This window comes from Pseudopipra pipra, chromosome 11 (genome assembly GCF_036250125.1).
Source record: "Pseudopipra pipra isolate bDixPip1 chromosome 11, bDixPip1.hap1, whole genome shotgun sequence".
Lineage (NCBI taxonomy): Eukaryota > Metazoa > Chordata > Aves > Passeriformes > Pipridae > Pseudopipra > Pseudopipra pipra.
This window is the reverse complement of record NC_087559.1, coordinates 20,977,300-21,121,478: the sequence shown is the minus strand read 5'-3', so window position 1 is coordinate 21,121,478 and position 144,179 is coordinate 20,977,300. Positions and strand designations below refer to the sequence as shown.

Below are 144,179 nucleotides of genomic sequence, written 5' to 3'. Positions count from 1 at the left end.
GAGCAACAGTAGAATCTTCTAGAATCAAATATGTTCACTGCAGTGACTATTATCTCACAATCATCAGTTTTAGTTACAATTACTTATTCTGCTTGCAGAAATGTTATACGAATGACCTGAAGGTAGAAGGGAAATATTTGAAAATAAAATCCCTGACAAACCACAATAAAACGTAAAGATTGCAGTCAGGAATGTTTGTATACTTCAGTAACTGTTTCTGTGCATTCCTTTAATTCAAAATTTGTTTTCTGAAGAAAACTGTGACATTGATATGTACATTTCCCCTTTCATTACAAACATGTAATTTCTACTCTAAAGGCTTATTGGTAATGCCCAGATAGATCAGCAATAGTCCTGGAGAATTTTTAAAACATTTTTCCCCACTTGTTACTGCACAAGATTAAAGTCAGAATGCATTTTGATTTCTGAACGATGGTATTGTCCTATGAGATGTAAATAGTTAAAAACATTAAATAGATTTATAGTTATTGCAATAGAACAGGAGCTTTTGTTTCATAGCACGTTGAAGAAAACTAAAATTTCTCATATCTTAGAAACACAGAGTTTAGGTGCTGCATATCTTGCTGTTGCTTATGACCAGACATGGTTTTTTTTCCATTTCAGGACAGAACAAGTTCTCCCACTTTTTTTTTTCCCCCACCTGTAAATTCATCTCATGCAATTGATATGACCTCCCTTTTGGGAAGCACAAGATTAATCCCTTTTTGAACTGGTCTAACTGTGCTTCAGCAGCCCATCCTGTCACCCTCCACCAGCACAGCTTGACTTGGCACCAGCTGAGCTGTTAGGTCAAGTTATAACTGACCTCTTCATTTACTGAAGGAACTTAATTAATTTAACTCTCAACCAGACTGAGAAAGACTTGTGCAATTTAATTTTACAGCATAAATATTTCTATGTCAGATAGTGAACAAGGTTTTCTTTGCAAGGAATAAATGGTCAGTTTTCAGGATGAGTTGGCTCCTAGACTCTGTTAATCCACTAAGGTTAAGTTTCCATTGATCTTGGGTGGTCCTCTGAATGAAGATTCCCACATTTAGTCAAATCAATGCCCTCATTTCTGTCAGAAGTTGCACCTTGCATTCTTCTTGCTGCATATATGAATGAGAAATGTCTTTAGTCTGGGTGAAGTGAAAACTGAGCTTCCAGGAGAGACACATCATTTCTCCTGGGGTTAGTTCTTCATGCATTGTTCTTATGATTCCCAGATGGTATGAAACTAATAAGGAAAAAAGCCACTAAACCCACTAAAGCACAGTAGAGTCACAAGGGCATGGCAGTAATAACCTGTCCCTTTAGTGTTCTTACCTGCCTGTCCAGGTAATGTACAACCTGCTCTTACGCAACATGGGCCACTTAATCCAAAATCCCACCCTTTCTAGCTCTCTGTTGGGTTTGTTCTGCATCTAAAGGTGTTCATTAGAACCTTCTATGAAAAAGAGTGAATTGTACTTAAAAATAGGAACCAGAAGAATGACTGGTTATGAGGAGGAGGAAGGGAAGGCAAGGGAGGGATAGGGAAGACAAGGTGAACGTAAGAAAACCAAGGCAATGGAGGGGGACCCAAGGCAAGACAAGAGAGGGGGTAGGGAAGGCAAGGGAAGGGAAGAGGTAAACAAATAGCATTTAAATTTTCATCTGAATTAAGTAATACATTTACTGCACTTATTTCCTACGTCATGGAGAGGAAGAATAGAGACACTCTTCCCTATGCCAAGACACTTCAGGCCTTAAGAGTCCTGTCCAGCTTCACCTGGAACCTCCACCCAGATCCTCTGCCCTGGAGCCCCATGACATGACAATCAGAGACACGGTTTGGTGGTGAGTTTGGCCAAGTTAGGTTAATGTCTGGACTCGATCTAAAGTGTCTATTCCAACTTAAATGATTCTATATAAGCTCAGCTGAGGTATCTGTAGCCTGCAGGAGTTTGAAATCCCAGCTCAGTCACAGCCATTCCTGTGCCAGGCAATGCACATTCTGATCTTTGCTTGCTAATCTCACCTTCTTAGCTTGATCTCAGATCTGTCTCATCGATCAGAAACAACATATATAAGCTTATTTTTCAGTTCCATCTCTTAGACATAGAGCTGTGTGTTCCACAGCAGGGTAAGCCACAATCTCCAGCCACTGTTCTGAATAATGGTGCCATTGCAGATGGCACCTCTGGTGGCCTTGCTCTGCCTGCCTTTGCTGTAGGCCAGGCCTAAACAGGGAACCTCAAGTATTTGAGTTGGTTTGATGACATATAAATCTTTGGGCTTACTTACACGAAGGAAAGCAGCAACTGTGTGTGAAGGATGACAGGTCTTTCTGCAGCACGGGGGTGCATGGAATGCTTGCTGGTGTCCTGGCATCCCAGAAACATCCAGTTTAAGTTTATTGAGCTCATCTGTGCTGACTGGCCCTGGCTCAGCTATTTTTGTTGTCTGGAAGATCAGTGTGGGTAATGGTGACATTTACTGGCAGGTAGAAAGAAGTGAGACTTTGAAGAGTTGAAATCTGTTGAGAAAGATGAACTTCAGCTGGAAATCTACTACTTATTCCTCTGTCTCACCTTTCAACACATTGCAAATTTAATAGACTTTCTCAGTAGTTTGACCCCCTATGATGTTTTTCTGCCTTCCCCCCCTTTAACATATTTGACCATATTAACCTGTGTGGTTAATATGTACTGTGCCATACCTAACTTTTCCAGTGTTTGATTTCTCAGAATAAACCCAGATCTATTTGAAGTGTTTGAGGGTAGGGGGTTATTCATTCAATTCCAATGGAAAAAAAAATAAACTGGAGAAAGTGATGGAGTTAATGATGGAGACATGCATGGGAAAATAAAGGAAAAGAGCCATTTGAACAAGTGCTATGCTGAATTTGAAACTCTGCTGCTAAGGCTTATAGAGCAATTTCCAAAATTGTCTAGAAAGAAAGCTGGTCCAATAAGCAAAATTATTTTATTGTGTTTGATAGGTATGAGCTGCTGTGTATCAGTAATTCACATGCATCCACCTATTCCTGGGATATGGTTAAAAGCCACAATGAGTCACCACGTAGACAAGCCCTCCAGATCCTCTACTGGGAGCCAGCAGCCTTCCAATGCAAATAAGGAGCTTTAAGTAATGGTGATTAATTCATCAACCCAACAAACCGGAAAGCTGGATCTCACTGAATGGCTCATTAACCTAAACCATATTAAGCTGCTAACACTAGTTAAAGTCACATGTAATAGTGACTGACACTAAAGGGAACACCAACTGGCACATTCACCCCTTATTCACTCCTTAAATACTTGCGCCTGAACGATCTGGTGGAGCTGGGAGGGGCACACAGGCTGTGCTTGGAGAGGCCCCCTCAGGAACGTGTGGAAACTCAAGCTCACTTTCATCCCTGCAGTGTGGAGCGGCATCAGATCTGCTGGGAATAGTGGTGTCTGATGCACGGATAATCCCTGGGAGATCAAAAACCACCCACATGCCAACCAGGCACATCTCTACCCCGACACACAACTGTGTCTAATTCAGCCCGAACCCAGGGCTTGAAGTAGAAACCTGTGAGACTCACCCAGGGCATTTCTGTGCCTGACTGTGGCCACAGCAGCAAGGAAGAGCTGTTTAGCTGCATTAACTAGTGATTATTCCAGTTGCTATCCGTGTCTGTGTGCTGGCAGATACAAACCATTGCTCAGGGCAGAAACCCGATTCTTCTGCAATTATTTCTTCACCAATCCCTGTTTGCAGCTGAGTTGAAACAAGAGTTGACAAGTGGTAGATACTTTTAGTACCTAATTGAAATGAAATGCAGTTTCAAATGAATTCTCCTAGAAGGCCTCTTCTGCAGTTGTTTTTTGCACTGTTTTTCCATGGCCCTGAATGTTTGGGACAATGAATAGTCTTTATTTAAATTGAGAATCCTGTATCTTTGTCTTCTGTCCTTTTGGATACACATCGCTTCTGTGTCACGAGGGAAGTGTAAAAATGTTCTATTCGCCATTTTTTACCTTTACTTTACCTCAGCTTTCTTTTTTATTGTTATTATTCCCACTGGAAAAACCCAATTACAAATATTATTTCTCACTTCAACTGGTTCAGTGTGTGCAGAATGAGACAGGAGAGCTCCATGAATGCTAACAGAATATTTTCACTTCAAGGTGCAATTTGACCCGTTCTTTTGGTTCTTCCTGACCATAAACTCTTTGATTTACTCTTTAGCATTCCAGAACCCAGCTACCTGAAGCTTAGCAGTTTACTTGCCGTAGTTAAATCGAATTTGCAGCCACATGTGCTTGTAGCTGGCTGAACTGCAGGCATGCTCACAGAATTCTGCTATCTTCTTTTCACATAATATGCTGCTTACATTAGCAAAATCCCTCCTGTCATACTACCCAGTCATTCTTTCTAATACTGCTTATTGCCCCTCCTCTTTTTTATCTCCTCCTCTTTCTCCTGAATAAAGCAGCCCTTGCCCAGCTGCAGAGTGCATTTAAATGGGCAGGATATCAGGTTTGGTCACAGTTGCAGCTGCTATTCAAAATAAGTACAAACAGTAAAGTTATTACCTGACTGTAAAAGATTGTGATTAGTTCTGCATCATGTTCTGGTTATCAGGCTCATTGCCTTTTTCTCGAGTGCAGCAGCCCCTCCACAGCTACACTCTTTGGATAACCACTTGTGAGCAGTGTTTGCCAAAATCCAACACCATTTCTCTAATTTAGCAGCCAGTGTTGGAAGTGGCTTGAAGATACCCTTCTCTTTTACAGGTTAAGCACTGATGTAGCACCTACTGACTTACACAGGCTGGGGGGTTTTCTTTTCTTGTCAGCAACTTCCAGGCAGTATAAATTCCCAGTAATAAGATTTTCAGGATAAATCTATGCAGGCTCTCAATGTTGTTCTCTAACTAGAATTCTTTGGCCTTTGAGCACCCTGAAGGTGCACATTGAACCCCCAAGCTGGGGACTGGGGGGAAAGAAATTACGGGTTCACTCTCATTGATGGCTGATGAAAGATGAAATTCACTTCATCAGTCATCAAAATACATTGAGAACACTGAAAGGCAAAAGGATAAACAAAAACAGCATCTGTATCTAATTACTCTGTGAAAGCAAGAAGAGTTAAAGAAACAAAATGCACAGGAACAGCAGATCTGTTGGCAGGATGATGGTTTTCTGTCCCTGTTTGCCCTGCAGAGAGGCAGTTTCCTGGCAGTTTAAGGCCCTGTGGGATTGATAGTCCTTGTCAACAGTGAATGGAAAATGCAAACACTGCTTTCAGTCGAACTGTACTTCTGTTTGCTGTGGGGGTGACTTACTGCAGTCTCCATGTAACAGCATCCCCTTCATCCCAAAGGATGTAGAGGTGTCTCTGACAGGTTGTCTCACAACAGTGCTTTGTTCTCTGTTAACGCCAGGTGTGTCTCTGTAAGCCTGGAATGCCCTGTGGAAAAGGAGAGTGTGTGATTCCCAGGGATTTCTTTTTCCCTCTTACTCCCCGTCTGTTGTCTCTTTCACTACAGAGGATAAAGCAAAACATTATTCTGCATCACAGAACTCCCACTTCCCAAATGTACTCCCTGGGGAATACAACCTACCAAAAATATTCAAGCTCTGAGGGGTCAACATGACGGCCCTGGTAAAGCAACCTGAGGCCACAGCTGTGTGATGGCAGGAATAGAAGCTGCAAATCACCTGTACCCTGTGGCATGGGATGGTTAGGTTTAAGGAGAAGGGTGGAGGATCACTCTGCAAGGATTTGGGAAGGAAATGTCATCAAGCCACATTCACAGGCAAAATACAAAATACAAAAAAAAAAAAAAAAAAGAGACTACTGAGCACTGCTGATGGCAGATGCTGGTTGAGCAGGATGCAAATTGCAATCAACCCCTTACAAAAATAACTGGAACAGACTTTGTCTTCTATTTGGAGAATTATCTTTCTGCATTTGCTGCTATCCTTTTTTTTCCTCCCCTTCTTTAGAGATTTATTTTAAAATTTATTTTTTTATCAGTATTTCAGGATGAGCCATGTTTTCCCAGGTCAATCAATAGGAAAGTGTAGGCAAATGTGCAAGTATGGTGACTTTATTTTTTCACTCTTTATGTTGACTATAGAATGAAAGAACCAAACCCACTTTCTTTCAGCACCAAACACCCCTGGCCCAATAAATGAGTTTAGAAGCACTGAGTCAAAGAATCCTCAACAGGTGGACATGGAAAGTGTAAACCTTCCAACAGAAAAGGCAGAATTTGAAGCTAAGGTGTCATTAGTTTAATTTAAAGTAGGGAGGGGGGAAAGAATTCTTGACTTTAAATGTTTTAAATTCTTTTATTTATACATAGAAAAGAAGTGGCTGCAGCTCGCTGGGTTGCTAATTGCAGCTTGTTTCTTTCTCCCAAAGTATTAATTCAGAGGATTAACAGGGCTGTTAGACTTCTGATTTCAGCTATATAAAAGGTAATGATTTACTCTTAAAGCACACTCCAAAGGCACATTGCCAGCACATCTTCTTCAGGTCCCAGGTTGGAGTTTATTTGCATGGAAATTATGACTATTTTAGGGCTCATATTAATGCAAACAGCAGGGCCTTTCAGCCCCAAACACTGGCAGAACAAATCAGGTCTCAGCCAGCTGCCAATCAAGCAGCATGGTTTAATTTAACATCATGAATGTTCTAGATGAGGGGAAGAGAACTTTCCTTGCAGACTCGAGTCCAAAGTAAGTTTGGGATCATGTGGCAGCTGAGAGAGGGGCCAAGCTGAGGTCAGCACTGGAGATGGCTCCTGGCACAACGAGGGGAGGGAATTTGACTGCTGAGCTTCCCACTGAAATAGCTATTACAGATCTAGCTTTTAGGCAGATGGTGTTGTCTGGAATAGATACACTTGCCTCTGACTGAGTTCCTCATCATCCCTGGGAGCGCTTCTGCTCTAGCTGTGACCTTACCACATCTGGGAGAGTGCAAGAACTGTTGAGGGGCAAGATATTTTAAATAAGGTCTGCTTGTTAAGGGCTCTGCTTGCAAGTTTTGCATCAGATTTGGCAAATAGATTATTTTTTTCTTCCACAGGTCGGAGGGATTGAAATCTGGCAAAGTCATAATGATGAATTTTGACCTTTTATTTTCCAAAGATTGAAATTACAAGCTGAAATTAGAAGCTTTAGTCAGACTTGTAAAGGGTGCTTAAAAAATGAAACAAAATGACCTGACCAGAACTAAAAAAAATATTTTGACCCAAACCAGACCTTTTTGAATAGTGTAAATGTCTCAGAAATGACTTGCAGACTCCGTAGGCAGATAGAACCTCTTCACATTCAAAATGCTTTATGTAGCACCACCTTTATACAGTACCATTTTGGAAGATGTTAAACCCTTTTTTTTTACTAAAAGCACAGGTGATGTAAATTAATGGCAGCCAGTGGCAAATTATACTGAGTGAAAGCAACTGTCTAGTGGGGAGCAGAGGGGGACAGCAAAGCAAAGGGAAACAAAATCAAATTCCCTCCTCAACTCCTGTCACACTGTCTTCCTGCCAGCTCCTCAACTCTCCACACTACTATAAGTTGTACTTTTTGGGGATTCTATTTCTTCATTCTCTCCTGAATGACATTGCTTAGCTGGTGGGTCCTTACTGAGTGGGTTTTCTATAAGTATCCACAATCTTAAGAGCACAGATTGCATTTGCTTTAAATAGGAACCATGTGTTTCTAAACTTCTTGGGCTTTCTAGGAAAACTTCCTACAATACAACTTGTAAATTGGCACAAAAAATGCAAGAGTTTTGTACGGTTTCCTAATGAAATGTGCAGTTAGCTTGGAACTTGGACATGACAGCTGGTTGTGGAAGCAGGAGTAATGACAGGCTTATAATTTTACAAAGCTTTTTATCTGATCTTGGTGCCTTCTGCAGCGTCTTGGTCTCCCAGCACATCTGACAGGTATGTATGGATCACCTTCATGTGCTCTACAGTCAAGCTGGAGAAAAGCTGAGTGACTTGACTAGCAATTTGTGACAAGCAGAAACAATGCAGGGGCCTCGAAAGATTAAGCCTTGCAAACTTTATTTATGTGAGTAATTCTAAGTGGTCTGGATCCTAATTTCATGCCTTACTGCCTTAATCACAAAATGAGCCTTTCTCTGGGCAACAAAGCAGCTCCAGAGGGGAAAGAGAAACACAAAGCCCGTCTCACAGAAGTCATAACGTGCACACTGACAGCCCTCCAAGGGCTTTGAGCCTCCATTTCCTAAGCAGCCATTTTGGGACCATCCTTGGTATTCACCCAGACAGATCCTCCAGTCTTCCAGCAAGGAATGGTTTATCTTTTGGCTGTTGGTTTTGCTGGGGTTGTGCACAGTTTGCTTTCAAATGAAGTTCGCGACGTGGAATTAAAATACAGTGCGTTCAGAATGTAGGACAAAATGGTAATTTAAAGGCAAGAAAAGATCTGGAAAGCCTGAAAGGGATATCAGAGAGGAGAAGTGGTTTCCATGACAACAAATCCACCAAAATCTTTGCATTCATATTGATTCTAGTGATGGATGAGTCAATTCGAGGGCAGGGAAGGGGAAAAGAAAAAAAAGGAGAAAAATATTTAACCCTGATGAAGAATTTATTTTCCTTAGGAAAAAAATATTACAGAAGTCTTTCTTCCTGAAGTCCTTAAGTCAGACCCCAGCTACAAGAGTCTTAACAAAAAGCCTGACCAGCCTGGCTTATTTCACTGCAATCTGGCTCAATTTGGAAGGTGTTTTCTTAATTGTGCCCCCCAGCTGAACCAGGCAGGAGAGAATGATCTGCACATGAAGAGACTGAAACTGCCTGAATAAAACCATAGGGATGAGGGGGGGGGGGGTGTCTCCTCTGAATGTGACAGAACTCAGCACTGTGTGGCTTCTCTGAGCAGTGCAGAGCAGGGCAAGAACGAGCTGTGTGTGTGCAGTGGAGCACCTTAGGACAGCTCTCTGCCCTGCTCTGTTGTTCACAGGGCACTTTTGTCCCTTCTCATCTGTGTCTTAGCTGGTTTTCCAGTTCAGACCAGGCAGTGAGCGACACATGAGCATTTATGTGGCTGTCATGGTGCTCTGAGCCGGGTGTCAAGTGCTTCAGGAGCACAGACTCAGTTGCTTTAGCAGCTTTTCCATTCTTGAGTCAGGATATCATGGGAAATTAGCCCCTTGTAGATTCCTACATACTTTTGTGCTTTTTAAAATCTTCCCTGCACGTGCTTCTTTGAAAAGTGTGCTGCTCTAAGGCTTATGTGAATATGAGGAGAATGAAACAAAGGAAAATGGATCAATAGGTCTCAAGTCTTGAGTAAGAAATGTGTCAAGAAGAAACCATTTTGTGCTGTGTGATCTCATGTGGGTCCATACACACCCCAGATAACCCATAACTGCTTCTTGTGGTCACTGACACAAAGCAACCCAGATTTCATTAACAGCTTTAAAAAGCATCCTTTACTTATGCTAATTTACTCTTGAACATTTTCCATTCCATGCATGCCTCAAACACCTTGGCTCCCTTAAAGAAACGGCCCCTTTATCTTTTCAATGTGTTAAATGCTTTTGCAACTGGACTGAGACCTCATTGCAGTCAGTGGACCTTTAAGACTGCCTGACTTATCATTTCCCCCCATGCAGAAAAGGCAAGAGGAGGTTTATTGTGCTGCAGCTGAAAGCAAAAGCAGAAAATAGTGCTTCTCAAGGCAGCCAGCAAAAGCCCAGTGCTCTGAGATCTCTGACATCTCCTAGAGCATCACTTCCCAGAAATCCATGCCCAGGTCTGATCTTACACTAAGAGCTATTTCTAATACCTGCCCTGTAACAGGGTGATAGGTACACAGATTTAGGGACCTGACTTGTGGCTTTAGGCTGCTGTGTCAGCAAGAGAGGGCAAAGGTAGAAACACAAATGCAGATGCACAAACCTACTGCTCAGAGCAGAATTGGGCAGCAGAGAAGGAAGCTTTGGGGAAGAATTTTAGGGTTTAAAACACCCGACTACTTGAGGGTAGGAGTTAAGGAGAAGTGATTTGCTGACTGGATTACCAAGAGCTGAGCTGGCACTTGTAGGGGCAGTGTAGGGCTTTGTTTTCAGAGAGACCTGGGGCCTGAAAGGTCTGCTAACCCATGGCCATTTGTCTTGCAAGGTGGTTAATTCATAAATCCTACTGTCTTAAGGTTTTTAATTCCCAGGGTTAATTCATTTCTGTTCTTAAACAGACAATGACCTGAGACACCAATATGAGTTATTTTAAGGCAGCGAAAAAATATGAGGACATGACAGCTTTTTAATGTAGCATTTGCCATTTTTTTCACCATAATACTCTCATTATGAAGACTGAAACTGTAGAAGGAGCCTCCTCAGCCCAATAATCACCATGGAATGGCCTGTGGAAGCACATGGTGGGATTGTCCAAAGCTCTTTGCTAGCAGCAACCCAAATGAACCAGTGATGCATCATATGATACTTCTTCCCCTGAAATATTCTGTCTCACTGAAACTCAGGTTAATTGTGATTGGTGTCTAATGGAAACATGTGGGACACTCTTAGCAAGCAGCTCTTTGAGTTCTTACACTTCTTCCCTCGTTGTTCAAGATCTACTTAGATTTTGTGACTCAATCTGATTCTCACCATGTACATGTCTGAAGCTTGAGGTGAGGAGTGACTGAAAAATGAAGCTACTTTTCCTATGGAAGTCATGATGAAACTCATACCATTAGTGTAGTGAACAACAACTGAAAAGGAGTGTAATACTGGTGAAAAATATGGCTTGGCTTCCATGCAAGAATAAGTCATAGACTAGGAATTGGAAAGTCTTGGAAAAAAGACAAAAGAGTAGTATGTTACAGCAATAAAATCACAGTTTGTGTGGAGATTAACTGAGACAGCAAACGAGCATTCCCAGAACGTGAGCAAGGGGCAACCAAGGAAAACAGCACAAAGCAGATTTAGAAGTTGACAAAAAAACCCCATTTTTTTTTGTCACAGTCCATAATTAGACTTTGAAAATATTTGCTTTAAAAACAGGAGAGCACCTGCTTCCTTCTCTGTTCCTGGAGGCTTCTTACAGCTGGGGTTGGAGAGCAAGGTCAGGATGGTCCTGCAGGAAGCACCAGTGCCCTTGCCTGCCTGGGCACCTCTTGCCTCGAGGTAATAGCACCTTGGTCCTTTTAATATGTGTCCTCTTCCCTGTGTCCCACATCCCACTGCAGGCAGAGCAGCTCAGGGATAGAAAAACCACTGTACCCCGTTGAGAAGGAGTGGATGGAAACTACTATTTCTGTGAAACTGCTAACTTTCCTTTTTCCCTTCCATGTTTTGGAGGTCACACTGCCTTGCAGTCTTAGCACTTAGTAAATGAAGCTTCGGTGGCATCTACAAGGAAACCAACCATCAAGCTCTGATTTTAAATTTACAGAAGCTTTATTCCTATGGAGAACTTGGATAAATTTGCGATTTAAATGAAAATAGGTCTTATTTAACTTTTAGGTCCTTCTGAAACCCACTGAAAGAGCTGAACGTGGCCTTAGGTAAGCAGCTGGCATTACATCTACTCTTCACAGTGCAACAACAGTGACCATTATTTAGATTTAAGGAAACAATATGTTTTAAGTAGCTGTTTGTGAGGTTCTTCCACACCTTTAGACAGTCTCTGTGGATTAACTAAAAGAGTTTCACACCATCTGGTTTTATAATAACAGTGGAAAGGAAACAAAGCAGGTAGATGAGAGGACTGAACACCCCAGTGACAAGTCAATGGTAGTGCCCTGCTTGCACCATTTAGTTCATTTTTAGGAGGAAAAGTCTTCTCCTTCAAACAAGGAGAGAGAGCTGGACTACAAATGCAGGTTCTATGTACAAGAGAAGAATTCAAGACCTGGACATAAGTAAAGTTGTGAATAGGTTTTTTACTGTCTCTCTGCATGCAGAGAGACGTTCACCTTTAAGCAATAATTTCTCAGAAAATTTCTTTTTAAACAGCAGAGAGCTCATCTGTTGTAACTTGACACATTTTCCTTGAAGTCAGTGAATTTAACTAGGGGAGAATCTAAATCACAGTAGTTAGCACTGCTTTGATATTCGCAAATTATGCTCTTGAAATGGATATAAAAATCACAGTTATCCCTCATGAGAATAAACAAGGGCTCTCAAAGCTCAGCAGGCATTCTGCAGCATGTGAGAGCATTTCAGCACACTGTGGAACCCAGCAGTGAACTGACTGTGCTGGAGCCCCACAAAAAAATGGCACAGAGGTTTTTCTCAGAGGTAACTGGGCCAGGATGTTTAGCAGGTTGTTTTGCACCAGTGCAGGAAGCTGAGGGTGGAGCTGGCTCCAGAAAGTGGTTGCTGGATGTAGTATATTCTGTTGATTTATTCATCTACAAATTAGACATATTAATGGAAGCTTAAAGATAAGGCTTCCTTAATAATCAACGTGGGAAAGATTTGGCCCTGGGGAGTTGTGTCCTCATAAAGACAATACAGCTGTGTCCTCCACCAGCTGCTGTGTGGGAAACAGCATCTGAGGGGTGGGGAGGTAAAACAAGAACAAAACAACAGGATAACTTGAAACAGCCTCGTAGTGAAATACAGACACCAGAACCAGGAGCTGGAATTCTGACACTCTTCACTAGTTGTGGAATTAAGCAAGGGATGCTTGTAAATTTTCTCTTTTTAGGGCCAATCGTGTGAGACAGATCTCAGGCTCTCAGGTGTGCCCTCCTGTCTTTCCTTGGCAATTCACTGACCCAAGTGAAAATGGCCTTATGTGTTGCAGGAACACTAAGGAGAGCCTGGCAGGCACAAAAACCCTCCTAAATTTCTAAAAATGAGGAAAACGTGTGTGTAAAACACCTAAATAAAGGTACAGCTATGCCAAAAATATGCATTAAGAGTGTAGGTTTTATATCTGTAGTTATAATGCTGACTGATCATGTGATACTGATAGTAAAATCTTAGATACTAAGCCACTTACTAAATTCCATTTCAAAAGCTAAGAGAATTGTCCTTGAAGAACTTTGTGGATTTATAATTTAACGTAGATACAATGTTCCTAACAGACATGTTTGAGCTGATATTTGGGTTTTTTTCCTATTCTGTACAACATATGAAAATATAAAAAGTGACCCCTTGGTTGTGTGTAAATTGCCCTCACAGTAAATCCCAAATGCAAGCACAAGTCCAACCTGATTAAAGCAAGGCAGGTATTAAAATGCTTTTTTTGAGCGAGGTGCAGGTGGATTTGGGAGTCTTGCTTGTGGGTAAATGCTAAATGGATTTTAGTCTGTTATGTTTACTGCTTTTTTTTATTTCAATATAGCAACATCTGGTTAAGTCAAGCATTAGTGGGAGGTGTCCCTGCCACACGCCTGCATGGTAAATACAGTGTGTTGGGATTTCTTACTGAAATAGTCAGTCCTGGTACCAGCAAATAGCTTAGGGAATGCTAACAGTGTTATGGAAAAATGGGATGAAGAAGCCTGAACGTACTGCATTCCCAAAAGTGATGTTCAGCATAAAAGACATATCATTTTGATGTATATACAATAGTATTTTAAAGTTTGACATCTACAGAAACAAAGCCCCAAATATTAGTAGTGATAATGAGAGTTGTCAGATGATAATACTTTGAAATGCTGTATCTATAAATACTTTGCATTTCCTTTAAAAAGGTGGGGGGAGAGGTATTTAATTATTTTTTTGTATATGTTGCCATTGGCATGTTCCAGAATCACTCAGCAGCTGATGTGTTGGCTATTTACCCATGATTTCCATGAAGCCATTTGGAGCAAAGTGCACGTGTCAATATAGATAATTATTGGATTAGCAGAGAGGATAATGGATTTATGTGAAAAGTCACCAGGATTTGTGTTATTTTGATGTGCATCTCAATTGCTCACAGCAAAGGAAAAGGGAATATTAAGTCATGAAATCTCAGGGAGTGCCAAAATCCAAATATGATAACAACATCAGGGCTGCTTTCAGGAGAAACCTGGATGTGATAATAATATCAGGGCTGCTTTCAGGAAAGGGCTCTTTTGCAGCTTCCTGCAGTAATAATAAAGTCTCAAAGCCCCAAGCAATGAGCACCCTGTGAGGGGCTGTAATTGCTGCCTTCTGTGGTCCCTGAGGTTGGTGGATCACTTGAGCAGCCATGTGCACATCCCAGCCTATTGCCAGGGACCCAAAATTACACTGCGGGCTCCCAAATGTGCAGCGCTTGGAGTAAATCCACACCCAAACCCCAGAAGACTATTTGACTGCAAAGGCATTCCAGATGGGAATTTAAATGCTAAATTTCATGTCATGTTATTTAGCAGGTTAGTTTATCCCTCATTTGTTTACCATCTGTCTTTTATTTCAGAAAAAATATGTGTAACTCATCACCCTACGAAGGCAGAAAATATTGCTAACTCGAACCAAAGATGATCACTAGAAGGTGCAATTTCAGAATAATGACAAATTATAATGACACAATTAGAGAAAAATTTGGTTTGCAGTTGTTGTTTTAGTTGGTAAAACCAAGATTAGAACTCCAGCTCTGACTTTTTTGTTATGTTTAGGTTTTTCTCTTTGCTTCTTCACACTCAACTGATTGGATGTCAGAGCATCTGTCTGGTAAATCTGTGATATGAACAGATCATAACCCATAGGCACAAAAATGGACTGAGAAGACAATATATTCACTTTGTTGGCAAAGAGAGTTTTCAACTGCATTTATGGTTTAATTTCTGTCACTGCCAATATGAGAGTGAAATTCTGTACATAAAACTTTAGCATCTAGGGGGAAAGGGCAGCTATTTATCTGCCAACAAATAATGAACTGCTCTTTGCTCACCTGAATTTCATTAGGGAGGGAAAATATGGTGACTTTTCCAAACAGGAAAAGAATGGCAAAAGCCTAAAAAACAATATAAAAGAAATGCAGTGAAACATAATATAGTTTTTGGTTTTAGCTATTCCCCTACTAACAAAAATGAAATATGGCACACTCAAAACTCATTACCTATTTTGAAAATTTAGTTAAATAACATAGGTATTCTTTTTATCTCCCTGTTTTCCTATGGAATAGACATAGTATAGTTTTTAAGACATCGAGGTCAGTACATTTTTTTACATCTTTCATTCTACCACTCAAATGTGAGAATCCTGCTGTACTGAATTATGTTCTTGTCACTGGTCAGAAAACTCTATTAAATTCACAGGACCAGAGGGACTATTATGATAACCTCCTAGGGAGTTTTAGATTTCATGAGTTGATTCTTACTGTTTCCTGATCTGCTAGATTGAAAAAAAAGAATAGTTCTTCTCAAATAGCCCATGGTCGAAGTGGCAGCATCACTGTTCAGGTCACAAGGGAACATTTGTGCTTCCTGACACACATGGAAGTGTCTGGGGGCTTTTGGGGGGTTTGGGTATTGTACCTTTGGCAGCATTTTCACAACATTTTCCTGGAGAAACTGGCTGCTCCTGGCTTGGATGGGTGTACTGTTCCCTGGGGAAAACACTGGCTGAATGGCCAGGCCCAAGGAGTGCTGGTGAATGGTGCTGGATCCCCAAGTTCTGGGGCCAGTCCTGTTTAATATCTGTATCAATGACCTGGACAAGGGGATTGAGTGCTCCCTCAGTGAATTTGATCTGCTGGAGGGCAGGAAGGCTCTGCAGAGGGATCAGGAGAGGCTGGATCAATGGGCTGAGGCCAATTGTATGAAGGTCAACAGGGCCAATTACCACGTCCTGCACTTGGGTCCCAACATCCCCCTGCAGCTCCAGGCTGGTGGATGAGCAGCTGGAAAGCTGGGAAAGGACCTGGGGGTGCTGGTTGGCAAAGGCTGAACATGAGCCAAGGTGGACTCCAGGCCAAGGGCACCTGTCTTGGATTAGCAATAATGTGGCCACAGGACCAGGGCAGGGACTGTCCCCTGTGCTGAGCACTGGTGGGGTCACACCTCAAATCCTGGGGTCAGTTTTGGACCCTTCATGACAATAAAGACCTTGAGGAGCTGGAGCATGTCCAGAGAAGGGAAGGGAGTTGGGGAAATGTCTGGAGCACAGGTCTGATCAGGAGCAGCTGAGGGAGTTGGGGGGCTCAGCCTGGAGAAAAGGAGGCTCAGGGGGGACCTTCTCACTCTCTGCAACTCCCTGACAGGAGAGGGGAAGCTGGGGGAATTCAGACTCTTCTCCCAGGTAATAAGTGATATAGGGTGAGAGGAAATGGCCTCAAGTTGCACTAGGGGAGGTTTAGATTGGATGTTAGGGAAAATTTCTGAACTGCAAGGGTTGTCCAGCCCTGGCACAGGCTGCCCAGGGCAGTGGTTGAGTCAACACCCCTGGAGGTATTTAAAAGATGTGTAGATGTGGCACTTGGAGACATGGCTTAGTGGACTTGGCAATGCAGGGTTAACAGCTGGACTCGATGATCATAAGTCTTTTCCAACCTAAGTGATTCTATGATTCTAATTGGGAGAACACGGTGCAAGCGACAAAAATGAATTCAGAATTATTCAGAACAAGATACAGCTGTAGAGAGAAAAAAAAAGGGGAGAAAAAGAAAGAAAGAGCAACATTTCATCAGTTGTGTTTGGGGGGGCTCATAAGTAGTGGTTTATCCTTTGAAGAGATCTATATCTTCAGTGCTACTAGCTGAACACAGGAGCTACCTGCTGAGTGATATTTGCTCTTTGCTCTCATCTGCTCTACCTTACTCTGGCTGACTCTGTCTCCATCTGGAAGAACTATATTGACTAACCTCTGAATTTAGAGGTTAGAATAATTAAAATAGATATCATTTACCTTGGGTTGTAAAGCCTGTGTGTATGCCTCAGTCCCAAAATCAACAGTTCCTGCTGTTGAAATTCAGGGCAGTCAAAATGCTGGATTTATCATTAAAATCTGACTCTAACATAATCTGCAAGTGATGTTGTGCATGAGTCTATGCCAGTGTCAAGGGAAGAGAGACTTATTGCTTCCAGAGGAATTAATAAGTAGAAGTAATTCATTCCCTTCATACTAATGGCCAAAACTTTCTCTGTAATACACCATTTCAACATAACCCCAAGAACCAGAAATTCACATCTTCTCATTTAACAAGACTGCTTTACTCACTTCCCTTGTCTTTGAATAATCTATTTTAACACCCTATATAGAATATAGAACACCTCTGTAGAATGATCTATTTGAACAGGGTTCAAAAGGAAAGGAAGGAGGACTTCTGTTTCAAGCATGAAAAGCAATCTTTCCCTGGAACTTTGGATCTCAAGCTACATGTACATCCAGGGGATGGAATTCCCTGGTGTACACACACAGAAATCCCTGCACTGCACTGATAGCCTGGCAGCCCCTGGCTACTGTCATTCCCTTCATGTTTTGGCAGCTGGAGCAGGTTAATGTAGAGCTGACCCTGTACAGAATATGCTGCAGCACGGCCTTATGCTTGGTGACAGTTTCTTTTCCTGCCCTGCCAGCTGGGCCCAGAACTTTTCCCCCCATGAAAGCACTTGAACTTCTACAAGTCCGACTCCTCCTCAGCAAATCTCTTTCCAGGATCCTGCTCTTTAGGCTTGCAATGACTTAATTAGTTTAGCCTGTGCAAATGCATAGGTTGCTGACTCCTTAAGCCTAATTTTCTGTGCTTAAAAATCCTAAGACATATATCTAAAATGAAGAGGCTATTTTAAAAGAGTAGTAAAGGTTCTTTACGTTTTATATTATTCGAAGATAATGAAAAACTTAAGAAACAGCTGATACACTTGCTGTAGAACTCTTTTAAGGAATTTGCTGATTCTGCCATTCCTGTCAAAGCAGAACCCTAATGTGACCTGGTGTCCCTAGGAAAGGAGAAATGGCTGCAGGAATGTCAAAAAGAACTAAGAGACAGGGACTCTGGTGTAGACTTTGCCTTGCCTGTGCCTCAATTTCCCAATCTGTGCAACACAGGATTACAAAATTTAGCTGGGTCAAGCCTAAGGAGCGGGATGCAGTCATATCAAAGGAGGTAAAATAGAAATTGAGGCTTTCTGTCCAGTTATATTTAATTACATTAAAGTAATTTCTAGGTTCTTGAAAAGTCAGAAACTAGTTGATAACATTAAGGCATTGTCAACCCATTCTGCAAATGGCAGAACAAATAAAAGGATCAGAGAAGCAAGTAGAACATAAAGTGATGTGGCTTCATGAGACTAAGCTATTGCACAGAGGGATGCAGAACTAGGGTGTTGTATTATTGTGCAAATAAAAAGGCAAAGAGGGGAGTCTAGGTTGTAATGGAAACTGTGCTTCAGGGCCAAGGACTGCTGTGACTCCAGATGTCAGGAGTTTGTTAAACATAACACAAAACAACACAAAATGTAAAAAATGCAACTGGAACAAAAGGTTAGGCTGACTCTCTCCATGCCTCAGTGAGGAGAATGGGAAGAACAACAAAAACTTGGCAGCTGGGCCTTCTCAATCTTGCTGGCTCTCTGTGAGCTCCCCCATTGCCGAGGCAGTTGTGTCACTACACAAGCAGCACCCTACCATTAAGCAAATAGGGTCTCTCTCATCCTACCACTACATAAACAGTCCCCTACCATGGCAAAAGCATCCTTTCACTGCTGTGCAGCAGCTCTCCATCTCCAGCACAGCACCCCACTCCCGGGGTACAGCTCCATTACACAACACAGCACACTCTCTCATTAAGTGGAAAGTTTAAGAAAGCATTACAGAACTAAACAAACAGGCCTGATGGCTCTGCTGTTTTTTCAAAGCTTCTCCAACTTTCTTCCATGTTCATGTTCTCCATCAATGGGCCAGACTCACTTTTTCTGGGGAATAACGTTGCAGGTGAACTTGCATCGCTTTGGACAAAGGTCTGACTCGAAGCCCTGGGAGAAAAACACCCAGCTGCCCACTCTACTCTCCTAGTGCTCATCTGGGGCTGCTCTATCCCCCTGAGGAAGAACATTCCTTCCAGAAGAATAGCCTGGACCATTAATGTGGCCCTAATTCCCACTAAAGATACATCAAAGACAGTCTTAGAGAAATCAGGTAATGAGGTAAAAGGAGTAGGACTTGCATTCTAGCTCAGAAGGATAATGAGATTTCAAAGCTTCAGCTATGTTTCTAGATGGAAAAAAAAAAAAACCCTCAGGTTTTGAAAATCATATTCTGAATTTTCCTTTTTTAAGATGCCTGTTCTTTTCTAATTCAACTTATAATAAGTAAAAATTCAAAGCAGCCAGTTGCAAACCGAGAAATAAAGATCAAGGCAGGTAAGAAAGGAAGAAATGGCAACAAATTTTATTATACCAGCTGGTGAATAAGTCAGGTTTTGGGGCATGAGTATTCCTGCTTCAGGTCTGAAACAAAACCAGACCTCTTTCCATCTGACCTAACAAAAGATATTAAGTCTCTCATCCTTGCCTTATTCATATGTTTAGGCCTCTTCTGCTACAATAAATTTTAAGAATAGAATATTTCTGTAAGAAAATGACATTTCAACAGTGTTAGTATTTCTCTCATTTAAACATACTCCAGAAGAGTGCTGGTTTTGTCAAACTTTTTCGGTAGGCACAGACTTTCAGGTTCTGAATAATAGCTGAATTTAGCAAAAATTACCAATGTTTGAAAATAATACACAGACATTGGAAAAATGTGCTGATAATTTTCATTTGGGGAAAAAACAGGCTGCAAAAGGATTAGAAAATAATTAAAAAAACCCAAACAAACAGATACAGCAGAGGCATTGCAGAGAGCCCAAGATCCTATGGCAGTCTCAGACACAGGACAGGGCTGAGACAAGTGATATTATAAAAGTCAATTTTGGGCAATTTTTGCCAAGAGTAGAACCATCTGTACCTAAATTTGGAGTCACGTGACTTTGAGCACAATTGAGCCTCCAGCTGTGATCAGAAAATTTGTGACTAAACAGTAAAAAAAAACCCCAAACATAGGCCCTCCCCAGTTTCTGTTGGGGCTCTCCATACTTTAAAAAAAATACACATTTATTTTTCCTGGGCTTCTACACAGACACAGCAGGGGATCTCTGTCAAGATCTGTTTGTTCTTCCTGACTGTTTTTGCTCATACCCAGACATCAAACCCTTCCACTCTGCTGCTCTCCACCTGTACCAGAGACAAGCCTCTGGGGAACCAGAGGTTTCCTACATGGAAACGTTGCAGGACTGGATGAAAGGTAAGTGTTCTGTTCAATTTTAACACTGCCCATAACCAAATTCCAAGAAGCTGCAGGTAGATGGAACCTGCTCTGAGGGGCAGAGCTGCCCTGAAGCAGCCAAGAGCAGATACCTCTTCCACAGAATAAATCACCATATTCCTTCCTATATTATCCTCTTCTCTCCAAACTAAGTGGTCTGGAGGAGCAGGCAGAGCTACAATCAAATGCCTTCTTGTTATTACCTCACTCCACTCCCTGTAAGAACCTGAGATGGAAGGAGAGCCAGAGGTGATAACAGCCCTGTAACTCACCCAAAGAGACAGCCAGAGATTGTGTGAAAATTGTAAATGCAAGGCAGCCTTGACTGCAGAAGGAAGGGACCTCCCAGCCAAGCCTGTGCTCTCACTGAAGCTTTTGGTCAGAAGTTTTGGTCCAGTTCCCTCTGTGGACCCAGGTGTTCCAAAGTAGTCACCAGAGACAAAATCAACACGTCAGTAACTCTAGTTCTGTCACCTCCTCCTGCTCATTCCATACAGCATCAAATAATTTTAATATTAACCTTAGGTAGGCAGCAAGTTATTCATTATCTGTGAGCACTGACAGTCTAAGGAAATTGAGGATAATTAGGTTTATTCCTATAGTAATATGGATGTACATTTTCCTGAAGAACCACAGGACAATACTGACAGCAAGAGGCTAGATTTGGAAAAGAAAATGAGCTCTGGACTTGTTGGTTTTGTTTCAAAAGCTTTACCAATCTACCACTTAAAAACAGAGTTTCCTGTCATAAAAAGGCCAGCAGGAAATTAAGACTGCATATTTATCACCTGATAGAAGATATTAAAACCATGTCTATGTTTCAAAACTTTTCATAGTAAAACTGTATTTTCTGTGACTCCTGTAACTGGAGGGTTGGAATGGAAGGATAGAGGCTTTTGAGGAAGGACAGGCAGGGGAGATAAGGAAGGGATGTCACCCCCTAAGTCAGGGACTGGCTGGAGCTCACCTGGGGGTGGTTGAAGAGCCCACCAAGAGTTTATGGGCCAGGATGAAAGGTGATGTCATGGTGGGGGTCTGCTCCAGGCCATTGGAGCAGGAAGACCGAGTGAGTGAGGCTCTCTATAGGAGCAGCCTCACCTTCACAAGCCCTGGTCCTTATGGGAGGCTTCAACCACCCCAGGATCTCATGGAGGGACACACAGCAGGGTATGAACAATCCAAGATGTTCCTGGAATGCACTGATGATAACTATCCAAGGGATAGAGGAGCCAACAAGGAGAGGGGCTCTGCTGGACCTTGTTCTCATCAACAAGGAGGGGCTGATGGGGAATGTGCAGCTCAGGGACAGCCCTGGCTGCCATAAAAAGTCATTCCCAAGAATAACATTTAAGTAGCATTCTTTTCCCCCTCTCTGGTGAACATCCATCACCTTGTGTCTGATACTCCAGCTGCTTTTCCTTTCAGAGTTAAATTGTTTGAGCTCCACATTGTTTCAAGCCTGGAGATGGGTCTACCACTGAAGTTTTCATGGTGACTTTGTATCAGCTGCCTGTTTAACAGTGCCAGGGTTCTATTTAACCATAAGATCTCTAATAGGATTTCTAATATCTCATTTCTTACAGCTTAGAACTGCATTTCCAGTCCCAGTAATGTAGAGACAACCAATCCTCTTATCATAAGTCTTATATTAAAGGGCTCCAGACAGTGTTTCCTCAAGAACGACATTGAGGGAAATTACTCACTAAACTTTTCTTTCTTTTAAATGTCAAAACACCCCATTGGAACCGGTGGGATTTTGACTAGTTCTGTGTTATACCACCTGCAGTTCCTCATTCTCTGTCTCACAATTGGCCCAAGTCCAATATAGATTCACCCTCAGAACCCTCAGTGCCCATGAGGAGCCTTGAGGCCTTGCTGTATATACAGAATTCCCATTTTGCTCTCATGGATTTCTTGAGACTGCAGAGAGACAAAGTCACTTAGACTGGCAGGTCAAAAGCAGTGTGCTTGGGGAATGTGTCCTTTTGAAGGGATAATGTTCCCAAACTTGCCTCACTTGAACTAAAGCAGATATTCCCCTTTTACAGTGGGATTCAGCCCACATTGTTGAGGAGTAGCTTACTAGTTAGCTTAAAAATTGTATTTTGTAATGAATTTGAAATGACAATTAGACACTTGATTGCACATTCAAAGAGAGGGGTGGAAGCACTGCTAATGTTCATATCTGTGTGATGTCCTCTAGTGAAAACTTCCAAGACAGAAAGCTACATAATCTGCTTTAAGTAATTCCATTAATTTGAATAGTAGATGCCTATCTGGCCTTTTAAGATAGCTTTGAAAAATCCCAATTTTAATTTCAGCACGTTGAATTTGTTTTAGTATAAAATAATTTCATATATCTCCCCAAACGTAAAAACAAGTCCTGCAAGAAGATACCCTCAAAAATTGCCTTTCTCTAGCCTGTTTGTGTTATCAAGTTGCACTGCTCAACATTTTCCCAGGAGATGCTAAATGGGAAACGGTCTCTCCAGGGAAGCCACACTGTGCTGAAGCATCTGAACAAGAAGCATCATTCCAACACTCGGGGTAATCAGGGTCCTCCTGAACAGCTCAGTGCTTGCAGGCTCTTGGGCACCCCTCCTTTGCTTCAGGAATACTATCCAAGTGCCACAGCCAGGACAGCTTCCAAGGCATCTGTGCAGATATGACACACAAAGTACAACAAACACTGACACGACCTTTACTGTTGAGAGACTGAAATTTATGAATTCTGTATTTGGTTTATTGTCATTGTATGGTTTTGTATATGTTGTACCTTTTTCCCTGTGTGATTCCTGTGTTCTGATTGGTTGAATTTTGCTGCAGTATTATGCATATTTATGTTTTTTTCCTTATATGGTCACATATATCGTTATGTTCAGCCCCTATTTCCTAGGACTGGTCATAATTTGGATGCTCTGCTTTAACTCCTCCCCTTGTTCTAGCACCTTCCCTGTCTTGAGGATATAAGGCTGGAGCCATTCTGTGTTTGAGGCTTTTCTGTTCTTCCTCCTGACCTGTTCAGTTGTGCCCTGTCTGGGGCAAACCCTACAATAAAATGGCCTTACCAATTCCATCTGAGGAGTTGTGGGAGTGTTCATTCAGGCGTGCTCACTTTACATTATTAGAACATCTTCTGTTGTACAGCTTGTGATTGCTATTGTCTCAAATGGCAGTGCCTGGCAGGGCCATATAATTGCTCTTTATTATTGTGTCTTGTGATTTTTTGTCTCCTCCTCCACATGTATTTTCTTAATACAGTGATGATAAGGATTTAAATATTCTTGTGCTTTTGCTTCCAGCCCTCAGATTAGCCTTTCTTACTTGTTTTTTTCACTTGCAGTCTGCTGTTTAAGCCATTTATTTGGTTTAAAACATTTCTTACCTTGCCAGCTTATTTATATCATGCCTCCAAGTGCCCAGGGCACCTGGAGAGCAGTTCACAAACTTCTGACATCCAGTAAAAAAAAAAAGAAAAAAACAACCTTGACAACATTTTTATTTTTGAACTACCACGTTCTCACATTTGTTTTTCCATCACACATGCACGTATGAGTGCATTTGTGTGTGCAGCTGCTGAGGTCAGGAAAAGGGAAACAGAAATATTTTTAACAACCAAATATCTCCAGTTCCAAATTCCTCAGCTGAAGACAACCAATCCATGGGTCAGCAAAATAAAGGGAGATGAAGCAGAGGATCAACATTACAGCTGCACTGCTTGGTGGTAGTGGAAGCAGCAGGACAATGTGAGTTCACCCACTGGTTTAGTGGGGACTGTCCCTGCTTTTCACAGAGCTTTTGGATGAACCCACCCTCAGGACAGTTTTCCCTAAGGAGGGGCATTCAACAGCCTTAGCTAAAAGTGGGTGATTTCATTCATCAAATATTTTCCCTAATGAAACTTAGAGTTTCAGTCACCCCAAATGACTCCTTAATCAGGGGTGAACTTGGGATATTTTCTATGAAATAATTATACGTGAAAATAAATTAAAATAGTACTTTCATTCTCCTGTCATGAAAACAATTTAATGCTTGAAATAGTCTAGTACAAAAAAAAAAAGTCTAAAACACGAGCAGAAACATTAACTGCTTAGCAGGAACTGTTGATATTTGCAAAGGTTTCCAGCCCACCTGCATCTCTCCCCTTCCTCACCTTCAGGAGAGCTCACAGTTAGTAAAATAAAACACACTAAGAACTGAAGAGCCGCCTCACTGACACCTCTTACAAATGAGATGAAGACCTGCTACTACATCACTTTAAGAAACTTTCATCACCTATATCTTAAGAGACATTTTCCACAGCAAAATGCTGGCAGGTAGGAAAGCAAGCCCTTCCGTACAAAAGCTGGTGTGTCGTCCTAAATGACATCTTAGCAAGTCTAAGTCTAGAAGTAAAATTAAGAAAGCTGTTGGCTACCATTCTAAGAAGGGCAAACTTACCCCAGGACTGGGAATTGTGTCTCTGAGCAGAACATTCTTTACCAAGAGTCCCCCAGGACAGGGTTATTGCAGTCACTAATGCTCTAGAATGGCATTCTTTGTCTAATGCTGCCACCTCTGAAGTCAACAGACACTAAAGAGGAGATTTAGTTAGCACCTGTGCTCTGGGAAAAATCCATTTCCAAAGAAGTACTTCCATAGTCTCTGTCTGATACTACTTCCTATGCAAAGCAAAGTTCAGTTCCCAGGTTAGGGAACTCAGGAAAAGGGGAAGCTGGTTAATTTATTTAACTTTAGAGCAGGGTGAATAATATTTGTCATTGTTATCTTGTGGTACAAGACTTCTTGACAGCTGGCATTAGATATCATCCAACAGAAACACACTGAACAGTCATTTTAGAAAGTGGAAATGAACTCCTGCAGACAGTAACCAAGAGGAACAGGTGGTTAGCAATATTTAACCTTGTCAGAAAGCACATGCATTTGCCAAACCGTACTTGTACGACTGATGAAGACAGAAACAAGCAGAGGAACGGAGGGAAGTCACCAGAGAATTAAGACACCGTCAAAACAAGAAAGTTTAAAAAGAGCTAAAATTATTCTGAGCTCCAAACATCACAAGCTATCCACTGTCATGTAATTTATGTTCACTTTGAATCTTTTCTGGGCTTCCAAATGAAGCAAGAAACAGCTGTGCTGCCTCCATTCCCTTTGCTCCTCCTCCCAAGGAAATTATTGATCTTTTGAAGTTACAGATTTGGGTTTACAAGACTTTTGTGTATTCCTGTCTACTAGTAAGGGTACAAACAATTATAGTACAAGAGATACCACGTTTTCTATCTGAGGAATGGGATCAATCCCAACTATTTGGCTTTCAAAACCTGAACTATATTGTTCATTTTTACCTTAGTTATCAGTTTTCAAACAAACTGGTCTCTGGAGAATTTTATGCCAGTTCCTCAAAACTTGAGAACAGTTTGGAATTTCAAACATATTTTTTCTTCAATTTATGTGTCCTTTTTCTTTACATGAATAGCTAATTAGTGGTGTCACCTCAGGTTTCAACTTACCTCTTACCTGCAGGACATTTGGTTTAAATCAGAACAAGCCAGAAATAAGCTTTACATTGGTAATTTCTTTAGTGTGGTGAAAACATTTCTCTTTTCCTACCATAAATAATTTCGAATAAGGTGTACTCTGACTTCCTTAATAATTCCTGACAACTAGCTTGAATCTGAACTTTTTGGAAGACATCAAACAGAAGTCCTTCTTCAACAAATACATAAATGGATACTCTGCAGCCATGTGTCACACAGAAAAATTCCCTTTTTTGCTCTTTCTAAAACAACGTGGGAAACCTTCAAAGGAACATAGTATTTTGGGTGCTCAATTTGAGAGACTAAATAGGTTTTCAGAGCACTTCCTTCATCATTTCCTAGAAAGCAATCCTTTTCCCATTTGTTGAGGATAGACACTTGAAATCACAAATCCCTTTTAACAACCTTAGCTCGTTCTCCATCTCACTAATAAACCCAATTTGTATTGCAGCCAGTGCTCCACCACTGCTTCTCTGGCAAGATCTAGAATAAATGCCCATCACTGTTTGAAATTGGTTAGTGGTTTATGAAGAAGAGTGAGTAGAGAGTTTTGAGGGGAAATTGCATTTAAGTGCAGTGTAAGCTAGAGGAGAAGCTGCGAGGGAAGATGGAGCAGTCCCAGTGTGTCCCATGGCACAGGGACCTCCAGGGACCAGCAGCAGTGTTGTTGTTGAAGTCAGCTAATGAGGTATTGACTGGATTGCTTGAGGCTCAGTCAGAGTCCTGAGGTAATGGGTAGCTGAGACTGCTGGAAAGCAATGCCACCCCTCACCTTTAAAAACCTCCTGGAGCCTCTTTCCACGTGGATCTCACACGTAACCCATGGCTGCTGCCCAGGTATAACCTGTGCTGGATAACCCACAGGGCCAGAAAAGCTGGCCAACGTGCAGCGTGGCCATTAATGAAAGTCCAGGCATTTCCATTGGTTCTGCAGGAACGTGGTTGGGTGATTATCAAATGATTGTAAATAACAACAGAGGGAAATGTCACCCAGTGCTGCCTCAGTGAAAAATCACAGCATGAGTGCCAGTGCTCCCTGACGTGTGGGGGAAGAGAGAAAGATGAAAAAGATCTGGGAAGAGCTGACTGCTTTTACTTGTTTATGGTGATAGTTCTGTCAGGGTTTCGTGGCTTTTTTCATTCCTTAAGGCAATTGTTTCCCCACACACCCACCTGCTGTGATACCCACCCAAAATCTGTAGTATTGGTAGTGTTTGAACTCTAGCACAGATGGCTTGGCTGTTGTGGGTGAGGCTGATGTATCTGCACAGTGGGCACATAATGAAGGTCAGAAGACACACTCAAAAAGCTTATCTATGGATGAGTTTAGAAGGATTTTCAGGCTGCTTAAACAAGGTGGGGTTTACACCATTATTTCCTCCCAGAAGCTTACTGGATTAAGAGAATGAGGCTTCTCTGTGGCTGCTGAGTGGCACTGGCAAGGGCAGGAAAGCTAAGACTTGGTACCCCTACCTCCCTGGAGGAGGGACTGGGAGAAGCCACTGTCTGGTTGTGAGGCAGCAGGATAGAGGCCCTTCCCCAGATCATGAGGCTGTGCCTTTGCCCTGGGCAGTCTCACAAGAAACACTTGCTGGTGAGCACTAAAGAGACACTTTCCCTCACTGAAGGAAGGGCAGGAGGAAACACATTAAGCTCTACTGCATCATTTTCCTCCTAGACTGGCAAAGCCTACCCAGTTCAGCAACGAGCACAGGTCCAGAATGGACTGACAAATCCTGACAAATCCTGCAGCCCCCCGGGTGTGTTTGTTGGTTCTGCACAAACAAGCTGCCCTGGCTGGGATTTGAGAACTCCCCCTTTTTGAACGAGATCTCTGAGTTCTTGGAGAAAGTCGACAGAGCTGCCTTTTCCCCTGAGCTCCTCACACATCTGGAGGGTGTCCAGAAATCCATGAGAGCCCAGCCTGTTTCCTGGCACGAGCTCTGTGTGTCAGGATTGCTGCGTGCCCAGGCAAAACAACATTTCCAGAAGCACTGGACAGAGTTCTGTGTAAGCCAGTCGTGTAGCTGTCAGACAGACAGACAGTTCATGTGCCACAAAGTCTGCACAGGCACAGGCACACACATTTCTGCCTGCAGATTTAATACAAAAGTACTCTTGCCCTAGAATAAGATAACAGTGCCACTTTGGAAGAACAGCTCACAGATCTTGCTTGCTTGTTCTTTTTATACCTCTATCTTTTTTGAGTTAGGATGATGGAGTGATAAGATGGCATGGGGAACAGAGATTCCCTTTTCCAAACTGCTGCTGTTGTTTTTCCAGCCTCTGCTACAGGACTGGAGTGTGTGCTGACCAGGAAATTATAGGGTAAGAATTGTAGAGACTTTTTAAAATCAATTTTCTTACCATACTAGAAAAAGAGTGCTGGCTTCCAATGTGTTTTTAACATTAACTCCTGCTGGGATATGTGTGTCTGAGTGTGTGCACATATGATGTGTTTTGGGGTTTTTTTCAACACATAAAACTATTTCTTCATAAATTCATACGGATATTAATAAAATATGAGACTCTGTACTAATAGAACCATACAATCACCATCATCAGTAGAATCCAAATCAACACAGGAATACTAATACCTGTTAATTTTCCCAACGAAAATCAATTCTCTTTTAGCTGCTTAATTGCTTTTCACCTCTCCCTCCTATTCTTCCTGCTAAAATCGATTTTAGGGCTGCTTTTGCAAGGGGCCTCCCATTTATCAGGCACCCATGGCCACCTCAAAAGAACATCAGCAGAATGGTCAGGCTGTTTGTAAAATGCTTTGTTGGTGGGCTACCAATCTGACAGTCAGGGTTAGAGATAGGTCCCAAAATAAACAGAAAATTCATTATGGAGGCCTTCAATGTCTTTGCAAGGATACAGCTTTGAAAACTTCAGAAGAAGACAAGAAATACTGTAGCCCGTTTTTGCAAAATGAAAGTGCCTTACCCTCTCCCCAGGAAATTATTCAGAGTGTAATCAAAATATATTTCCAGCTGCTACTGTTCACTTCCTCCATTTTTCTCACATAAATGGAACCTCAAATTTAAAGTCACATTCACTGAACAGCCCTTCTCAAAAGCTGCATAAGTGGCAGTATCTGCTCTTGTGCCTGTAGTCCTGCTGGATGGGACTTCCTTGCACAGAGATCACACCCATGGGAGAGGAAAAAAACCACGACACAAACTTCCCTGTAGCTAATATTTACTACAAATCAAGCAACAGCTTCATAAGTGACAGTGGAATACGTACAGTCCTCACTTATTTAGAACTCTGGCTTTGCTGTGGTATTCCCACCCTGCAAACTGGGATCAATGCAGCCTATCAGTCTGAAGGGAGAAAATTCGTGGGTTGGCATAAACAGAGTTTCACAGGCAAAGCAACAGCTGCGTGCACAACTAAAGCAAGACAAGGAATTAATTCCCTATATCCCATTGGGAGGCAGATGTGTAGCCATCCAGGAAAGCAGGGCTTCGTGCTGAGCAATTGTTACTTGGGAAGACAAATGCCATAATTCTGAATGTCCTCCACCCCATCTCCTCCTTTTCTCCACTTTTTATTCCTGAGCACGGGATCATCTGGAATGGAATATCCCTCTGGTCAGCTGGGCTCAGCTCTCTGGGCTGTGTACACTCCCAATTTCTTGTGCACCCTCAGTCTCCTTGCTGGGGGGGTAAGAAAGAGAGAAGGCCTTGGGGTAAGTACTGTTCACCAGGAGCTAAAACATCCTGAGGTTCTCAAAACTCTTTTGGTCACAAATCCAAAAGGAAAGAGCACCACACCAGGTACTGTGAAGAAAACTAACTCTGTCTCAGCCCAAAGCATTACAGTAGGACACAAGGAACAATTACAGCTGCAAGGAAAATACGGGGCAGGCAGAATGTAGTGAGACACAGCCAGAACAGTGGGGCTTAATGTTCTTCCTCTGCTGAGAGGAAGAACAAAAAATACTTGCACCAGAACAGCCAGGCTCCAGTTTTGTTTTATCTGAACCTTCCATGGCACTGTTCCCAGCACTGGAGTAGCCACAGGCTGGTATTGCTCCCAGGGAACTGGTCCCCATTGCCTTCTGATGTTTATTGCCTTGGGTTTGAAGACTGAAGGAAAGAGCCAAATCAATTCAGAGACAATCTCCAAGCCAATTTAAAGAGATAAACTGCAAAGCCACACCACCACTGAAACAGGGGGCTGATGGGAATCCAGAGTCTTCAGGTGACTTTAAAAGTTATATGAACAGTCTACTGGAGGAAATAGCATACTAGAGAAAGATTAATAAAAAGAAACATCAAAATATTGAAAATACTGTGCTACTGAGCTAGAACTAATTAATTTGCATAACTATCCCGAACAGACATTGCAAACACACCACTGAATAAAGTCACAGTGCCAGAAGAAAATACAAAATGCTGGCAGGCTCCTAGAATGTCACTAAATCCATTAAATGACTCTACATACAAAATCAGTGTTAAGATTTTAATATTTGTATTTGTGAACCAATGTCAATGCCTGGCACATGGATGAGAGTATCCCAACTCCAGAAACAGTATGTCCAATTACCAAAAGAAGATGGTAGAACTTCCACTGTGGAAGATTTTGTCCTGATAATCCCAGTGTAAATCCCAAATTAAATCTTTGATCATTTTTAATATCTTTCAAAGTATATCTATTTCTACATTTGTTTCATAACTGTGAATGTTTTTAGCATTCATATGAATGTCTAGTATTGCTTTGAATGTTACTCAGTTCTTCACCTCAACAAGTTCACACAGCACAGCATATGTGGCTCCTGGTGAAAAAGAAATTATCCTGTCACAGATTAGAGGGCTCTCTTTTCAAAGTTCCTTTTACAAGTTTTTTGTATGATTGATTATGTTAAGTTGGTTGCTTGTTAGGAGGTAAGTAAGGGATGATATTACCTCGAAGTAGTCTTTCTTTGTAGAGAAAGATCAAAGTTTTGTTTGGCTGAATAACACAGAATTCAACTGAGACTCCATTTCTTGTTCTGTTTTCAGTCATCTTGCACTTTCTAGGATATCTCCTCTGAGTTGGTAACAGAAATGTTCCTTCTCACTACTCTTATTCCCACAGCTCCACCAAATAGTCCCTTGAATTTAGAGTCTAGAAAATTCCCTTGTCTCAGAAAATCAGGTCCTATGCATAGGTATGTACTTAGGGATACTCTCCTTCTTTTGGCAAACTGGTTTGAAACAGAAATTCTTGTATTTAACCTTAAAGTGTGTAAGCTTTTGCATTGCCTCCCTTACTGTAGCTTAAAAAGAACAATAACAAAAAAAGGTTATGCATTTGATGCTTTGAGAGAAGAACTTGGTTTCTCTTTTTTGTAATGATATCTTCTTGAGGTGTGAAATCTGGAGGCAGGTTTGCCAATCATGCATTGAACAACTATCACCTTCATCTTCAAGGAACACTATAAACTGAGGGCTTTGATATATAGAAGTGTTACAGGGATGAGATTTGCCTCCATCTCATGGGGAAAAATGTGCTTCTTGAGACAGGAAAGTATAATGTTGCTTTTTGCATCCTTTAAAGTTGTTCAAGAGCATGTGAAGGACGGACCTTTTGCTTATCCAGTCATCCTTCCAGGGCTTTATTTCCCCTCTGTGTGAGCAAGAAGGCAAACTTCATTCACACCAACCAATATATATGTATATATTTGTATATACACATATATATATTCAAAGCTTATGATTCTGCTCAGCAAACCACACTGCCTCAACACAGCATGATATCAGCTGCACAAACAGGAGAAACATGCTGATGAGACTCAATTAAGTGGTATAAAAGAATTCACTCCACTGACTTAGTGCATTCCTGAGCATATTTCCCACAGATGAGGTCCAGGAAAGCTCAAGGGGGCAACGATCAATGACCTGAGTACAAAGGCCTTTGGATTTCTCAAGTTTTCAATATCTGAAAAAGTCAATTTGAAAAGCTTTCAGAAAAAAAATAAAAATAAAAATGGTTTGCTATAGACTAGAAGGGTATGCACAGGTCCAAATCCTGACACCACTGCCCTGCAGTCAGAAAACTATATTTCAAAACAATGTGTTTTGTGTGGAGAAGAAAGGTCTAAGGTCTCACTGATTCCTTTGTGCTGGTCACCCATAACTTAAGAAGCAGTTTAAAACTAAAAAAAAAAAGAAAAAGTATGTGGAACTGCTCTTTTCCTCTTTTCTTCTCGTGATCTAGAGGAGTGAGTTCCCCCCATACTCCACCCACACAGTCTGGGAAGCAGCTTCTCTCCCCAGGATTTGTGAGGTCCTGTGGCCAGCCATATGATACCTATTTTTGTGTGAGAAGATGCCTTCCTAGGCAGCAAGGTCCTCTTGTTTCCAGAGAGCACCCAACAGACTTCTGGTTGGAAGGAAAAAAAAAATCATGGCTTGTCCCGGATTAATTTGGCGTGGTTTGCAGTAGGAAAAGGATATTAATTGCATTTTAAAAATAATCTCTTCAGCTAACATCAATAAACTGTAAAATCAGCCTTAATGCTAGGAGCTAGGATCCCTGCTGGTTTGAAGCAGAGTGTGTTGAAGGGGGAAATTTTGAAAACTTTTTTGGATGACAGGAAACATTGGCACTGCCACCACCTTCACAACTATTGTCCCTGATGAAACTGGCTTTTGCTACTTCCTCAGCCATACAGGGCCTCTATAGTCTCTTTTCACCCTTTGTTGAATGCTTTGATGAGAGGTTCAAATCTTTTGTCCCTGCTATACTTAGCATCTCTCCTTGTATGCAATAGTTTTCTTTCCCTTCCAGATGTTATTGAGGCCCAATAACCACTCTTGAGAGCCAAGACAGATGTAAGCTATTTTTTAAAACACAACTCAAGCCAACTTTATTTCTTTGAGATGTAAAAATATAATGAAGTGTTATGAATGCCTTTTAATGCCATAGAAATGCAAAAATAAGTGCTATAATAATCATTAGATTATTTATCTTCATCTGTCAAGGCCAAATCATAGCTCTAATAGCAATCACCATGGCTGAGCTCCAATGCAATTATTATCAGGGACCTGCTCCAAAGTCCAAAGTCAACAAGAAACTTTTTCCCCACTGAGTTCAGGGTGCTTTGGATCAGGCTCCAAACTTCCTGAGCTTGCAGAAGCTGCCTTTGGTCCTCCCAAAGCCAACACTCACAACAGAGAGGTTGCTGATGGTGGAGATACTTCAGGAAAGCAACGTCCACAGCACTGCCTGGGGGAGTCTGGGCAACCAGTTCTAAAAACTGTTGAGTTCAGTCCTTTCCTTGTTAACTCCTTTTGCTGTACCCCTTACTGTCACCTGAACAGCTGAGGGGATGCTGACCAGGCTCAGTGTTCTTGCTCATGCCCAAGGATCCTGCAAAAAGACAGTGACTCTTAGTTGCCCTGTGCTGACCCGGCGTGTCAGAAGTGCTTTTGCAACTTACTCAAAAATGGCAACAGGACCTTTTCTTTTCCCAGCTTCTCCACTTCATGCTTGAAGATCACGCCTAAGGAGCACAAATTAGGTTGAGATCTGGTGTCTTACAACCAGTAATGACCACGAGCCTTGACAGCTTATTAACTATTAGCAGCAAAGGCTAATTGCTACTGCAGGATACGGTGCTTGAATAGGGTGTGTTACTGAGTGTGTGATTTTTATCTGCTCTGAGTAAATTCCTACCTGATATCCAACCATCAAAAGTGGCAATATTGAAAAATAAGAAGCAAAACCCCAAAACCAACCAACAGTGACCATGGGGACGTGTTTTCCTCTTGGCAGAAAAAACAGCTACCTTTTGGGAATCACAGAATTACAGAACCTCAGAATATGCTGTGTTGGAAGGGACCCAAAAGTATCATCTCTTAGCCCTGCTCAGGACCATCCCCAAGAGTCACACCATGCACCTGAGAGTATAATCCAAACACTCCTTGGACTCTGGCAGGCTTGGTGCCATGACCACATCCCTGGTACACTCTGGAATTGTTTAAGCAGTTGACAAATAGAATGATCAGAGCAACAGTCTGTTTATCATGTCATCTAGAGCAGCATCACAAATGCAGCACTGTAGCTTGCAAGATTTAGCAGTATTAAAACTGGTGCAAACACAGAGACAGCAGTAGGTCTTAAACCTGCCAAAGCAAGTGCTGAGTTGCTTTGTACTTATCAGTGCCACTGTCATCTCCCTTCAGGCCTGCAGGTAACAGCTTCCACCCTACACTCACGTTTCAGTTTCCTCAAGTGGACTATTATGTTTAGGGTTTCAGCCCTCGAATCCCTAATATTGCCCTTAGATTGCCAAGACAAAGCCTCAGTGATGTTTCTTGCCAAGTGTACTCTGTTGGGCTCTTCAGGTAGCCCAGGTTACACTGAATTCCTGCAGCAGACAGTTCAGTCCCATTAGCAACCTTGTGCCACGTGGGATCTTAGGTCTCTTCAGAGAACTGACTCGACAGTGGGGTGCTCCAGACTCAGACCCTTCTTACTGGGCACATGCAGCCAAGCCCAGGCCCCCCTAATAATGTCCTGGAGGGGAGTCAGCACACAGTTACACCCCAGGGAGCCAGGCCTGTGCATCCAGGCACCACACACCCAACAGATTCCCCGAGATATGTGCTTCTGACTCACCAGCTTGCCAACACAGCAGGCAAAGCCTAGCACATTTATAAATAATCTGGGGGAAACTCAGGGGAAACCATAGTTTTCCTCCCCCACAAGAGCTGCTTTTAGCAGGAGCTCCTTTTTCTTAGATGATTTTTGAGTAACTCTGCAGCATAGAAGAGCTGATTACAACTCAGATACTCGAGGTGTTCAGTGGACAGACAGGAGTCTCTACCTGTGGGTACCAAGAGCAGGGTAAGTGTCAAGACCATCACAAGCCTGTGCAGCCTGTGCTGAAATCTATGCTTTAATCTCATGGTTTTTAGTTTAAAGTTAATCTGGACATGTCTCCATGCCTTCTTCTAAGCTGGTATAACTGCTGCACCTCAAAGCTCTGAGTTTTGGTGGAGCAGCAGCAGAACTTTTTCAAGTCAATGAACTGAAGCATGACATCCAATTTTGAACAAATCTTTCCACTGGCCCATGTCACAACTCTCCTAGCAGTTAAAGCTTAAATATTTAGAGATTATGACATTGCCTCCAAAACACATAATTCCTTTCTAAACATCCCCTGGCACAACTTCAGGCTGTTTCCTCTTGTTCTATCTCTTAACACTTGGGAAAAGAGACTCATACCCACCTCACTACATTTAGTTGTGGAGAGTGAAAGTCTCCTCTGAGCCTCCTTTTCTCCAAGCTAAACAACCCCAGCTCCCTCAGCTGCTTCTCATAGGACTTGTTCTCTAATATCAGAACAGCAGGGTAATTTTAACTTTCCATATCTCTCATGGACCATAATCAGAGCCAACAGAATTCAGGTGATTTTGAAACCTACTGTCTTAATACAGGTGCACTGCTGGAATGCAGATCACACACACTGACCAGCAGCTCATGAGCAACAATTTGGGAATAACTGTGCTAGCATTTTACCCTGTCCACCGCTGGCTATTTATGTAATTTCCCTTAATTCCCTCACAGAATGTCAACTTATTCTGCAAAATCAGAGCTTTCCAGTATAAAGAAACACATCTAGGCTAAAGTACTGCATCAAAAGCGAGAAGTGGCACAAAATCTTCTCCCTGTGGCTGTCCATGCTCAGTTCATGTAGTGACTTTTCAGGTGGTAGTTTTGACATTTCTGCAGCAAATTATCACTGAGGCAAAAGACATCCAACCCCACTGCATTGTCACCAGTGCTCATGGCAAGCCCAAGCCCACAGAAAGGTGACTCTCCTATTTAACATCCAGCTGCAAGTGAACCACATAATCAATTAGTGCTACTCTGAGAGCAGGTCTAAACAACTGAATATATCCTATATTTTAAAAATGCCAAGTCAATCAGAACCAATACTTAGCCAAAACACAAGGGCAATAGGATTGTGATGAGTACAAGGGATAATCAAGTGCTAATCAGTAGCAAAATCTGTAACCCTGAAGTAATGATAGAGATGCCAGAGCAGTAGTTACTCATTGCCCATCTATAAATCACCTGGAATATCGTTACCCATTACCTTTCCAAGCCACATGGTCAAAGAAAATTCCTGATTATTATGGTAGATTACAGGACAATCCAATTATTACTCTCAGCATAAATACTCCTTGTAATTAATGGGCAACAATGCTAAACTCTGCTAACATATTTTCTCCATTAAAACTTAAAAGCAAGTCATGGAAGATTTTGAGCAATCTGGCAACCTCTGCACAATTAGCTGTGCTTCAAAATGGTAATTAGCCCATTTTAGGAGATGTGTCCCAGTAACAAACATAAGTGTTCGTGTTTCTATTGTTGTGTGATTATCAAGTATTAAACGTTAGTTCACACATCATCCTTAAATTCACACTGAGCAATGCAGACATAACTAAAATAGGCAAATATTTGGCGTGGGTTTGTAACCCATTGGTGGAGTAAGTGATAATCAAAAACCTCCTCCAGGAAGGAAAAGAAGGAAGCCAGGTCTTCCTGACTCAACGAGCGGATGAGAGTGCAATGCATGTTGCTGGTTTTGTTACTGATTTGGTGTGTCCTGAGACAAAGATCTTTGTAGAGATTGTGAATGGTTTGAATGCAGTGAGCCATACAGGACAGGACAGGGGATTGATTCCTGATGCAACTGCATTGATGGTCACTTTATTCCTCCTGCAAAAGAAGCCAGCTCACCCTGAGACTTTCTCTAGAAGGTGTTCTCTGGGTTCAATACTCTGGCCACTGTCACCCACTTCAGGGAGTCACCTGGGAAGTCAAAGGAGCCACAGTTTCTTCTTCCAGCTGTTGACTTTCACTGGGGATCTGAGCTGTGGCTGTCCTGGTGAGCAGGGAGTGACACCAGAGAGCACTTGCCCTGCCTCCCCTGGGACATGGCAGTGCTTCTCTGGCACGTCCCACTGCCGTGAACCCACCTGCTCTTGGCCCGGCCTGGAGCAAACTGTCAGGAGAGGGGTGCCCAGGGATGCAGATCTCACACTGAGGGGACACCAAACTGAGCAGGATCCCAGCAACAGGGAGATTCTGACCACTTCTTCCCCTACACTTCAGAAATTTTGGGGGGAGCTTGGGAACGCACCTGCGCTTTGGCACTTTCAGAGCACAGTTCTGAGCACCCCTGTTTGAAACAACTTTCCACTTGGTAACACACATGACCCAGACTCGCTCAGAGGGCTGTCAGGCTCCACTGGCTCACCAGACTTGCTGCTCTCAATTACTTCGTTCAACTTTGGTTCAGTCGGGCTGATGCGGAACCAGTTGAGGGGAACCAGCCCCCGGATGGGATCTGCCCGGCACGACCCTCGAGTCTCCGCGGGTGGAAAGGAGTGAATTGGGTCAGGAGGCGTCGTTTCACACTGAGATGAGGGGTCTCAGCCTGCCCGGGCCCCGAGGGGGCTCAGGCGGCCCCAGGGGGCTCAGCCGTGCCCGGGGGGACCCGCGGCTCCCGAGGGGCGGGCAGGGGGCGGGCAGGGGCGGTGCGGGCCCGGCCCCCAGCCCGCTCGGGCGCTGCCGTGCGGGGAGGGCGCGGCGGAGCGGCGGGCGCCGAGCTTTAAATGAACATTAATATCGCTCGGGGAGGGCAGCACCGGCGGCTCGGGACGGGCGGCGGCGACAGCGGCACCTCCAGCTCCTCTTCCTTCTCCTTTTCCTCCGCCGCGGCGGCAGGTAGGTGTGCGCCTTCGAACGCGAACTTCAGCCCTTCCCCGCGGCCCCGAGACGGGCGGGCGGCGCTCCCCTGCCCCGCGGGGGGGACATCGCGGTGCCCCGCGCCCTTCCCGCCGGGATGCCGGGATGCCGGGATGCTGGGATGCTGCCGGGATGCTGAGATGCTGCCGGGATGCTGAGATGCTGCCGGGATGCTGGTGGGGGCCGCAGCCGCCCCGGGCGATGGAGGCTGAGGCGGCATCCTCTCGGAGGGCGGCGGAGCCCCTGCGGGGAGCCGAGCGGGGCGCGGAGGGGCCGGGGGCGGCGGGGGTGAATCCCCCCGGGAATGGCCCGGGAAGCGGCCGCCTGTTGCCGCCGCGCTGGCGGCGGTGCGGGAGCGCCGGGCTGGTGGTGACACGGCGGCCACGGGCACGGGCAGCTCTATTTGGGGTCTGCGGAGCCTTCCCCGGTCCGTGTGCGCCTTCCCGCAGCGCTGTCGGTGCGGTGGAGCGGGACCGGCGGGGGTCTGCGGGGTCTGCGGGCGCTCCCGGGAGCGCGGGGCCCCCGCCCCATTCCAACCTGGAACGGCCTCACCTTATTAATAAAAGTTATTTCCAGAAGGTGGAGTGTTTTATTTTCTTTCGTTTGATATTAAATGCGTCCCCGTGCTCTCGGTTTGTCCCTAGCAGGATGTGGAAACACGAAGTGTCAGCCCAATACTCTGTTTCTGGCTTGTTGGGAATGGATTTAAAGGTTTAGTTATAATTTCAGTTCGTCTGCGGGCTTTGCTCGGTTGCTTTAGGACTCGTTTAAACTGTATTTTCAACAGAGACGAGTGAACTTTAAAGAAAATCAGGTCAGGCATAGATTCCGGGCATCAAACCCTTTCAGGTCCCAGAAATAGCCACAGAAGTAGCGTGACCAATTCTTTTTTCATGCACAAAGCTCTTTCTTTTTTGTTTTGGCTGGAATTTCTGACAGATACCGGAGCTCATCAACTGGATATTTCCAGCTTACTTTAATGAAATAAGCATGCTTTCTAAGCTTGCATTTTTATGCCAATTATGTTAGTCTCCCTTGACTATACGAGGTTTGAGTTTCTGATTGAGCTTGTAGTTCTTAAAATAATAAAGTCTGTTTAGCACAAGGTTTTTCTTTATGCGTTTTTAGGGCTTAGATCTGTGGGAAAGTGAGAAAGAAGACGACTGTGATGAAACCTACATTAGCTGTTAGGAGGTAAAAAAATGGATATTAATAGAAAAGGTTCAGAGAGGTTTCATTTCTAATATTCTGCTCTTGAAACATAGATGTCCTTAAGTTATTGTATCTCTTATAAAGTCTTGAGCAAGAACTGACAAATATTTATTTTGCAGTAAGTGGGTCAGATGATAACATCTTCCACTGAATCTCTTACTTCTGTATTGGACAGCTTTGGTTGCTAAGTAGCTATGAATTTCTAATCCCAAAGTCAATGATGTCATAATGACATCATCACATCCTTTCACTTGATTGATTCTCATAAGAGAACAGTAATAAGATTTGATATACATGTCCCATCTCTTTAATATTCTTTCTCTGCTTCAGGGGATTTCCTGACCTGCCTGGCAAATTCCAGTGAATCACACTGAGCTCTAGTAAAAAGACATTCCTTTTGGAGACGAGGTGGAACATTAAAGGGACAGTGGCTGCTCCTGGTCTTTTCAAAACCTGAGGAACTTGGCAGTTTATGTTTTAAATGTGGAGTTCCGGATATGGAGAGCAGTGATTTAAAGCTTGGAGTTATTAAATTCCTGTGCAGGTGCGAAAGTGACTTGAATTTCAAAGACACTTCAACACCGTTGAGAATCAACTCACTTAATGTGTCGTGTATCTGCTTCAGGCAGGGCAGGGGGCACAGAGAAAACATAGGCTGTTTCAGTTGCCAAAATAAATTTCGTCTCTAATGGTAAATGGATGAAATCCGTCAGAAATTGCCACGTTGATGCCATGTTAAGAGTGGTATTGAATGGTACTGAAGACAGCTCAGAATTATTTTTCTAATTAGGTAACATAACTTAACAATTGATACGTTTGAAGTATTTTAATAGCAGCACTGCCATCGTAGGGAAGTCCATGTAAGAGAGTTTTAAATATTTAGAGTTTATAGAATTGATGACTTTGGTTTCTTCTGAGGTTAAAGGTATAAGTGTTGTCATTTGATGATGATCAGCATGGACTGCTAGTTTTTACAGTTTACTTTTATTGTGTGTGTCCGTATGAGAATGAGTCTGCTTGAATTCTAGGTTGTTGTTTCCCTGATAAATCGTTTTGCTGTTGGGAATTTCTTCACACCCAGTGAGTTTGAAATATCCCAGACAGGTCTGTGTGTATTTTAGGTGTGTAAATCTTACTGTTCCATATGCCTGTGGAAAAGGGAGAAATGAAGCAATTTTAACGTGCACTTTGCTAACATGTAGTTTTGTTTGGTAAAGTTAAAAGCTGGGTCTGTCTCATAACATTCAGAGGCTGCATAAACCGATCTCACTCGATTCATGAGTATTGTAGGTTGCTAAAACATATTTCAAAAGTAAACAATGGTTTGTTAGCATGGACGAGTGGTTAATGTGTTTACTGAAGAAACCGATTGCCGAGGTGGTGCTTCTATTATTGCTGAAGCACTGCAGTGCTGATGGCACTATTAAGTGTAACACAGTAGTAATTGAACACGAGGAGTGGGAACAAGTAGGGAGGCGGTGGGAGAAGATGTTTTTGTGTATTCGAATCTATTCACCGCTTAAGTGCAAACCAAGCTCCAGCTGCAAAAAGGAAATTTCTAGATAATCCGTAAGAACTCTGCACTCATCGTCCTATATGCAGTGACAAATTTCCACAAGCTTTAGGTTCTTTCTGGGATGACTCAACTACGGAACAAGTGATTTGGAAAAAAAATATTATCTCTGAAGAGAATCCTTGGTGACAATTTCTTTTCAAGTTATCTTAGGATTTTTCTACTTGCCGTGATTTCTTCTAACTCATGATTGCCTTGAACATTGGAGATGAGAAATGAATTTGGACTTGAGGATATATCTGTGCCTTTCCACTGCCTGTTAGATGGTCATCTGTGACATTTGCATGGTTGTGCTCTAAACGCGGTGACACATTTGGTTACATAAAGTGCAGAAAGCAGTGCACCTCAGAGCCTTCCCGAATGCTTGCAGAGGAAGGTTGATGCTGCAGTTCTGACCTTTGAACAGGCGAAGACAGCGGAGACGTGGCCAAATAGAGAAAGACGGTGAACGTTCCAAGTCGTGACAGAGCTCACTTAACACCCAAGGTCTGTCGTTGCAGAGGCTCAGTAAAACAATGGACGAGGCAAGGACAGCAATAGCAGGTGCAATCGTTAGATTTTTGTTATCTACCGCAAGACTAAACTGTGCTCAGATCACGGGTGAATTGTCTGGTATCTGGCTTAAATAAACCACAGTCGAAATGCTTCAGAACTTCCAGCAACTGAGACATTTTGTTCCCCTGCTTCCAGAAGCATGTCCTGTGACTGGCAGTGTGAGGACAGCCAGCGTTTCAGCCCCAACTTCTGCTTCTGTCCTAAGCTCTGTGAGAGAATAGAACGAACTACCAAGTGGATTATTGGATTTTTTTTTTTTTAACGTAGATTTTTAAGGGGAAAATAAAACCTATAAAATCTGAAACTTTTGCAGGCCACTTTTGTGAGCCTTTTATAGGGGCAAGACTGGCAGTTGGATGTTCGAAATGTGCTTTGTTCCGTCAGACTGAAAGGTAGTGTGATAAGTAAATGCATCTACATCTGGATCTTCTTTACTGATGGAAAAAAAACCTGAACACAGAACTCAGACAGGATTTGTCCCTTATACACTAGGAAGGAAAATAACAGAAGTGTATTTTTGTATGAATATTCTGCCCTCCTTTCTCTGACGAAGGCACTTGAAGAAGGAAAGTCTCACGGCGTGCTATGAACAACAAAATGTTCCTCTACAAGAAACCCTCCGGGTTTGTTTAATTGTTTGGTTTGGTGGTTGGTTTGTTTGTTTGTTTTTAAATTTTTTTGCACAAACGCATTTTAATTGTTCAAGATGTGGCCAACGTGCAGCTCGTGAGCCCAGAAGGCGCTGCCCACGTCCTCAGCGGGGCTGATGTCATCTGCAAAGCCCGGACTAAACGCTGCCTCAGTCAGCTGGAACAACATCAGCCTGGGAGGTCATGCTTTGGCTTTTCCCCAAGGAAAAGGACCCAAACCGTGTCATTAACATCCCGATAGCTCGGTGTCGCTACTCTGATGTGCAAGAAAATGCCACTGTTTCAGCAGCAGTTCTGCTTTGTTCGGTTAATGACAGCTCTGGTACAAAAGGGCCCTGTGGGTGCAGGGAACCCAGGAGGTGTAACAGGTACAAATCCTCTGCCTTCAGCTGCGATTGATCCAGTGCTTTGAGTAATCGCTTTGGTGCCTCACAAGTCCCGTGCTTGACTTATCTGTAGCAATTCCGATGTGCCACCGTTGTCTGCTTAGGGGAAAAACCCAAAACACTAACACAGAAAAAAAACAAGCTGCAAAAAAAACACCCCAAAAACCCAGCAACAAAACCCCTAAAAGGAATAAAGTCAATCCAGATGTGGTAGCTAACATTATCTATTGGATATGATAAGGCTTCTATTTAAACATATTTGCGGTCACAGAGTCACAGAATATATCAATTATTCCAAAATCACAATAATTTCTGAGAGAGTTCATTGTTCAAGAATAGAAGTTATTTTAAAAACCATGAATACATTGATTTATTGAGCTGGAAAACTTTGATTTTATTCCAGTTTTGATCTTCATATTTTTAAAAATGTGATATGTTGAGAGCAAACTTAGTGATGATTTTGGTCTGAAGCTCTGCCTTAGAGTAATCTTTATTGAAAAATTGAATCTTTTCTGTGTAAAATAACAATTATTTTAATGTGTAATGGAAAACATACAGTGAAATTCAGTGCTCTTTCTACCAGTTGTAAAATTGTGTAACAAGAGTAAAATCTAATATAGAACAAAGGAAGAAAAAGTCATATCAGTGGGGAATAAACACATCACAAAATTTTCTTTTGAAAAACAGATGCTTTCAGTTACCAGTCAATGTATTCCTTTCAACACAAACTAGAAATTTGTAAGGAAATTCTCCCAGTCTGATGTTGAACTCCCCTTGTGCAGGGAATTATGATTTCCCACCTCCCCCTCTTTCTGAAGTAAAATAGATTAAACCGAGCTCCCGATGCAAAGTCTCTCCCCAGAGAAGCTTGTTCAGTGTTTTCATCCCTTCACAGGGGTGGGTGTTGGAGGGGAAAAGTTTGCAGAGTTCATGCAAACAGTTTTCTTCTGAACGTGACTTATAATTCGCATTTGAAGGTGGAGGGAGCAAACCATCCCCAATCCCCTCTGAACCCCGGGATTAGTTCCTCTGGGGGTTCTGTGACACAGCTCAGGGAATCACTTTGACTGGGGGTTGCTTTTGTTTGGGATCTTTTTCCTGGCTGAAACGTCCTGGGGACTTGGTCTGACAACCGACACAGTGCTCAAAGAGAAAATACTTTCCTCTCTCAAGGTGTTGTTGCAATTTAACAACTCCCTTAATTTCAGGCTACAAGTGTTTCCCCACATGACTGTTTTCTCAGAGAAGCCGAGATGAAACGAGGGAGCTGTTTTAAAAACAAGTATCACAGGAATAAAACATGGCCTCCAGTTGTGGCCATAACAAGGGGGGCACTGTTTAGTATTCTTCTCTTCCTCAATTGTTTTTAAAGGCTAATGAAAGCCTAAGGAGACACTCAGACAGTCACACTAGCACAAATTCCTATTATTGCCCTGATTATGAGCCTTGGTGCTGAAATTTTTGCATGCTGCATCTTTGTTGCCTTCTGTAAATGCTACAAATAGCAGGAAGAGATAGATAAAATGACACAGATGCTTTAATTATGATTTGATTACAGAGCAACCAGAGGAGTCTATTCTGAGGAATGTGCAATTAGAGAAAATTCTGAGGACTATCTAACCTTCCGAAATTAAAATTAACTGGGATTATTTGAACAGGGCTTTAACATTTCTGAAAAAAAAAAAATTATCATTCCTCAAGGATCTTACTGCTCATGTGTGATAGATCCTCTCTAGCTTAGCAGATGGGCTTCAGGGTAACACAATGTCATCTTCCTCAGCTGTGTGTGCTGCTTTGCTTCACCTCACAGTCCCATTTTAGCGTCCCTTGCTGGTCACGTACGGGAGGATGACGCAGAAGCTGCACTTGAACTGGAAGGAAACAGCCATCCCTGAGTTGAAGCACACGAAAAGGAAGAGCAGTTTAAGCACTCCTGGGTCATCTCTCCATTTCCTCTCTGTGAAAACAGAGTTTTCCCCGTCTCAACGAGCAGGAAAAGTAGAGTTGTGCGTGCTTGTTGGGCAGGTTCCAAAGGGAAGGCGCAGATGGAAAATTCCATGCCTTTTCCTTTTGCAAACTATTTAATAGCAGGAACCTATATGATTAAATATGTTAATCTTCTTTGTGGGCTTAAGTGGTACAAATGACTTGAACTTAATTCCATTGATTTCACTGGCTGTCAAACACGAGCAGAATTCAAAATCTGTCCCAGAGCTGAATAGCAGCCTCCAATGGAAAGACACTGAAATGTTATGGAAGTTGCATTCTGGGATAGTAATCGTGGCTTTCTTCCCTGTTTTGGACAGGCAGGATCAGCCTGGTGGGGGTGATGTTGGGCCTGCAGTGGGTAGAGCAGAGGGTCACACCTGCTGGGCACAGGAACTGTGGGGTGAGGACACGAGCAGGTCGGGAGGCTCTCAGGTTGTGAACTGCACCACGTGACAGCAGCTGCAGACAAGTCATCTCTCACTTGCTTCTCCTCAATGCTTAACACGTTCCTGTACCAACAGTAGAAGCCTTGGGGGTTTTTTAATCCGATTTTCTGCAGAGCCTAATATTAAAATATTTACGCCTTATGCTTGAAAAATCGTACTTCAAGTGTAATGTCAGCTCTCCAGCCCGAAAGAGCAGGGTCTGCCAGGAGCCCTCCTGGGCTCCAGTTTGGGATGCAGGGTTTGCTTTGGGGCTGGAGTGTGGCAGCAGTGGAAGGGAGAAGGGCTCCTGCTCCAGGGTGCTTTGTGAGACCTGCTATTGCACTGCTGGTAGAAACCACGGGGAACTGGGCTTTGCTGCTGCCTGGCAGCTCTGAGCATGGCTGGGGGGGTGTGAGAGGGGCCCAGCTGCTTCCTTTCATCTCCCTGGTGGGTCTCTACTAATCACTGACCTTGCTTTTGACCTTGCTTACCTTCAACAGCAAGGAATCCAGCTGACCTGACACTGGATGTGGCCAACACAGCTGATAGATGGGGTCCAAGACACTTAAGAATTCCTGTTCTTTCCCAACAGGTGCTGAGCACAATTAAAGAACTGAAACAAAGATCAGCTGGATTCAGCAGCCTCTCAGTCTCCTTTGTCAATTGTAAGGACATTTTCTAGTGTAGTGCCTTCTTTGTTTATTTTAACATTTGTTTTTAAGAGCATTCAAACCCTCCAACTTCAAAGTATTTCTGTTCCTACTGACCCACGTGTATTTCCCAGGGATAAATCCCCTAGCCAGCAACTTAGGGATGATTTGTCAAGGGTCACTTTAATAAATCAGGTTATTTATTTTCTGCCTGAAATTCCCTCGTTGGTGACTAAGAGAAACTTTGTATTAAGCTGTGCAAAGCATAATGAGGTTGCTATAATGCTTTGATGTGGAAATGCTTAAATGCCAGGAAAAAAAAAACCAAAAAGAAAAAGAAAAAAATAAAAAAGTGGTGTTATTGATAGAGACAGCTTTCTTAAGGTATCTAGGGACAATTTATAAAAACCAAACATAGATTATACTGTAAAGATTATAGATTTTGATAATAGCCCCTTAAAACTTCAATATCAGACTTCATAAAAAGGTCAAAATGAAATTATTTTCTTGAACTCTGCTGCTGATATTTACAAACTCAGTCCTTTATGAAAACAAAGATCTCTGTGGTATCAATTGTAGAGACATTAATATTACAATAGATGTACGGTAAGATTTTGTTTCCTCATCCCTATTGCAAAGCTACTCTTCATCAACAAACTCACTAAGCAGACTGCTAATTTTTCTGGAATTAAGAGACTGGAGAGAATTTGCACTACGTTTGTCTCACTTAATGAAGGTGGTTATATAAGAGTTTCTTCCCCCCAGCTGATTGAATTGTATTTCCTCTGCCACTTCTTGCTTTCCATGTTGCTTATAGATTATCAAAACAGAGTTTGCTGCATTTTCTTCTTTTCTTCTTGTATCTTTTCTCAAGGCTTATTAGCACAAAGTAGCTCTGAGCAATGGCTTGGACACCAGAGATTCTGAAAGCCTCAAACAACCATAATAATGGAGTTGGATGAAGGATGCTGGTTGCCATGGGAACAGTGCATGTGCCACACAAGATAATGTAACTGCTGTAGTGCAGAGATCTGTACTGCATATTGATTGCAAGATTGCTTGAATTCCTTAGAAATCTTGTGCTTTGTGCTGTGTGTTCCATCCACCTCAGCAAGTGAGAGGAGGTTATCAGGTGGACCTGATCCAGAGAGATTCTGGCAATTTGAAAAAAGTTGGCCTTTGTGTGTGAGGGGGAGAAGGGTCAGAACTCCTTGAGAGTATTGTCAGGTTCAGAGCCTTTCCTTGTTGAGCTGACAGTGTCCTCACTGCCGTGTTAAATCAGAGTTAATGAAGTGTTGGAGCCGAGGCACGAGGGGGGCCTGCCCTGAGTTAGAAGTGGCAACAGAAGGCCTTAGGAAGCTGAACCTCCACCTGTATAATGTTTCTTATGGTGGCCTGTAACCTGGACACTTGCACAGTGTCACAGTGCCCCACTGCTCTTTTTGGTGCACTGCTGAAAAGTTCCTTTTTGTTCCAGCTTGTCAAGGACGGATCTAATTAGTGGCATAGCTGTGCAAAATACCATGATTAAGAAATATCACACTCACTGACAGCCAGGAGGACGAGGGCAGTGTTGGCCATTTCACCAAGCTGGAGGAAGGTACAATATGCACTTTTTAATTTGGAGGAATTCTGTGTGAGCACGACCACACTTGCTTCTGGGTTTGTTTGGGGTTTTTTTGGCGAGATTGGGATTCTTTCATAAAAATGAATGAAGCAGGATGGTTTGGCTATAATTCTGCAGTCTAAGTTTCTGGGTCTTAGAATGACAAAGATACTCTAGTTATTGCACCTATATCCCGGATCCTCACCAGCAAAAACCAGAAAAGCTCCATGTGGTGGAAGGCAGTTGGGTCCACTGTTGCTCAGGATGATTGTGCAGATGAGGTAATGCAAATTAAAACTGTCCTTGTAATGTTATCCCCCTGGGAAAGGTGATGCCAGAAACTCTCACTTGCTTTCAGCAGGATTTCTGGCAATTGGCCACTTGTTAGAGAATGACTGTGTAATTATTGACCTTACAAGGCTTTTGGAAATTATGTATATTGTTTCACACCTATCTCTGGCTGTTTTCTGAATCTGCCTTAAAAGCATCAAAACTTTGAGTTAGTCAGGTTTTCTGTGTCAGCTCTAATAAGATCCTTATCTTGAGGGAGAGATTGGTAACTCAAAATGTATCTGAGGTATTATTTGTCAGAAATGTGTCTGAGAGGACATATTTAGAGATGCTGGGCTACTGTGCCCTCTGGGCATTATTCACAGGTTTTTGTGACTTTGTTCATCAGTATGGGTCATCTCAAATATGGTGCTCAGAGAGTCATTGAATTTATTCTTGACTGCTATTTTTGGGTTTAGATCCAACCATGTCCCAGCAGAGTACCTGGTTTTATTGCCAATTCAAAACACTTGATTGTATAGGATCAGCTTCTCTGGAGTTCTTCTGGGGTTTTTTTGTGTTGAGATATCTTGGTTTATAACCAAGACATCTGCTTTGTAATGTACAGACAGCTACATTTTACAGCACTTAAAAATAGTAAGGGACTAGTGGCACTGCACTTTGATATGTTTCATTAAAGCCATTATTTTTTTTCATTTTTTTGGTAACACTTTAATGTTTTCTTGGTTTCTGTAACAATTCGTGGGTGAAATCCTTACTCTTGGTAGAAACAAAATATATGTTGAATTTAGTGAGTGAACTAATTAGTAAACTTGGACATCAGACATTGCTTTGGTGTTAGGAAGAGTCCTTCTTCAGTGGAACCTGACTCTAGTGGTGTCCATCATCCTCCAGTTTGGCCAAGCCTTGTGGCTGCACTGTTTGGAGCAGTGCCTCACATCCCCTGTGGTCCTTTTCTGTGCAGCTCTTGTGCCCAGGAAGACCAGGACCTTCTTCCAGGTGCCCAGGGATCAGCCTGTCAGCTTTGCAAGTGCATGGATGTGCATAAACACACACCCACCACACGGGGTATTTGTGTTTGTACACGCACAGATACAGACACATACTCTACAGTTCTCACCTTTTCCTACTGTCAGTCATGTTCCTGCTGTCACTTGACACTGTTTAAGATGATTGCTTGGATTAGGAAGTGCTGCAGTTAGGAGAAAAGAGACCAGACTGGAATGGAGTGTCAGCTGTAGCCTTTTTTGTTTGGCCTGTGCTGTGCACCCAGCTGGAAATGGTTTGTCACCTTGACAAGGTGGTAAACATCTTTCTGAACGAACATGTAGCGCTGGCACAGTCACAGATTGTCACTTGTTTGTCCTTGGACTATCTGGTACTGTCCTGGTATATCACCATTTTAAAGAATACTCAGCTTTTGAGTAGGGGCACAAACAGAAACATCTGTAACAACACACAGCAGCCCGTGGTGTTTTATGGTGTTGATGTCTGTGAGCAGATTGCATTGCACCAGGGAATTTTCAATATCAAAAAGGTGCTAACTTTGGTAAAGGCAGGGACTCTGTTTATAGTATGATATCTTTTTCTGGAAAAAGTAAAGTTTGAGGGGCTGGATAACTAAGACATGTGAAAGACAGGGAATCTGGTGCTGCCATTCCATGGAAAACCATCTCGGTTACCAAACGTATCACCTTTCATGTCGTCTCTGAGGTGACTTCTCTTGGTTGAACTCCACTGGACCTGAAAACTGCTGCTGATTGCTGAGGTCTAGTGTACCACATTCTGTAAATCTACCTTGCTCACTGCACTGAAAGCTGTAGGAATGGAGTGATTATAAAGTAACAACTAACACCCTGTAGCTGACTAAATTTTGGGAGTGCAGGGGTGAGAAGAAATGCAGCTGCTGCCCCCTCCCCAAACCCACAAGAACTCTGGCCTATGAGATGGTTGCTGGATTGAATACAATAATGTTCCAATAGGCAGCAGAATGAGAATAAATATTTCTGAAGAAAACAGCAGGAAAGTGAGACAAGTGTGTACCTGGGAAAGGTCAGTGACTTGAACAGATCAACAGTAGTTTTTCCACGTTGTGAATTTGGCCCTGGCATCTTGGTCCCTCAAGGAGCAGAGGAAGGATTTTGCTGGATTTCAAATACAAGCAAATGGGGGTCTTTGTGGTTTATCACTCAGAACTCCCTTTTCAAGCTGCCTTCAAGAGGAGACAGTGCATGGGGACACACGTGGCAGGAGGTAGAATTTCACCTTCATGGGTGTCTGGAAAGGGAGATTGATGGTTTTGCTTCACAGCGACACTGGGAGGACTGGGAAGAAGATTGTTTTCCCACACTGGCATTCAGCCACTCCAAGTGTATCAATTGCCACTGAGCACAGAGGTGATTTTGATTTTACACAACAAGAGTTTCCAAGGAGGGGTTGGATTGACAAAAGCAGTTGCTAAGGGGCTCCAAGGGACTTGACAGGTTTACTGACTGATGATATACTACTGGGATAGTCTCAATGGAAATTGGGTTTGATATAAATGAAGGACAAGGACATTGTTCAAAAGCAATTTAGAGAGGCCATGGAACATTTTGATTTGACTCAGTATGATTCCTCCCACAAAAGGGAGTTGAACTGTGACTGGTGGAATTTATTACAGCTTTATACCTTTTTGTATTGAAAATTGAGCTTCAGCATGATACCCTACTGCTGTCTTTATGCAGATTGCTTAAAAATAAATGGGTAGTTTATGAAGGTAGTATCTTGGAGGTGAGGAAGTTTTAAATGAAAATTATCAAAGAATGTCTTTATTGTAAAGGAGTGTGTATATCTTAGCCAAAGTGGTTTACTGAAGGACAAATATGCATTTGGGAAATACTTATATGGACCTTTAAATATGTTCACAAATATCCAAGATAATTTTTTACAGTCTAGTTTAAAAAAAAAACCCAAAAACTATTATTTGCAGATCATGTCTGTGCCAGCACTGACATTATTAGAAAGGCAATCCTATTTAGTTCATGTAAGAACTTGCTGCCTTGTTTTCTGAGTAACACAAAAGCTGTTTTATTTCTGAGGAACACATGCTTTCAGAGTGAACCTTGTAAGAGATTGTTTTTCTTTCATGAGGCCTGTATATTTTCCTTTTGCCACTATTTTTGAAGTTGTAGAAAATCTCAACAGAATTGCATTGCAAGGGCAATGCAATTTACTTCATGTTATTTATTTCCAGTGGTTACAAAGAGAATTGCTGAGAGGTGCCTCAGGTAGGGCAGGTAAACATGTGAATGTCTCTGTACCTGGTAGTTAAAAGCCATGTGCATTGTGGCTAGGGATGATTTATTTTCATTTACTTGTGTCTGATGTTAGAGGGGAGATGGAGGGGCAGGGAAATAATCTGCCTTCTTTAAAGGTGACATAGATGTTGCCTTGAAATGCACTGTATTCAGGCTCCCTCCAAAGCTACTGCTGTTCACTTTTGGTCACAAAATATGAGGATTAATGACATTCATGTGTTTACAGTCAAGATTGTCTGCATGGAGTGCAGAAGCAGCGAATCCAAAAACCACATGAATGACAGATAACACTGATAAACACATAGTAAAGCAAGGAAAATAAAAGTGAGCAGATTTATGGGCATTTTTTTCTTCCAGGGAGTGATAAAGATGTGCAGATTGAGGTCAATGAAGCTGTTAGCAAATGCTCCTCTTGTAGAAGCACAGAAAGAGGGGGAAATAACTGCAACTGCACAAAGATATGTCAGTTGTACTTCCCTCGTGGATAGAAAGAGGTGGAAATAATTAACACTACAAAGGAATGAGCACAATGAAGAGACTCTAGCACCATCCTCTGGTGTCCTCCTTGGAAAGCAGATGGAAACTATCAACTCCACACTCCCTGCCTGCCTTTGCTGCACACAGGAGGCTTCTGGCAACAGTGGCAGCAGCAGTGCTGAAATGGTTGCAGCTTGGATCCTTTGGAATTAAAGAATGGCCAAGGAACATATAAGGGTGGGCATTTTTTTTTTGTCCTTCGTGTGCCATTTTATTCCACTTGGTCTGCTGCTTTTTTGGCTGGGTGGTAACAAGCAGGTCTGCTCTAAGTAATCCAGCTTTCCCCAGGGTTTGGCCCCGGGCCCTTGGAGGAGTTAGGTCAGAGAGAAGGAAGAGTTTGCAGCTAAAGACCTTTGAATAGCAGCAGGTAACGACCTCAACTTGCAGTACCTCAGTCTGGTCGCTGTTGTTTGCTTGCTTCCGGATTAGGGGTATAAGTAAGAAAAAAAAAAAAAAGAAAATTCTGCAGAATGCTGCAGCCATTAAAAAAACCGAACCAAACAACAACAACAACAACAAAAAAAAAAAACCAACCAAAACAAAACAAAAAACCAACCAAACACCAAAAACCAGGCAAACAACAAAACCCCTTAGAATTGTTGCTTAAGAACCAACATGGGGTCACAAGAGATTATTATGCTGAGCATCTGGCATGTGTGCCAGCCTGTCTCGTGTCTGAAAGCAAAATACATGTCTGTTTTCAGATAATTTTGTTCTCCAGCACTGTATTCATGCACTTCAACAGAGAATGGCTGGTGTAAGAAGATTTCCATGGCTGACATACATTCTGCTGTGCTCATATTATCAATGATTATGCTGAGATGGTTTCTGTGTGAAGATTGTTGGGAGCCTGCCTGTAGGTTTGCCACTGTAACTTGTCTTTTCTACTGGGCTGGGCTAGTTAAGATCACACTGCTTCGTTTATTATTTTTTTAAAGGCATTTGCTGTGTTTGTTTATGAAGTAATTGTATAGTTCTGTGTTTGTAACAAGATTTATTCTGTATCCCTCTCTAGACTGTTTGAGGTACAGCAGTTTTTCTCCATGATGTTCCTGCCTTCAGATGGAAGGTCTGTACATAGCCACTAGAAAAGGGTGTTGCTTTTCCAGCAGGAAGCTCTCATAGTGGAAACTGCAGAGCTGGAAGAGAGAGCGATGAGAAAGGGCAGGGATCTTTGCAGAAAGCCAGAGCCCCACAGTTACAGTGGTGGACAATGCAGTTCTGTGCATTTAGAAATGCTTATGGGGAGCATAAAATATTGACTGGGTGACAGCTGGGCTGCTGTGACTTTTTGTGTGGGAGGGTCCTTATTTTCACCAGGAAAGCTGAATGGATTATTGTTCTCTCTGTTTATCACAAAAGAATGCTGCTTCCATTCATTTTTCTTATAATATCAATTTGGTCCCAGCTACTTATTGTCACTGTTGCTTCCACAAAATATTTCCAGTTCTAGAACTAAAATAATCTCCATTCACTTTAAAGCAAGGCTCTATATTTTGTTTGTGTAATGATGACAGATGCCTTAAAATCAGAGATGAAATTCCATTGCTGGCTGGATGGGCAGAGGGCTCTGAAATGCAGAATACACTGAATGAGCTGTGTTTGAGGATGTCCAAACTGTCTTGTAAATAAATGTCTCCAACTTCATGGTTTATTTCTAGGGAGCTCTGCTTAGCAGGAGCAGGAGTTATCTCTGCCATGTAGCAGTCAAGATTCACAGTTTTCCTGTGAGATCTACTACTACAGGAATAAAGACTTCCTTTGTTTACAGGAGTGGGGGGAAAAGCTCCCTTCAGGCTGTTGTTTATAGCGGCTGACATGTGATAGAACACAAACATGCCCTCGCTTCTGGAATCTCAGATTGGCATCTTTACAGGGAGGGGGAATCTTCAGGGGTAGCTCAAAGCTGACACCTTGTCATCTGGCTGTGAGAAGCCCTAAAAAAGAGCTGTTGTGTGCACTGGAGTATGTTGTGCATAACAAAAAAATCAAATTCTGGAAGAGTTCAAGAGTTAGAAAGAGTAGTTTTTGTATTCAGTAGTTGAATTATGCAAGGTATGGAGTGCTGTCTTGTGTGGAACAAGGTAATGGGAATTTCTTTGCTAATAAAAGGCTTCAGGATTTGGTCCAATGGATCTTAAAAATGGTAGTGCTATTTGTGGATGTGATTGGCAGATTTAATCCCTTTCCTGCTCCCATCTACATCTTTCCTTTTCTAGTCTGCACCAGCCATTAGACAAAAACATAATTAAATCTAGTATTTCGGAACCAAAGTAGGCATTCATCGTTCAGCATATGTTTTTTCTTTTATCTTAGGAGCCTAAGGAAGGCAGACACCTCAATGCCACTGAAATGCACACATATGTATTTTTGTCTCCTTTGAAAAATTCAGCCATGCTATTTAATGTAATCCAGTGGTGATTTTATCAACATTTTCCTAATGAAATGCAAATATTTGACATTCCCACATAGTGTGAATGAATTGGAATTTTAAAAAAAAATGGTCCCATAGTTGTTTTTTTCTGGCTATTTAATTTCCCACTTGATACCCACAAATGCTTCCATAGCCTCAAAGAAACCAACTTTCCTCAGTTTCATCCTTGTCTTTCATTGAGGTAGATGATAATTTGCTGATAACCATTGCACAAGCTTTTTTTTTTTTTTTTTTTCACTAAACAGACCTGAAAAACACAAAAAAAGACTACAAAAATGTCCAGTGCAGCATTGGCCTTTCTGAAGGGTGACAAGCAAGTCAAAATTTTGCCTTCTTAGACAGTGTACCAGCCTTGCCCTGAGTGTAGTTACCCATAAGGTTTTTGTGAGAGTTTGGTACCTGGGCTGGAGTGTCCCTTTAATACCAAGTAGCCATGGGAAAGATCATGGAGCTTGAAGATGGGAATGATGGAAGTCTAAAACTGGAGATAGCTGAATGTAGCCTCTGCTGCTGGGAGGCACTTCTGTGAACATTCACACAAGAAGGAGACAGTATTTGGAAACTATTTAAAAATTTTAAACAAGCACACAAACGAAAACCAGCAACGAAACCAAACAAATAGAAACACACCAAAAAAATTTAGAAAAGGCAGGAGGATTTATTCTGCCTTCCCTGATGGAAAGTTCTATCTACAGCTTGCCTTAATATGAGCAATTAAGCAAGAGGGGCTGCAGTCCATGGGTCTGACACTTCTTCCCCACGATCTCCAAGCAATGTGCCACCTTCAGGGGTGTGATGGACATCATCCAAATGCAGGGTACACAACCATGGAATATTTAGACTGGGGAGAAGCTCTGGAGGTCACCAGGCCCACACAGGTGCACTGTGTGAGCTGATTTTTGCTATTTGTCTACCTTTTACTGACTTACAGGACAATGTTAAGAAATCAGGTTGCTCCCTTTCTCTGCTTCTTCCAAGTTGTTCGTTGAATGCAACTTTTTACAGCTACAGGGAGATGAAGGTTTCTCTCCTTAGTGCAATAACTTTGTAACCTAGTGTGCTGTTTGTTTGTTAAAATTCTCTCCATTTAGCAAAATACCCTTTTCCTTCAAAGTAACATGAGCTCCCAGTGGAAAATGAGGAATTTACTGCTTAGCAGAGCCAAGGCCTACGTTTGCACAATCCCTGCAGTCTGGCAGTATATTTGGAGTAAGTCCATTATGACTGTTTTAGATTGGCTTAGAGCTACATCTCAGGGGAGAACTCTTTGCTCAATCTGTGCTAGGCAGATAAGAACTGATATTTTTCTGTGGAAAAAAATCTGACTTATTTTCCCACTTGTTATTTTATTGTACTCAGAGGGACATAGAATTAACTCTGTTAATTGTTCTTTAAAAGTCCCCATGTCCTGGTTAATACTTGGAAGATAGGGTTCCAGGGGAGCTGTGTTGCTCATGTTCAGTATTGTGCAAACCAGAAAAATTTCTGCTCTTGTGGAGAGCAGATGCGAGGAATTGCTCGTTGTCTTGTAGGCAGAAACAGATTTTTATTTTTCTTCCTTTAGGAAAATGAATGCATTTTAGAAAGGAGGTGATCAGTAAAGAATAAAGAAATGTGTGGTAATACAAAACATGGCTTTGTTATTTTAATCCAGGTTTTGTGCTGTTGAGTTCTGGTAAAAATAAAAGAACTTACTGTGTGCCTTGGTATGAACAGGTGCAGCAATTGCTTTTGAAATGAGTCCAAGCAAGTAACATTAAGTCCTCATTTTACACCTCACTGAATGCTGTGCAAAGAGCAGAACTTCCCAGCAGCATAAGCAGATATAATTCCATTGATAGCTTTGGCACTGAGCCTATTCACTTAAATCAGTGAAGTAGTATCTGCTCATGCCTCAGTAAACAAACCCTTTTATATTATACAGGTCAGGATTTGTTTTGGGACAGTCTTTTGAATGCTTCCCTTCCAAGGCTAATTCTGTATTCCCCCCCCCCCCAAAAAAAAAAAAAGGAGCTTCTGTTTCTTCAGCCTCCTGTTTCTGAGCCTGGAAGATTTATGGGACTGATACTGTCTTCCTTCAGTTGAGACTTGTGAAGCCTTGTATTATGGGAACAGAATTTTGCTTCCAATCTTTTGGAATTTTGCTCAAGCTCTCGGTGTGAGGGGAAGGGCTCCCAAGACGGATGGATGGATGGATGAATACACTTGTGGGAGTGAAACTCCTTTAAAAATACTGCAGCTCCTTGGGACCACAGTGTTCCCATTTTGAAATCTAGAAACAAAAGGCTTAGGGAACCTTCCTAAAGCCAAATGCTGCCACGGGGAAATGTGGACAGCTTTGTTTCTGCTTCGGGAGCTGAACGAGCCACTGGAAAATGGTCTGGGTAGTTGCCTTTAATTGGCAAATAGAAAAGTAATTTAAAAAAGCATCAATGCTGAATTCCTGCAAACCCACTGCTCACGAGTGGAGGTTTGGTCAGAAAGTTTTATAACAGCCTCTTGTGAACGAAGAGCTGCCTTGGGATTGGATTCTCTGGGCAGGTAAGGAGATATTCTGCCTGCTCTACTTCTCCCTTCTCCTGCCATCCATGTGCCAGGGACAAGAAGGAGGGAGAGGAAGGGATTTTTTTGCTGTATTCCCTAGTCCTGTAGCTGTTATCTGGGAGCTCTGCAGGGAGGGTGTGCTGCTGGGCAGTGGTCTTGCATGAGGCTCGGCATCTTTTCCAGAAATGTTGGTCCCGAATATAATCTCTTGTTTTGTATTACTTTAAAAATCATTGAGGTAAGACCATCTTTTGAATATTTCTGTCAATGTCCTTAGTTACAGGAAACAGAAAAGTTCAGTGCTTGCTTGGGTTCTCTCACTTAATTTCTGTGAAGCCTTGAACCAGTCAGTAATATCTCAGCCTTTTTTTATTTTGTTTTGTTTTTTAATTGTAGCATTTGTAGTGAGGGGAAAAAAAAGGATATTCAGCCCTCCCAAATAAATGGAAGCATTTCCTAACCCTTGCAGGTCTCTCTTGGAACCCTACCTCTTTGCTTTCATGGGTACTTTCCTCCTGATATTGAGCTTTGTTAAACCTCCTGAGTGTCACCTTAATTTCAAGCGTGTGTTTAAATCTCACCAGTTTAAAGTAAGTCTTATCCATTTTACTGTAGATGGAAAAAAAGCACAGAGCTATATTCAAAGAGGGAAAATATATAGTTCTCATCAAGTGTTAAGTTCTGAAAAAATAGACTTTGCCTGTGCCATCACTGTTGTCTATAGTTAATAAGAGTAATGCTCGACTACAGAGCTTGAGAATGCAGCAGTTATTTGCTTCCCACTTGGAAGGTGACATTCCCAGCTAGATGGCCTAGAAAATTGTTTTCAAAAAGTAAGAAAAATTAGTTCAGGAGGGCTATTGAGCATCCAGCACTCTCCTCAAGAGATTGCTGAGTACCTGTCAGTCCGTGGCACCGTGACAAGTGTTCAGCCTGGGGGTGGTGACAAGTGATGAGCTGTTCAGAACACAGAACACCTCTTCCCTTCCACATCCTGGGGGAGCTGGCAGAGCTGGGCTGCAAAATTCACGTGTTTGGGGCTTTCTGATGGGAACTGAGAAGCTGAGCAAGGATATTCCATGAACATGCAATAAACATGGCACCTCGTGGTACTGCTGGGTTTGGTTTTTAATGCTTTTCACAGAGTGTTGAGCTAACTTGCAAATTATTTGAAGCAAATTGACCCTACGGCATAACCAAAGGATAAAAAGATGTTGGTCGTTTGTGGGGCTTTCTGTAGCAGTTTTCATGTGTGGTGGGTTTTTTTTCCTTCCTAGAAGAAGCTGTTTAGCAATTGGATTTTGCAAATCAGCTCTTTTTGGTTTTACTTTTGCTCCTAAATATGAAAATGCACTTTATAAAAACAGTGGAAAGGGAAATTAGTCCAAATTCGTTATTCCAAGTACACAGGACTTTTGCTTTCCTCCCTTTAGATTTGTTTGTCAGAAGCCAGCATTTGGCACTGTTACCCATGTGCCTGTGGGACTCTCTTTTCAGCTAAGGATTGGAAACTTAAATGGGAAGTAACTAAACACTACCAGGTTGCTGCTGTAGGCTGAGGAAAATGAGGTTTAAGTGCCATTTGTATTCTCCCTGGGTTTCTGACCAGCATTTCAAAGAGAAATTCTCCTCAGAGATTTAATCCTGTGGTTTCTTTTGAGTCCAACTATTGTGATGGGATTCTGGGAGCTGAGAAAAAGAGCATAAAAATACCTGTAGAGCAGATCCATGAGAAATAAGGCTTATTTGCTCGTTATTAAGTTTCTTCTTTGATTTAACAGCTTCCTGGAATCTGGGATATGCTACTAGTCACATCTGGGCTAGAATTCATCAGCTGTTTGTCAGAAAAAAGGTACTATAGGTAGACTGAATGCAATCACCAAAGCTGAAATTCTGCCAAGACTCTGGATTTACTTTTCAGAAAGTGCCAAGGCATCTTTCACAGTCACAAATCATGACACTTACCTTTTGGATGGGACACAAGGCTGGGCTTATTGTGAAAATAGGGTTGCAGAGATAATTTGCCTGGCATGTGAATAGTGTCTGCATGTGGTGATATTCCTCAGGAGAAGAGAGGGAGCCAGTGGAGCTGCCAAGGAGTACAGATAAATTGTATCCGGAAAGGAAAAGTGTTGGTTACAGGAGGATGTAAGTAATTGGTGCCATATGGTTTTCCAATCTCCTTTCTTCAGCTGAGCAGTCATGTATTACAGTGCAAACAGCTGAAACTGCTTCAGACTCATCTCTAAGTTGTTTTGGATGCTCAGTGATAGCCTTGAGACCTTTGGGGCTGTGAAGGCCTTCTTCCAAAAATCGTTTTTGTTTGCTTTCTCACCTGGAACCAGCAGCATTGACTGAGCTGAAGAAATGGCAGCCAAAGATGAGCTTGTGTTGAGCATCAGGAAACAAGCAATGCTTTAGATATTGATGTCAGGTGCCTGTGTGATATTTAGTAGGGGATAACTGTAAGAGATGAACGATGAAAAAAAACCAGTTCCCTTCAGTTCTACAAGAATGGGTGCTGCTCTGTAAAGAAAGGTGTGGGAAATGGGGTTAAGAGGCAGAGAGGAGGAATGCTGGAAGCAGCACAGGAGTGTGTAGTGCATGTGATGAGCTGCTGAACTGTGCTGCAAAGAACAGATATTTTCCAGAAAGTTTAGTCAAGAATAATGTTCTTTTTCCCAGTAAGCATGGAATGTTCAAATATGAGGGAGTATTCGGATTTTTATACGTAAATTTGACCTCTGGCTTTCTGAAGGCCAATGGAGCAGGACTTTGCAAACCCCAGAAGGCACATTAGCAGTAAGCACTATCCAAATGACATTTCAAACACTAAATACAGTAACTCCCTCTTCTCTTATATCCCATTTATCATTGTTCTGTCTGTCTAGCTAATTTACTGAGCCTTGTCATAGGACAGATTATTTATCCTCATTTCAGACTTATTTCATTTGTCTAAGATTTCCCATTTGGATGAGTGAAGGAATATTGCTGGAGTACAATTCTCTACTATCTAAGAGATAAGCTTCCAAAATCTCAATGTAGGTAGCATCCTGAACTTCACTTACAAATCAGTTCTTGACCCTATGCCTTCTCATTAGAAGCCAAATATCATCTGTCTTTATTATTAAAAAACTGATAGTCTGTGCTATAGTAGAGGGCCTGTATTTGCTAATTCTGCACCTGTATATCTCTAGTCCTGATAAAATGTCGTCTTTGGATGGTCATTGCACCTGAACTCGTAATTTTCTTTTGTTCCCTTTCAATAATTCTTTGTTGTTGTTGTTGTTGTTGTCTCATCGCTGCTGCTTGTAAGTTTTTCCTGCTTGGTATGGCCTCACAAAACAAGCATGTTCTCAGGCTTCACAGGGGACTGGCATGATCCTTCCAGCCTGGGAGAGCTTGGCCAGTCTGAGATGTCTGGACAGAAGTAGTTGTTTCTGTTGCATTATTGTAATGGAGAGAGAGATCCAGCTACAACTCCAGCTACGACTGCTGCATTGAAGAAGAGAGACACTGCTGCCCTGAACGTGGAAAGGATCTTTCCTTCTTCCCTTCTGGACTTTTATTGGAGGGAAAAGAGATTTGATCCAATGTAAATATTGCTTTACCATAGGAGAGATAGTTAGGATTATGTATATAATGTAGTATAATATTTATTCGTGTAATAATTGTAATATAATTCCCTTCCCCCCATATTGAGTCTTGTATTGGGTCTGGAAAACCCCTCTCACACTGGGGTGAGTTGTGGGAGAGGGGCTTGGACTTGGAAATTGGATTTTTAGGGGTCTCAAACCACAACAATTATCTGCTACCACGCTCGGATGCTGCTCCTCTTTGTCTGGAGACCTTCCCAATTCCAGCAAGAAACAGGGACAAGGTGGCACCTTCTGAGCAGAACCAATAGGTAAACAACCATATGCAGGCACTGGAAATTTGGAAATGAAGGGATTTCCTACAGCACAAAACACAAGCTCTCAGTACAGGATATAGTCACCTCTGGCAGCTCCAGTCCTGTCCAAACACAGAGAGAATGTCTCCATGGATCTGTGCTCTGCCCCTCAGGATTGCTCTTGCTCACTTTTTTCCATCACTTCAGGACGCCCAAACAGCAAGGGGGGGGGTGAAGAATTGCAATCCCAGCTGTCCCAAGAAGGAGTTAATCTTCTCCTGCTGGGGAGTGTTTCAGAAGTGTGAAGTGGAAGCAGGGAAGACTAAGAACTGAGCTGAGCTTCAGAAAGGCTTGTTCTTGGGACTTTTATCAGCAGTGTAGGGTTTCTCTGTTGTGAGAAAACCCCGTGTCTCTCCCCCAGTGCTGCAGGCTGTTGAAATGTGACTGCCTGGGGGAGTCTGTTCATGCTCTGTGTTGGTCTTGCTCTCTCTGAGCTGCTTTATGTTTTTGCCCTTGCCATGATTTCTACTGAGGTCTGTGATCTCTCAGATAGGTCAATTTGCCTAAGAGTGTTCAAAGTGTGTCTGGCAGCAGCCTTTGCATCATAAATAATGAACATTTCCCATGAGAAAGCTTGAAGAAAGTGGGGGGTGGTGAATTTTTTGACTGGGAGAAGGAGGCATATGTGTGTTTTTCCCTTGCTGCTGCTCCAGAGAACTGTGCTCCCTGGCTGGAAAATATAATGGCTGTATGAATTGCTATTTAATCAGGGATGCTAATTAAGTCTTAGCTCTTTAATGCTTTCATGGGAGATCTGTATATGATTTTCAGTGGCTAGAATTGCAATTGCAGGCAATTAAGCTGTTCTTGTCTTTGTAGGACCCAAAAGTGCAATTTTATGAGAGATATTCAGGAAATAGAGAGATCCTGTCACCTTTAAAATTTTCCTTGATCTGAAGATAGGAGTTGTTTTTAAAAGGAAATATTCTAAAGCAGTGAGGCAATGAAACAATACATTTATTTCAGATTCTAAGTAGCCTTTTTTGTATGTATAATTACAGCAGTACATTCACTTTTATGGCACACTTAATATAATTGTAGGATAAATATGAAGCCCATTCTGAGCAGAAATTTTACTTGGTTTTTTAGCATTGCCAGTTTAGTTTTATAATGCAGTGAGAAAGCAAGGTCTTACCTGGGGCTATCTGCTGTCTTGTCAGGTCACAACAAAGGGTTCCTACTTATGGGTCAGAGCAATATTTTTGGAACAAGGGGGTCCCACCATGATGGTCTTAAATGAGAAATTTAAGAAGTGGGGCAAAATGTGTGGAATACTTGTGCACCTTATGTAGTACAGTCAAAACTAACCCATAGTCAACAGAAAGCAGGCAATCTGCTTAGTGATTAAGAACAGGCTGGGATTTTTAGGTTTTGAGGGGTTTAATTGCTCAAATATTATATCATGGTAGTTGCTATCAGTGATACATTGTGGGGGTGGTCACAGTAATCTTTGGTCCTGCAGGAGCTGGTTCAGTAGTCACCCAATAATATGCTGTTTCTATGTGGTGTAAGGGACAGAAAGGAGAAGAAAAATATTCATATATCTTTCTTTATCTGAATACTGCTTGGAAGGGCAGCCTGCTCTCAGGAGAAGAGTACTCAGAGAAATTTCAGATACTTGAAGCAGGAGAAAGCACAAGATGGACTTGAGAGATTTAGATAAAAAAACATGGTATATAATCACAGCTTGTGAGACTGGAGGAGTGTTTTACTTTGCCTTTAACAGAGTCAATTCTCTTTCCCCCTTTTTCCCTTACTGTCACTTCTCAGTAGGGCAGGCGTGGGGCAAAGTGGAAATGCAAAAGTGAGGTTTTGGACAGTGAGGAAGTTTGTGAATGGGCACAATGATGTCACCACCACCAACCTCAGACCTCACTGAGCAAAGGTCAGATGGTTGATCTCTGCCTGCTCCAGGAACACGGGTCAGGAAGGTTCCTTTTCCTTCTGCTCACTGCATTAAGGTCATTTTTCAGCTGGGTACCACTCTATTGCATCATTAAAGTGCTGTAAACTGTGGCCCTGTGATGACAAACTGACAAATATTAATTGAGGGCAACAGGAGCCACACACTGTGGTGAGGCAAATGGTGTCAAAATTACCAGTGCAAACACAGCCAAGCAAATCAAACGAGCTCAGCAAATTAGCTTGGGTACTAGAAATGCTACAGTGGGGATGTTGATGAGCTTATTCAAACGGGCTGTGTGCAGTAGCTGAGCTGGCATTTTCAGAGCCTTCTGAACTGCCTTGGTGCTGGACTGCTTTTCTTGTGTAGAAAAACGCTGTAGCTCGTGCTGATTTCATGTGTGAGGCGTGGAATCTTTACCACCATCACTCTGTGTTTTCTTTGTCTGTGCTTGTGGTTTGGAGTGAGACCATCCTGTCTACTCTGAAGTACTTTCAATTAGCTAATAATTAAATAAGTGGTGGAAAAGCAGAAATGATGATTTTAATGGTTGACAATAAATGGAGGCCTTTTCTGCTTTGCATTTGAAACCTCTTCTGGAGCTCAGGTTAGGTGGCTTTGTCCTTCAGGATTCTTCCAGGTTTATCTCTGCAAAGCTTTTACTACACACTGGTTTGATGTTTGGCTTATTACTGTGCTGCCCCTCTTTTGATCAAACTCCACAGGTGAAGAGGGAAGTTGTTTACAGCACAGATGGTCAGGCATCAGATGCTGAAAGCTCTCCAAGGATCTGGATACCCCATTTACTACTAAAGTGTTCACTTCAATGTATGAATATCAGTGAGATGAATCTTTTGGATGCTGCAAATTGGAGAGAGGATCTGATTTTGAGAGAGGAAGAGGACAGGCATTATGTAAGCTATTCTTTATCAGTTCATAGTGACCTTTGAAAGCTTGAAGGTGATCCATCCCAGACTGCCAAGCTGACCTCTGTATGGGAAGAGGCTGCACTTTGACATGTTTACCACCTGATCCTCTAATTCCAGACAACGGGTGATGTGGAAATCTTTGTGCTATAGAGTGAGATATGGCCTTCATGAAGAGGACTAGACTCCAATTCCAGGTTAATCAGTTCCTCTTAGATGGTTGTGACCATTTTGCCTTTCTGAGTCTCCATTTGTGTTTGCTGTAAAATAGACAAATGGTCCTATATTGATTTTTGACATTTGAAAGCTGCTACGTGTAACATTCTGGCAGGAGGGAGTTGCTGCTGGTGAGAGAACTCACAGGCGTCATGTGAAATCAATACTTCCCTGATTTGTTCCAGTGTGAAAATACGTGTTTTTTCTAAGATCTGTTCCATGTATTTACCTAGAAACCTGCTCCTGCTTTGAAGGGTTGTCTGGGCAGTACTGAGATACTAATTGAAGTAAAATGCATCAATCCTGAGGAGCCCCTGTGGTAGGATTAAGTGAAACCTTTGAAGGGAAAAGTGTAGAGTAGAACATGTACTGTGGTGGGGCAGCAGAGGAATACATGTTAATCCAGCCTAAGTAACACTGGGAGACTGGAAGCCTGCAGATGAATAACATTCCTCATCTATTATCCACAAGTAGATGAGAAGACACATTTTCATGATTGGCCAAAAAAAAAAAAATCGCCCTAATTTTCAGGCTGTTTTCCCAAATAAATTAAGGAAGAGTATTATTGCATCTGTGATTGCCTAAGGACACTTTTCTCAGATCTCCACTTGAGAAATTCTGGCACCATAATCTAATTTGGCCACATTGAAATCAGGGGTCATTTATAATACTTGGATGCCAGAAATGTGCTCTGGAGTGTGTGCACACCTGGCTTTTTCCAGTGAAGACCCTCTCTGCTGCATGAGGGCAGAGTTTGGTGACAGGCCTATTTTACAGGTGGTTAAGATGATCTGTGTACCTTTGAAAAAGGGCAAGCTTAACCTAATCTTCTCCAGGGGAATAAAAAAACCTCTGTCCCAAGTATTATATTTTTGCTCAGGGGGGTTATTATTCAAAGAACTGGTGTGGGGGGAAGGTAACTCTCTCTTTGCCTCCTTGAGGAAGGTGTTTGCCTTCTAAGACTTGAGCTTGGACTTAATACTGAAAAAAATGCCCCTTGAACTCAAGGAATATTGTCATATGGTGCTTTAAAGTAAATATTTGAACATTTCCAGATGCACTTAAGGAAACTGATTTTTTGCTGACATTGCCTTAAATATCAATTATAGATCTGATCCAAAGCAATGTTAAAACAGAGAACTGAGTGCTACAGACTTGTTGTTGTTGAGTCTAATTGGGTTTTTTGTTTTATATTTATTTCCCATATGAACACGTCTCATCTGCATATGACCATAAAAGGACTTGTCTGTGTCAGGACTTCAGGGAGCTTGAGTAATTTCAAAGAGAAACACTAAAAAAAAGAGGTTTCCTGGGCAAATGTGGAGTAGACTTCACTGGTGAAAAGTAGATGGCTTATTACCCTTTCTTTTGTGAGGAGGGGCTTGACTGATTGCTGCCTTAAACCAAAAGTTGGGCTCCAAGCTGCAGTTCTTGAAGCAGTCCAGCTTGGGGAAGAGGTTTGAGCTGTGTTTTTATTACTTCCAATAATATTGGAATACTTTATTATTTCATTAATAATAGAGCTGTTGTCCAGGAAGAGACTTAATTCTTGAGCCAGAAATGTGAACAGTCTTTAAATGCCTCAGTTGAAAGGTGCTTTTATTTGCTCTGAGAATGTATTTGTCAACATAGCTGGTGTTTCAGATATTTTAATGTCGGTTTTATACGTGCTTGCAGTCATAAGTTTGCAAATGATGATTGAATTAGCAAATTAGATTCCTTCACCCCTGGCAGGTGCCACAAACCTTGCAATTGGAAGGCTGTAAAAGTCTGAGGGGGAGAAAAAACAGTTTCCCAAAAGAAAAAAAAAAAAAAAGCCATGCCAAATTATTTGCTGCATAAATAAGGTTTTATCTGATATAACTAAATAACTGGGGTGGTTTTCATGGGGTTTTGGTTGTTTTTTTTTTCTACACAGTCAAATGAGATTAAAGTTATATCAGTATGAATGTGCAAATCCTCAAGTGTGGATCTGGACCACAGGACCTGATGTGCTGTATCAGGTCAGGCAGATGAAAATAAAGCTGTCCCTCCTTCAGACTGGTGCAGGCTCATCCATTTTGAGAACAAGGCAAGAGATTTTGCACTCTTACTTAATGCAAAAAACACATTTTTCCTTCTTAAACTTCTTCCTGATGATCTGTGTACCTTTGAAAATGGGCAAGCTTAACCTAATCTTCTCCAGGGGAATAAAAAACATGCATCCCAAGTATTATATTTTTCCTCAGGGGGTTATTATTCAAAGAAATGGTGTGAGGGGAAGGTAACTCTCTCTTTGCCTCCTTGAGGAAGGTGTTTGCCTTCTAAGACTTGAGCTTGGACTTTATACTGAAAAAAATGCCCCTTGAGCTCAAGGAATATTGTCATATGGTGCTTTGAAGTAAATAATTAAATTTCTGCCTTTGAATGAACAGCTACCTTCTTAGAATGGAAATGGTCAATGGGTTGAAAGTGAAGTTTTACTCTTTCTTTTTGACAAGACCTGACATATCACTGACAAGGTTTCTCAAGCACCTCTGCTATCTCTCGAAACATTTGTCTGGCCCTTGTCAAGAACTTCCCAAATTATATATTTTGTCTCAGACTTGCAGCTTTTCTACTTCTTCTGCTTGTTTGTCTGGTCTGTTGATCAGCCTTAATATCCCTGTTAAGTGCTGGGCCAGTGTGACATCAGCATCCCTGATGGGTCCTCCAGGACTGTCAAGAATTAGAATTTGAGGGGAAGAATGACAGTAGTCTTCAGGTTGCAGCATTAACCTTTGGTTCCAGATTGTCTTGAGTCTTCCTTTGAAACCTTGATGTTCACCAGATGGTGTCTTATTTTTCTGTTTGACAAAAGCAGCAGGCTTTGATTCATGACAGAAACCACCATTTGGTGTTATCTGGCTTCATGACCCTTCCAAACCAGCTTCCAGTTATGAGCAGTGTCACTGTTGGTACATGGATATCTTCTGGTAAATTTGCTGAAAATAAAAAAAAAAAAAAACCACACAAATCAGCTCCTTCATGAGGCAGCAAATTGTTAGCCTGTGTTTGTCCTGCAGAAAGTAAAGTGGGTATTTTCTCTTATATTTGAAATTACAGACTTTGTGTGAGAGCTACGATATGGAATGGTCCCAAACAGGGGGAGTTATTAGTGGGTATACAGGGGGTGCCTGAGGAGGTTGTTCAACCTGTTAATTTTGACCAAAGCAGAAAGCTTTGAAGCTTCTGAGTAGGTAGAAAGCTAAGGATGGGCAAAACCAAAATTTTAGAGGTTGGTTTACAGTGCATGTCCTTCATGCTGGAAATATTTGTGTGATACTTCAATATATTAAAAATAAACCAATGCTGCAAGCTATTTAAAATCATCACTGTAGTCAGAAGGTAAAAGGCACCCAACTAGACTTTTAATCTTATAAATAAAGTGCTGACCATGCAGATATGACTTCCCTAGAGCAAGGGATCCCGAGTTCCCTCACCCAGGGCCTGGCACACCAGGCAGATGCACAGGAAATGTGTGTAGGCTGCACCCAGAACCTCGGGTCTGCTACCGTGGCAAGTCCAAATATGAGTAGAAATAGAATACTTGCTACCATGAGTGTATGGAGAACACAAGAGAAGGTTTGAACCTCTCAAAGGACGATTAGTTGCAGGAAGTTGATCTGAGGTGCTGCTCAGTTGTTAGGGGAACTGGGGCTGGGATCCATGGCTCCAAAATACCCTAAACGCACTTGTGTTCTTTTCAGAGTGATGCCAGTGTTTTAGAACACACTCTGACCCCGCTGCTTGTCTTGAGACAGGCTTTTAACGTAGGCTGGAAATCGTTTGGGACAGGCGTGAAACCTTGCCGTGCCGGTATTGTAATGCAATTGAGCCATCACTTAAAACCGGCAATGACTGGTTTTCCTGCTGTGACCTCTTGCAAAATGCTCAGATTTATCTGGAGCTTTTTTTTTTTATTTTTTTGTTGCATTTCCTTTTTTTTTTTTTTAACTGAAACGAAAGCAAATAGTTCCATTTATCTCCCACCTTCAGAGTGAGTCCCTTGATTGTTTGTCCTTATCACTTCAAGCCAGAAAGTTTTATAGATTTGCCAGGCACCTTGATATTGCAGCTTCAAATTCATAATTTGGCAGGAGAAGATGGGGGGAGAATTTCTTGTTTCCATTTAAACTGCTTTTAGTTCAGAATGAAATCCCATTTAAACTTGAAGGTTTGGATTGAAGTTTGAGGATCAAAGAAAATAGAACAGATAGAAAAAGTGGCTTTAGCTTGGAGCTATAACTGAAAAGGGTAACCTCAGATTCAGGGCTTTTCTTCTCTCTTCTACATCCCCTCCAAAATGGTTTGATTCTTCCAGTTTCTTCTACCAAGAGTCTTAACTGCATTAACATGTGCATGTGCCTGCAGCCTGTTTTGTTTGGTTTGCAGTGTATGATAACTGCATGTAGGAATCACAAATGTAAAGTCTTTTCTTATTCAGAAAATAGGGCTTATTTAAAATAAGCCACCAGCTAAAATGTAGAGGCAGCACCAAAATTAGAATCACTTGGAATTAGCAGTGTTGGCAGCTGCTGTTGTCAGCCCAAAGGTTTGTAAACTAGGAAACAGAGCATCTGCCATAGCTGACTGCTCTCCACCAGGCTTGGGGAAGTGCAGGCCTGTGTTGGGCTAAAATTGGATAAGGGCTTTTGTGGGAGTTGTGTGGGGGGGAAATGAATTGCAATAAAGTGATAGGAATTGAAGGAAGCTTGACTTGCATGAAGGTGACATACCCAGCCTTGGAAAAAAGGGGAGCGTTTAGCTCTCTGTTTGTCAAAATGTGTTTCTAGCCCTGAGTCTGATGCACGGAGCTTTGTGGGTGTCCTGTCTGTTGGGTGGGTCTCTAAGCTTTCCACGGTGTTTTTGTCACTCTGGATGTCATAAAAAGTGACTTGCCCAGTCACACAGAGAAAATCTGATCTCAGATATGCCAAGACGTCACCCCGTGAAAAATAACTTGGCCATGGCACTTTATGGGCATAGATTTAAGAGGAACTCAAATACCCTCAAAATCAGAAGCACTGGAAATGGCAGGAGGAGTACAGGGAGACATTCAGCTGTATTTTTGGGTGGCCCACAAAAATGCTGTATTTTTGTGGCCCAAATACTGCTGGGGGTTTAATTTTTTTTCAGCATCATTTTACAGAAACTGTTTTTCCTAGTCCTTTTGGCTTCATAGTGGCACATGAAATTGAAACTTGTGTCATTTTTTTAAGGCTAATAAAAAGAACAGTAAACACTGTTATTTCCCTCTCCAACCCCTGTGTCCCCAATGGTGAAGATGCACTGTTTCAACCAGTGAGAGTTAACAACAGACTTTTCAGATTAAAGATCAATTTTAAGGCAGTGTCTGGTCTAAATTTGGCCTGACTGAGTACTGGGAATTACATGTGACATTACAGGTTGAGGAACACTGAGTATCTAGTGAAATTCTGGGTGTTTGGTTCAGGTTCTTTGAATTTTGGCTTTGAAAGCTTGGTGAGGACACACGGATCAAAATGGGTAGTGTTGCCTTGGCTGCTGCTGCCAACAGTGGGTTCCATGGAGTGGTGCAATGTAGGGAGTGATCCAAAGCAGAAATCATTCACGGGTTGGTGATCAATAGTCAGTGCCTGCTTTAAATATGGGAAGTTCAGACTGGAATGATGCTACTTCTGATGTATTCTGACATGTGGATCAACATGTGTCCAAACAATAACACTTGCCCAAAACAATAATGCTTAAAGAATAAAAAATGCCCCAGTAACAGATGGGAGATGCTTACAGACCTCAAACAAACCCACATCCCAGGAGACTCGAGCAGCTCATGCAGGAGGAAGGCAGAGTGTTTGATATCATGTTTTCACAGCGTGTTTTCACCGAAGGAAATGTTTTACTTCAGGGACATAGCAGCTCCCAATAAATTAGGCAGTGTGCCAGTTTTCCTAAGTTTCTAACGCCCCCAGTAACCCTGATGTGCTGGCTGCCCAGGCCTGGCTGTGGCTAAGGGGTCTGGCAGAGCAGTTTCGGGTCAGCAGGACCACCTTCTCCCTCCCTTTTCCCTAGTGGAGAGCTGACAGCAGATCTGCCTGCAGCATATCAGGGCATTCCCTTCTTCAGGAAGAGAAATGACATGCAACTTAGCAGATTGGTAAAAATTAAGTACCAAACAGTACTTCCAGTTTCTCACACTATTTTTTTTTTTCTTGTGTAGAGAGAGAGTGTGATCTTTGCTGGAGCTTTTATGTGCCTTTATTTGCTTCCACGAGACAAAAAGTCTTTCATAGTTAGTCATTTGTACATGCTGGAAATAAAAAGAGGCATGTACAAAAAGAGAAAAGTGTAGCAATATTATTATTAAAGGTTAGAGGATTGCACTGGCACGCAAAGGAGCTCTGCTCTAAATTCTGTACCAGCCTAGTGCTTGGGCAAATTACTTTGCCTTTCTGAGTACTTGCTGCTCCCTTTTTCTGTCCTGGCTTCCTGCATTGGTGTGTCTCCAAGGACTGGTCTTTGTGCAACTCCCTGAGCCAGCAGAAGCTCAATGCCCTCAAGGCAGGAAGTCAGAACTGCCCAACTCCTGCCTGCAGCAGCTCCTGGGATCTGCTCTGGCCAAGGCCGAAACTATGGGGGCAACTGTTCCACAAATACCAAATAAAGGCTCGAAACAGGGGCCAGAGAGGATAAGTGGAGGGGCAGGCTGTTTATCACCCTTGTGTCCTCCCAGGCAGAGGGGAGAGGGGAGGATGGCAGAAGGGCTGTGTAAGGGAAGCAAATCACTCGAGTGGCAGCACCTGTAAGTCAGAACTGGGGTTGATTTCTGTGGGTTCAGCACAGGACAGCAAAGCCACTGCAAACTTGTATTTGGCTTGTTTCTGTGGCCAAGATGGGCCTGGTGTGGCAGCTGGTATTTCCTGGGCATCTGGAACCTGCTGTAGCATTAACCTGAATGCTGACTGTCAGCAGTCATGGCCTTTCTGTGAGCCTCTCCATGTTCCCTGGCAGTTGCATTTTCTACACTGAAAACCAGTGTGGGCTCTCAGGGAAGGCCTTTGGGTTTGCACAACACAGATGCTTATTAACACCAACTAGGACTAAAGTTTGATAACCAAATAATGCAAAGGAAAATGGGGAAAAAGCATTTTTATACAGCAGTAGCTTATATTATTACCCTGCTCTCTAAAACTTCAGATGGATGGGAGTACAACCAGTAGCCAAGAGCACAAATAAATATGGGAATGCTGTCTTTGCTTCTCCAAAGCACATCTTATTAACTATGAGGAAGCTAGAAGTGAATGTGTCGTTGCAGTAAATAGTAATTATGATGTTTTATTGCAGTTTTCAGTCTAGAAGCTAATAATAGAAATTGGCAGAGAAATACAACAATGGAAACAACAAAGAAAACACCATTCCATAAGGTAGGAATCACCACAGCAAGTAGGTACCCCGCACTGTAAGAGCCATTTGGTTCTGTTGTAAATTGCTAGAAATCTGTTCAAAGTTTGGCCCAAAATTTTGTGATGTGTGAATGTAGAGTTGCAGGGGCAGATTGTGCCAATGTGAGCTGAGCAAGAATATACTCAAATAGTGTATGACTACCCACAGCCTTGCTGAAGTTTCTGGGATTGATTGGGAAGTGGTGTTAGTCAGTATAAACACCTTGTAGCAGACTGGCTGTCACTTACTTAGTCTTGATATAATTCCACGATGAGTGGAAAAAGCATCTCTCTCCTTTTTTTCTCTCCTCCATCATCTATTGTTTATTTTGAACAAAGATTTTACAGGGTCCAGATGGGAAAATCATTCCATGCTCATAAGAAAATATTGCAGTGTTTGAAATGGGCTTCAAGAAGACTCCCAAGATTGTCAGGATAATTTCGCTTTTGTGGTATAAGTGTGTTTTGCTGTATCCTTACTCTGATGTTAGCAAGAACAAAATTCATTGGCTTTCAAAAATAACCTTGCTATGTGGTCAGCACTTTTTTCATGATTCTACATCTTGCATTTCTTTTTTGTTTCTCTTTTTTTTATTTTTTTTTTATTATGAATTTTTCAGAATAAATACAGAATCCCTTATAACTACACAGGTATACATTTGCTAGTAAATTCTTTAAAAAGAAATATGAAAGAGGTTGTTTTTGAAGATTGAGAGATAAATATTTATTTAAGGATCTGACCATAATGCACCCTGATACCAACATTGTATGAGAGACAAGCTCTTTCTGCAGGTTAGACCTTCATATCTCTCATATCAAGAATGAATTTCACACCAGCTCTGTGCTCTACAGAAGATGGATGCAAGTCTCATTACTGAACTGAAGCTGGACTTGGGGAGTAAATGCTTGTGGTTTGGCCTTGAAATTGCACAGGTATCAAACCAGGAATCTCAGTTTGGCACAGAAACAAGAACAGTTCAGGCGATGTTGTGTGGCTTGTGGTTTTCTTCTTTATTTTTGAAGTGATGAGTTATTCTTGCACGTGAAGGTGGGAAAACTACAAAGCAGCTGATTTTCCTTCTTGGTGGTGGTGTGACTGTCTTCAAGCTGTGGCCATCCTAAAAACTTCCTTGGATTCTTGTGACAATTTATGCATCCCATGAGAGACGGATACGTGCTATAGAAATGCCGGTACACTTTAAGGAGAGACAAAACAGACTATTTTTAGGGAACTATTTAGTTTCTTTCCTTCCCATGCAGACTCTGCTGTGCAGCTAGAGAGAAAATTTGTTTGCTTAAGGGTAGCTAAGAACTGGGAGCAAGCAGATGAGTTTTCATGTCATGTCTTAGAGCCTGAAGGAAAGATGTCTGGCAGGAAAGGACCTGGAGTGCTGGTCAACAGCAGCTGAACTTGAGCCAACGTGTGCCCAGGTGGGCAAAAATGCCAAGAGCACCTGGGTTGGATCAGCATTGATGTGGCCACAGGACCAGGGCAGTCCCCTGTGCTGGCACTGCTGAGGCATCTCCAATCATAGGTTCAGTTTTGGGCCCCTCACGCCGGGGAGGCTCAGGGGGAACCTTCTCACCCTCTACAACTCCCTGACAGGAGGGTGGAGCCAGGGGGGGTCAGGTTCTACCCCCAGGAAACAAGGGGAGATGGCCTCAGATTGCACCAGGAGAGGCTCAGATTGGACATCAGGAAAAATTTCTTAACTGAAAGGGTTCTTGAGCATTGGAAGAGGCTGCCCAGGGCAGTGGCTGAGTCACCAGCCCCCGAGGGATTTAAAATACTTGTAGATGTGGCACCTGGGGACATGGGTTAGTGGTGGGCTTGGCAGTGCTGGGTTAGTGAGTGAGCATGATGGTCTCAGAGGGCTTTTCCAATGTAAATAATTCTACAACAGTTCTGGCATCTCCCAACACATTTCTGTATTCCTCCCTCCATTGTGCCAAGAACCACGTGGGGAAGGAGAGAGACCTCTCCCAAAACATTGACCTGTTTTGCTGATACAAACCTCTGTCTCCCCACTCCAGTGGCTTTTTCCTCAGAAAAGTTGATGCTCAAAACGTGCAACTTTCCCCCTTCCCTACACACACTCCTCCGGCCTCAGGCTCCCCACCAAGGAAATTGCATTAGGAGTTGGCTCCTCAGTGACCTGGCCCTCGGTAGCACCAGCAGCTCAGCAGATGTCTCAGCCCCTGCCATGGCAGAACTGAGGCTCCAGCTGCTGCCAAGGCGCAATTGGATTTGTTTCAGCTCATTTTCTATGGTGACCTTAAAACCGGCCCCTCGCTCCGAGTTCAGGACTCGGTTTGGTTTTGCCAGCTGCCTGGATAAACTGCTCTGGGGAGGGTTTGGAGACCAGGGTAAAAAGGAAGTGCCCCCACAATCCTGGGAAGGATGTGATCTCATGTAATACCTTCTCAATGGGAAAGGTTGGTTACAAAGATCCAAAAGGCTGCAATGTGTGAAATCTGAGCACGGGATCCCCTCTGCCAGGCTTTCATACTGAGCCAGACACTCCCCTTCTGTCCTTCTTATGTTATTTTTGGATCACCACTTTACACTGAGGGTCTGGACTCAGGTGGGAGCATATTCTCCACATCAATGCAAAATTTGTTTCAAAAAATGTTTACTGGACAGAACTTGGTTCTGCCATCCTGCTTGAACTACAATCCAGTGCTGAAATTGGTTAAGAGATTTGGCATGTCTATATGTTGCTAAATGAAACAATGAATAAATCTTAAACATAACCATCCAGTAGAACAGGCTATAATTCTTATTGGAATGGCAAAATTTGTCCAACTTGGTCCAATGCTTCCTTGCTGGCGTGTGACACCTACCTCAGATTTGAGCTTTTCCTGTTTTTAGTGTGTCCTGTGTGGGGAAGGGCGAAGATGCCTTGGAACTGTTGCATTTTGGCTAGTAGAGAAATAGTTGATGTGGGCTTTCTCTGCTGTCCAAAACATGCCTTCTACTGATGAATATTAGCTTGGCCACCAATCACCAGCATTTTTGCCTGTAATAATGAACTCTCCTTCAAGCCTACCCCTGACCTGCCCTGTTACATTCCCTTTTGCAGGCTTTGGGGCCAAGGTGTGTCAGGGACCTGTTGTTTAGGTTCTGACACCTTTCCTGTCAGAACAGCTGGATTAAAAAGCTGTGCCAGAAAAGAGTACGTTTTCCCAGGTTTAATCCTGCAGTTCCCAGCAAAGTATGTGTTGTTCCATAAATGTGTGCAGTTAGGAATTTTTTTAGGTGATGTCTTAAAGGAGTCTTTGAAGCAAAAGACCTGGGATTTTCAGAAGTGGGTATCATGTCCCTGCTCTTCAGAAGTTTTGGGCATCCACAAATCCCGTAACCAAGTGAGGTGTTCTACTTTTCTCAGCACTAACTTTTTTATGGATATGTTAAAAATCACTTTCCACATCCTACTTCAGGCACCCCAGTCTGAAGAGTTCAGCTGATGCATTTCCTTTTACTGTCCCAGTTACTGATCTGGTCATGAAAAGAAATGTTTGTAAAGCTGGTAGTGCATAAATAGACATTTATCTATTGCATGCTGCCACAAGCAAGAAAATTTGTGAAAGGTGATAGTAATATTGCCGTTCACTTTCATTTCATGCAGCCAGTTCTAAACTCTTCAAATCCACTTTTATGCAGCCCAGGAGAGAGAAAAATGCTTTTCTGAAGTGGCAATCTCTTTGTTCCAGTCTCCCTGGTAGTGCTGATTACCTTGGCTGCTATGTGTGCTTGGCTCTCTCCAGCCATTCTTCTCTAACGTGGTGGTGCTGCGGGACAACCACATGGTATCCAAACCCCTGATTTCGAGGGCTTTCTGCTCTTGGCTGAGCAGCCCTAGTGACTGAAGTCAAGGAAGCTCTATTGTGCATTGAGGAATGTGGTGGGAAACTGCTGTGCCCTTCCTAACACTCTCAGTGCTGGCGTGAAGGAACTGGGGGAGCAAAGACCGACTTATTTAATAGATCTCTCCATCTCCCTCCCACAAAGCCAGTGCTGCTCAGCGAGTGTCATACCTGCTCTACTGGCTGACAACTGCAATTTGTATTTCATTTTGCCCAGGCTTTGCCCACAGAGCTTACATAAGTGTCTTTCTGTCCCATTCCGTGTCAGAGCAATTTTAAATTTAAATCCCAGTGCTGAGGGATGTTGCCTAATCTGATTAGAGAGCGTGTACCGAGTATCTTCACTGCTGCACTGCCACTTCTTCTAGATTGTTGTACCTAAGTCATAGTGTTTAAAGTACTGCTGTGTGGATTGGAGGTTAGACTCTACTTCTACTGTTGTAATTTATTATTATTATTTATTAGGCTTGGGGAAAATTATTTTTCATAACGTGGAAAAATGTCTACTTTCAGACTTAGGGAACTGAAGTATTTTTTCATTGTTTGATGCTGTTTTGCTGCATTACCCTACATATGCACAACCAACCCACACTGATCCCAGTGCCAGTAAAACCTCCAGTGTGGTTTCTGGGTGGAATAATGGCACCAGCAGTGGTAGGGCAGGGCAGGTGAAAATTGGTCAGTCCCCACCTCCATCCTCTTAAAAGGAGCCTCTGCTGAGTCTCTGGTCGTGCCACTGCTGACGTTTTGGATACTTGTGGTGTGTGCAACGGGGTGTTTGCCAAAGGTTGTGCTGTGTGACACAGTTAAGCACATCTCCACATATGATTGCCTGAACTATTGCTTTCAATGTCTTTTCATATAAAATGCCCCAGCTGCCTGCCAGTCTCCCCTCACCCTTGATGCTGATGCGCTGGGGTGTCTTGTGAAGTCTCAGCCTGAAATAGGTCTGGGCTCCTCCCTCCAGCAGGTTCTTTGCTTTATTCACAAAGATTTTCTAGCTAACCCACTTGTTTGTCTTTCTCATGGAGTCTTGCACTGGGCTAAATTACTCACTGCATTCAGCAGAGGCTTTAGAGCACACCCATAACTCTCCAGAGCCTGAGAGGGCTGGATCAGCAAGGTCAGGCTTGTTTGTAGATATGAGGGGCTGAATGCTTATTATTCAACCCATGTTCCTCTTGGCTTGGTTGTTCAGCTCTCAGATCCAACATAGATCCTTGCCTGCAGTGCCAGCTGTGAGGATGAATTTCTCCCTCATTATGAGCCAAACAAGAGATATACATACATATATACATATATATATATCTCCATGTAGTGTTGGTTTATTTGTGGGGGAATTTATGTCATTTTGGTGGTTTTTTTCAACTCATCCTCAACAGACTCAGCCTCTTGCAGTACTTGGAAGCTCTGCTGATGATAAAGCACAGCCCAAATGTAAATTACAATAACAACAAGTCCAATCTAGTACAGGACTGTTGGTAAAAGTACTGAGACACTCTGACTGTCTTTTGCTTCATGGAGGCTGCGTTGGCTGAAAAGAGCCACTTTCAGTTCTGGATGTTCATCAGTAGATGGTGCTGGCAAACTGCACATCTGTTGGTGCACCCCTGGAGTTGGCTGCTCCAGCCACGATGGCCATGCAGATGGGGAGGTCCAAGTTTCGAGGCACTCTCAATCCACACCTCAAAGAACAGGAGCTGTATTTTGCCCACACAATGATCCGTGTTTCCTCCTGACTCAGGAATGGCATTGCCTAAAGTGCTCAGGCTGCTGACCACGGCCAGAAATGGTCGTTATTGGTACACAAATTTGGACAGGCCTGCATCAAAATACAGAAAACTGGTTCCACTGTTTTATGAAGGGGAGCTCCCTGCACACACAAGGACTTGAGAGGATGTGAAAGCAAATACATGGATTTTCCCTACTTGTGTCCCATCTTGAAGTGGAACAGAGAGGAACCTTGTTCTCTCCTCGTCCCAGCAAACCTTCAGCTGATTCTTCTTCAGCTTTCAACTGAAACCTTTTTTTTTAATTGTTGAATGTGGCCCTATAATAAGCATTTTAATCATGCAAAGATCTGAAATGAGAAGTTGAAGGAAAGCACAGCCTTTACATGGGTTTTTTTACATTTTTTTAACATAACTTACTATTAGAAGTGAATGGTTGATAATCCCAATCTTCCTTGGCACAAATCTGTAACTAAAATTACTGTTGATTTTTGCATGACCTCATGACCAACGTTGGCAACATTGCCACAAGGTGCAGCTTCACACTGGCAAGGGTTTCATGTGTGGCATCTCTAGTTTGAGGACTGGACTGGGTTATGGAAAAAGGAATTATTAAGAGGAACTAGACAGTAAATTGATTGTGGGTGGGCTTACAGTAGACATGTAAAAGCACCATCTCACTGGTTTTTTTCAAGTTGAAGCGGGGCTGCCAAGGTTTGTGGGAGCCACACACGCTTCAGAGTTGACTGAAATGTCCCAGCTCATTTTTCATAATGCATATTTACTTCCTTGATTTTTCCTTTATTTAGATTTTGAAAATGTACATAGCAGTTACATGGCAGTGTTTTTTGAAAAGCTGCAAGAAGGCAACTACAGTCAGAAATCAAAACTGGGGAGCGATCACTGCAGCCTGTCATCTTATTATGGCTGTAACTTAGGCTAATTATAACCACATGTAAAACTTGACATCATTGCCTGGATTAAGTCCTGTGGCTTGATCTGGTTTATTGTTTAATTCCTTTGGGAGCACTTTAGAGAAAAGTGTTTAGATAAGTGAAGCTTTTAAATTCACTATTAAGCTGCCATTAAAGGAGGCAACTGCTATTTTTTTCTCTGTAGAATCATAAGAGATCTATAGGGAAAAATGTAATGACTGGCTCATGGAGATTATTTTAGGGGGACTGTGTTGATTCTGCCCTGCATCCTACGGAGACAATAAGAACAAACCCTGCCTAACTCGGTGCTGGCTTGGAAAGCTCCACACTCCACAAATCCTTCGATGTTCAGAAGCTGCTTATCCTGTCTGGAATGCCAGTTGATGCTGAAAAGTTGGGGAAGAAACTCTCTAGACTCATTTTGAGTATAGAAAGCTAAAAAGAAGACACATTTATTTGAGCGCCGAGTGCATCAGAAAAAATCCCAAAAGATGCACAGGGAATCACACAGGTTTTGTAACTTTATACAAAACTCTCTAATTACAGATTCAAGGATTAACTCACCTGTTCCAGCCCATTTTCCACCCACTGTAGGCGCCCATCAAATTGCTTTCGAGGTCATAAAGTGATCCCTGGTGCCAGGCATGGATGTCTTTCTTGCTCTGTTCTTCTCTTGACTCCTTGGTTCTGGCACAGTTTCCTACCTCCTAGAACTGATTTGAGGCCTAAACCCAGTCTCTGTTTTGTCTTCTTTATCACTTTTTATCAATCTCTTCACAGGTGCAAGCAACCATCTCTGTTATTATCAAAACTCTTGCCTGTAAAGAGCCTTCCCAAGGAACGATAAACTATGCACTTTCCCTTGAGTGTTTCCAACCTTACTAAAATACATGACTTCCATGACCAGCGCTCTCCTTTTAAAACACTTAGTCTAAACCACATAAGTTCCATGGCTGACGATTTCTATCTAAATACTTATTTTTGCAGCTCCACAGAGGGCAGAGCCAAGCCCTTCCACGAGACACGGGGGTTGCAAAGCTCTTGGGGGAGCGCGGTGTTGTTGGCTCCGTGTGTCGGAGCTGCCGAAGCGAAGCTGAGCGCTGTGACCTCGTGTCTTACAGAGCAGCCCGGACGCCGGTAGAGGACCCTGTCCCGGTTCTCCAGGGGTCGGGGCCGTGGGGGTTTTCCCGCTGACGCCGTCGCTGCCCCGGTGGGTCACCACGAGCCGCAAAGCTGCTGTCCACGTGGACTGGTGCTGAAATCTCCCGCCCGGCCGCCGCCAGAGCCTCGCCCGCCAAGCCCAGAGACATGGCCACCAACGGAACCAAAGTGGCGGACGGACAGATCTCCACGGAAGTCGACGCTTCCATCACCAATGACAAGCCTAAGACCTTGGTAGTAAAAGTGCAGAAGAAGAAGACGGATCTTCCGGACCGAGACACTTGGAAAGGAAAATTTGACTTTCTTATGTCCTGTGTAGGTTATGCCATTGGCTTAGGGAATGTGTGGAGATTTCCATACCTTTGTGGCAAGAACGGTGGAGGTATGTTTGCTTTTTCCTTGTTACAACCTCTGATATTTTTCACAGAATCACAGGATCTGCTGAGTTGGAAGGAACCCACAAGGATCACCAAGTCCCTGCACGGGAACATCCCCAAGAGTCCCACCCTGTGCCCCAGAGGATCATCCAAACTCTCCCTGAGCTCTGGCAGCCTTGGGGCTGTGCCCACTGCCCTGGGGAGCCTGGGCAGTGCCCAACCAGCCTCTGGGGGAAGAACCTTTTGCTGAGATCCAACCTGAGCCTGCCCTGACACAGCTCCAGCCATTCCCTGGCTGCTGTCCCTGGTCCTCCCAGAGCAGAGCTCAGTCCCTGCCCCTCCTCTGCCCCTGCCCAGGCAGCTGGAACTGCACTGAGGTCTCCCCTCAGTCTCCTCCAGATATTTCTGCATTGACTCACCATAAAATTATCAGCAAACCAGGGCTTGATTTGAATAGCTTTTTCATCTGTACAGGTGGTTTTGATTTGGGATTTGGGGTTTTTGTTTGCTTTACACTTGTCCAAGAGGGCTGGAGCCATTTTGGAGTGTGGTGCTCTGCTTTGAGGTCTGCCCTGAAGTTTTTGCTAACTTCTAGCTGGCAGTTGCACTTAAAAGAGCATAAAGTGTCAGAGCAGAACTAAAGCACATTACCCTCCAACCAACCCTTCAGATCCCTCTCTTTTGGACTGAGTTTTTGAGAAGATTGAATACAGCTCGTAATAATGACTCTGAGCTCCCCATAAAAGGCTGACTCCAGCTGGAAAGCAGCCAGTGCTGGTTAAAGGCTTTATGTTATCTGTGATAGATGAAGGCAACAAAGTACACAGCCTTTTGGATTTTAGCTTTTTACTTAAACAGAAAGCATCTAAACGATGAAGAGATATGTTTTTCCCCTTATTTTTAACTCTTGGAGTACTGGTTTAGAAGTGTACATGTGCTTTCCACTAACTTTTTCGGAAAGCTACACTGAAGTGAAAAAAAACTGTGGGTTTCTTTTCATATGTAACAGGGATGGAAACAGTGGAAACTCAGTTGTGTTTTTCTCAACAGTAACAGACTGCTTATTTATTTTTAGGGGCATTCCTGATTCCCTATTTTCTTACTTTAATTTTTGCTGGAGTGCCACTGTTTCTTTTGGAGTGTTCCCTGGGTCAATACACATCTATAGGAGGCCTTGGAGTGTGGAAACTGGCTCCAATGTTCAAAGGTAAAGTATGAATTTGAATTGCCTTTCATTTGTTTCCAAGTTGCAGAAGGTGCACAGAGTGACGAGGCAAGGATGTTCCTTGATGCCTCCATATTTTTATTAAACCATAATTTTCCACAGAAAACATTAATTTTCTGAGGTGTGACTGACAATTTTGAAACATGAAAGAGGGTGTTATTCATTCCCCATTCAAAATAGCAGGAGTTAGGCTTTAGAACCTCAACAAACTTATTTTGGAACTTCAAAAACTTTGGAGATCTTTTTGTAGGAACATATAAAGAGTGTTAAAACCAGCGTATTAAATCCATTGTCTGAGCAGGTGTGGAACTGTTCCTTTGGTAAACTTTGGTATATTTGTCTGAGGTCACAGAGCTTTGTATTCCCTGTTGTTTTTTATTGAAATTCAAAAGCCAGGCACTTTAGAGACGGCAATTTCATGCTGAATTTCTTAAGACAAGCTCACTCCATACTTGGACTTTTAGCTGGTTTGAGGTTTGATTGCTAGAACCTCAGGGTTATGATGTAGATTCTACATGGACCTACAAACCTCCCAAACCATGCTTTTCACCCTTCAAATCCCAAATCCTTTGGCACTTCAGAACTCCTAAGCTGATTTCTGGACCAGCAGAGGAGCCAGTTGCACACTGAGTTATAAATTACTTCACACAGTAGGGCTGACAATTAGCACAGGGTGAGCTGAAAGTTTGTTTAGATTGAATTTTGTTCTGGGAAATTTAGTCTTGGGAAAACCCAGAGAGGTTAAATTGTTTCTCACAGAGAAGTGTTTTTGCTTGAGTTCCTGCTGTTGGTGGGGGTTAGTACAGACCTTGCTTTGCATTATGCTGATTACTGGGAGCACTTCCTCCTCCTTAATGTCTGGGGCAACTGTCACCAACTGGAATATTTTAAAGTCCCCCTGAAGTCTCCATGTGGAGCAGAAAACAAAGCACCCTTCAGTGTGGAACTCTGCCATTTCTGAAATCTGAGATGACATAACAGCATCAAGTCCTTTGATCCGTGTCCTGAATGGCCAGCTGGTCTTGTGACACATTCTCAATTTGTGTGCATCTCCCACAAGTTCCTGTGGGGCTGATGTTTCAGGGAATGAGATGATTTAGCTCTTTTTCCTGGCAGTAAAAATCGCCAGTAAAATCTCAGCAACAGCAGGTGTGTGGCTGCACCACCCAGAGAACTGGACACTGGCATGAAATTTATGGGTGACTGAACCATCACCCAAAGAAATGACCTTCTTGGAATGACACTTCTAAAATTTTAACTGCTAAATGATGTCTGCCCCATACGTTGTATTTGTCCTGAACTGCAGCTCTTCAGTTGATGCTTGTACAGGCATTACTGAAAGTTTCTTATTTTCTTTTTCTCTTTGTTTTCTTTACAGGTGTGGGCCTGGCTGCTGCAGTCCTTTCCTTTTGGCTAAATATTTACTACATTGTGATTATTTCATGGGCCCTATACTACCTATATAATTCCTTTACCACTGTAAGTGTGTGTGTCAGAAGGGGTTTGGAATTTTTTGTTGAATATAAAGCAAAGTGATATAGAGATACCTGAGTAATCTGACTCAATATAAATGTGTGAGGTTAGCACAACATGCACAGAAATCTGTAGGATATGTTATTTCTTACTCTAAGAAAAACTGTTTTAAAAATATCCCTTTTTAAATTTTTTTCCTCCACAAAGAAATTTAGAACAGAAAACTGTGAGGAAAACTTTCTATTTCAAGAATGTCAGCGGAGAAATATTAATAATAGGTTTTTTCGGAGCTCTTTTCTTGCATTTTCTTGACAATTTGTTTAAATTTCCTGATCTTAATCCTCAGAGCCACAGCCTTAATTTTATTTTCACCAGCCTCTGCCATTTAATCACAACATCCCTTGCTCCTCTCCTTCCCTGCCAGGCAGCCTCAAGCCATGCTCAGATTTCAGACTCCTTGCCCTGGCAATGCCACCAAGAGCACCAAGACCCCTTTGTGCCCATAGGCCAGTTATTCCCCCCCAGAAAAATTCTAGTGTACAATTAATTTTTTATTTTTCCTTCAGTAGCAGCCACACAAACATTATTTCTTTGGGAAATAGTATCACTGCAATGTGGTTTAATAACAGAGGGGTTTATTAAAGAAACCCCCATGGAATGGAAGGTCTGTGATTTGATTAGCTCTGAACTCCCATTCACTGTTTTTATTTTCGCTTTGTTTTCTTTCCTGTTTGCTTTATTTTTAGCTGCCTTTTTTTTCCCCCCTTCAAGGGTGATTCATCAGCTGAGTAAGTCTTGTCTGATTTGTGGGGTTTGGCCATCTGAGGAAGTACTCTTATATAAGTCTCAATAATTAATGCATCTTTGTTCAATTGTCTCTGCTACAAATGTTGTTCATGCTTGCTTGTTCTCGGCCTTAAAAAATTATCCCTTGACCAAATTTTGCATTAATTGCTGTCTGGGGGTGACAGCACCATTTCTTCTTTGTTATCCTCAGAATTGTTATTGACATGAAAGGACAGTCATAGTCTGGAAGTGGTGTTCAGGTCCATGTTAAATGAATATTGACTTCTGATTCCCTTGAAGCCTCTTATCCTTGTATATAAAACATGCAATACCCTGATATAACATTTCTGTAGGAGGATTTTTCAAGAATTGCCATCAGAAGAATATTTAAGTTGTATGCAAAAGAGGTTCATTCTGATGGATAAGATGTGGAAAGAGGTTCTGCTCCTCAGAACTTCTGAAAGTTCTAATGGAAACATATAGAAAATACATGTAGAAAACAGAAAGTTTACCTTTTTCTGATTATCCCCTGACCTGAGGGGAAAATAAAGATCTCTGATCAATAACCATCACACCTCTATCACCTCTTGTGCAACAAGAGGTAACAGACCCTGCAGGAGGTCCTTTATGCTGTTTCAATATGCTCTCGTGCTGAGAGGTTCTCAGACCCCAGAGCATTTGGGCTGATCCGTTAAAGAAAGGAAGAAATATTTTCACATCTGATTCACACATGTGATATGAAGTTAAATAACTTTTGTGGCAGACCCAGCGCCCCAGGGAGCTCCGTGCTCTGCAGAGCTCGGGGTGTCTCAGTTCTCCACTCAACTGTCATTTCTAGTAAAGAGGGAGACACCTGAGTTAATGCTTTGCTTAAAAAGTGCCTGACTTCAGGTTTTTTTCTTTCTCCTTCTTGAACAGACTCTTCCTTGGAAACACTGTGAGAACCCCTGGAACACAGACCACTGCTTCTCCAACTACACCTTAGCAAACACCACCAACATGACAAGTGCCGTGGTGGAATTCTGGGAGTAAGATGGTCATTTTTCTCTGTCTCATTGCTGTGCATGTTCAAGGGTTGGCTTGTTATCATCCATGTAATATCTTCTGAACTAGTTGCCAAATAAACTGTTCTCTTGGCTTGTTCTAGACGCAACATGCACCAAATGACTGATGGATTGGAAAAGCCGGGGCAAATCCGATGGCCACTGGCAATTACTCTGGCAATTGCCTGGATTCTGGTGTATTTTTGTATCTGGAAGGGGGTAGGCTGGACTGGAAAGGTAAGATTAAAAAGTACTGCAAACACCTTTCAATTAAAAATGCCCATTTTTAGTCAAATATTCTTAAAATTCCTGAGGTAAGAGGCGCTGGGGACAGTTTCACTGGCATATCTCTGTGAAGGATTTAATTTCTGTTTTCTTGAACTGTTTTTGAAAGAGCTGACTCCTCTGCACCTAGGGCTGATCACAGTCAGATGCTCTGCTCACTTACAGACTTCTTGGCTTTGCCAGGTATAAAAACTGGCTAAAAATGTGACTGCTGGTTCCTGGGATGGATATTACAGCTATTTCGTGTAGCAATAGAGTGAGGATTCAATATTTTGGCTTCAGTGAGAAACATGCATTTATTGCACAGCTCCTGCTGGGCTTTGATACACGAGGAAGTGTTGGGAAGAGCTACTCCCTCCTTTCCTGGTACTGAATGAGAGATGTAGGAGGTTGTTGCCTTCCTGCTGTGCTTCTGGGGGTCTGGCTGGTTGCTGAGTGCAAAATAGAATTTACTAATGAATTAAAGGAAATCATGCTATTGACAGACCTTTCTCCAGGAATGAAAGGGCAAAATGGCAGGAAGAAATCTCGGGGAAATAAAAAACTGTAGCCATGAGGATTCTAACCCAAGTGAAGTGCTGGGATAGAAGACCTCAGGTCTGGTGCAGAGGACTGGGATTTTATTCACACTGAAAGAATGAGCTGTTGAATTTTGACAAGATGGTTGTAACTGTGACCCACTTCAAGCAGCATTTGAGCATGGCCTAGCTGAGCTCAGACCAAGCCATTTTATTTCTCCTTTCTACAAAGGTGAAAAATAAGAAGGCTGATTTTGTTCCTTTGGAGTCTGAATTTGTAGTGTCTTTTTTTGGTTAGGTTTTTGAAAAGGCAAGGGAGTGGGAGGCTGTGTATCATAACATAGACAAGGAGAGAGTGGGAAAAATAAGCTGACAGATGTTGTTTTACGAGCAGGGTGCTGGTGCCGTGATCTTTGTGCTTTTGGGACTTCCCCTTGTCAAATATAAATACAAAAAAAAAAAGGTGTGAGCCCCTCATGTGAAAATATCCTAATCTACTATATTCCACCTTCAGGAAAATAGGCAAGAGCCACCTGCCTTTAGACATGGTCTTCAGGGAATTCTAGAGCAGGCACTCCCCACATCAAGCTTTTCCACTGATAAATGCTTCAATTTTAAGAGTCAGCCTCAGTTGCTGTTACAGGTTTTCAGGGAGCAGTATGTTCTGAAGTGTTAACAAGCACAGATCATTCTTCCTTCCATACTTACCATGTCTTGTTTCTTCACATCAGGTTGTTTATTTCTCTGCTACTTATCCCTATGTTATGCTGCTTATCTTGTTCTTCCGTGGTGTAACACTGCCTGGAGCAAAGGAAGGCATTTTATTCTATATAACTCCCAACTTCAGTAAACTTTCAGACTCTGAGGTAAATATTCAACCCTCGTGAACAAAAGTTTCACTGCTAACTGTTCACCTTTCAGACATATGACCTGCTCCTCAAGTGCAGAAACAGATTTTTAAAAAAATTATTTCCTGCAATCAGGTTTGGCTGGATGCTGCCACACAGATTTTCTTCTCCTACGGGTTGGGTCTTGGTTCACTGATTGCCCTTGGAAGTTACAACCCTTTCCACAATAATGTTTACAGGTAAGCAGATGACTGCACATATTGCAGTGGCACTTGCCTGTCTCAGCTGGAGCTGGATTCTTTCTGTGTACTAGATCATTGAAATAAAGCGTAGTCTTGAATATTAAATGTCATATCTGACTAGGGGTAAGATGTATAACTGCATTTGCACTAATGGGAGAGACAGTATGATTTGCCCAGCATGAAATGGAAGCCAAACCGTGAAATCCTAAATCATGAAATCTTTTCCCAGGAAGAAGCGAAGACAATTTTCTTTCCCCGCTGTTTAAAGTGCTTTACCTTTATTTCAGGGACTCCATCATTGTGTGCTGCATAAACTCATGCACAAGCATGTTTGCTGGCTTTGTCATCTTCTCCATCGTTGGATTCATGGCAAATGTCACAAAGAGGCCTATTGCAGATGTTGCAGCATCAGGTATCCAATATATTTTTCCCTGAGTGGTGCAGTGGCATCAGTTATTTCTCGTTTGCACGTTGTATCCACGTTGTAACTGTTCAAAATCCCTTCCCTCGAAGTTCCCTGTCCCTTCAGTCTGACTGCAAAAGGCAGAGCATCGTTCCAAACCTCTCTGGGCAGCACCAGCAAGGTCATTTCGTGTCCAGCTGCCTGGTGCTCCCAGGCCCTGGAGTGGAGTGATGAGCCAGGGCTGACACAAGGAATGCTGCTGAACACTGGGATTACAGGGAATGTGTTTACAGGAGGTGGCAGCACAGTTTGCTGCTTCAGTGCTTGGCTGTGACATCAAATTCTGAGCCTCCTGCTACTGGAATTCTTAAAAGCAAACTGAAAGGAGGAACAGTGGTCGTTATGGGGTGGTTTTTTTGAGCCAATATTTTCAAATTCAGTTAGGTTTTAAATTCCTTTTCCAAAGGCTGAGAGCCCTTTGAGGCAGATGCAGTTCTCACCTACAGCTCAGACCTGCAGCTTTTTTTCTGGAACCCTTTATTATGAAAGTCATTTTATTTAGGGCAGTGAGATGTCCATGGAAGGATTATGCTATTCTTTGCAGTTTCTTGACTGTCTTCCAGATGAAAAAGCTTAAAGCAGCAGAGCAGATGGTTGCCCTAACCCAGCTGGTGCACCAGATACTCACTTAGCAATTCTGGCCACAGGGAGGGATCTGATAACTGAAAGCTTGTTTGGAAGTCACTGGTGGACAAAATATGTCTAACTATCCTAGCAAACATATCCTATTGGTGAAATATTCCCTTAGTTAGGAAAGCAGAGAATTTAAGCCCTAAAAATAGTCTTCAATAAGCTGCACATCCAAAGAAATTAGGTACAAAATGATGATGGCATAAGCTGTTATCAAAAAAATGCTCTGGAAAGTCGGTGGTGTGTGAAATAAGCTTTTTGGATTTATGTATTTGATACAGATATAACTGTAGAAAGGCCACACCTGCAAACAGAACAACATTTTTACATCCTATTAAGCTCCTAAGTGCATTTGAAGGTACTTAAGATAACAGACTTCTGAAAGATGCCCATGACCTCGTAATTGCACTAATTGCAAAGGATATTTGAAAATCTGACTCTTTAATTAAGGCTTGTATTTCTCCTGGCAAACTCAGAAACTGGTGCTTCATTTTAGCCCCTACAAGATAGGTTGTTTTGCCATCTTTTATACAACTTTTTAAAAGAAATGATATTATTAAAAGCTGTGGCTGCATTTCTGTGGAATGTGTAAGAGAGCAAAATTAACATATTTATTTGAAGTTTATTTTACTGTTAGCAGTGCCATTTGGAAGGCTTTCCAATCATATCTGCTCTCGCTAGCAAATAATTGCTTCAAAATCCTCATTGCACTGAGTTTGACAATTCCAGTGCCAATACCAGTCCTTGCTCCAAGCACTTACCACATTCAGACTTTTAATGAGAACTGAAAAATCAGAGATCCACCTTAGATGAGGCACGTGAACTTTATTTCTGTGATTATTTAGTTCGCTACAGATTTCCCTCTTAACCTGACATCAGCTGTTTTCCAGCTATGCTATGAGAACAAAAAGAGCTCCTTTCTAAATAATAATTTGTATCCTCCTTCCAACACTATGCCCCCCTCAGCAGTTAGCAGGAACACAAGTGAAAAAGTTTGCCCGTTTTCACAGCTATATAGTTTATTAAAATGTGTATTTTAAGATAAATAACGGAATGGAATAGCAGGAAAGTGTCTGAAAAGTGTCTTCATTTTCTGAGATGTCTTTGCTTCTCTTCTGAACTACTTGGTGCAAAGCAGGAGATCACAGCTATCAATAACTGCTTGAGGGGAGAGAGAGCTGGAAGATGTAACCCCAGCCAAGGATAACATTCCCTGCCTTTGCTATACAAAGGTGTCAATCAGGAGCAGCTTCTGAACTGTATCCAGTGTTCTGGTTGGTTGGTTTGGGGGTTTTGGGGGATGGTTTTTTTTCTTGATTGTTTATTTTGGTTGGTTCATTTTAAAAGCAAGGTACAAGCACCACCCTCTCAGTGAAGGCTGATGGGCTGAAATCCCTGGTCAGGTGCTGCATCCATGGCTGGGCCATTCCAATAAACCTGAAACTTGTCACCCACAGGAGCAGAGAATCCCAGCACCAACCCATCACATTGATGTTTTCTCTCCTGTTTCTCCTCCCAGGCCCTGGACTGGCATTTCTGGCTTATCCAGAAGCAGTGACACAGTTACCAATTTCTCCTTTGTGGGCAATACTGTTCTTCTCCATGTTGCTCATGCTCGGGATTGACAGTCAGGTAAAACTGGTGTGAAAATGAACAAACCAGACACATTTTCTGCAGCTGTGCTGTACAAGGTTGCCCTGTCCCTGTGCACTCTGCGATGGTAGTCGTGCAGAAAGGTTTCTGAAATGATCATACAAAGAAAAAACTGAGGAAAAAACCCAAGGTTCCAGCACCCTGGGATAGTAAAAAAATGATGTTAAGACACTTTTTTGTTTTTACAAACTGTCAGAAACATATGTAAAATGGGCAGGAAATTTGTCGTGCAGGCAAAAGGAACCTTTCTTTGAAATATTCACTGTTAAATCACGATATTAAATATACCTTTGCAATGTTCAGCTATGTAGGAGGCACTGGGACATATTTTACAAGATTTAGATGCCACGAATATTGCTGGAAGAACTTACTGGAGCAAAAAGATGCAGCACACATTTCATTTTAAGCATATGAATGTCTGCAGCAAATTCACTGGGCAGTGGGGTTGTTACTGAGGACATTCCATGTCCTGGTGTGTTCTGAATCACTTTCCAGTGGTAAGGATTTATTGGTTCAGGATTTAGCAAGGTTGTACAAGGTATCTGACAGCTGGAAATGTGTGGGAAGGCACAGCCTAGGGGTTTTGCAAATCCAAATAAGATATTCTCCAGAATGTCTGGATTAAACAATTAAATCATTAAGTCATGGAACCATTTAAAATGTTTATTGTGACATGAAAAAACAAACAAACAAACAACCCCACAGCACGAGATAAAACCCTTTAGAAAGGACTAACCAAGGTTCAACAAAAGTATTTGATAATCAGTACTAATTTTAATATAGGTAACAACCATCCTGTCAGCACCAAGGAGAGCACCCTGCCTTATTTTGCAAAGCATACTTTGAGGACTTTGGGAAGTGCCTCCTGCCCTCTGAACTGTTTGGTCATTTTTGTGTGATCAACCCTTGCAAATGTTTTAATCTTCTGGCCATCAGCTGCAGTTGGCAAACCAGCACCTCCCAGTTCTTAGCACAGCCTTCACAGCACATCAAGGAATATGGGATTTACTGGCTTAACACCCTCATAGTCTTTCAGTAGAGAAAATCCTTCATTTTCTATAAATCCAAGCTGACTTCAGACTGTGAACCAAAACACAAAAAGACCAAGAGGGCATTTTATCCTGCGAGATGAAAGAAAGTTGAACATTTATATTTTCCGTTTCTTTGTCTTTCAGTGAGCTTCAGGCTTGACATGAAAACCTATTGCTCAATCTGGGGGGAAACTGCTGAGAAATTAATTAGGTCAAAAATATTCTTGAAAGAACTTGTCTCTAGGCAACTAAGAGCTGAGGAAGATAGTCTAATATTATTAAAAAGAATATATATCTACAGGCTGTCATGCTTTCTGCATTTTCTGTCTGTCAGAGAAACGTTTCATACACTGTAATTTACAGGAGCTGTAACTACTGGTTGAATTCTGATTGCACTGCTGAAAATTAATAAAACTTTACATACATTCTGGTTTTCACAGTTTCAGCCATAATGATAAATTTGTCTGAATATATACATATCTGAATATATACATTTATACACTTTATTTATCTGAAGTGTGGCCATGCTTTCTGTTTGGAGGGCACATCCTTGGCAAAAATGTTTTCTGGGGATATAAATAACGTTTGATTTATTACATATGAGAATCAATCTCATGCCTCTAACCTTCACCATGATGCACCAATCTGATTAGACTTTCTGTGTCTGTTGTCTTTCATATATGTGAGTAAATCACATACCGAAGAAGTGATTTTTGTAGGACCCAGGAGTCAAATCCCTCAACTGTAGGTGTATCATCTTGACGAGAAGAAAGAGCCCTTTCTGCTCACAGAGCAAATGCCATAGTTCATAGTTTGGAATCCTGAGTGTTTTCCAAGCTGGAAATCTTTTGGCACAGATCTTTTCAGGCAGAAACAAGGATTTTCAGGAGCACAGCTTCCACCGAAGCCGAGTGAATTTTCATTTATCGTTGAATGGGTGCAGCCTTAGGCCAGTGATGGGTACAACTGAAAACTCCTCCCCTAAATGTAATCCTGCAGTGCATTGCATTGTATTTCTGTCCACCTTACCCTGCAGTTCTGCACTGTGGAAGGATTCATAACAGCTTTGGTGGATGAATTTCCCAAGTTACTGCGCAACCGGAGGGAAATCTTCATCGCTCTCGTGTGCATTGTTTCCTACCTGATAGGGCTGTCCAATATCACTCAGGTATGTGCTGGGGGACACTGGGATCCGTGTCTGACATACAGCATCTGGCTTGCTTCTCCCTTCCCCAGTCCAACCAGGGACACTTGCACTGAAGTGCAGGGATCCTCCCTCCACGCTGTATACAGATTTCAGGCAGCAGACATGAACTTGTAAGTGTGAAATGCCTGTGGTCTGTGGATGCAGTGTGTGCTGCAGGGTTCAGGTGACAAAAAAATGCACATCTCTGCACCCTTACAGTCCAAAAAGTGGCAGCTGGGGATGTTGACATTGCTCCTAGATTGCAAACTATTTGAGGGGAATGATTGAATTATTAAACAAAAAGTACTGAAGTGAAATTAAACCAGTTAATTAGATTCTGGCAGCAATCTTAATCTTTGACCTCAAGCCTTCTAAAACTTTAACCCTTTCTCTTTAATTAATTTACACTAATATATCCCTAACCTGTTCACCACCATTATTTTGTAGCTTACATTTTAATCTATCTTGAAATTGGAGTCCTTACTATATTTTTAATGCTCCCTTTTTATATATTTCAGGGTGGAATCTATGTGTTTAAGCTTTTTGACTACTACTCTGCCAGCGGAATGAGTCTCTTGTTCCTTGTATTCTTTGAGTGCATCTCAATATCCTGGTGCTATGGTAAACAACATGTTTTTATTTTTTCCCCAAGTTTTGCACATCATAAGGATACTTCACCTTCTGATCTGTTGGTTTGTGTGTGCACATACTGAGGGTGGGACTGAACCTGGCCGTGGTTTGTGTGCGTGTAATTCCACTGGGGACTAAAAGTTGGCTTGTGGGAGGTACTGCTGCCTCTTTAAACACCCCATTTTTAGAGCCTGGAAGTCATTGTGTCAGCAATATTAAGCAGCTGACATCTCATCTCTTTTCTCATCTCCCTTTCTTGAAAAGCCTTGATCTGCAGAGGTGTTTGGTGTTGCTGTTCTCAACATAATGTCTCAGGGCTCTGGAGCTTTGTAATGTTTCCTCTCCAGAAATGGCTCTGTCACACCAGGATCTTGCAGTGAGAGTCAGTTAGGGCTTAACTGCCCCAAAATATCCAGAACCTGGACTGGCAGGCACTGGCCATAAAGATTAATGGATCTGTGTCATATTTTTCCATGTGACCTTAGTTCTGTGTCAGCTCGTACAAGGAGCTGCTCCAACAATCACCAAGGCACTTCAGTTTGTGTTACACAACTGATCAAAAGCCGGATAACTGGAGTCCTCCTCCTGGATTTTAATGGGATTGAGAGGATGGAACAGCATTTTGTAGGGCAGAGATACTGCTGATGAATCCAGGAAATGCAAATGGCAAAATACACCAGCTCCATAGTGAAGAAATCAAAGTTATAAACACTGTGGTAGACAGACCTTCAGGAAGCTGATGGACAGCAGCAACAGGAGGGCTCCTCTTTGATTTCATATCCACTTCTGCATGTACGTGGGGTGCACCAGAGTGGAGCTGGTTGGTGCTAGGATGGGTTGGGTTCTTCTCGTAATCTAACTTGTAAGATACATTCTAAATTTCTCATTCTAAAGAGAGTTTAAATTAACCGAGGGTGGGTTTTTTTGCATCTCACCTTCACATGCACAAACTTCCTTGGTCTTTGCATGGGAATAAGTTTGGGAATAAGTTTGCAGGCCTCTAATTAATTAATGGGGATATGAAGGAATGAGATCAGGTGATTTTTGGTGCTTCTGAGTTTGCATACTTTTTCCCATTCAGATAGGTGAAAAGTTAGGTTGGGATCTGTGTAGAGCTTCCAAATGTATCTCATCTTTATGACAGTGTCTTAGAACCACTGAGCTTTTGGTTGACTCAGTTACCTGATACATTTCTATACTGTTTCTTATTTCTATATTTAGGTGTTAATAGATTTTATGACAACATCCAAGAGATGGTGGGATACAGACCCTGCATCTGGTGGAAACTCTGCTGGTCCTTTTTCACTCCTATCATTGTGGCAGTAAGAAACAAACTTTTATTTGTTAAATGTTAAATGAGGTGGCCCGTGTACTACAGAATTCTCATTTCCACCCCCACAGGTTCATATTAACTCTGACCTCGTTCCTTTTTTAAGGGTTTCAGCAATTCCATTGAAGGCAATTAGCAAAAAAAACCCAGAGTCATTAGAGGAAGTTTGTGCCCTAAAAAAAGAAGCCAAGATTTTCTTGTATTAGTCCTCTGGAAATGGTAGTTAGTCAAGAGTTTCATTGGCAGAGATAGAAAACTGTAAGAAGCAAACTTTGACCATTTCTTGTATTCTTAAAATTTTACAATATCTCTAAAGTCTTAATTTTCCATACACACAGAGATACCCATATTCTGTAAACTGAATTCCTTCACAGGCACTTATTCTGGTGACAGAGAAGGGTTATAAACTGAAAGTCTTCTCTCATGGGATTCTGTGGCTTATATTAACCACTTTTACACCCCTGGCAAACTTTGCAAGGAATTTGTGTATTGGAAACCAGAGGATATTCTTTTCCTGATTCCATCCCATACAATATATAGTGAAATAATAGGCAAAAAAATGTAAGTTTACTGCACATAATATAGTTAACCCAAATGCAACATAAAAAACTAATCAAGCAGCCACTAGTACACATGAAACAATACTTGCCAGTCACTGACATTTCTTTGATAGTCCCATGCAGGTGGCCATGGAAAAGCAAATGAGGAGCACAGAAGGAGACACTTGAATGTGTTTATGTTGAGGGTTCCTTCAGTCATCCCTACCCACACAAAGGCAGCTTTCCTCTTGCTAAAAACAAGCGTTCAGGAAGGCATAAGAAATGCATTTTTTGTTTATTTTAGTGGTACAGTAGGAAGGTGACCAGCACTGTATGTAAACCTGAGCAGATTTCTCCTGTCCTGTAAAGTCCTCGGCAGAATTTGCTGCCAGTCAAGTTCAGGAGTGATGATATGCTGATAAAATCTGCCCCTCTGCATTCTCCTCTGGGAATACCTTCTGCACAAAGGATCAGCCTGGGATCAGAACGAGCTCCCTTCTCTCCTAGGTTGCTCTAGCAAGGTTTCCCTGATGCAGGTTGATTTAGACATTTGGAACAGGCCAGGATAGGAGTCTTCCCTGGGAATACCATGTTTGCCAGCCACCGTTTGGAAACAACACAAAGGCAACCCACGGGTGCTGCTGCTCAATGGCACAGTGCTCAGGTGTGTGCAGGTATTCCCAGGAGCCCACTCTCCCCACACCCCCATCCCTCTGGCTCTGTGCAGGCTATCAGAGGGATTTACTAGCACCAGTGGATACCCCCAGCAGGATACCTGGATAATCTCAGATGCAGGTTATGTGTGTGAAAACAATGTTAACGCGAAATATTCATTTTGGTGAGAAGTTTCTTGGGAAACTCCAGAAAAAAACTCTTGAAGCCAGAACACTCTGGGACTATCATTCAAGTCTCCCTTTCCACTGTGTTTTGCAGGGAGTGTTTATCTTCAGTGCTGTCCAAATGACTCCCCTCACAATGGGAAGTTATGTTTTCCCAAAGTGGGGCCAAGGAGTTGGCTGGTTCATGGCTTTGTCTTCTATGGTGCTGATACCAGGCTACATGGCATATATGTTTCTAACCCTGAAAGGCTCCTTAAAACAGGTAAGTCTCTTTTTCCTGACCATCTTCAGACCTGTGCACACTGATCAAAGCTTGCTGGGCAGTTATTTTCTGTCACATGTTTCTCCCTTGCTTAGCCCAGTTATTTTGCATCAAGCTGAAAAACATAAAAGGAAGTACCAACCAGAAAAAAAGACAAGAGAGTGTCTTTGCCATCTGTTGTTAAACATAATTGCCCATGTTATGTGTGGTCTTTATCTCTGGTTTGACAGTTGCAGACACTTTGCATTCCAGCTCCTTACACCTAGAAAACAAAGTAGCAGTTTACGAAATATGTAAATGTGTCCTAATTAATGCAAGGCGTGCTGTCATGAATCAAGGCAGGGGATGCTCTGGGGAACTGGAATCAAACTCTTAGGACTAATCCACGTAACTCTTGTTTTGACTGTCTGCTTAGTGACCCTGTTTGGCATCTCCCTGTAATGTGATCAAAGACTTGAGCTCCTGCTCTGCACTGCACCTGTCCTGAGTTACACCTTGCTCTGCTGCAGCGGGCAGGAAGGACACGAAAAATCTTGGGAGCACTTCCCTTTAGTCTTCATGTAAGGGATTTCTGTGACTGATTACTTCATGAAGAACACTAGAAGCCCTTTTCTCGTTGAACTGTGCTCTCAGTCTCTCCCTGACTCCTTATTTCAAATTTTTACAAGGAGATGACACTTCTCATGTAAGAGAGGCTTAAGTCAGTTTTAAGGTCCTCAGAGATGTGCTGCTAAAGGACTGGGAAATGTTGATAAGGTTACTGACCCACACACTGTTCAGTAACCACCTACCATCACCATATCTAATTTTTTCTAATCTGGGTGCATCCTCATTTTTCCCTCTCGAGCTCGTGCTGTGCCTAACAGCCCCTTCTTCAACCCAAGTGCTGAAACTTCCATCTCTGCCTCTATGCTTGTGGGAGCCAAACAGTGTCACAATGAATTTGTCAGTACCTCTGGAAAATTCTGGAGTCAGCTGACAGAGCCATCTTTGCAAAGGGCCGGATGATCTTGAGCAGAATTGACGTGTAATGCCTCATGAAATCCTCAGACCTTCATCCAAATATTTGTCTTCAGCAAATTTTAAAAGACTCAGGGTTCAAAGAGGTCTACAAAAAATTTCTAGGTTCTTAACTCCTACGTTTTGAATATCTCTCCTTTCGTCTTACAGAAACATTTATGTGCAAAGGGAGAATTGTTGCTCTAAGATACAGCTGCTGCTTGGGCAGAGTTGTGTAAGACTATGGTAAAAGTTCCTCATCTCAGTATTGCTGTGGATTAAGGTCTTGTTTTTGAAAGCATTGACAACCAACCAGGTTGCAGGCAATGGGAGGGACCTGCACCAGTGACAGGCTCTGAGGATCTAAACTGGTCTCCCTGCAGTCTCCCCTCATTTCTTTTCCCTAGGAAAGCCCCCTTGTTAATGCCTGCTGGCATCCAACATTTTGCACGGGGTCTTTCAGCTCCTGCTGTCACACTGAGAACAGAGCTAAGCCTCTGTCCAGTAGGTGTGGCTGGTTTGGTCCCTGGGAAGACAGACAGTTGCAATTCTAGTTCTAATGCCTCAAAGAAGGTGTTTAGGATTGTCTTTAAAAATAATTAAAAAAAAAAAAAAGCAAGCTCAGAAACAGTTTTTTGGCTGCCTCACATTTATTGTTGTCCTTTAAACAGCGCATCCAAGTGATGATTCAGCCAAGTGAAGACATCACTCACCCCGAAAATGGGCCAGACCAGGCACAACAGAGCAACTCTGCTAACAAAGAAGCCTACATCTAAACTTCTGTATTGTAAAAGTACCACTCCTACTCCAGAAAAAAACAAAAAATATGGTTGAATATGACCACAAAATTATGTCTGAGAATATAATTACCTACCTCTAGTGGCAAAAAAAAAAAATTAAAAAAAAATAAAAAAAAGAGGAAAAAAAGCAACAAGGTCATCTCCACTCTAAGGGAATTGCCATGGGTATGATCCAGCCACCATGCGAGCTCAGATGTTGACAGTGTTTTTGTGTTCTCCGGCAATCCACAGACTGTTAATGTTTTTATCCGTTCACAATAATAGTTGCATACCTTGGAATTTGTAAATTGATGTGCCAAGACCTTTTTAATCTACCTTTTAGCACGACTATTTGAAGTTTTGTGCTGCTGATTTTTAGTAGTTTATCACTGTTTCTTACCGCTGAATCCCAAGACTGTTATTTCTGACTTTGCAGGAGTAAAATTAAGTTTGGGTTGTTTTGTACAAAAAGAACGAAGTATTTTGTAAACAAGTGATTTCCAGTGAAAAATCTGCCCTTAAAATTTGTTCCAGCTGAGGCCATTTGAGGGGGACTTCCTTCAATTAACAGCAGCCACAGCCTTTATAAACATTCCTAGTGTAAATTGAGCTGTCTGTGGCAGTACAGCCCAGGCTGCTCACTGGCTGTACTCTGCCTTTCAGGTGACTTTCAAATAAGGTCATAAACTTCTTTAAAAATACACATACTGTTTCTTATAAAAAGAAGGTATCTTTGTGAATAAATACGTGAGTCGCAGGTGTTAGAGGCATAAATATGAATTTTAACTTTTTTAGCAAGGTGATATCCAAGAGCTCTTAAAAGATTCCCAGGAGTAAAATGCAAAGGATTTGCAATCGAAGCTCAGAGTGCTTGAGCTATTATTATGATGTTATTATCCTACTATTATTGCATTGTCACCAAAAAGAAACCAAAACAATGGCTTAAAGATCGAAAGTAAGTTCTAATTTAGGATTCCAGTCTCGGATGTTCTTTTTTTAAAGCCGTTAAAGGACTTTTGACAATTCCTAATAAGCAAAACACAGAATCTGGATGGGTTAGCACTTTGGGAGCAGTTCCATTTTGATTTCCACGTGACTCGGTGGTGGGGAAGGCACAAGGCACAGCTATTTCCATGCGATGCAATCCCGCTCTGGGCTCCCTCTGCATTTGCCACACAGCCAGGAAAGCCCGGCCAGCTCCTGGAATTTTTTCCCTGTGTGGGGAATGCAGCGTTGGCCCCGTATGGCATCTCTCATTTGGCAGCTATATGACAGGCACGGAGGATCATGGAGAGTGCAGTAGCTGATGTTTGATTGTAAATGACTGTGACAGAACTGTGCAATGAAACATGCTTTTCAGCAACTTTTTGTGCACCGTACAATGTTAGATAGCACAATTTATGTAGAACTACTACGTGAAAAAAAAAAACATGTTACCTGTGAATGTTGGGTTTTTTTGTTGTTTTCGTCTGAAGGTGACAAACATGTTCTTGCAATAAGGTATTATTCTCAGAATGTCAAGCACATTATGTAGAAATAATATATATATATAATACACATGTATTTCAAACTACATCATAAAATTTCAGAGTATGTTCAGTAGATTCTAAACTGTTTCATAGATCAACTGTAAAATACTACGAGATCTAAGCTACATCCTAAAAGGCCATAGCTGAGATGCAAACATCCTGTAAGTCTTCGGGGTTTGTGTACGTTCTACACAAACATTACACATGATACATGCACATCATAATTGTGAATTTCATTAGACTAAGGATAAAAATTCAAACTTTCTCTTTATTGTTTAATGTAATCAAGTCCCATGTTGTTCTAAGAAAAATGCAGTATTTAATGTTTGATTGTAAACAATTATGACAGATGTTTGACAGACCTGCTCTTTAGCAAAAAGCTGTACAAACGTATCACATAGCACAAACTAGTGTTGTAGAACTACTGTGTGTAAACTGTGAATAGCTGTATCTTTTTTGTAGTACTTGCCCTGAAAAAGAAAGATTATTGTATGATCATATATGCTTTTTGCAATAAGGAAATATCCAACACCAGGCAAATCTATCTCTATATAAAAATATATATGTAATATATACATATTCAAAAATATATACAGAGCCTGTTTAAAAGAGTACAGTATTATTTAGTAAATTGCAACCTGTTCTATGGACCAAATGTAAAATATTTATAAATTAAGATGCATTTTAAATGTCTATAAACGGTGTCATAATTAAAGCACGATTGTTATGTAAGTTTCCAAGAGTTTAGAGGAAAAAGAATAAAGGTTATATTATACATTAAACTCAGAATTTTGCAGTCTTTCATTACACAAACCCAAAGTATGTTAATTTTCTGCGAAGCAAGTTCCAAATGTGTCATATATATATATATATAAATATCCTTTAAATATCAAAATGCTGTATCCCACTTGTAATGCATATAATTAATCCATGCTATTTCTATGCTGTAATTAGTATGTGCATACATTATGCAGGGAGCTTAAAAGGTGACAGTTAATAGCCCTTCCTGGCATCCTGCTGCTTTAATTCTCCTGCGGGAAGATGGCAGACCAGGGATAAAAACCTGGATTTTGAAATGACCGTTCCTCAAGTGCACTTGTGCGGATGCTTTGGGGTGTGAACTCCAGCACCTGATGTCCCTGACCTCGGAGCCATCCCAGGCTGATGAAGCAGCACCTGGATACTCCACAGACAGATGATCCACTGCTACAAAAAAAAAAATACCCAAAAACCTGGCTGCCTGTGTCAGCTGCCCTGGCAGGGTGAGAAGATGCAGAGCTGCGCCCCTGTGATGCTGTGGAGGGATTGGCTGCTCCTGGGCTCGGAATTTAATTATCTCACTGCAGAATTGGAGCAGGACTACATGCTGGGGAAGAGCCCGAGCAATTTAGAGAACTTGATTAGAATTGAGAACACTCCCGATAGAGGCGTCTGAAATCATGCACAGGCTTCAGTTCCAAACTGCTGACCTTAGAAAGGAGCACTTTGGTGCTGGAGCACACGGCGAGGGCAGAGCTCTGAAGCAGGCTGGGGAGGAAGGGCAGCAGCAGGGAGGGGAGACCAGACGTGGTTCTGGAAATGGGGGATGGAGCAACTTCCATGCTTTTGAAGTACAGGGGGAAATGTGAGCTGTGTTTCATGTTTAATCCCCGGGCATTGGGTCCTGTGGCCGTGCCCTGCTGCAAGGGAAAAGCCGAGGGCTGCAGCCGAGAGCAGGGGGCCGTGGTTAGTGATGGGTGGGCAGGGGGCAACGGGGGGCTGAGGAGCAGGAAGGATATTGTGTTAGTGCTGTGATATTTCCGTGTTCTCCTGGAGGAATTTTCTCTTGCCACGCTGCAGAAATCCCAACAGCAACTCAACAAGAAAAATGCAAATAAGGTCACTTCTCCCCTACAGGACTGCAGGATGCCCTGAGAGAAATCTCTGTCCTTGCTCGTCAGGAGTATTAGTTCAGCTACATGTGCTTTTATTCTAAAATAACACTGTGTTGCTTTGGGGGAGTTTTTTTGTTTGTTTTAAGCCTGATTATTTCTGTTTTGTTCTGCTCAGGCCACAGTAGCATTGCAATTAACTATTACAATTGCTCAGCTCCCACTCCTGGCTGGTTCTTGGGGGATGCCACCCAAAGGCAGGGCTGTGCAGGCGAGCTCACGGCCTGGCAGTGAGCACAGGGCAGCAGCTCCCGCCTGCCAACATCCCTCCATGGGCATAACCTCGTCTGGCAGCTCCGCTGAGCCCAGCAGGGAGCAGCAAAAAGGGGCTGCACTAAAGAATTCGGACATTCCCGTCTCGGTCCCTTCCCCCTCGGGACGAATTCACCTCGTTCCAATGAAGAGGAGTCCGTGAGCCAGTGCACAGCTACATACGAGCACCTACACCAGGCATGGGGAGGGAGCAGCAACACAAAATCCTCCTTCCCAGGAACCTGAAAGGATCAACTCAAGCTGCAGCAGCTGCAAGCCAGGGTTTGTGACTCTGCCAAAGCACCACAATTACCCAGTTTGCAGGAAGGAAGGCACCAGGCTTTAGATTCTAAACGGACTTCTTACTCCTCCCCCTCACTCTTCTTTCTCAGCTTCTCACACTGCTCAGGATGTTTAAAATAAAACTGAGAAGAATGAGTGGGAGGGAGGGTTTTAACCCACATACAATTTTTCCTGGTTTTTTTCTCGGTCTAAATCTGCCTTCTCTCTTTTTCCTATGAGATTCAATCAATCAATCAGAGAAAAAAAGGTAATTAAAGGGGATAAAATGAACGATAATATTAGCCCCTCTACAGAGCTCGGTCTTCTTAAGAAGCTGATGTAAGTATTGCCACTTCTCATTCCTGCCTCTGCATATTGAGACCAGTCAATAACTCCACCACTCTTTCCTGCTGAAAATTTATGGACAATGGGCAATTTTCCTCTGCTGTCCCAGAAATCCAATTAATTTTTAGAGCTGTGTTGCTGTGATTTATTCTATCCTTCTGACCACACACTATACCAGTGCATTCATTCAGAATTTGCCCCTGTTTTAAATATGTATGTATTGGTGGGAGAAAATTTAAAATATTTACAAGAGCCTGGAGTGACAGGACACAGGGAATGGCTTTTCACTGGCAGGGTGCAGGTCTAGATTAGATGTTAGGAAGAAATTCTTCCCTGTGAGGGTGGGGAGGCCCTGGCACAGGTTGCCCAGAGAAGCTGTGGCTGCCCCATTCCTGCAAGTGTCCATGGGCAGGTTGGATGGGGCTTGGAGCAACCTGGGCTAGTGGAAGGTGTCCCTGCCCATGGCACAGGATTGGAATGGAATGGGCTTTAATGTCCCTTCCAACCCAAACCAGCCTGTGAATCTGTGACTCAAAGACTTTGCAACATAACAGCTGATCATTTTTTCTGCAAGTCTGTAAATGGTCTCACGTTAAACTCAGTGGCAAACAGTTATTATTTTTGAATATCAAACAGGCTGAAGTAATTCTGTGAGTTATTTGTGAGTCATAAGTACATGCTGGTGCTAAATGTGTCCAACAGTGCCTAAGAGAAGGGCAGGATGGAGCAGGCACTGTCACAGGGACAAAAACTAATGTGTTTTGCTAGCAATGGTGCTTTAGTCAGATTGGAATAGCTGCCTGACGTGCCTTTTGGCTATAAGTAGCTGAGAGGTGATTACAAACAAAGTAACAGTGGGTAGAAAATAGAACGAAATGTCCATGTTAAATGGAGTCTGGAGTTTCCTCTACACTTCACCAAACTGGTGCTAGAAAAGAAATAAAACTGAATGGAACAAGTCGCTGCCTTATTCCCTTACATCGTACAATTTCTGTTCATTTTAATTATTCCAAAGCAACCTGGGAATGCCTAAAAATATTTAACATGAAAAAAAATAAAGCCTAAGAGGCTAGTTTTAGTCCTAGAAAAAGGTTTTCCAGACCCCGCTGGCACTATCATTTACTGGCCACAGCACATGCAAACACACAGCTGCCTTTGCATCCCAGTGCTCCCTGTGGATGGAAAGCCATCCCCACACACAGCCAGTAATTACCTACAGCCAGGCCCTCTGCCCCTGCTCAGGGCATCAGCACACTGCAACAGAGCCTGGCTGTGCCTCAGGATCCCGTGTGCCAGGGCTGATTCCTGAAAAACAGCTGTAGTCCCTGCTGCCAGGGCTGCACCTCTGGGCAGCGTCCCACAGACAGAATTTCTGTCCCAACCTGCTCAAGTTCCGAAGCAGGAAGGCACTAAATACTGTCTTGTGGATATAAAGCTGTCTGGTATTGCAGGAATGGAACCAGTTATGCTGGAATGACTGAGGGGCGTTTTGAGGGAGATATCCTATGAGTAAAAGAACACATCTCTCCCTGAATATAAACCAGAACGTCAGGTTGTGTTAGGGAATTATTTCTAGGTCATTTCAGTTCACTGCACTGCATTACAAATACTTCACTGAATGAATGACCAAAATAATTTATCAAAACTATGGAGAGAAACACCAACTCACACTGTAGGCAACTAATTTTGCCCAAAAGTGACAGAGTTGGGTGATTTTTAACCTGCTCTTTACTGGCTGTCACACGGCAGCAGCACACGACCTTTACTGCTGCTCTTTCCCCAGACCCAGCCTCAGACTGGGGGGATGAGGGTGACCTTTCCCAGCCTGATTCCTCCTGCTGTATCATGACAGAACATGCCTGTCAGGATCTGCTTCAAAACTACAAAGTTAGACTTGGATTTTGGGTTAAAAACCACTCTGCCTCAATCCAAGCGCGCTACTTAGAGGAGATAAGTCCCTCATTCCAGCCCTCTTGCCACTGAAGACACTGAGCTTCCAGCAGCTGCCCCCAGGGATCCATCAGGTCCAACAGCCCATCTGAAATAAGGAAGTGCAAGCCGGGAACAGGGCAGAGAAGGAAGATCTGTTCTTGCACAACTCAGTTGTCACCATTATAACTTCCTTGTGGGGGAGGTCTGCAGGGGGATAACTGAGGGGCCAGCAGTAGGCACAGAGAAACAGCTGGACTGTGATTGTGCTCATCAGGGAATTATTCCCTTATCTGTGTTGTTTCACTTCTGCTATTAGTGCACAGAACAACCACCTGGGGTGTGGCCTCAGCAGTAAACATTCATGGCATAATGGCTTGTGCTTATGTTGTCTTGTCCTGTCACTTGTTCCTTGGGAGCAGATCCTGACACCTCCCCCAGCTCCACCCTTCAGTCAGGGTGATGCAGAGAGTGAGAAGGTCCCCTCTGAGCCTCCTTTTCTCCAGACTAAACATCCCCAGCTCCCTCATCTGCTCTTCACAAGACTTACTGTCATTACCTACTCTCTTTATTACCCTAAAGCACTATTTTATGGGACCACTGTTTGAGGTTTTGAGGTGAGAAATGACATAGACTTGAATGTCTGGAATTAAATACTAAAATGCAAGCTTAGAAGAAAATGGCATAATAAAACAAGTTTAGAGAACATCAAGGGACCAGTGTCCTGAGCTTTGCTCTGGAAGAAGGGAAATTGTGCTCAGTTTCACCATTCAAAGTTATAAAATTGTCAACATGAAACACTATGCATGTGTTGCATTTAAGATTCTCATTTTCACAAAAAGCTTACCCCCATATATGCTCAGAAAAGTTTTTTTTCTTCCTTCTTTACATACTCTGTATTACTTAACATTCAATATTTTATCATATGTTGTGTTCTCGACTCATCCTTCTCCTTTGCAAATCACAGGCTTGTCCAGGGGTTTCTGGCATGTTAATTTTGTATTTCAGTGTTCTGGTTTGAATTTCTTTGCCTTATGAAAATCAGCTCCTCAGAGATTATGAAACTGGGACTAGTAGATGGGTTTATTTTTATTTGTTGCTGGCTTTTCAAGAAACAATTTCAAATTTTCCAAGATATTTTATTGCTATAGGAGTAGCCTCATTAGCAGCTTATATTATATAAAGATGCATATGAGAGAATGCTATGGCACCACTCTGCTCTCAAAACATTGTCCCTTTGGAACAAGCTCTGCACCAGGAGCTCACCATCGTGTGCCCTGGCCCAGCCACCTTTCCATTGTCTCTTTTTCAGCACCACCACTTCTGCAAAGGCCACTTTTCCCTCTCTAACCCTGTGTTCTGCCATAATCAGAATTCCTCTGGCGAAGCAGAGTCAAAAATAACCTGAGCCCTTTCCTGTGCTGGGTGCTCCCAGCTGCAGGGAGCGGTCCCAGGGCACGTGTGCCAGCAGCCAGCAGCTCCAGGGACCCTGCAGTCAGCACAGGGAGTGAGAGGAGGAGGCAGAAGGCCACAGCCCATGGTACATTAACCAGGAAAGTTTGGAAATGTAAAACTCAATGGGCTGTCAGAACAATGTTCCTCTGAAACTCTGCACAGACCAGCATTTTGTCAATGCAAGTACAAATGACAAAACTGGCTAAGTCTTCAAACGAGCCAGGGATATTTTTTTAGGGGCTGATGTATGCAAGGGGAGACAAAAGAGGAGAATAATTCATTTTCCTTAAAATCCCTAACAAGTGCATATGCTGGAGAGCTGAGTGGCAGCCTGTCCAAGCAGGGCAGGAGCTTGTCCCTTTGATGCAGTGAGATGAGCAGTCCCAGCTCAGACCAAGTGGACAACCTTCCCCTTTTGAACTGACCTCGTTCAGACCTTGTTCAGACCTCTGTGCTGCCTTCACTGGCCCTGGCAACATCCTCGTGGATTTTAAAGAGAAACAAACTGCAAGTTGTATGACTGCATTAGAGCTCAACTAGTGTTACATATCTTAACTCTACAACCACTTTTAGTTCCTACAGGGTCTGTATCTGCTCAGTGCAGCTTATCCTTATTTCCCTCCATCACTGGAGAAGCCTGAGGATCTTGGCTAGGCCAAGACTCCATTCCTTTGAACACTGCAAGAACACAAAGCCACGAGCAGTAGTTTGTGGTTTACCTTGGTTTTCAAGACAGGGCAAAAGATTCATTGACCAATTTCTACGTATCCATTTGTTTCTGCTATGAATAACAGGTCCAAATCCACAATATGGCAGTGACCTGTCCATTCCCATGGCACGGTGACATCCCTGGCTGTGTGAGGACTTGTATAGGTGATGTTTTAACTGCATGAGCCTGTGCTGCAAGTTGTTCCTCACAAGCTCCCAGTAATTCCTCACATGTTTCTGTGAGGTGTGTTAACCTGCAGGCTCAGAGCTGGATGACCTCCCTGTTATGCTGGTTAACTCCCAGCCCAAATCTACAATCTCAAACCAGATGACAATCCACCTCTTCATCTACAGGTCTTTTTAGAACACCCTGGAGAATTCAGCATCTTCTCACAAGAGCCAGGACAACCAGTTCTGACTGGGTGCAGTGGTGCTTTTCTAGTCTGAGATGTGCTGCTGGGCTGCCCAAGCAGCGTCCTCTGAGGAAAACTTTCCAAAGCTTTATGTCCTTTGTTGATTTGAGGCATGTCATGGAGCATTCAGATGAGCAGCTCAGCAGGAGTGAAAAGCTCCAGTTGTGCAACACACAGCTGCAGACAAGATCCTGGGCAATAGCTCTTCCTCCAGCTCAGTTATTTGCTGAATGCTCCTCTGTTGCAAATTAATTTCCATTCCAGTCCCATCAGACAATGCAGTCAGGTACTGAGCAGGAGGGAAGCACCAAATTCCACATGAAAACTCACCTTAAAAACACACCCTCACTTAAAATTAACATTCACTGTAGGCCAGGAATTAAACCCACTATCTGTTTTTAGATTTGACTCCAGGAAAATATTCCCTGAACTGCAGACACGGCAAGGAAAGCAGAGGTGGGAATCATGCAGAGAGTGCACCTCCTGGAAGGCTGCATCCTAATGGGAAAGGAAAAGAATAGCCTTAACTTGGAAGGTACTCAGCATCTATTTAACTGGTCCCCACCAGGTCCAGCTTCCAGTTCTGTTCTGGATAGGGATCTTTCCCAGAATTTTGAATCTTGCATTTCACAGGCATGACATCATCTTCACACACCACCCCCTGATAAATCTTGTAAAACCCATAGAATTTATGCCACCTGGCCGTGGTAAATATTCATTATTACTGCACACTTCCCACATTCAAGGTAACATGTCTTTTCTAGAGACATTGCTGATGGCTGTGATGACTCAAATAGAATGAGCTCCTTTTTCCTACCATCTTTCTGAAAGGAATTTCTGCAAAAGCAGCTATTTACTCACCAAAGCTGTCTAGCAGACTTCATCAAAAAGGCACCAACACCTGGCCCCTAAATTCAGAAAAATTCAGCAATTAATACTGACGCTAAAATCTGATTATTTTACACACAACATGCGACATAAAATGGCTTTAGAGACTGCAATAGGCATTCTCCTAAAAGAAATATGAGGGCAGCATATCTTTTTGAATAATGTCAGCCTCTTCCAGCATAGATGGATTTTAAGTGGCTTAATGATTAGACAACAGCTAAAATAACTCAAAACCAGAGCCTGGTGTTATCACTCAATCCATTTCTTCTCTGAAAAATACATCATGAAGAAATTTGGTAGCACATGAACACGTCTCAATTTTTAAGACAGATGAGGTTTTGCTTATGGGAAGCTGAGAAACAGAGGCAAAGGATCCATACCAGAAATTGTCAACCAAGCTATGATAAATAAATTAGGAGTGTGCTGTCCTCCCAGCAAACAAGCAACTAAACATCACTGAGTAATAACACATGGTAAAAACATTACTGTGACATGTAGCTCTCCCCCATCTGTCACACACCAGATATATGTGATTTTAACATGTTCAATCTGCTCTGCTGCAGAACATTGAGCCCAATTGCCTTGGGACACGTGAGAGATTATGTTCAAAGAAACATTAGGTGGTCATTAGAGTAACTTAGCAGCTAAAGAAAGCTTATCTAGCACTGAAAGACATCAAATTAGGCTCCCCTTTTAGGGATGATTTGGGTTTGGAGCAGAGCTCTGCTTAATAGAAAGAGCACATTAAAAATAACTTAGATTTGTTTCAGAGGCAGAGTTGCTAAGAAGCATTATATGTAAAGAAGGGAAAATAACACATCTTCCCTGGAGAGATGATCTTCGTTTCTGCAGCACAATATGTAGTTTTGGAATTAAAGCTCCACCATTGCTTTGTTTAGTCTGTCAGCACCAGATTTTCTTGGCCTTGCTTTTTCTAGAGAACAAAATTCAGCTGGCGTAAATTTCCACACAAAACTAACAGTAACATGAAACTTGGGACTTCATGTTTGTTTGTTATTAGCTAAAACACACGTACAACAAATTCTTGACAGAACTGGCAGTGAAGGAAGGCAGACATCACACATCCCCAAACATCAGTTACATTTCCTAACATTTGGGAAACTCTCGAGAGCTATAAGGTTTAAATGCAAAATGCCTACATGAAAAGAAAATGGCTCAAAGCAGAGAAGTTACTAAGTCACCATAAAACACATATTTTTCATTTTCACTTCTGTCTCTTACAATTTCTACGTCGATAGCTCCCTGCATCACCACAACTGGTCATAACTTGATGGACAATTTCCAGAGGGGACAGAACCCTTGCAAACACTGAAGCAAAGTACTCAAAACCATTTTAATAGAACACTTTAAAATAAAGTGTTCTATTAAATAAACTAACTAAATAAATACACTAAATAAAACATTTTAATGGTGCTGAAAAAAATGACATAATTTTTAAAGAGCAGATACTTGCAGATAAAATTTGGAGCAGATATGGAAGGGAGGTTGTTATGGACATAGTCTTTGTCCACGTCAGAATCTGAAAAGGTTAAAATTTCCGAGGTAAATATTTCTCATTTTTCTGCCACTTAGAGGCAAAAGCTCACTTCAGCTAAATAATTTGGTCATGAAAATAGTAAAGCTGGAAAACATGAAACATCTCACAGGGGCTAATTCATCCTCCAAAGCAGCACCTCTGATACTTCCCATGTGCAGAACTTACTTCTCACAGAATGTCAACACCATGTTAAAAGGTTGAAGGGATTGTTCAGCCTGGAGAAGAGAAGGCTCCAGGGAAAGCTCAGAGCCCTTTCCAGTGCCTAAAGGGGCTCTGAGAGCTGGAGAGGGACCTGGGACATGGGCCTGGAGGGACAGGACACAGGGAATGGCTTCCCTCTGCCAGAGGGCAGGGTTAGATGGGAGATTGGGAAGGAATCCTTCCCTGGGAGGGTGGGGAGGCCCTGGCACAGGGTGCCCAGAGAAGCTGTGGCTGCCCCATCCCTGGAAGTGTCCAAGGCCAGGTTGGACAGGGCTTGGAGCAACCTGGGCTGGTGGAAGGTGTCCCTGCCCATGGCAGGGGGTGGAATGAGATGGACTTTAATGTCCCTTCCAACCCAAACCATTCTGTGATAAAAGTCAAATTGAGAAAAAACTTAAGAAAAAGCCCAGCTGCCCTTTCCAGAAAAAGTGCCTTCAACCCTAACATGCTGGCTTTCATTTGGAGCTAAAAATAATTAGGCTAAACATCAAATCCTTGTTTCCTTCACAGCTTCCTTTTCCCCCAGTGCCTTCAGTGCTTACAAACAAACCAGTGTGGAATGTCTTTGGGTGTCAGGGGTGAGAAATTCAGCTACCAGACATCGCAAGGAGACAAGCTCATTCTGCTGGACGTGTCTCTGTCGTGGACAGGTCTGTGGAGCAGCTGTGCTGATTTTTAATCAACTGTGCTGCTTTCTAACATTTTGGCACCTGCTGACCTTAAGGGAATGTAATGACATCACATGCATTTAAGAGTAATAGGCATTTACTACTTGTGTAGCTAATGATCCAGATCAGTAAGATCCTATTTCCTAAGGCTGTCAAGAGCCACATATGGCAGAGAATGATGCAAAGGATAAATGCCAGGGAGAACACAGGAAGAAGTGTGGCTGCATTTATTTGATGAGTTTCTCATCACCTTTCCTGTGATGGGTACAAAACTTTGGGTCTATTTTGAAAAGAGAAGAAAGAAGTGACCCGTTTTCTTTCTCCCAAGGCTGAGTACACCCCCTAGGCAGCTTGATGCAAATTGTAATTATTCAAGAACTAAGAATGGCAGCATTTATGATTAAAAATGAAAGACAGTTTTATACAGGAAAAAATGGGTATTAGACGACATTGTGTTTCTTGTTAATTATTACATCGTGAAGGGGTGATTTTATTTTTAAAGATTTTATTATGCAAATATTTCCTAACACTTTAGAAATTAATCAGAACAAAAAATATTTTGAGTAAGTTATTGCAGATGACATACTTTTATTAAGATGTACTCATGGTTAAAAAACCCTGCCTTTTCTTTTCTCTTTCAGAACCACAGGAAAACACGCTCTTGACATACACGAGCTCTTTGCGAAGACAGAAATTACTCCAGGTACAAAGGAACCCCGTGATTTCTAAATTTACTAATGTGACATGGCCTGTCACAAGGCTCTGCTATTTGCTGCCCTTTTTAAGAGATGTGTGTGGGGAGAAAAGGTACTGAGGTTAAGTGACCTTTCCTTCAATAAAATCAATCTGTTAAAGTACTGATTAGAATAAGGAGCCCTCATTGCTGAAAGTGTCCAAAAAAACAACTATTGGCACTTTGTAATAATGTTTAGTTGAAAAGCTGGTGTTGGGTTGAATGTTGTAAATGATGACCTTGGAGGTCTTTTCCAACCTTAATGATTCTATGATTTCCCTCTCCACTTGGAAACAAGGAGCATTATGAAATTGTTAATTAAAAGGTATATTCTTAATTCCAAGCTCTGTCTAATAGAGCCTGATGTACTTCTGGGAGAAAAACAACTTTGTGGTGTTCAAAGAAAGAGGCCAAAGCAAAAATGCAGATGCAGAGTGGAGAGAAGGAGGCAGGGTTGGGGTTAAAGCCTTCAGCAACATTTTTCTTGGCAAAAAGCTGAAACCCGAAGATTTGCACCTTCCAAGAGGGCAAAGCAGGGAGAAGCAATTCTAACGGGCCTTCATCCAAAAACTACCCCATTCAAGGTAGAACTATTTTTCCTGCCAAATTAAGATCCATTTTTTGGGCAGGTGATGAGAGTTCAATACAAACATAGGGGAGAATCATCCCTTAAAAAGCCACTTGAAAAAAAAAAAAAAAAAGCAGTAGAGTAGGAGGAAAAATCTGCTCAAGGATTCTCCTGTCTGGCAACAGCACTGAGGAAATGTTAGTCATCCATCCAACTTGTTCCCAGAGAACACATGCAAGTGATGCTCTGTTACGGGTTTATTTAGGTCTTGATTTTTATTTCTGTCTTCACTCTAAATTTGAAAGAACAAGTTTCATTGTCCTTTCATCTCAGTTCACACTGTCTTTATAGTTGTTAATGTTCATTTATTTCAACAATATTTCCCTACGTTTGGAAAATATCAATTCAATACTTTCAGGACATAAGAATAAGATCACAATAATTACCCACTGTGCTGTCCCACACAGAAATTCCTCAGTGCACCAGTACAGGACTAAAGGGAATGGACACGTAATTCAGAGTACAGGAGACCTCTGTCCTTTCCCAGATCCATTGTGGGTAACAGCACAACACTGGACATTCGGAAATGTCTCATGGCATCACAGGAAAAAATGGGCTGGACAGGACCTCTGAGGGACAGTTTGTCCAAGTTTCTCGAGGCAGGCCTGACTGTGAGGTTAGGTCGTTGCCTGGGGTCATATCCAGTTTGGAAATCCTCCAAGGATGGAAGCACTGGATGAGCAGGTGCTCCAGTGTTACCCACTCTCACTCTGAAGGTGATGAGTTCTCAGGTGTTTACCAGGACAGGTTTTACTTTAAATTATCAGTTTCTTTAAAATTTCAGGCTTCAGACTGGCGTTCCTTTTCACACAGTCCTCAGTGAAGCTATTTTGGAGCAAGTGGGAAGTTCTAACTACCCAGGCTGAGGCACCATCCCACCAGAACACAACCCATTTATATGAGGTATTTAAAACCAAAGTCAGGTTTTCACATCACAGATTTTGTCTCGGGATGGTGAAAGAAAAGTAATTTGGTTCTTTAGCAGAAGCTCAGCAAAACTGATACCACAGAGACAACCACTAATGAGCACATCCTTCATCTAAATCAAAATGAAATTTCCCAAACTGCTCCTAGAAATCTTAAGGAGAAGATGGATGCTGCCCATACAACTGATCTCTGAGGGATAGGATGGGATTGCAGGGATCCCATCGTAGGGATCGTAGACCACAGGTAGTTTTCATAAAAGCTACTGATTTATGGCTTATGTTCCCATCTTTGATTTTAAACCAATTATTTTATTTTTCCCGACAAGCCTTTTATTTTAGTTAGACACCTTAATATGACAATATGACGTGTACTTCAATAAATGAGAGATTTAATTAATCCAAGATTGGTTTATAAACACAGCAGATCCCATCACACTTTTTAGCTCTCCTTATTCCATCAGTCTACTTAATCTCCAATAACAACACTAACAGCTTCTTACTAAATGTTTTCATCTTTTTTTTTGATTTTTAATCACAAGTATTTTATGTTTTATAACCTCTTCTGCTAAGAAAATCATAAACACATTCGAGAGTTATTTCAAATCCTTCCTTACATTCTTTCTTCTCACTGTTCCCATTTCACCAATGATTTCTTTCTTTGTCCTAAAACAAGATTCCAACCCCATCAAAACCAGAAATTTTTTGTTATCACAAGTGACCATTTTTTAGAAAGTCTTTCACAGAAAAATATAGTGAGTGTTCTTCACCTTACAAGCCTTCTGGCATGGAGCTGACATCATACATACATATGGTTCTTTGCTGAGACGAGCCTCCAAGCAATTCAACAACGTTGCCAGCAAAGATTAAGGACATACCAAGGTCAAGAGAAAGTAAAAAAACCCCAAAAATAATAATTGAAAAAAAACTAGTGAGACTTGCTCTGTTAAAATATTTTAGTGCAGACAAACAATCCTAAAACCCAGAAAAAAATAAAACATATCTGGATATTATCAGAGGCAGCATGCCCTCTGAGAAAAATTTTCAATGTTTAATTATTTAAAATTAAAAAGGCAGCTGAGATAAAGCAGCATATGACACCACTCAGATAAACCTTTTAATAACATCAACATCAACTTTAATAAAAACTATATTTTTAAACAGAGCGTAATGGGGATTAAGCTGATTTACTGAAATTGTGTCTGAGAATACACTGGTTGAATTTAAATCTAAATTGTTTATATGCAAATCTGGAAAAAAAAAACCCGTAAGGACCAAGATTTGCAAGATCTGAGGCTAATGAAACCAGATATCATGTCACAGAGTTTAGATGGCCCAGAGTTAATGGCTCTGTGACATTATGAACGTGCTGCTTCTTGGGTTTATGTTGGGATAACAAGATTGAAATGGAAATCTCTCAAAAGAAAAGCAAACTATTCAGGTAAACACTCTAGAAATGGCAGTTTTCCGAAGCTCAGAACTCCAGGGCAGAGACTGAATCCGATGTGGATTCCCAAGGTCCAGGCAGTGCCTTATCCCCCTCCCACACCTCTGTATTCCCTTGGACACATACAATATGTGGTTTCTTTTTTAAGTCCTTAAATTTTACCAAAATGCCACAAAAGAACAAAATCCAATTGTATTCTCCCTTTGGCAATTCCCCAGTCAAATGGTTCCCATCAGTGGGAATTCCCTGCTGCCAATTGGGTTTAAAAATCAGTCTGCAGGGAAAAGCTGTGTGTGAGAGGGAGTGGAAAATGTCCTGGTGTTGGCAGCTGGCTGAGATGCTGCTCTGGTCCTCTGCCACAGCTCTCCCAGGTTTCAAAGTAGAACGAGTTTATTTTCTCCCCCCATTCCCCTGTCCAGCCTTCCAGCACCAAAGCAGAGTTCAGGCCACCTCAATAAAACCTAAATTTAGAGTTTAGCAGAACATCATCCTAATCTCCCAGTCCCTACGGTTATTAGAAACTACCTACTCTGTCAGAATTCCACTTCCCTCCCTCTCCCACCAAAAAAAGCACAATGTAAGCAGCTCCAGCAAGTTGTCTTCCCAGGAGACTTGGAGCTTTGTAAAATTTGTATCCTTTGAAATATCTTGGTGTGGATTTTGCCTCATTTTTATGTCATCCACCAAAACACAGGCTCTAGTCTGTCTGTTGAGAAGCATTACAAGCTTCTCAAGAAACATCACAAGGAGCTTTCCACACAAGACAACTTCCATCTCTGGGGTCTTCAGCATGGGATGGACATTGACTTGTTGGATATCATTGTCTAGAGAAGAGAAACAAAATTATTGGAGGGTTTGAGCACCTCTCCCTAAGAGGAAAGGCTGAGACAGTTGGGATTGTTCAGCCTGGAGAAAGGAACGCTTCCAGGGGACCTAATTCTGGCTTTCAAGGGCCAGAAGGGAGCTAAAAAAAACACAGAGAGAGACCATTTAACAGGGGTAGCAGTGACAGGAAAAGGGGGAATGATTTCAAACTGACAGAGAGTAAGGTTAAATTGAATATTAGGAAGAAATTCTTCCCTGTGAGGGTGGGGAGGCCCTGGCACAGGTTGCCCAGAGAAGCTGTGGCTGCCCCATCCCTGGAAGTGTCCAAGGCCAGACTGGGAGGGGCTTGGAGCAATCTGGGATAATGGAAGGTGTCCACGCCCATGGCAAGGGGTGGAATGAGACTGTCCATTCCAACCCAAACCTGTCAGTAAAAGGTTGTTTGGCTCAGATCACGAAAATTACATATATGCCCAATCTCTACTGGAATCAAGGAGAATTTTTGTGGATTTAAATCTAAATCCAGTGGCAGAAAAAGCTCACCTGGCTTCTTGCTTGGCAGTGATCCCTGTATAAAATATCTGAAACTAGCAAGTTCCAAATTTACTCTGTAATTGATGTAAGGATTTGGTGTCAGTACATTTCAGATTTGATTTACAAAGCCACTGTGAGAATCTGCTTTAAGGGACCATCCCCTCCTCAGTTCCCACCTGAACACTGGAGTTCAGCAAGGATTTTTTGGGATAAAGGCTGGAGTACCCCTGCTCAGGAGCACCCCTGACATCTCTTATTGCTCAAAACTGTTACACTTCCCAAACTCACTAGAAAAAGTCAAGTATTTATTCTGTCATTTTCTAGGAGGCAAAGAAGAAATGGGGTTGAAATGGGGCTGGTGAGGTGTTTTGATCATCAAGTCATGTTGCTTTATGGCCACTACATGCAGAGCCAGAGCTAATTGTTAATCTGCTCAGTGCTCCCTCACAAGCTCTGTCAACACCGAGTGTTCTGCATACAAATATTCTGCACAGCCTCCTCTTCCACCTACAGTTCCTGTTATTGCAGGACAACACCTGTATTTCAGCACATGCATTTAAAAAGGACATGAAACTCAAACAGCACTGTGGGCACTGCCCTTCATAGATTGCACTGCCCAGGGAGCCCATGGGTAAGAATCCATTCTGTGCCTATTTCTTCAGAGGTTTTCGTGCAGCCAATTCTGTGAAATAAGAGGCCAATTTAAATGTGCTGTTTCTGCTTACACCTGTAGAAAAAAATTGTGAGTTGGTGCCATTTTTTGCTTCGAGTCTGGTTTGGATGGTTTCGGATGTGATTCCACAGTTAAGCTTATCTGATAACAAAAAGCCTGGAACAGATCCTTTCACTGGCTTTTCTCCTAAAATTCCTAAGGTGTGAACTAAATCTTTTGCTCTGCCCACAGAATCTGGCAGAATGGCACACCACCCGTCTCCTTGGTTCCTAACACAAACCAGAATAGGTTGATGGAGATAATTTCATGAGATCCAGATCCTGAGACCCGACTCCTAATACAGGACTCGGTTAAAATTATCCATCTCCTCTAATACCTGGAGCCACTTCTTGATGGGAGGGATCTCCTTCCCTCATTATCCCAATTCATTCCAGACTTCAGAGGGTTCAGCCCAAGCAACTTAAACCTTTTCATTCCAGCAACCAGAATTTCCTCCAGTGCATTTTTGCATTCTGCTCACTCTAGGGATCCCAGATTTTTTTGATTTCCAGATGACCAACCTCCTTTACACAATAACACATCTGCTGGCTGAATCCTGTTTGGTGAGAAAGGCAAGACAAGGCATCTCTTTGGTGAAAGAAATGCACAGGAGAAGAGCTTCAGCAAAAGATTTTCTGTCTCAGTGCCAAAATGAGCAATGCAATAAGGGCCATATCTGTTCATGCTCCCACCTCTTCCCCTACTGCTGTTTCCCTGCACAGGTTACTCACCTCCAGTTGCCAAGCAACATGCCTGTCTCACATGCTCTGCATCCCAGTGTGGGAGAAAAAAAAAAAGGGAAAAAAATATATCCTGCAGGGGCAAAATTATGCTGACAAGTCGGGAGCGTAAACTTTTTCCTCTCCTCCCTTCCCTTTCTCCCATGCTCAGTGTCTTTCACACTACATTAAACCTCATCCCACTGCTCTCCAGTGCAGCAGCACCACAGTCCTTGTTTAACCAGAGCACACTCCCAGGAGGACTTGCTTACAAAAACCAGAAGAAAGGGGGTCAGCTCACAAACATTATTCCTTTCTGCTGAAAGTATTGAAATTCCCTCTGAACAAACAGCAAGGCTCCCAAAGGATGTTGCTCTCACAAATGTTTAAATCCTGCACGTGCCACGGTAATTTAGGACAAGTTAGAGACACAGAGCATTGTGTATTCTGTAGCAATATAAAGCCCATTTTCTTTACTTTTCTTATTATCAAAGGCTTTAAAATTTGACCATAAAGCATAACTCCTCCAGGCTGCAATTTATTTCTGATGCGAGGTCGCAGCACTGCCTGAACTCTCTTTTTCTTCTGTTATCCACACACACTAAGAACATCTTAAATAAATAATAAAAATAAAATTCACTTAAGCTATTCAGCAAATTTGAAGTTAATCTTTTTATATGCTACTCTATTCCTGTGCAATCCAATTACTTGAGAGGAATATCACCAGACTGCCAATGTAGTAGAGACATATTTGTTTAGAAAGTAGACCACCTCCAGTAAAACAACTGCAATGTTCTGCTTTCCTTTATCAGTACTAATTCCCCCCCTTTTTTTGTCCACAGAACACTCCCCACCCTCAATATTTCCCAGGAATTCCCATAGTGTTAAGCTTTCATTAAGTGTACCATAAAATGAAATATAGTTCTGTGCTTATGTTCATACCTTGGTTTACAGCACTGACTTGTTCAGCAGGACATTTTTCCTTGCCTTATATACCCCTTAGATCCCTCCTTTACCTCTTCAAATAATGAGTGTTCAGCACAGAGAAATGACTTTTGCTGCTACAACAGTTACTTTTCCAACAGGTAATACATATTTGCAACCTAAAACTGCCCATAAACAGTCAAACCTGGTAACACATTTCTGCCCCATCAAAAAAAATTAAAACACCCCAAAAGTTCATTTTAGAATTAAGCCAACTGAGCATACTCCTGAAACAAGGCCTCAAATACAAATTTATCTGATTCAAACTGCAATTTTCTAATTAAACTGAAAGATTTTCAGATCTTCTGAAAATTCAAGGCTGAGGCAATCACGATTAAATGAATTTTTTTTTTGTTTTCTCTGAATTTTCTGAGAAAGAGCAGGAGAAGGTAGAGTGCAGCAGGGCAGTGGTTTCACAACCTGGGTGTCTGTGGCACTAAAATGGTTAGAGACAATTATTAATGTGGATTTCAAAACAAAAGACACATCCCACACTCTGAGCCCTTTCCTATGGACTACCATGACCGTGGCACACATTTTATCACCCAGTATCTTCACACAAGATTTGTGTAATCCTGAATAAGACCCTCAAAAAATCATGAAGGGATAGAATATGTCTCCAGTGGACATCAGTACATCCTTCTCTTCTATAAAATGCAAAACATCAGCAGGGACCTGTGGGTCTCTGTAGCTGAGCAAGGATCCTGCATCCCTTGTGGGCTGACGATGTAAGGAGGTCACCTCTCCCAACTTCCCTTTTCCAGCCTGAAATTCCTCAAAAACAAGCTCCCAGGTCCAGGTATCTTATCCCACTATGTTCATGGATGATGTACCACACAAACCCTCCATGGATTTACTGACCAGGAGACTTTTAGCAACCGCTGTGCTCCAGGACACTTCAGCTGGTCCATTCATTATGGTTCCTTTGTGATGTGACAGGTTTATATCTTGTCAACACGGTGGCATCATCACATCCAGCCAGACTAAATATAACCTTTTATTGACCCACAACTTTGAAAACGTAAATCTCTGCAAGAGGAAAGAGTGCTGTGCAGAAAACACACAACAACTGTGCCTGAATCATAGCAGACACTTGATTTTCTGTTCAACAAGAAGAGTGAGGGGAAAAAATGGAAAAAGATTTACAGTGTTTTGCCCACAATTGTGAGCAAAGTGATATATTTTGTTTGGGGTTGTAGATAGCAGTCCCAGCCTGCAAGCCCAGGGAAACATTTAGCTGTGTAGTACTCCTTCAATACAACACTATTCTGTTTCACCTCCTAAGTCACTGAGAGAGTAACATAAATCTCACAAAAAAGAACAGGAATAGGCATTCAGTTCTAGGAGTCTAGTGGTTAAAATTGATATTTACAGGGAAAACGTGTTTTCACAGGCAGTCTCTCAAAATAGGAATGCACTCCACTGTGCAACCTTGTTTAGAATGCTTTTTAGAAGAATCAAAAGAGCTTGATGAAGAAACAAGACTTTCAGAGCTAATTTAAGGAGACAGACGATTAGTGGCTTTAGGTTGAGAGAATGGTGAAATATAAAAAAGCAGATTTTGGGGGGGTGAAACCGTATTTTAAAACTATTGCCCACACCAGGATAGAGAAATATTAATATCTATCTGAACTATTCTGTACATTCCTCAAAGATCTGTTCCTCACACAGACCTCGTACCAGCGACGAAAATAAATTAGAAGGCAAACCAACTGCTCTCAGCTATATTCCATTTTTATAGTATCTGACCTCTGTAAGAGAGACTTTTCTATAAGGGAACATCTTCTGCAAGAACCATCTCAGAAATAAGCTATCCAAAAGGAAAGAAGCATGTCTGCTGACATCATCTACACCACAACTCTGACATTTTACATGGGGAAGAAGTTAAACCAGAAAGTGCCTTCTGTCTTTTATTCCATACCAAAAAAATTGGAGGAAGCCACCTAGACTTATATATGAAATTACCTTCTCTACTCAATTCTATGTCACAGACCATTTTAACTATAACATGCTTAACAAAGCATCTATTGTGTCCAAAATCTGCAATATTTGATTGAGAGCAGGGGTCAATCTATAGTCAATAGACAATCTAAAGTCAATCAAAATCTATAGCTGTTGGCCACAAGCCACTAAATCAAAGTGAAACAGAAGGAAACTCCTACCAACCAAGCCTTGCAAACCCCATATCTGCATTTTCACTTGTGCAAACAGCAGCAGAATATCTCCAGGGGTGCAGCAGGACCCTCCCCAAATGCAGGGATTCAAGGGAATTTTTATTCTGAAACAATGCAGTAGGCATATATCTGAATTCTCTTTATGCCACTGAGGAACTGGAAGCTATCTCCCTCTAAATACATATCTATGACCTTAATTACTTCATGGAATCAAGAACATCATGTACCAGTGTCTGCAATCTGTACTCCCATGCAATTATTGCATTTACTTTACTAGACCATGTTGACATTACATTACATTTGGGGAGGTCTTTCTTTATGTTTCTTCAAGCCTTTTATCCTTTTCTTATTCTATGATACTGCAGTGTTCTTTAATGGGTTCAATGCATTACACATGGACAGAGAGAAAGTGAGAGTGTTTGTTCATATATTTCCCATAAAAAGACACATTTATCATCTACAGACTGTCAATTAATGAATTTAGACAAAGAGAAAAATCTCATAATAAAAGATGACTGCAAGTGAGTAGCCAGAAATAACACGGAAAGTGAAAATGCCCTAAAAATAATTAAGGCTTGGAAAGTTGGCCAAGACATTTAGCAGCCAAAATACCCACTGGCCTCTGACATATTGGCCTGTGGTCTCTAAGACATTCTTTTAGTTCTCACTTTGCCTCTTACCTTCCCTGTGATCACACTGCCAGTATAAGGGCAATTAAAATATATGGGAGGCTGCTAAGCAGCTCTTCAGCACATGCTGTGTCCCTTGGCCAGACAGTACCAAGTGAAGGAAATGAAGAAAACACCTTGAAAAAAAAAATCTGGTAAAAATCAAGGCAAACTCTGAGCATTAAAGTGTTCTCCTCTCAGGAGAGCATTTTAAATGAGAGCTTTCATTGTCCCAGTGAGAGATGTGACAGCCCAGAGAAGGCTGGGTGATGGTGCTGTATTAACTAACTGTGGGCAGTCCTTTTATTCACTGATGACATTCTGTGTGACACCAGCTGTTGTATATGATGGCATTTCCTATCACAGGTGTCATAAAAAGGCCAGATTCCATTCCTGCACCTTACATGAGGGCAGGTTCAAAACCTTAAGGAGCACTAATATCCTACTACTTGCAGCCAGCTTATTCCAAGCACAGCTTCATCCTGCTGAGCCCTGGACAGGGGCAGAGTGATCCTCCCACCTCAGAGCTGTGAAACCACAGCATGGAGGCACCAGGAGCACCCAGCCCCCACTAATCAGGCCCAGAGGAGATTACCCAAACAGTATTTCCAGCCGTCTTTAAGTGCTTTTTCTGTAAATAAACATTTGCAGCTACAGTACATCTCCTATTCCCAGAGCAGGTCCAGCTGCTCTGTGTTTCAAGGGGAGGCAAATTGTGCCCTAGGAATGCTAATAACAAAAGTCTCTTCTTATGTGAAGTATTGCTGTATGGCTTCTGATTTTGTTTGGGATTGATCTGAAAACTGTCTACATGAACTAATTCCAAGCCTAAATGTGAGGTACTCTTTGTTGGTTTTTGTCTTGTTTAGTGTGAGTTGTTCATCTGGTCAATTAAAACCCCACTGCACTGGTCTTGTTCTCCAGGTGGGATGTTGCTTTTCAAACAGCAACTTGAAGTACTCAAAAATGGCTAAAATCTATAAGTTTTTAGCCCCATTATTCATATTGGATTTAACAAAACACAACTGGTAATGAGCAGCAATTATGTCTTAATATGCAAATCAAGGAATTGTAAAAGGAAAAATCAACCCTTTCATGCACATAAATATCCACAATTTTTTTATTTTTAGTTACTTCATTTGTCAATAAATACCATTCATTCCTCTTTTGACACTTTCTATGTTCTTCTTTGACCTCCACAGTGTTTTTTCTCAGCTCATCCCCAGTCATTGATTAACTATTTTCAGATTTTCATTTGATTCTCTTTGATGAGGGTTTTGTACACACAGTGGATTAAAGAATAAAGCCAAGAAGTTGGAGGGGACAGGGCCTTGGGGGCAGGGATTGTACTATTTAGACAGCAACTGGAAAACCAAGAACTTGCTAAAGCAAAATAAAGGACTCAAATGTTGATATGCACTAATTGCAGATTAAATGCTAGACTTCTGTTGCTGACTGCACACCATCCATTGCCAAGTTCAAATAGCTAATGTATTTAGAGTGGAAAAAGCAATGCTCTGTAAAGGATTGTTTCTAATGCCACAGCATTAGAAACTTTGGAACAGCATTAGCACTATGGAGGTGAAGCAGAGTGCTGAGAGTAGGCATTCTCTTGGAAGTTAAAATTCATGGGCAGGTACATTTTTGGGTCTGAAAATGCCCTGGTTTGAACCCTCCAAGGCTGCAACTGAAAGGCTCTGCACCTTCACACCAGGTCAACTGGACATAAAGAAAATGGCATGTGGCACTTTTGAAGGGAGACTTTGGGAGGAGGGCTGGGAATTCAGCAAAAGGCAAGAAGCAAAGTGGCAGCTCCAGGAAAGGGAGACCTGGCGACACTTCATTCCTTCTGACCTGTTTGTCCTGCCCTCCTCTGCCAGTGACACTTACCCAGGCACTGGAAGGTAAAAACCACAAGCAAACTGCCTCTGGTGCTCTAAAAAGCCACTGGTTGGTGAGATGGCAGCTGCATAACAGGTGAAAATGGGCTCTATCTGCTACATTACAGCTCCAATTTAATTTGGCATAAAATCACTTGCAAATCAAGCAGATGTGACACAACCATTCTCCCTTGTGTTTGGCCACGTCTGGGAACCACAGCCACAGCTGTTTTGTCTTCCATGCACTGCTGTAATGAACCATCAGTAAAAATAAAACACATACTCCACCCCTGCACTTGTTTCCCTTTAAGACTTATTTGAATTTTTCTTCTATTCAGGCTCTGTCTACCCTGATAATAACAATAATCTTTACCAGTGTCTTCACTCCAAAAATGTGGAATTTCTGCATGACCTGCCTGCACACCTCAAAACACTGTGTTTTATTTTAAACAGTGCACATTTGCAGACTCCAATTGGCCTGACTCATGGATACAGTCCATGGTGAAAGGCTGCTGCACCACTGTCCTCAGCTCTGATTTTTGAAGTGAAGGCTCAAAAAGGATTCTTGAAGCTTTTCAAAAGGTTTCAGTAAAACCTTTTACTCCTGATGAAGTCTGATGCTGATACTTACACATGACTTTCAAAGGAACTGATATCCCCCAAATGACATGCCACGTGCAAGGTTTCATCAGATGATCTTAAAAGCTAAACAGATTTACTCCTAGGTATTGGTTTTGTATTGTTTTATATTTATATTTAAAATAAACATATTCTAATTATCAACTCTTCTCTGCCTTCTTCTGGTTTCTGTGTTACCTTGTGCTTGAACTCCCTTCTGTGCTGTTCTTGCTTAGCTCAGTGCTGAGAGCTGACCTTTTATTGCAATGAGAAACAAGGCCTTGGGCAAGGCAAGTGCAAAATAAATGGACCAAAGTAAAATCTGACGGATTGCTAGTGTTTTAACATCAAACTGCTAATGCAAACGTTATCCCTCATAAATCACTTCACCTTCTGAAATTCCCTCCACCTTAAATTAGCCTTCACGTGCCACAGCATCGCACTCACTGATGATTCACACGCCCTAAAATGGAATTCCAACCCGTGTCTTCTAAGGGGTGGTTTAATTCTTCCAGAGGAGCTGTGAAACTGTTAAATTCTTTTCTTCAAATAGATGCTGTGTCCTTCTTCTCTGACCCCAGAAAACAACCTGGAGCTAAATGTCAGTGTTCTGCGTGCCTGGGGTTGAGGCACAGAGTTTCTCAGCGGGTGCTGTTGGGTGCTGCTAACTGGGCACTTCTTCCACACACCCTCCCCCCCAAAAAAAAACCATTCAAAAAGAAAAAGACATTTTACCAGTGGATTTCTTTCTGATCCTGGTCACGAATTTCTATCAAATCAGAGCAGCACTGTGCCAGACAGCAGCGAGCAGATGGTTTAGGGGTTAATTCATTCTTTTTGAGGAATTCCACAAAGCTGGTGGGGCAGGCCCAGGGTGTAGAAAGGACTGCATGGCAGCACACAAAGAGCACACCCAATTCCATCCTAATGCTCTGGGGAGCAGGGGCAAGTCCTGCTGATGCATCAGCAAACCCACAAGTACCACTGAAGAAGCAGCAACACAGGACAAACTAATGATTTGGAAGAAATAAATTGGGTGTCATCTTTTATACCTCACCTAACTGAGGGAGGGAGGACACCACATATGTCACTGTTGTGCTCAGTAACTCCCTGCAGACAACTCAGCAAACTTTAAGAAGGTTTCTACAGGAGCATCCTCCAGGTCAGATCCTGAAAAAGCAATTTTAATGATGTTAAAAAAGAGCATCAAAGGAGTTGTATAAACAGGAATCTCCGGGAAATTTATTTCTCCAGGGCACTCTCCACTCAATTCCCTTTGTAGGACTTAACAGAAATGAATTTTGAGTCTCCCTACAGCACCACAACTGCTCCCAGTTTTACCTGGAAACCTTTGAGTTCAAGAAGCAGCTCTGTATTATATCCAGCAATGTAGGACAGGATGTCTTTGATCTCAGAAGAGATGCTTTAATGATTAAATCCATCGTGTGTGTGTAAAACAGTTTAGTCACTTGTACCACTGATTTCTCAGTGCTATGCACACATTGATCAGGATCCTGCCTCAGAACAGCAGTTTTCTTCTAATGCCTCACAGACTTTTGCTCTGACAGTCCAGACTGTTGCTCTGAACAACTTTGTATAATTTGCCTTGCTTCCATGGTATAAAAACAGTGCCAACCCACCACAGTGCCATTACCCCTTCAAACTTATGGAGGGGTCGTTTCAGCCAGACATTCACTCAGTGACATCTATTTCTGCAGCTTTCTAAGCTTTCTCAGCCTTTTTACACAACAGGCTCCTTCATCCCACAGCCACAATAGTCCTCATTGACACTGAAGAGCAGTGGAATGATTTACAAAGTGTGGAAGGTAATTGCAGCATCATAATTGTTCTTCCTCTAAATTTACTCTCAACAATGAAGACATTAATGCTCTCATTAACTTTATCTTGCCTTAATACCTATATTATATTTTTGGCAGACCATGTTTCATTCAGTTATCCAACTGACCTTTCTTTCCACTGCACAGACAGCTCCTTCTTGTCAGCAGGTTATCACCTCTTGGTGTGAACACAGAAGAGAAGAAGGACTGTTTCACTGCTGAACCAGAAAGAGAAGAATTTCTAATGAATTGGTCAAAAATCCTAGTAAACTGGAATCAGAGTAAGACAAAAATTTGATCCATTTATTTCTGGGTTAATGGTCAAAGTTCCCTAATTATATTTGAGTTAGTGTGTCCTTCTTTTTCTCTCTGCATACAATGCAGCACGTGCATAAAACTAAAGTGTGCTCACAGGTAGGTGTAAATCCATTCCTTCCAAAGTTTTAAGGGACTGAACTGACAACAAAAGAGCAAAAAACATAAAATGTCCCGGAAAACAGCTTTGGGACATAAGTTGAGTAACCGACTTGTTTCTTACAGGTACAAATAAATGACATCTAAAATAAGTGATTTACAGAAGCCCTGATTTATTAGCAGAGTTGGCATTTCAGTTAAAAAACTTCAGAAACACAAATTTGTTCTCCGAGGATATTTGGCCACTAAGTTTACCTTGATGCTGGAAAATCAAAGTGAAAAGCTCACCAGTAGTTAGATAGATAATGATTTGGTTTGTTTTATACACTGCAACTACTCAAAATCAGACTGCTGACATGTGAGTAGAAAGCTCATAATGCTGACATGAAAAAGCTGCTTAATCGATTAAGGATTTAAGGAAAGCAAGGATTGTAGGGAGATTTATTATATATACATATTTTTGTTTATTTTTAGCCTAATAGAATAAAGGTTTGGATAAAGAAACTTGCTCATTTTGTACATGTAAAGCCTTCTTTAAGGCTGGAATAGAAGAAGTCTTTAACATTTAATGCAAATTGAGAATCTTTGCTGAACTTTATAAGAGCCAAAACAGTTAACTCCCTTCTTATAAACCAAACCCCTAAAAGGCAGAAGGCAAAGTGCTTATGATGAAGACTCTAAGTGAGGGTTGGGGTTATTATTTTGTCTCTGTTAGGTCTTCAAACAGAAGCTAAATCTCAGGTGGTCCCCTAGGAACTACCAAAGATATTTTCTCCTCTACGATGTTTATAAGGAAAAAAACAGGGGAAAAAAAAATCTCATTTATGTTAATTCCTTTGGGATTCCTACAGGAAGCCTCAAAGGCTGAAGGCTCTGCAGTGTGTCACTGTCTGTCCATGCTACCCTTGCTCTAGGAATCCAATGAGTTTTCCTTCTATCAGTGTTATTTAGTGGATGGATTCTTTCCAGCAGCTGCTTTCACATGCTCTTCCACATCATGCTCTTCCGTCTTCCACATCATTCAAAACACGTCTCAGACTATTGCCATCTCTTTTTTCTGGATAGCTTTGGACTCTGTCAAGTCCTGGCATATATAATACATTTATTTCCTTTAATATTGGAATTTTTCCTGAAGCAATTGCTTTCAAATGCCTTCGGATATCTGCCTGTATCTTGGGTGAATTCTTGCCTTGTTAAGGTAGAAATACATGTGAGCTCCTGTCAGGGAACAGTAAAGTGGAACTTGCCCTTACATTGCAGACTTTCAATGACCAGAGCCATAGCTAGCTGCTGAAGTGTTATGCAAATTCCATAGGTTATTCCTGAGTTTGTGCTTCTGCCAAGCAGAATTCTGTTAATTATTTTTCCTCCCGTGTTGCTTTATTTTGTAAAGTACTGCTACCGGTGAGTTTTAGAGCTCTGCATAGATTTCTTTTTCCCCCACAACAGTAATAATTTTTCAATTGCTAATGACAGTGCTGCTCACAGTGTATTATTTTAGCTGTGACACTGACATCCTGTCCCAAAAACCTGTGTACTGGCTGCCCTCAGCTGAGCCAGGACTCAGCTGAGCCGAGTACGGACTTGGCATCCCTGCACCTCTCAGGGTCAGTGCCAAAAGGGAGAGGTGAGGCACTGCACCTGGAGTTTGATGCCACGTCTGTGGTCACATAAACACAGGCTGGATGTCTGCACCACATGTGAAAGCTGCTTTTTTGTCGTTCTGATATTTATCAAAGTGCCCCAGAATCACTGGCGGAAGACGTTGTCAAAACTTCTTAGGATCTGGGAAGTCCGCGGCAAGACTCTTTTTGCCACACGAAAAGGTTTTGAATGTGCTTTTGGAAGGGAAAAAAATTGCTCCAAATCCCTTCTGGACCTACCCCCAGGTTGTTTGGTCCCTTAGCTTCACCTCACTGACTCTTTTCTCCCCCTTTTCCCTTCTCCCCCCAAGCAAAGGCTTCCATGCCATGTGAGCAGCTGCCAAATCTTTGCCATTTGTCATGGCACAGAAAATTCCTGGGTTTTGGCAAATGAAAATGACAAGAGGCTGCAAAACATAGCCCAGCCATAATTATCCAATAAACACAAAACCAGTGGATTTTCTTTATATTGCCTTCAATCACCCCAAGAATTAAACGATACTTACTGATTTGAGAGACCATGCAAAGAATATTTTACACTATATATTTCTCTGCATTTAATTCTCCCTCCCCAAATCACATTGGTGATTTGTCTTCGCCCGGAAATGAATCACCTTACGTTCTTACATGGATACTTTTTCCACAATTACACTTGCTTCAAATCCATTTCATATCTACTGTTTTCAAATTAGCATAAACTTAAATCAGGAATAACAAATAAACTAAAATTTTCCCCACGAATATCATACAGGTGTTTGATGGCCGTGATCTCTGAAAAACAATTTCTTGAAAGAAGAAGTAGGTAGGATATGTGATTTCTTGATAAAGCAAGAAAAGCAGAGTGCAGGAAAGCTGTTGGAATAGATCCTACTCCTGTCACAGACTTCCTCCTCTGTATCTCCATCTTACAGCTCCCTGCTCCATCATTGCTGTCTGCACAGTTATGCAAAGAGTAAAACACTTTTAATTTCAAATGGGCAGAACAGTCTGATTATTATTTCTAATTATATTTTGCTAATATTCACTGGAATCTTAGTTGCATTACAGCCTAGCCAACAATCTTGGGCAGTTTCTAGTGACTGCCTAGAAGGAGGATGTTTTAAGTTAAAAACTGAGAGTGCTTGTGGACTGGAATGGTACATGGAGTGATCTTTTCTAAGGTAAGAGTTACAAGATAGCCCCTTGTCTAATTTACTTTGCCTCCTGATTTTTGCATTCTGACCACTTTATGTTCAATTTTATTATTTTTCAATTTCCTTAATTACATATTTGTTGTTGTAGAGTAAATCCCTTAATCTTCAAAACGTTCTGAAGGAGAGAATCCCAGGAAATTTTGCAAAGCATATTCAATCATTAAAAGGAGGATATGCTTCTAAACCCTTCAGGTTCTTGCACTCCAAGGGAATCACAGGAGAGAGGACACAGCTCTAAGACACAAAGTTGATTTGAGGATCAATTATCATGGAGCAGCAGGCCTTGATGACTGACAACATTGGATAAACCCATTTCTATATGTTCTTGCCCCAGAAATCAATGTGCAAGTTACAGTGGCTGTCAGATGTCCAGCAAAATGATATCCAAATGCTTTTCAGGAGCAAATAATGCCCACAAACAACTGGGTTCCTTGAACTTTTCCTTTCTCTGGTCCTCAGTTCCACTGAAGATTGCACATTCAGCACTGCAACATCTGAAGAAAAGAATTTTTTTCTTGTTGTTTCACCTCTTTCTTGGAAGATGAGGAATAATACTTAGGAAAACTTGAAATTTGATCCAATCTCTGAAACCTGGCATTTCCTTTTAGGCCTTTAATGATTTTTCTGCCTTTCAGGACAGCACTGTGAACAACCATGGTTAAGAGCATGGGGTCAGTCTGTTCATCTTCTAGGCTTTCTGCAAATCATTCTTAAGCTCTGAGATTCTCTCCTTTTCTCTAGTTACCTCCTTTTAGTCCTGTATTATTTTCAAATTCTCTTTGGAGCATATTTCCTGTAGACTGGTCCCATCTCCCTTTTGGTGAGATGTAGACTTTTTTCCCAGGTGTTCCACCTTGAACCTACTCCCTTCATGACAGCCCTTTAAGACACATGTAGCTTTCCAGATGCATTTAATTGAGTCCTGGAGGTCTGTTCTCAGCATCATAATTCAACTCTTTCTTTCTGCTTTGGAGGAGACTGAACCTTGTGACCTTCATTTTTCCAAAAACCTCCGGTCTCCTAATTAAGCATATGGTGCAAGCAGCCAGAATTTTAAGAAAAGCCATGAACACTTGAGCACTGATGTTCTGAAAATCTACCCATCAGCCTCACTCTAGCAGCTAACAACAGGATTTATATTTTATTATTTTTATTTTTTATTTTTTTGAAATTAGTCCTTATTTTATTGACAAAATACCAACAAAACAGAGGTGTGGTAATCTTTCAGGTATTTGTGCAAATGCATACAGTAACTTTGTGAAATCCAGACAGTTTTTCTCCACACACATCTTCTTTTATATCAGCCACTATACAGACTGAATGAACTTAAGACCAGAAGCAACAGGTCTAAACTCCATGCAGTAATCATTCCTGGGATAAAAGAAATATGTGGTTGTCAACAGACAAAGCATGGAGACATTAGGGGAGGGAGAGAACAATAATTAGACTTTAGCTAAGAATGCAGGATATGTGAAAAGAGCAAGCCATCTGCTTGAAGAAAAGATGGAACAGAATGATGAGACACCTTCTGTGAGAGAGGGATTATCAGAAGGCTAAAAAGGAGGATTATATTGCACTGCTAGTTTTTACATACCCTTAGAAGAATTCATTGTAACCTAAGGATGAAATACTATATTCTAGCTGACTGGTGAACTCTAGATTGCATTGATAAGGAAGATTTGTCACTGCAGGACACATTTCTTGAGAAAAAGGCTAAATTAATAAAGTTACCAAAGGCCTCAGTGTTATTTTCCTCCAGCAAAAGGAGCTGTGGAGTGATGCAGTAGTACTGATTCTGTGCCCACATGTAAGTAAAGAGAAGGAAATCACAATGAGTATATCAGTACTGCACATAAATGCATGTTGCTTCGCTCCAAATCGGGAAAAAAAGCAAATCCACATCTAAAAGGAATGTTTGTTTTGCACTGTATCACTGCCAAAAGTGCATGCATAATGCCCCCTTGAAAATAAGTTTAATCTGCCCCACTGGTGAACCACTGGTGGCAGATGTACAACATAAGGAAAAATCCAAACCAGTAGCATTTCAACAAGGACCCTTCTCACAAACAAACTGCATTTTGCAGTATTTACACAGGGAAAGTTCAACCCATGGTTTTCCTGCGGGGTGGCTTAGCTGGAGAAGGCAGATAAATTTGGTCAGTGATGGTTTCACACTGGTCCTGGGGTGTTGTGGAGGCACAACAACCAGCCTGGCTCACGTCTGGTAAGGCTGGTGCACGTAGTCACAGTGCACCCTGCAGAGCTGGTGGCACACTCCTGCTTTGAGATTGGTATCTGTGGAGAAGAAATTTTTTCTTGTCATGTCTGCCAGTGATAGACAGCCACGACTCTCTGTGCTTGAAATTAGCATGTCAATGCAGGGCAGATTAATCCGTATTTTGGGAATTCAGCTGGAGGTTGACCCTATTGGGGCCAGTTGGAGTTGGCTGCTCTGCAGAGGTGAACCTCAGAAACCATGGGAAGCAGATCCCTGACATGCTCCTGGACTTGCCAGTGGTAATTCAAAACAAAACAGAGAAAAACAAAAAAAGTCAGGACAATTTTGTTTATTGCTCTCCCACCTACAGAGGTTGTACTGATCCATTTCCACTCTGAGTTCCCTCTCTATCAGAGAAGAATAATTCCCTACTGGTGAATAGTAAAGTTTAATTAACATTTATGAGCTGCTGTCTAATATTCATGTGGAATTAAACAGAGAAAGAACTAACAACAAAGAGAATATACAATTCAAAACAAAGCTGGATGTAAATGTAGGGCATACAGTCATGAATCTCATTTTCCACTTCTGTGTGGAGTGATTTAAAGCACATTTTTAACCTGCCATTTGTGCAGAGGAGAACAAATACTACACAGTTTTAAACAAATACGTGTGTTTGGGACCAGATGACACATCATGCAAGAGAGAATACAAGTGGAGTTCCCCTTTGCTTTGCATCATTTTATTTCTCCATCTTCTGTTTCCACATCACATTATTTTCTCTTTCTTTTCTTCACAGTCTCTGCTGGTGTCTCTGCTTGCCCAGGCCTGAACGCTTTGCTCCGTGTTCCAGAAGTCTCAAAGACTTTTGAGATGTAAAATCCAAACTAAGTTTCTTAATAAGTTAAGATTTTTGCTCCCTCTGTGCCTGAAATGAGAGGAAAACCTTCATCCTTCTCTCCAGGGTAAACCCTGCCAAAAGAAACTGGGGAAACATTAATTTCTTGAATCCTAAATGCTATCCAGCTAAAGGCTTGATGCACCAAAAATGATGAGACTCACTGGTTTTATAAGAAAGGCATTTAATTTGTAACAAAAAAAAAATTTATAAAAGCCATGTCCTTATAAAATAATGGAAGAAATAATAAAAACACAAACAGAGCATAATGGAATCATGAGCAAGACACACAATATATAACTTGAAAAAAAAACCCAACCAACCAAAAAAACTAACAAAGCAAACTGAAGAAAACCTGTTGATGAACAGGACAGTTATTACAGTCAAGTTTGTTTTCATGTATGCAGAGCAAAATTTAATAATGAATTTTATATTTTTAATTAAAAAAACTACTTAACATTGACTTGAAAAAAATGAGTTCTGGGGACTGATTCTCCATGAAGAGGAACCACCATTCACATCACCCTGACCTTGGAGGGATCAAACAGGAACCCAAAGCTCACTGTAGCTTGCTTCTCATCCCTTCTTTAAAATTAAGTTTATTAGATCAAAATCAGACCCAAAACTTTGTCATTCGCAACAGTATTTTAGAATATTATGCTGCATGAAATAAGAAACACAGATCCTGGGAAAAAGAGACCTGGTAATTCTGAACAGAGCCCTTAGGATATCTCCAAGAAGAATTAGGAGGTTCATGCAAATTCCAATCAACTTCCCCTCACTTAAAGGGTACTTCTTCCATCTTTTGTCTTCACATCTGAAAAATATACTTCACAATTGCTGTGTTTCCTGTCAGATGTGACTGAGTGTAATGTTATCTAAGTACAATGCATTAGCTTCATTTGTCTAAGTGACACTTCATTCAGGTTTCTTATGCCACCTTAAGCCATCATGATAATTTATTATCATCTTAGCCATGTGACCATAGAAGCACTTTTAGTGTGAAAAGTGCCACACAAACAGAAGGCATTTAACTATCATAATATGTCTCTAATTTGCACATCTCCCTTGGACCTATTCTAAATTACGTGTTGAATAATTTATTCTGAAACCTTCAGAAAAAAAGTCTGATGTAATACCGAGGAACTGAAGCGTGTTTTCAGATGAAACAGCCTGTATTCATCCTGTTCACAAAGGGGGGGGCAAAAAGAATATTGCCAATACCAACAGTTCTACAGGGGCTAACAGAGTTTCTGGTGGTTTTCAGAAAGTTCAGGCTTCAAAAGCTGGGATTCTAATAAAAACACTTTAATTTGGAACGGGGTTTATCTCCAAGCCAGCAATGAGGAGAGAGCTTGAAAATTTAATCCAAGCATACATTTATGGCTTAAACCCCGGAATAAGTAAAATTATATCATAATTTTAAGAATAATCTAAGGGTTGATTCTCAAGTTGTGTTATTAATACTTACATTTGGAAACTGCTTGGATTTTTTATACACTATTCATCTCAGTGTAAAGATTTATATATCACTGCTCTCTTCCTCAAAACATTACAGGGAGGAAAACTGAGTGTGCCCTGAACAGCACCTGTCAAGACCCTAATACTTTTATGGTTAACTAATACACCTTCAGGCAATTGGCTCGTACTGACATTTCTGGCTCTTCATAAATCTCAGGAAAATTAAGTCTGCTGACAGCACAATTCTTGGGCCCACTGATATCTCCTCTCTTCTGACTCCACTGCCTGTCCCAGCTGCCTGCTTAATTGCTGATTTACTGTGCTGTATTTGCAGTTCTGTCACATTTATTCATTTCTTTTAACTTCCCTGTCACCCTGCGCTCATTGTCACGGAGGCCTGATATTTCCAGGAAGGTCTGGCACACCTTCTTACGAGTTCTCTCGTCAGTTCTCTCCAGCTCTGACTGATTTTCCTTCCCTACCTTTTCCTATTCTTCTTGCAAGCCTTAGATTCTGCGTGTAGTCAAAGCAGCCATCCAGCTCTGACTGTCACATCACTGGGAGGCTTTCTGTTTTCTCACTGCATACTGGAACAGGTAGAAGTGAGGAATCAGAGAGGAATTTATCCAAAATTACTATTGGCATAGTACTACACTACACTACAGTGCTGCTGCAAGGCTGAAACATGGGCAGCCCCTTAACTCACCAGTCAATTCCTAAATAACTTAAGAACAACGTCGGGAGGACTGTACAGTCTCTGATCAAATTTAAAATAGATTGCTGGAATAAATACTGGAGGCAGTGATGGAGCTTTAAATCATCAAAACCATCAAAGCAATCCAAAAATAACCAACCGCAGCTCGCAGCCATTTGATTTCAATTTAGAGTATAAATAATTGGGGGTTCTAGTTATTTCCGTGTTTCATGTTTGATTTTCTGCTTTTTAGACTGTTGTAGCCCTTGTGATATTTTATGATATGAGAAAGCCCATCTCTCCTTTATCTAAAGGACTAGTAAAAGCAGTGCTTCGTGTGTATAAACCTACAAAACCTGTGGCTTGTCCTGTTGTAGCATTTGGAGATTTTGGGAAAGGGGGCAGAGAAGAGGGATTTTTACATTCTCTGCTAAATCCTCTTTTTTTTTCCTGCAATGGTGCAGCAGTTCAGATTTGCTGTAGGAAGTGCTGGGCTTTGAACATACCTTGCAGGGCTTTAAATTCTGCTTAAGAGCACTTTAAAGGGGACATGATCAGTGGCCAAAATACTTGGTTAAGGCTCGGAACAGAGTAGCTGCTGTCTCTTGTGGCTGTCCTAATTCCTAAGACACAGCTGCATTACCAAAACCTAGAAGGAACTTCCTTGCAATGAATAAAGCATAAGCATGCACATAAATAAAACTGATAGCAGCTCATAGCCTGTGTCCCTCAGACACTAAATTAACAGTCCACTTATCCTGTTGGAAAAGAATCTTATCTCCTATGCAGAAGGTCCAAAATTTGTAAAAAAATTTGTCCCCTAATTGCTTTTTAGGAGAGAAAGAAAACCTTAAACCAGCCCCTGTCTGCAGGTCCAGCAAGGTGCTCTTTTTCATTTCCCCCAGAACTACAGAAATGCCACACAGAAATTTTTGAATGCCAGCAGAGTATTTGGATGCAAGACGTGGAATCTGATGCATTGCAAAGACTTTGGAGGTTCTATATTGCAAACAAAGCACCCTGCAGGTAATGCTTTTTATTCTTTTTAGCAAGAGGGTCTTGTTTTCTGCCTCACTTTGCTGACTCCTGACGGTGATATTTTTCCATGTTGTGTGTTATAGAGAGCAGAACTTGCTCACCCCTATTGCCTGCCCTTGAAGATGAAGAGCAGCCAGAGCCTCATCAGGAATTCAGCTTGAAGAAATGAGCATCTCTTATCACTGCTCTCAACAGCTACAGATAAGCCTCCTCGTTCCCCTTGTTGTCCACAGCACAGCTCTTAATTTTGGATCATTTCCCGCTGTATTGTCAAGTACAAAAAGGAACTTCCTGAGCTTTCATTTGTGCCTCTTGGCATTGTGTTGGCACACTTGCATTTTATTAGGTGAGCACAAGAGAAATTAGTGTTGAAACTTCATGCAAAGGAAAACACCTTCCTCCTTCCTTGCAACTGAGATCTTCTGCCAATATTTAGATCCTTAGGGAGCTCCCCCTGTCCTATTCAGGAGTCAGAAGGTAATTAAATCGTGCCTTTTCTGGCAACAAAGGAATTATATGCAGTGGAATGCATGGGTTGGCCATAAAACATCCCTGAGCTGGCCTCTTTCCCACAAAGGAAACTGGTTTGAGAACACAGCACTGTTTCAAATGGTTCATATGGAGAGGTTCCAGTCGACTGGAAGCTGGGAAATGTTGTCCCAATTTTCAAGAAGGGTAGGAAGGAAGACTACCTGTCTGTCAGTCTCATTTCAGGCCTGGTAAAATTATGGAGAAGTTTATTCTGGAAGTTATTGAAAAGCCCTTGAGCAACAATGCAGTAATTGGTCAAAGCCAGCATGGGTTCATGAGGGGAAAGTCCTGCTTAGCCAGCTTAACCTCTTTTCATGGCAACATTCCCCCTGCAGTTGACCAAGAGAAGACAGTGGATGTGGTTTTTCCAGATTTTACCAAAGCTGTCAGTACTTTCTTTTGCAGTTTCCTTCTGGACAGACTGTCCAGCACACAGATAGGAAGGTGAATAAAATGCTGGCTGAGGAATTGATTAGCAGGTCAGCCTCAAGGGGTTGTAGCAAAAGAAGTGACATCAGGCTGGAGGCCAGTCACCAGTGGGATTCCACAGGGCTCAGTGTTAGGGCTGTTCTCCTTAATGTTGTTATAAATTATCTGAAAGCAGGAATTGAATGTAAGTTTGCCAATATCAAAGTAAGAGGATCTATGGATTCCCTCGAGGGCAGAGAGGCCTTACAGAGAGTTCTGGATAGACAAGAGAGCTGGGCAGTCACCCACCGTGCGAGGTTTAAAAAAGCAAGGGATGGATTCTCTACCTGGGGTTTGGGAAAAACAGGTTCAAAAAAACTGGGGGATAAGAATCTGGAGAGCAGCCCCTCAGAAGGAGATGTGGGGGTTTTGATGGCAAGTTTAATATGTGCCAACACTGTGCCCTGGCAGCCAAATGGCCAGTTGTGCCCTGGGGTCCGTCAGTCTGCTGAGGGAGGTGATTGTCTCACACTGTGCTGGTTTGGCCTTTCCTTGCATGCACTGTGTGCAGTTTTGGGCACCTCAATTTGAGGACATCAAACTGTGAGAAGCTTGTCCAGAGGGACTAAGGGGCAAAAGGCATCAAGGGCAAGACTTATGAAAGGCAGCTGAGATAATTTGCTTTGCTCCACTTGCAGGCTGAGGGGTGACATCATTTCTATCTGCACCTTCCTCCAAAGGGGCAGGGGAGAGGGAGGTGCTGGGCCCCTTTTTCTGGTGACCAGCAACAGGACAAGACAAAATGGACTGCAGCTGCATCAGGGAAACATTCAGTTTGGACATTAGGGAAAGCTCTGTCCCTGAGAATGTAGTTGGTCACTGAAACACACTTCTTAGGGAAGTGGTCACAACACCAAGTCTGACAGAAATCATGGAGTGTCTGGACAGTGCCCTTAGTTACATGTTTTAGTTTTAGGTAGTCCTGTGAGGACCAGAGAGCTGGATTCAATGATCCTTATGGCTTCCCCCCAGCATAAGATATTCTGTGATTGCTTCCATGCAGAGGGCAAACACTTGGGTAGGTCACAGCTAACTGTGATTCTGCTGTGCTCAGACTCAGGTGGCTGTCCAGCAGAGACCTTGGCTTTGTTTCAAGGGGTTTCTGAATTTGCCATTTAAGACACATTATCCTATTCAATGATTCTTTCTAGGAAACAGAGAATTCCTGTCACTCTGGGATTTTCACAGTCAGAAAGAGTGAGCAAGTGATTTCGGGGTTTACTTTGTCTTAAGAGCTTTGGACTGACCACTGCTGTGCTGGTGATTCGCCTCCTTGCTCCTGTAGGTTTTCCAAGCATCTAGATTGAGAGACCTACTTATTCTATATTCAAGAAAGAAGTTCATTTAAGTCACAGTTAAAACGCTGCAACACCCTTGTACAGACCTTTAAATCAACCCTTTATTACAGATGCTTTTCCAAACTTCAACAATTCTGCAACAACTTCTTCTAATTAAGGCAGCACCAAAGCCATCAGTTCTCTATTTTTATTTTTTTTTTCTGAAACACAGCACAGCATATCTGTTGCAACATTCAGGTCAGAACATTTCCCTGGAGTGGTATAGCCATCATTGTCCTGTACCTTCCCAATTTATTACCATCACTCCCCGAGCTCTGCTCTCCCCTTTGCGTGCAGAGCTCAGGCTAATGTGACATGTCAGACTGCACAGCCACGGCTCCGCACGCCGAGGAGCTGCACAAATAAGAAATGTACCAAAAAGCCACTGAGTCAGGACACCGCTCCAGGGCCAACCTGGATGTGTTTCAAATCCCCCATTCTGTCAGAGACTGAAGGAACACGAAGGAAATGTCTCACAATAACAGCAGTGGACAAAACCTTTTCTAGCGGCTCCTTAAGCCATCCATCACTGGGCTGCTGTGTCATAACTGAATCAAAACTGATCCTATCAAGACTTTGAACCATCTGAATTAATACAATCTCTGACACGTGCAAATCACACACAGGACAGCAAGTGTTGGGGCTGGGATTTTTCTGTTTTAAAGGCGAGGGTGGATGAGCAAAACCCCAGCGTGTATTTGGAGCAGGAGACCTCTAAATACACGCAAATGTGACTTTGCCTTCAGCTGCACCTGCCTTTATGTGTTCCAAAAATACCTTGATTTGATGAATCCCTCCCAAAAGCTTTGCCCCGGGAAAAAAACAATCTTCCAAGAAGTTCAAATTCTGACATGAACCCCTAGAAATTACATCTTCAGAAACTCTCCTTCTGGGAGTGCTGGTGAGGGGATGGAATTTGCATGAGCTCTGGCCCAAAAGCAAAAGCAAGACAGGAATAATGAGGAATTTATTTCCCCAGACCAGCGAGGATGTTGTTCCAACAAGCGAAAAGACTGAAATATTTGTCATTTTCTCCTTGGTTTTCTCCCTTACTTCACTTTCAAGCCTTCAAAAATTCCAGTCATCATTTATGCAATGCTTACATCTGTGTAAACATCTCAGCTAATTGCTCAAGTTACTGGTGTCTAAACAGAGCCTCTACAAGAGCCTGGCAGTGCTGTGTCAGACACTGAGATAACACACTGCAGGAGGGGCTGACTAACACAGGAGATATATTTGGGGTTTGAGGCTGGTAAATCAGACAGTTTTAGTTCATTCAAGGTACCAAAAGATATTCAGACAATTTGAACAAATGGCATAAATGTGCTGAATCTCTACTTGTGTAGTGTCTGATATCTGCAATACCTGAACAAAAATGCAGCAGTGAGTTCTGGATGATATCACGGGCCCAAGTGAAGAGTCTGATGGAACAGATTCACTGCAGAGTCAAATGCTCACTGCCCAAATGGATTCAAACAGGTGTGTGATGATCAAGGGAAATTTCAGACTCTGAAGAGAAAAACATATAAAATGAACCTTACAGTATAGAAAGATTCTTGCAAGCAACAGAAGCATGAACCACAAAAAAAAAGGAAAAACAGCAAGCTAAAAATGTACTATGCAAATGATGGTTTAATATGGTATGCAAGGAGAAAAACTCTTTATTCATAACTATGAATTGGCAATGAAAGTGCGTGAAGGACAAAATTAGTTGTGAGACTACTGCTCCTTAAAAGTATATTTCCTGGTCATTTTCTGGCTCATATTTTGCTTTCCTCTACTGTAACTCTTCCCCAAAAGCATCATTTTTGGGGAGGATATGAGATTTTAAAGAGCTATATTTGACTTACAGAAGATCAAACGTAGTTCTGCATCCTTGATAGTGTGGCACTCATTTGGATACAGGGGGTTTGTTTTGAGGTTCACAACAACAGCATAAGTGCCCTGTGACCAACAGCAGTTTCTGTCACCCTGAGGGGCTCAAATGCTTACCTAGAAAAAGGACAAGCAGTGATTTTTTGTAAAAATAAATTGTGTTTTCAGTCCATTTAAAAGGTGCCCTGTTAAAAGGAGTCTCCGGGTAAAATTTGTACAGCTGTACCCAGTGAAAAGCTCAGATTTCCTGGAGAGAATTACTCTGGGGAGGAACAATTTCCCACTCAGGGAAGCCACACTAACAGGGAAGGACTTGGCCAAACTGGCACAGCTGCTCAATACTATTTGTGCCTTTGACCTGCCAGGAGTGACGTCAAACCCACCGTGTGGAGCTGGAGAAATGAATGGGTAGAGAAAACACTACACTTGGAAAAAAAGCCCAGGTTTTGTGGATGGAAGCTGTGCAGTGATTTACCACCAAGTCTTCACAAATGACAAGAGGAAAGTGAAAGCCACGGCAGAGATCCCCCAGGACCTTGTTCAGGGCAAACTGTCGGGTGTTGATTTTTGAAGGTGTTTGCCTGGTTCTCGGGGGGCTTTTTGAGCAATGAGTCAGTCACCTCAGCAAGGGCAGTGAAAGAAGCTGTAGGTGGATTGAGGAAGCTGCTTAAGCCCAGAGGATGATGCTGTCACTTATAAAAGGGCATTTTGGGACTGCAGCTGGAAGCAGCAGTGAATGATAAGGGAGGTGACAACGGTGGAGACTGTTTTGGTGCACCCACTGCTCTGACCTTCTCTCCAAACAGGCAAGGCACTGGTACCCACCACCTCAGAAATCTGTCTCTGCTCCTTCAGCACGTGTGGGAGCTGAGGCCTCTGGAAAATCAGGTCCTTTTTAAGTTGGGGTCAAGCAGGGACTTCTCCTCCTGCTGTTGTGCACCAGCTACTTCAGACCCACGAATTTCAGGTACTTCAAACAACGCAGCTCCTTACACATTGTTCTACAGGGACTTGGAACACACTTCGAAATTGTTATGGAACTAACACTCACCCTCTTTCCTCCTTTTATATTTGCATGTCCCAGCTTTATTTATATCAGTAGTCCACGAAGGATGGTACAGCACACAGTGAATACACCTACGGGAAAGAGGTTTTTCTGGAAGCAAGCCAGGAAAATATCATCCTAAAAGGTGATGTTTCGTAATTATTATTTAATTGCTACTTTTAGTTCTAGTCCCCTCTAGACTGTAAAAGCAATGTTTATCTAACCAGCCAGTAGGCAATTTCTCCAGCCAATTACTGCTCACCAATAGAGCTGATTATCAAGCAGAGAATATGTGATGCTCTTTGTGAGGCATTCATCCCCACAGAAAGAGAGTGAGGCCATCAGAGAGGTAAAATTCAATCAAATTAATTGCTGCTGATGGGTTCTACAACAACCTGCTCAAATCCACTACCCACCTTTGCCTTTGAGGTGAGGGCTCCAGTAACCCTTCACTGACACAGACTCATGAAATCAAGCACGAAGAAGGAAGAGGAAAATGAAAAGTCAATACCTTCCCCCCACACCACCCCTGCAAAGGAACTTTCAACACTAAGATGATCAAAATCAAATCCCTAATGAAGCCAGAATCTGCAAAAAGAGTACCCTGTCCCTAAGGCTCTGTGACTAATAGCCTTGTAGTTTACACAGAGAGGAACAGTGTTAAAAAGAGAAAACGGTCTGTCAGCTAAGGCACTTCTTTGGAAGGTTAAGAGATGCTGGTTGACATGCCCTCAGACACAAGCAGGAGCTGAATCCAGGTCTCCCACTTTGTGGATGAGCCAAGAGTACAAAATAAATAGTCCAAAAATAAAATTAAAAAAAATGTAGAGATAGAGAACTAGTACTCAGTTTTGTAAATTAGACTGAAATCTTCTTTGATAATTTCCTTCTGTGTTCCTGCTCATATTTAAATGGAAATATTCATGTCAGTATTTCATTTGAGGGAGATCAAAAAAATAGATACTGAGCCCCCTTGGTAGCAGAGGGGAGCAGTGGAGATGTGCTTGGGGTCCAGGTCTGTCCCTACCTGCTTCTTCAAAGCAATCTGGGAAAAACAAGGTCTCCCCCATGTTTGTTCAATAACATAATTAATAAGTGGGAATTCAGTGCTTTTTTAGAACACCAGAGAGGTTTTACTGCAAGGCTGAGTAGCAGTTTTATTAACCCTAAGGCTAACACTCCTCTGCTGCTGGGGGTGTGGGGAGGGGAAAGGTACTAAAAGGTTGAGGACAAAAATGCCCTTCACCCTCACATTGATTGAGGTACATCAGGCAGCAGCAAAGTGGCAGGTCTGCAAAGGCACTCATTAATTTTGAAGGAAAATAAATTTATTGAAACATGTTAATTTCTGGTATATTTATATATGAATGAAGCAAGTTAACATTCACTCTGCTGACATTGTGTTGTCAGTCAGACCTCACAGACACACGTGGTGTAAGAAGCAATGATCCTGCTGAGAATGCAGTTAACTAAAATATCAGAATTTACATCACTATTGGCACACAGGCTCATATGAGACAGCACAGTCAGACCATCAGGACCACCTTCATGTGGTGAGGTCATACTGCCACACTACTGTTATTGCTGTCCAACAAATACGGGGTCTCCAAATTAGGCCTTATTTTCCAACCATTGACTTTCTTAAAACTATTGGGAAATGCTTCTCATTTTTAGGTAAGAACATTTTTCTTCAAAATTAAGAACTTCCTTTTTTCTGAGACATCACTATCATTCCCTGGCAACATCACACAATGTCACCCTCTAGACAAGCACTGCATCAACATGAAGTCTTTTTATCCGAGTATATGAAATAAACCCAGGAATTTCAAAGATGTGTTTCCTGTCTCTTCATGTGTGTTCCCAATTTCTAGAGGTAATTCTGCACCTGCTAAAAGGTATCTCTGAGTTTGACTACCAAGGGGTAATTTTGTGAATAAATTGGTGAAAAAATCCGAAAACATCTCAAATGACCCAATCACAGCCAAATTTAACTGCTGACAATTTCCATTATAACATTCTGTCAGTTCTTGGATACAGGAGGTTATATTTTATCCTCAATCACCAGTATTTACTTGCAGAAGAGGCATCTGAGGTAACATAAGATCACATCATTTATAACAATGATGTATGCGCAAGAAATTCCTGTTTCTTCCTGCTTTTCATACCTTCCCCTCATTAAGTTTTAATGCATAACTGTTGAAAGCCAATTATTAGAAAATAAACTCACACTGCTTTATTCATCCAGTAAAGTTCAATAATTAGAAATGTTAAAAATCTAATATTTCTTAATAATACTATTGTGATATTGGCATAAATGACTCTTTTTGAAGAAAGCTACCAGCCAAGTGAATTTAAAAACCTTTCCCTAAGCAGAAAGACACACCAGATATTTGAACATATTGGTTTACAACACAGCATGATTGCCAAGAGAAACCTTCCCAAATATCTCCTGGTAAATATACATAATTTATTCATTTATTCCATGAAAGACACACGCTGTTTAGAACCTGCCTGACCTCCAGTGTAGCAGAGACTTTACACACCAACCAGTTAAATCCCAATAAATTGCATAACTGATATCTAATTTATGCTCATCTGGACTCAGCTTCTATATATTTACTTACACATTTCTTCAGTAAAGAGTCTTAATATTGTCTCCTCGACACCACTGTAAATAAATTCCCTGCTGAACCTCATTTTATATGACAGCAAATTGTGGGATTAGCACCAAAATGCAGAGGCTTTGGGTTTGTTATTCCACACGTGTCCTTCAAGTGGATGCACTCCAGGTGATCCTGTCTGCTTCCACAGGCAAAGCTGAGTTTGTAAAATAAGGTCCCTGGATTCTGGCAGGGTCAGAGCCACACAATTCTTTAGTCATAGAAGGAGAATGCACGTTTTCCATGACCTTGCAGAAAACGCAAATATTTCTGTTTTGTGCACCTTGATGAATAATATCTCTGATTTTTAATTTTTTTTTTTCAATTGAGCAAGACAGCATGTGCATGAGGAGAGATGTGAGCTTTTGGATGTTCTAATCAAGTTACCACGGGCTGGGGGTGGGGGGGGAAATACAAATCTGAAGGAACAGATCTCCTCCAGGCAATTCTGCAAGTTGGAAAAACTCATTGTGATGTCAGTTCTCGAACAGTCAGAGCCTTTCAGTTCAACATTAATCAGGATATATTTTAAGCAAGAAGATATAAGTGACCAAGGAATGAATCTGAAAATTAAGCAATAGCAGTGGATTTAGAAGTAAAATTATTTCGTGAAATGAGATTAATTTTTATTGGGTGTTCTTTAAGCATAAAGGAGGTTTTTTAGGCTTTATTCTAGGTAAAGCTGCTTGGTATATATACACTGTATATTTTTATGATTCCACTTATGATCACTTAACCAATTAAAGTAACACACAGTACTTTTTAATGTGTATCATTAATGTGTATAATATTTATTATTCCCAAGACCCAGGTGAAATTAAACTGAAAGGCAGATGACAGAATCAACTGGACTACACACCAGGTACAAAAATTACCTCATTTCAGGGTCAGGGCTCCAGTGGGTGTTTGAAACATGAAAAGGTTGTTGTTCAGACATTCTGGTCAATACACACACCTGCTATAGGGAGGGCCTCCAAGTTCATGCATCCATTTAGGTGCCCCTCAAAATGCTCATTTTTAAAATATTGAATGTGAAGGAAAACAGTTAAAAAAAATCACAGTGGAACAGGCAAAAAGAGCACACTATATGCTCTTGTACCCTGCAGAATGTATGGAATTCTTTCCACAAATTCCATTGTAAGAAAACAAGAGAAGAAAAAAGAAAGAATGCAAGGTTTTAGTGGTGAGGAAGAAGGAAGAAAGAGAGCTCCAAGTAGCAGGAAAAAAACAACCATATATGACACAAGGCAAGTGAGAGGGAAGGAATTATCTTCTCTATTATATTCTTCAGGTGTCATGTTCAAGCAGCCCACAAGTCATCCAAATATCCTTTCTTTTGTATATAAATGGGAAAACTGAGACAAGCATTCCAGCAGAGATGAAAACAGAAACCAGCTCTCCTACAGCCTGGCCATTTAAAATATAAAACTCATTAAGGCAAACGTCACAGACATACCTTCATCAGCAGAATTGTTCACCCAGTGTGTGCATATGTACATTCTTATATATTCCATCCCTTTCACAGGTGTTTTATGAGTAACATTTACAGTTCCCTATTACTTAAGCCTCAATATGACCAAACATAAAAAACATACATGTATGTTAAAACTAGCTCCTCTTTATGTGTTTATGATTTCCTTTCAGAAGTTGGAGATTTGCTGGGACTCACAGATGGCTCTTCCAGGCCTGAAACAACCTTATAGCCTTTTATGTATTGCCTCATGAATTCTATTCCCACAGGTTATTATGAGCATGACAGGTGGAAGTACCTTACACAATATTAGTCGTTATTCTATTTACACTTCTGCTCAAACACCAGTGACTGCAGAATGATGGAATCATTCACGTTCAAAACGACCTCCATCACCAAGCCCAGCCATCAACCCAGCACCACCACCATGGTCACCACTCAACCACATCCCCCAGAGCTACATCCACGTGTTTTGAACACTCCCAGGGATTGTGACTCCCCCACTGGCCTGGGCAGCCCATTCCAATGCTTGATGCCCTTTTTTCATGAAGAATTTTTCCTAATATCTGATATATACGTCTCAACTGATCCACATCCCGTGCCTCAGAGCACTAACCACACTCTGGAGTGCCCAAATCAATCATAGCTGCCACATGTCATGCTCATGATTACCTTTGACCAGACTGGCTGCTCAGCTAAGATGGATCATGTGCCCTCTATTTGGCTCTATTGGATATAAATGTGTGTTTATTTTCAGGTGTTATTAGAGCATTACTGGAGTTAATTGACTGCTGTCACGTGAAGTTCAACATCTTGGTTTTGAAAGCTTAAATTTAATTTATCTGCTGAAAATTATTAAAGACTAAATTTGGCAGATTAGGTACTGAGCCGTAATGCTGAATCCTCTGTAATTATTTCACAGACTAGAGTCAATGCAGAAGACCAGAAATATAAATCCATAACAACAGTGGACACAAAACAATTGTTGTTTTGGTATATGTGTAAAATACCAACACACATCATGCAACAGAAACGATGGTCTTGGTGGGAGATGTGAAATCTTATAAATAAGGTGAGTTTACCTCAACATGACTGGGTTTCTAGTGTCTTTCAGCAGCTGAAAGTACTAAGTAACTGTAATTACCTCACTTTAATTTGATGATGTACGTCAGTCAGATACACCATTCAAGTCTGCCCACTTTTCAGAAAGATTCTTTCAAGAAAATGGTGGTGCAGGAGATACAAACAGGAAATCCCAAGGCATCCCTAATTTCTTTTTCTTTACCTCAGTTCCAAATACCTCATTTTTGAACTTCTTTAATGTTTATAATATTAGCAGAGTTTTGCTCTCAGCCCAGGCTGTGCATTACTGTGTAACAGAGCACTTGGGTTCCACAGAGAATAGTGGGGGGGGACAGATAAACATAAAATGAGCTGCATGCTAGAAAAGAGCCTTTAATATCCAGTATGTTCTCAAATGTCTTTTGAGCCAGAAATGCTTAAAAAAAAAAAAAAAAAAAGGAAAGGAAAGAAAACAAATTTACTGTAAATAAATAAAAAGCAGTGTTAACCAATGCTCTCCACACTGAACAATTATCTGAAGCAAATAATAAATTGCTTGAAGTAAAAAAGTTTAATGCAATTGCAATATGGGATGTGAGAGTTGGAGCAACCTTTGATCAGAACAGGTAACACATATATTTATACATAGTTTAAATGTATATATATAGTTTAAATATAATTCTCCTCCACTACTGAGGCTCAGTTGCATGTAAGAAACCAGTCAGAGGACTCCCTCCCTTTCTACAGCCCAGTAGAAACAGAAGCTGTGTTGGATTTTATTTTTTTATTTTTTTTTAAACATCACTACCAGTCTTGAGCTTGTCTCAGCTTTCAGCAGGGCTCCATATGGCTCCTACAACTGCCAAGTAAAGTACAGTCATCAAACCCACAAGAAATTTTCAGCCAAAATACTGCCTTAAATTGACTAGAACTTTGGAAAATGAACAGTGGCTCCAAAGCTTTGTTTGATGTGCAGGGCAAAAAGAAACCTACAGAAAGTTTAGCAGAAGAAAGAAATGTTAAAATATATTAAATATCTTCAATTCACTGAATCAAGAGCAAGGAGGCAAACTAGGGTTAAGGCTCCTGAGACTGTGAAGCTTATATTGGAGTAATTAGTAACCCAGGAGCTGAAATCCATTCTTTCTTCCCCTCCAAAAATTCTTCATTTTCAAAAGTCTCCAATATCTTTTTTTTTTCTTTTTAATTAAGCAAAAATCCCACATGGAACATAGCCACTAGCCTGGTTTCCTTGGAGAAATCCAACCCTTTTTCTGAAGACTTCAAAATCCACAAGATCACAATTTAGAAATTAAGAAACTTCAGGTGGAAGCATGGAAAAGTAAAAAAGACAGCTTTTTATTAGCAAAATGTGAATAAACAACAAATGGTGCAATCAAAAACTTTCAGAAGAAACCAAACAATACCTCGCCCTGAGATGAGCTGGTCTCTCTCTCTCTCAGTTGTTCTCCACGAGGTGTTCCATGGGGAAAAAAACTTCCTCCATCCTGGAAGAAACAGATGGAATGCAGGGAGGGGGAACTGGACACTGGGGAAAAAAATTCCAACATCTCTTTTCAAACCTGTGACAACAAGGTAAAAAAACCCGTTAAGAAATTAGTAAACAGAAAAACTCAGCCGGGAAGAAGGTGGAGCCTAAATCCAGGAATTCCAGAAGTGCAAGATAACATTAAAAAGGGATCTCATTAATCATATAGTCCTCATTAATCATATAGTCCTCGGGTAAGGAGACAAAATCCTTCTCTCTCCTTCTCTTCCTATGGAATATATTGGTCCATTTGGACCTGGATCCTGCAGCCATTGTTTTCACGGACTCAGGTCGTGTGGACAAACTGAATTGTTTCTGGATTACAACCTTTGGTAGGTACAGGGCTTGGGGCAGGGGCAGGCAGGCCAGGACTTTGCCATCCTGTTTATAGCTGGGATTAGGGGTCAGGGATAGACAGAGAGGTGTTTTTCATCAAACAGGAGAGCAAGCAGTTCTTCATCACAGTTACAACGATTGATGGGGCAAAGCCAGTCCATAAAGAGATTTATCCCAGGGTTCACAAGTCCCCCTGCTCATCACAGATAATGCAAGGGTTTCAGGGAGCGAGTGCAAACAGTAAGAAGCCTTGGGATTGAAACAAAAGCAAGGAAGAACTAAGATGTCTTCTTATCTCTGCAGTGTCATGAAGAATTTGCATTCCCACATCTCCATTCCCACATCTCCCCCTTTTTTGTTTTCTAGCTGCAAAATCGAGGCTTGCACAAAACTACAATTAATCACATGTTGTACACAAGGTAATAAACAGGGAATACAAAGCATAACACAAAGGAATACAAACAGGCCCATTAATATTACTATAAAGGCTTTCTTTAACCAGGGTCCTGTACTAAACATATCAAGCCACC

The 144,179-nt window shown here is 42.0% G+C and overlaps 1 protein-coding gene across 3 annotated transcripts; it reads left to right on the top strand.

The window, feature by feature from the left end:
• Positions 1 to 37,361: 37,361 nt before the first annotated feature.
• On the top strand, positions 37,362 to 97,225 carry SLC6A1 (solute carrier family 6 member 1). 3 transcript variants are annotated; one of them, XM_064668147.1, is made up of 16 exons: positions 37,366 to 37,475; positions 44,879 to 44,951; positions 77,737 to 78,158; positions 79,229 to 79,360; positions 80,757 to 80,857; positions 82,556 to 82,665; positions 82,785 to 82,917; positions 84,215 to 84,349; positions 84,467 to 84,570; positions 84,861 to 84,985; positions 87,186 to 87,298; positions 89,387 to 89,518; positions 90,055 to 90,157; positions 91,388 to 91,488; positions 92,969 to 93,136; positions 94,807 to 97,225. In XM_064668147.1, exons 3-16 carry the CDS (start codon positions 77,924 to 77,926, stop codon positions 94,909 to 94,911), a joined length of 1,797 nt encoding a protein of 598 aa, XP_064524217.1. In that variant the 5' UTR covers positions 37,366 to 37,475; positions 44,879 to 44,951; positions 77,737 to 77,923; the 3' UTR covers positions 94,912 to 97,225. The 3 variants fall into 3 exon arrangements, with proteins under 3 accessions (XP_064524216.1, XP_064524217.1, XP_064524218.1); XM_064668146.1 differs by lacking the exon at positions 44,879 to 44,951 and having other exon boundaries at positions 37,362 to 37,475; XM_064668148.1 differs by lacking the exons at positions 37,366 to 37,475; positions 44,879 to 44,951 and adding an exon at positions 55,438 to 55,644.
• The last annotated feature ends 46,954 nt before the right edge of the window (positions 97,226 to 144,179 follow it).

What these genes read in the sequence shown, in the direction of transcription:
- SLC6A1 (XM_064668146.1), top strand. Translation starts at nt 77,924, where the DNA reads ATGGCCACCAACGGAACCAAAGTGGCGGACGGACAGATCTCCACGGAA. An exon ending in TTCCACAATAATGTTTACAG is followed by an intron (nt 84,571 to 84,860) that starts GTAAGCAGATGA and finishes CCTTTATTTCAG; the next exon opens with GGACTCCATCATTGTGTGCT. An exon ending in TGAAAGGCTCCTTAAAACAG is followed by an intron (nt 93,137 to 94,806) that starts GTAAGTCTCTTT and finishes TCCTTTAAACAG; the next exon opens with CGCATCCAAGTGATGATTCA.